Genomic DNA, 132,898 nt, shown 5'->3' with positions numbered 1-132,898 from the left:
TAAAAGTGCTCCAGGGCCCCAAACTTCTTAATACGGCCTTGCAAATAAATTTTACCTGGACCAAGTTTTCCACTAAAATATGTCATTAGAAAGTCCCTTCCCATAATGCATTGCAATGCCAAATTCTGAATTTTATTAGAAAATTCTATTTGGCTGAGCCCAAAATCAGCTTCTTCATAGAGAAGGGTTCCCAATATATAGAAAACGGTATGATTTTTTTTGGTTCAGGCCACATTTACTAGTATCATGTAGAGGGTTACCCAATGTATAAATATTACTGAGCCAAGATGGCTATTGTAGAGAATAAAATATTGCGTAATTCACATTGAGCGTGAGATATCACTTTTTTTCTCAGTTTTCAGTGACCGGGCTAAAACAAAAATACATATTAATAAATTCTGGATAAGAAGCTTGCCGTAAAAGAAGACAACTTCAGCATCATACGTTAAGATTTCTTGCCAAAAAGTATTCACGTAAAGTGGCCTTATAATACATGTGTATTTGAATAGCATCCTTTAGAACTGTAAAATGCAGGATTTGGAGGAGAAGATCTCCCTATACTATGAATTGTGTAAATACGGCCTGTGGGTCTAAAAGACGGGGATTTAAATGAACCTCTGTTAAATGAGAGAAGACAACCGTTTATCCTTTTTGTCCCTTTTCCTCCATTTTACTGCCTGCAGATATTAGCTTAACTCCATTTGTGACTGTAGACCGTGCCAGGCTTTATATGCCAATATTTTACTCCTTTTAATGATTGTCTTTCATAGTTTAATTTAAAAAAAAAAAAATATTGCCTTCCTGGCTTAGCTCTTGGGTAGACACAATTGCCCTTGGCCTTTGTAGTGTAGATAGCCTAGAAGTTTCACATGGCTTCTAAGTGATGTTCAACCCCTTGACTGCTAACGACGGCATGGTGCTGTCGCTAGCAGTCCCGGTCAGGTGCTAACGACTGCACCATGCCGTCGCTAGCACTACCCTACCTTGATGGGGGTCTGTGGGCCTCCATCTCCACCTACCCCTTTGATCTGCCCCTCACAGTGAAGGGCATCACCGGGACCACCTGATCCGGCTAGTGACGGCGCGCGTAATGACGCGATGACGTCACAGCGCAACTTTATTGAAAACTGGCAATTGTCAGTTAAAGAGGTATGGGGGCATGCTGCTTAGATGCAGGTACAGACCCCCAACATATACCGTTGGAAAGGTAATCGCCTCACCTTTCCAACGGTATAAGGTGAAAGAAAGAATAAAAAATATCAAGTTAAAAAATAAAAATATAAAAAAAGTTAAAAAATAAATGATTTGGGGGTCTCTAAAGGCAGATAAATAAAGATCAAAATTGCCTAGAGACCCCCAAATTAAATTACCTAAACATAAACTAGTTTAACTTTAAAAAAAAAAAAAAAAAAGTTTAAGTATTCTAGCTAAATGATCACTGTGGTAGCCAATGTTACCACAGTGATCATAAAATGTCACATTCCCTTTTTAAAAATGGCCGATACTAAATTTTAACCCCATGATTTTAGCCAATGGTAGAGGGAGGCAGCTTTTGAAATCTTGATGAACTGTAAATTAACTGCAAATATTAGTTTTTTACAGTAAAACTTATTTTTGCTGTAAAAGTGATTTTTTTATTTTTTTTTTCTCCCTTTACCATAATTTCTTTGGGATTGTAAGGGGAAAGAATGGTGTGTGCTTCTGTGAGTGAATGTTTGGAAAGTATGGTGTGTGCTTCTGCGAGTGAATGGAGATATGAAAGGCGTGTGAATGGTCAGTAATTAGGGTTGAAGCCTTGACGTGGCATTACTGCAAGTTAAATTATGGCACACATTAGCAAAAACTACACCCCTTGGCGTATCAAATGAGGGGCTGTATGTGTTTCTAGTACAAACCTGGAGTGCGCAAGACACAAATGAACATGTCACTATGGTTAGAAAAAACATATTTTCTAGCCGAATCGACATATTCTGTCATTGTTTTTGCACTCAACTTTTGTCCTAGAAATACATGTAACCCCTCATTTGAAGCGCCAAGGGGTGTAGTTTCTTGAAATGTGTACTTTATGAACCCTAACTTAACTTCCCAGATGTCTAGAGCACTTTAACTTCAGATATGGCAGATTTGATAATCTTGTTAAAAAATTGTCTTAAAACATTTAGGGGTGATGCCTGCATTTAGACAGCTCTAGACAGCTGGGACGTTAAATAATGGTACATAAAGTATACATTTTCAGAAACTACACCCCTTGGCGCATCAAATGAGGGGCTGCATGTATTAGTAGCACAAGACTGGAGTGCGCAAGACATAAATGAACTTGTCGCTTTTAATTTAATTTTTATTTTATTTTTAGAAGTGTGAAATTCACTTATTTGTTGTGCACGTCAGATTTGTGATACAAATACAAATAAGACCTCATTTGCTGCAGCTTGGGGTGTAGTTTCTAAAAATATATAGTTTTGTTGGCATATTTTAACATCCCAGGCAGCTAGAGCTGTTTAATTGACGGCAGCCATGCATTAAATTTAAAGATGTTTTTTGTGATAGTCTAATAAATTTAACTTTTAGCAATAAAATATTAGAAAAACATAGTCTACTCTTCTCAATTTCTGTTTATTTTAGACCGGTTACCTACTACAAATATTTAGCAACACAGCTTTTGATATTAGAGTTTAGAAAAATAAAATTACAAACTAGTTTTTATTGAGTCGGAAGTGAAAAATTACACTTTTCTCACATTTTTGGCTTTATTTTGCAAATCTAATGAGACATACACATATAAAAATGGTATATTTGGAATCTGCTGGGTGTGCTGAAAAAAACACTATATGGTTTGTATAGTTTATTCCCAAGAAATTTACTTCTAAACGCGTTTAAACGTGAGATGCACCAAAATGCCGAAAACCAGCTTAGCACCAGGGTGGGAAATGGCTTAGCAGCCAAGGGGTTAATGTCCCTCATGCCTGGAAAATATGGCTTTAGAAGTGGAGACACATCTTTCCCTCTTTTCCTAAGGCGTTCTAGGGTTGCTTTGAACTGCAACCCAAGTAACTTAATTAGATTCAGATGCAGTTCATTAACTTTTACCCCCTCCCTTCAGCAAGCTTTCTGAGATTTAAGCCACTGATTTGGATCGAAATTTGACTCCTCTGACAATTAAACAGTTAAGGCCATTTCATGCGCCCTATCGGTAATACCCAGAGGTTTAATCGATGGATCATACCATGCATCATTTGCTTAGGCCGCAAGTTCTCAAACTAAGAACTAAAGTACCTGTCGGACAAAAACAACCTGGGTGGATTTTAATCTATACAGGGTGTTAAATCATGTTGCAAAAGACGTTTGATGTTTTTGCCTTCTGCATAGAACAGTGAACATTCTTGCTTAACTTAGCAATATCCGTTTAAAAAAAAAAAAAAAAAAAAGTACAGATCTATACATTAATACATCTATACATAGTTAAGCCTGACCGTTTCTACCTCCCGCATCAATCTAAAAAGTAGCCCCTCTGCCCACATTTCATAGTTGATATCCGTTAAAGAACATAAATGATATCCGTACCTGGGGACTTCTGGGTGCCGGCTACCCGGAGCCTTCCCTTGCGGGATGCAGCCAGGACTGCCCACTGACGTTGGTGGTCGTTCCCGCTGACGGAGGCGTTCCTGCTGACGACAGCGGGAAACACCCCCATTTACAGGAAAATGGGCGGGGAGCGGGCGTGTCAAGACCCCGCTCCCGCGACCCGGAGGATTCGGGTCTTGACCCGGGGAAGCAGTGCTCACCGACAATATCCGGGTCAAACCCGGAGAGTTCCCAGATATGCGTATATCCTGTGTCCGCTCCTGAAATGCTATTTATTCGGATATAACTACTATTTCATTGCCCGTGAAGCTGCTGTGATTTCCGTTTGCCTCTGTCTTTCCAGACTATTGAAGTCCAGCAATCAGGACAGAACATCTGCAGTATTGGCATCCTTGTTGTGTGGTTATGACAATCCGAGCCGAGTAATTAGATTACTTACGGGATGCAAGGAATCATATTGACAAGAGAGATCCTTAAAAGACTGGGAGAAATTATATTTTTTCATTGATTAAAAAAAAATCCTCTGAATCAGCATCAAAATTATTATTAAAAATTGCAGAGCTGCAGCAAATCCATTGCTAGAAAATCCAAATAAGAAAAGCACATTGTATTCTACTCTGTACCGCTTGCTGAAAACTCAGATATTTTTATTTTAAACTAAATATCCCTTTGAACTGTATAATATGGGGATCAATAATTACAAATCAGCTATACTTAATAGGGCAGTTTAATGTCTCTGACACCCCCATTAAAGAAGAATGCATATTAAAGTACTCTAAGTATCTCAATATGCATTATTTAAACTGAACCATAAAATAAAACACTTATTTAACCTGTTTTAGCCCTGTTGCTGCAGCTGCCCTCCTTCTCCCACTGATTGGCTAATTGAAGCAGCTTTTCAGTTGCAGGAAAGTGCTGCCATTAAAATCAATGGGAACACTCGCAGAACATGTGCACAGGGGGTTTTAATAGACCCCTGCCTGCTGCGTTTACTGAACCAGTGCTGGAGCTGGCTGGAGGCAAATATATCACAGGTGTGTCCGGCTGAAAAAAATTGCTGAGGGATAGGTAAGGGGCAAATGTATATAGGGGGGATTCTGCAAATGAAATGTATTCATCTCTAGATTGTAAGCTTGCGAGCAGGGCTCTCTCCACCAAATGTATCGGTTTGTCTTAGTCTGTCAATTCTTGTCTTGTCATATCCCTTGAATTTATGTATTGTATTAAGCGCTGCGTAAACTGTTGGCGCTATATAAATAAAGGATAATAATAATAATAATAATTTACAAAAGATACACCCTGAAAAATTAAAGGGAGCATCCAGCTATCGGATGCATTGAAGTACATATTATGGCTGGATTGTGCCTTTAATGTTGTCTTTGTTAGATGTCTCCTAGATGCTAGATGATCTCTTAATAACCAAATCAAAGTATTTTCCCACGTGTACATATTATATTATTAATAAATATATATATATATATATATATATACTCTAAAAGAAATCACAACAGTCCCTTTATGCAATCTGTATTTGCTTTGCTGTGTTCTGATACCCCAAAGAAGCCTGTTTGAAGCCTGTTTGATCAAGGTACCACATTATCAAAGAGCAAAAAATAAAACAATGTATATAATAATACATAGTATTTGTTGTATTTAATAAATACATTTTACCATTTTTTTACTCTTATTTGGACACCTTCCCTGCATCTCTGTAATAGGATCTGCCACAGCAATAAAACAAAGTAGCAGGAAAAATGGCCACTGATGGATAAGCTGGAATGGCTGGGCCATTGAATGATGAAAACCAACAGCCACTTGGGCAAATGCCATCAGGAATGTCGCTTCGGGCAAACCATAGAGATTAAGGCTGAGATCTTTAGGTTATGACATGTCATTTATACTACAGGATATATATATATATATATATATATATCCTGGCATTTTCAAGTCATCTATACTATATCGCTTATACTCTTAATATTCCGTGGATGAAATACAGAGATGCAAACAAAATAAATGATCTATTTTTTCTCTAAATGCCTTTAAGATTCCATGTTTGTTGTTTGTTTAATCAGAATATTTTCGAACAATGAATTATTTAATTCCAGTACAATACATGTGTTGAAAGCAGTCCACTTATAGTGTTTACCCCTGGCAAAGACATGAGAAAGATTAACAGAGTTTTAAAAACACAGTGCTTAAAAGAATACTTAATGTATTTTAATAGGATTTAACCTAAAAATACAATTAAGTCTGGGGTGTTTTTTCTAGGTTAACTCGTTCTGATTTAGACGGCTTCATTAAATGTTCAACGACATAAAACCAGGTGGTGGTTGACACAGTAAATGAGTCTAAGCAGGTTACAGTCTGCCTCAGTCACTCGCCTTGGGTGAGGAAGTAAAAATAGGTCAACTCTTAATTTATCAAACCAGAAGTTGGCTTTTGTATTTTTTGGTCTAGTTACATGAACCTTTTAACTATGGCTCAGAAAGTTTCGTCCCCATTGGTAAAATGTTTTCCATTAAATATAGAAACAGAATTTGACGGCAGATAATAATCAATCAGACCATCTAATCTGTCTGCTTTTCCTGCTGTAAAGACTCGGATTTTTATCACTCCTTGGACTTTGTCTAAGAGTTAGTTATAGTTATATGCCTGTCCCATGGATGATTTAAATACCTTAATTGTATTAATGTCTACCACTCTTGCTGTGAGGCTGTTCCACTTATCTACCATCCTCTCCGTAAAGTAAAACTTCCTTACATTGCACCCAAGACTATGACATCCCCCACCCATCGAAATAGACTTCTTTACATTTCTTTTTTAGTGTTTAAGTGTTTCTATCGCTTAGTCTTCCTACAAGCAGGATTGTTTTCTCTTTTGGCTATTTGCTCAATTGTGTTTTGTTTGATTATAATACAATGACATGAAAATATGTTGATAAAAACCTAGGTGTTATGATGTCTGTAATAATGTTCAGATTTACTCTAAAACAAATGGAACATGGACTTTGAATTTAGTTGAGTTGAGTCTGAGTTTAGTTAGAGAAAGTTGCATGCCAGATCATCCTAACATTTTATTATGTACAAACATATATATATATATATATATATATATACCGTATTTGCTCGATTATAAGACGACCCTGATTATAAGACGACCCCCCAAAATCTAAATATTAATTTAGGAAAAAAACAAAAAGCCTGAATATAAGACTACCCTATAGGAAAAAAAGTTTTACTAGTAAATATTAATTCATGTAAACAATATTTTCATATTTAATAAAAGCTATGATTGAGAAAAATATTTTTTTTATTTCCTTTTATTTGCCAACCTGCCCCCCCCCAGTTATGCACATCTGCCCCCAGGGTTGCCACTCTGCCCCCAGAAATGCCTTATACCCCCTATTTGCCACTCTGCCCCATTATGTGCCTTTTAACCCTCTATATGCCACTCTGCCTCCAGAAATGTCTTATACCCTCCTATATGCCACTCTGCCCCATGATATGCCTTTAATCCCCTATATACCAGAGTGGCATATAGGGGGTTAAAAGTCATATCATGAGGCAGAGTGGCATATAGGGGGTTAAAAGGCATTTCTGGAGGTATTTATATATATATATATATATATATAACTGCTAACAGCAATCACACTCCTATCAAGCCAAGGCAGCCAGTAAATGCTGGAACCTGGGGATGATAGGAGTCTGAGTACAGCCTCCCTATGCCATGCTACCACCACCACCCCCCTTACACATCCATACTAACACACACTCATTCACAAACATTTAAATACTCATTCATTCCATTAATCACAAAAACCCTCCCTCCCCTTACCTGAACTGCAGATCTCTCTCTCGAAGACTTCTGCAGGGGCCCGGCTGTGCGAGCAACTTCTCTGGCCCCGCCCCCAGAGGAAGGAGGGGGGAGGCAGAGTTATGTGACACTCTTCTAGCTTCCTGTTCTCCTGCTGCTCGCGACCAAAGCACCGGTAAGCAGCCTGGCCCCAGCGGACATTTTGAGGTCTGATTAGAAGACGACCTCGATTATAAGACGAGGGGTATTTTTCAGAGCATTTGTTCTGAAAAAAACCTCGTCTTATAATCGAGCAAATACGGTATATATATATATATATATAGAAACATTGGTCATGTTCTATAGTGAGGAAAGCCTTATGTCCATCGCATGCCTGTTTAAATTCCCTCACTGTATTAGCCTCCACCACTTTTGCTGGGAGACTATGCCATTTATGTACTACTTTCTCCTTATGTTACATTTAAGCCTCTGAGCCTCTTGTTTTAACATTGCCCCTCCTTTCAAATAAGCTTGCCTCCTGTACTTTGTCAAATCCATTTAAGTACCGTATTGGCTCGTATATAGGCCGCACCCTAAAAGTTAGGTGCTTTTTTAAAGAAAAAAATTTGTTAGTAAAAAAAAAAAACACTTAGTGGAACAGATATGCTGCCACTCTGCCCCCCCCGAGATATGCACTCTGCCCTCGAGATGTGCCCCCCCTGAGATATGCTGCCACTCTATCCCCCCCTGAGATATGCTGCCACTCTATCCCTCCCCCTGAGATATGCTGCCACTCTATCCCTCCCCCTGAGATATGCTGCCACTCTATCCCCCCCCCGAGATATGCTGCCACTCTATCCCCCCCTGAGATATGCTACCACTCTATCCCTCCCCCTGAGATATGCTGCCACTCTATCCCCCCCCCGAGATATGCTGCCACTCTATCCCCCCCTGAGATATGCTACCACTCTATCCCCCCCCTGAGATATGCTGCCACTCTATCCCCCCCCGAGATATGCTGCCACTCTATCCCCCCCCGAGATATGCTGCCACTCTATCCCCCCCCTGAGATATGCTGCCACTCTATCCCCCCCCCGAGATATGCTGCCACTCTATCTCCCCCTGAGATATGCTGCCACTCTATCCCCCCCCTGAGATATGCTGCCACTCTGCCCCCAAGAGGTCCCCCCGCCCAGACTTACCGGTGCAGACTCCCCAGGGTCGGGCAGGGCCGGCGGGGGACAGCTATGCAGTACGCGTATTCAACTTCCGGTGCTGGCACTTCCGCCGCGGCAAGGAAGATTGTTAGCGTACATCGTGCAGACGTTCACCGGCTGCGGCGATGCAAGCGTTAACAGCCTCTCTCTGCTGGCACGTCTGCACGACGTGCTTTAATAATCTCCCTTGCCGGGACTCCCCCCGTGGGAATTCCTGGCAAGGGACATTGTTAAAGCACATCATGCAGACGTGCCGGCAGCGGAGGTTGTGCAAGCCTTTTACTTCCAGATATGTAACAATCCTATCCTTTAGCATGGTTTCCATTAAACCAAGGTCTATAGCGGCCCGAGTCTTCTCCACTACCTTTTTTGCACAGTGGTACTACAGTTACCAGCTTCCAGTCTTCTGGAACTACTCCTTCCATTAGTTACTCATTAAATAAGTCTGCCAGAACACACTGAAGCGCTTTTAATCATTTTGGGTGTATACATCATGTTTCAGAGATTTGCCTGTTTTTTCTTTGAAGAGTTCAAGTAGAACTACCTCTATGAAGATATTCCATTAAAATCAGCCCTTCCCAACTACAATAGTCATTTATAACATAAACAACCTCTGTGCTGTATTTCTGATCCATGTCATGTTATTTTAATGCAAAATGTGCTTTTATTTCAAGAACAAAGACATTTCTAACAGACTCAATGGTAATATATATATATATATATATATACATACATACATACTTACACAAATATAAATGAACAGTGGTTACATCTAAAGGATATACTAATATTAAACAGATTATGCACATAATTTGTTCCACTAACTCACTCAGCAACTGTTCTTTGTCTATTCAATTAAATGCAATTGTTCCGCACCGAAATCCCTCGCCGGTATAATATAAGTCATCCAAAGCTTGCATGTTCCATACAGATGCAATTAAGGTTATTTAAAGGCCACCCCAGCGCTGCTCTAGTGTCTCCTAAATGTTATAATGATGTCTAGAATACATGCAAGTAATGGGTTTCCGTCTTTAATCTATATTATCATTGGAGACCTGGTTGAAAGTTAAAAATAAACAGGTCCAATCTGAATATTTTGATCATCTGGAGCTGCTGCAAATCTCCTTATTACGGTAATATATACACTTATTGCTGAGCTCGGTGGGACCAGACCAGACTCGGCTTGGGATCAGACCGTAGCAGTTCTACTTTTGTAGAAATCCATGGCAGTCATTTTACAGTTATTAAAGTTTTTATCGCAACTTTTTATTGCTGAACGTTTGAATCTGGTTCAATCTGGTCGTCCTAAATTAATTTAGGAATAACTTATTTAGACCAATTTCATCTGATGTTCAAAGTCTGAAAGCTTTGTCCGATGAGGCTGGGCTGAGTTTTCAGCACTAAGTGAATAAAGCGAGGGAATGAGGCATAATCTAGGCCAATGGCTCTCAAAAGTGCATAACTACTCTAGCACCAGCAGGTGGCAGCATAGAGCTGCATACTGTGTCACTTTAATCAAATATATTTATATAAAATGTATAACCTTTTAATGGATAATTTTACTTTTACTCAGTTGTTGAAATACTATAATCCATTAAATGGTTATGCTGTTTGCCTATTAAATACCTTTTATTCTGTCTGGAAAACACCATCATGTTCTAAAACAGTTTGTTTACAATTTTTTTACGTAATACTGAAAAACCTTAACTGGTTTTATTGCGTATTTAAGGTTCTTTTTAAAGTCGGGAATAACCCAAAACAGTAGCAAAATAACTCTTTAAACATGTTGGGGGGGTCACATGTAGAAAACAAGCCTGATACAAACGTTTAGTTGTGATATTTTAGGGATGCACCGCAATGAAAATTCTGGACCGAAAATTTAGCATTTACTTGGCCAAAGCCGAAACTGAACCCTTTAAAAAACAAAAAAGCAACAAAAAAAACACTTTTATTAAAAGTAAGTAACACACGAAAATTGGACAAAAAAATCAATAACAATATTCCATATATCTGGCAACCACAGTCCTAACATGCCCAGGCATACCCAGATTCCAGCATGTACTGGCTGACTTGGCATGATAGGAGTGTGATTGCTGTTAACAATCACATATATATTAATATTGCATTTTTCAATCCAATTTTGGTGTGTTGCTTATTTTAATAAAAGTGAATGTTAACAGTGTTGGTGGAACATATCTCCCTGCACATGCTTACTTCCAGTCAGCACCAGCTCCGGTGCGGAGAATGCTGTAGACAGTGGTAAGGACCTTTAAGGTGAAGGGAAGTTGCAGCAGCAGGGTTATAGTTTATACGTCCGATACTGTACATGGTCCTGAGATCTGAGAATTATGATGATAATGTTCTCGCTGTGGCTTGATGCTCTCTAATGTCTTGGCTACATAAAAGCTAAATAAACAGAAGGCCTGTATCAGCAGTTCACAATATGTGACACGGCATATGTGATGCCAACAACTCGCTTTAATATTTTAGACCTTAGCAGATTTACCTCTTGAAAGGCCAACGGTGTAATCATTCTATAATGCAAAAAGCTATTCAAAGAGGCACTGCAAAGATATATCACTTCAGATGTATAGATATGAATCGGATTCTGCTAGGGGCTTTCATTTAGGTAATGTAACCTTGAGCTGATGCTGCAAAGAGATGAGAATATATAGATTTTTAAAAAAAAAATCTTTCCTCAATGCGGTTGTGTGACTTTTTGCAATAATCTTGCAGGCTTGGCAGGGCACGCTTACTAAATGAAGCCAACTCTTTACCCTTTTAGATAAAGGTGTATATATATATGTGTGTATATTGGAATTGATAATTCCTTACGTATGTATATGTTGGACACAGGGATGCTGAATATATAATTTAATCACTTTTTAGGTTCATGTGATCTTTATATTATTTATATATATTTATTTATTATTTTTTAATTGCCTTATTACGGCAAGTGGGGCTTCACTGGATTCATTAATTTTGGAAAGCTCCTGGATATGCCATTTTACACACTGTTATTACTACCTTCATTCTGACTCTGTCCACTGCCACCTTCATTTTCTGTATATGGGAAACTTGTACATGGGTAGCTCTGCCTCCGGAAGACTACTCTAGCCGATACCCCCATTAGGAACTGGGCAGGGAGAGCAGCAAGACACCATGTTTGCCTTTTTCAACAAAAAAGAGTTGATGAGATTTTATTACAGTCCAAAGTTTATTTTCTTGATTGACATATCTAACATATGTGCCTGCTAACTTGAAGAAGTGGGACTGCCACCAAGGTGTCCTAGCCAATGTCTCAAAAGACTGCTGGCATTTGCACATGTGATGTTTAGACAGGACCCGGGCATGACATGGGTGAGGTGTAACCAGTGATATGACAACATCCGATGACATATAATTGGCCTGGATGTGGCGTGAAGTCATAACATTGCCATGTAGTGGAGGTAATGCAAGACATGACTGTCACATTCTATCCTAACATCACGTCAGAAACAATGCCAAATTGGCTTTGGCATGGAGAAAACCATATAATCCTTTTCTAGTAAGAGAACATAAAGATGAGGTTACATGCTTTAATGCAGAGCACTGGTAGGTAGAAACAAGATCACGTTTAAGATCCACGTTTGGTCTTCAGGGTACGCATTCATGTAGTAATTATGCCATTTACTACTTTGAAGAGCAAACCAAGGTGTATACGGTTTCATAACCAAGAGTCTGCCAACTGATTATGGAATATCACCTTCATTTTAAGTATTTCATTCCGAATCCGTGCTGGGTTGGTTAGAGGGGGATTGTGATCTCCCCCAATAGCCCTGCTCACCGAATGCGCACTGCCCACGGGGGCACCTGATGAGCAGGGCTGGTTGGGGAGAGAACAATCGTACAGCTGCCTTGGCAGTCCCCTGAAGACCGGCCCAGGGGAGGCGGCCTCTCTTCTCGTCCCTCCCCTATAGAAACGCTAATGTTTTTTTTAGGGGCTTCCACTACAGAGTCCCTAGAATGCTGGGCACCTGGGCAACTGCCCAGTGTGCCCAACGCGTTTGAATGGCAACGTTAATGTTTGGCTGGTTAGAGAGATCCGTGATCTCCCCAACCAGTCCTGGAGGCTGCAGCTGCTGATCGGGCGGCTGTGCGCCCCCTCGCAGCTGCTCCCGAGGCGAGTGCCTCTCTCACCTCACCCTTGGTAGGGCCCTGATACCAGGAAGTCTAAGACTAAATTTTCTGAGGTTTGTTTCACGTAACTGTTTAGTAAACTTTGGTTTTGATTAAGCAAATGTTTTTAATGTTCATTGTGAACTATAGCTTCTCATTTAACAAACACACGTCCAAGAAATCCGAAACAAAGAAGCAGCAACGGAAGATTCAGAGGAGGTGAAAATGGTCACATAAGGACATGGATTAAGCGATGAGGATTGTGGGGAATTTGATGAAAAAATAATTTTGCTTCCTACTACTGGAAATATGTTCCTGCATGAAGTGCTGGCATCCCCTGGTTGCAGGGGCGTTAGAATCCAGGCTCGATTGCAATAGTTGTGACCGATTATATAATTTATGTTCAAACAAATTCCGAAATCCTGGTCTGTTTGAGGCTCTCGTGGTTCTGTGAATTGAGAGGTACTTTCCTTCAGCATCAGGCAATGCTTTTACCTGGACCTTGATAGGTTATTGTGCTTTATTCAATATTATTTCAGGTTTCAGATATTTCCATATCAATATACAAATCTCAGAATATGTGCTTGTTTCCTCCATAATCAAAATAACAATATTCTGTAAAAGACATGACTATAATGAGTGTAACAGGGACCAGGGGGCTGGCTACTGCTCCTCAGTAAAATTATTTCTCCCCGGAAAAAGAGTTTCCCATAAACGGGATACATGAGAACACACGTTATTGGGACAGGGTATAGTTTATATAGCTACTTTACTAGGATATGGGAAGCAAGAAAGGATTAACATAATTAACACATAATACAATGCCAAGGGATTACACAGACAACATCGGCACCAGGCTAATCTCATCACATATCCACAATGGCAAATACATAATAGAGGTAAAGGGATTAAACGTAGACTAGACTGAGTCATTCTTAATACACATACAGGATGAAAACACAAAATATTACATTTTAACCCCTGAAAGTCGACATAAGACTGCAGCCCCAATAATGTTCCTAAAATGGGCTCCAGCATCCATTACAATGAGATTTATGGAAGTAAATTTAGAATGTCATAAAATTATTCATCCAAAAAATAAAATTATCCCTACTCTAATTGTTTGATCCACACTATGTTTCTTTGCGTGGGAAAGTACCTTTGCGTAACCTGAAATGCAGTGATTCCTTTCTAATTGTCGAGATGACTGTTCATTTTTCTTTTTAGTTAACAAATCTCTTGACCTGTATATAAAGTGAGACTTCAAGGTAAAGAACACAAAGTTTCCCATGCACCTGTCATGTCAGCCATTATCCTCTTTGACCTTTCTTGTGCTCTCAGTTTGAAACGTTCCAGATTAATGAGGCATTTGTTCTCGATGAAGAATCTATTTAAGATACACATTTAATGAGTTGGTTAAGATTAATGATAATGATCTGTTTGCTTATAATTCTAGATTGTTGCCATTTTTGGCAGAACTGCAAAAGTAAATGAATGTTGTGTGGGGCATGCATTTAAAATGGCTCAAATATCAACTAATTTGACAACATTGTACTTAGGTTCTTGCTAACTCAGTTTTTTCCAGTGTCTTTTAAATCAAATTTGTTATAGGATTTTCACCTAGTAGCAGCTGGTGGGCAATGGCAGATGTCCCAGAAAAGAAACTCGACTCGGCCAACTGGTAAGATGAAACTTTTAACTTCGAAAGAGAAAATCTTATCAATAATAACAAACTAATGCATGCTTAGCAGGAGTAGTAGCAATATTTAGTGGACGTTTGAAAGAAAAAAATACCGTATTGGCTCGAATATAGGCCGCACTTTCCCCCCCCACTTTAAGTCTTTAAAGTGGGGGTGCGGCCTATATTCGGGGTCTAGCGCCGGGCAGGCAGCGGGGTTAGGATACAGATCCCCCGCAGCGGTGCAGGGGACCTGCATCCTACTCCCCGATACGCTCAGACAGCCTCCCCTGCCGGCATTTCCCACGGGGGGGGGTGCCGGCACGGGAGGTTGTCTAAGCGCATCGTGCGGACGGTCACCGGCTGCGGAGGTTGTTTACCCGCATCGCCGCAGCCGGTGACCGTCCGCACGATGTGTTTTACCTCTGCCCCCCCCGACTTACCAGAGCAGACTCCCGGGTGTCTTGCGGGGCCGGCGGGGGACATCTGCGCAATACGCATATACAACTTCCGGTGCCGGCACATCCGCTGAGTGCCGGCACCGGAAGTTGTATATGCGTATTGCGTAGATGTCCCCGGCCGGCCCCGCAAGACACCCGGGAGTCTGCTCTGGTAAATCGGGGGGGGGGCAGAGTGGCAGCATATCTCGGGGGGGAAGGAGGAGGACAGTGGCAGCATATCTGGGGGGGAGGACAGTGGCAGCATATCTCGGGGGGGAGGACAGTGGCAGCATATCTCGGGGGGGGAGACAGAGTGGCAGCATGTTTTTTTGGTGCTTTTTTAAAGAAAAAAACTTTTTCTTTAAAAAAAAGCACCAAACTTTTAGGGTGCGGCCTATATACGGGGGCGGCCTATATCCGAGCCAATACGGTATATGTTTTTCACATTACAGGGACACCCCAGCCATCATGATACCTGTGTTACCCTTTTTAGCGATTTCCTTGCATTCTGTAGAATCCCCATATTTGCCCCAATCCCCAGCTGTATGCCTTGCAGAGGATGTGTTCAGCTTAATATATTCAAACACATCTCCATGCCAGTGATAGACTTCAGTCAGTTTACGGCACTTGATCAGTGAATGCTTTCCTACCACCGATTGTCTACGTCAAGAATTGTTGGACCAGGAAGGAGGAAGGCAGCTGCAGGGCTGCAGCTTGTACCTCAGGTAGTTCCTTTATTTTGTTTGTGTTTGAGAGGTGGAGGGTCAGGGAGAGCAAACTGTATCTTTAACACTTTTTTTTCTCTCCAGACCACATTATCGGCTTCCTGGAAGTTGCCTGTTGACTGGTAACACTTGGCTACTTTATAGTTGATGGGTGGTTGTCTCTGTTGTTGGCGAACTCTGCTGGTCATTGCCCTTGGGGCTATTGGTTATTCTCAGGGGAAGAATAGAACCAAAGTGACCATTTGCGATGTCCATTAAAATATCTCAGCTGAAAAGTAAAAAGATGGGAGATCAAAGAAGGTGGGTGGAAGCAACATGAGTTATGTCTGCGATTATAGTAAACAGACATAGAGAAAATATATTCATGGCATTTAATATTTATATCCTGGAAAGAAATCTCAGTTAATAGGGTCGCAGATTATAAAAACATCGCACATACATTGCCTAGAGCCACAGCTGCGATCATGAATGAGAAACACATTATTCCTATGTCCCTAAGCATGCTGCAGAACACGTTACACACAATAAATAAACTGAGTGGCTCAATCCTGGCCTTGACAGCTAATAAGCAAATTTTAATACGCCAATGAAAAAAATTCAATAAACAATAATGAAAGCAATCTATTCAGTTATCTTCTGACAGGAAGCAGCCAGGCTCTGAACTTAAAGATAAATGCGTAGTGCGCTGAACAGGACAACTGATCCCACAAGAGTCCAAGGTCACAGGATGGGAAAAATACAAATGATAACATAAAAAGTAGACAAGGGGTAGAATGTGAATATGGGAACGGGAAGTAGGTCCAAAGCTTTATCTTTGAGAAAAAAAATAAGGAAGTCGTAAGAATCTGATTGAGGGACAATATTTATCTGTACTGTAAAAATCTTACATTCTTTAATCCAAATTGTACAAGAAAGGCATTACAAGGTCATGTGTCCTTGAAGGCACTGACAATTAAAGCGCAACTCAAATTTGATAAGGCAGCTTTTTTTGCCTTTACGTTGTGCTTTAGGTGGCTAAAAGGTCTTGTGTTGAACGCTTCGTCACAATACACACTTTCTTTTCACAGAATGCGCTGTTTGTTACCCCTTTGCTAATATTATTACCCATCATTTATATATATATATAGACAAGACTAGACCTTTGCTTGCACAGCAAGCAAAATTGATTCAGACTACAATGTAGTTTTGTTTTTCCCACTTTTCTTTTTCCCACTTTTGTTTTTGGGCAACAAATTACATTTCCCACTCGTTCCGTTCAGATGAAATTCAGGGGCCTTTTTTGATTCAGAAACGACATTCAGCAAACGTTCCCAAAAGGGGGAGGTCATTGACGCTTCTGGACTCGCCTTTCACCTACAGCAGCACCATCAAGGTTTAGGGAGAGCTCCAGACTTGATTTTGCACTGCAGGGCCAGCACAGCAGCAAAGGATACACACATCCAACAGCGTGCTATGGCACTAAATTTCTCAAAAAATTGGACGATTTCAAAGAATTGATCCCTCAGAGTAAGGAAGGTGTCAGGAACCAATTTTTCGCTGCCTGAACCATGGGTTTTTTATACCTGTGGTGTTTACATCTGCAACCACTAGTGGCCACTCTCCACCCTCTGGAGCATTTAGAACTCAGGTGTGCCTTGTTACCTGGGTTGAGCCCTAGTCTACATCCAGCTGGGCCTTGTTACCTGGATTGCCCTGCCTTTATGAACCTGCCCTGCCCTTCAGTCAGGGCCTTTGTATTGAAGTCTATGGACCTTCCTGCTGTGGCTCTGCACCTGTACTGTTCCTGGTTCCCTGCTTTGTGTCCTTCCAAGTGGACTCCCTGCCTTTGTGTCCTTCCAAGTGGACTCCCTGCCTTTGTGTCCTTCCAAGTGGACTCCCTGCCTTTGTGTCCTTCCAAGTGGACTCCCTGCCTTTGTGTCCTTCCAAGTGGACTCCCTGCCTTTGTGTCCTTCCAAGTGGACTCCCTGCCTTTGTGTCCTTCCAAGTGGACTCCCTGCCTTTCGTACCCTTCCAAGCGGGCTGTGTGCCTTTCGTACCCTTCCAAGCGGGCTGTGTGCCTTTCGTACCCTTCCAAGCGGGCTGTGTGCCTTTCGTACCCTTCCAAGCGGGCTGTGTGCCTTTCGTACCCTTCCAAGCGGGCTGTGTGCCTTTCGTACCCTTCCAAGCGGGCTGTGTGCCTTTCGTACCCTTCCAAGCGGGCTGTGTGCCTTTCGTACCCTTCCAAGCGGGCTCTCTGTCTGTTGTGCCCTTCCAAGCGGGCTCTCTGTCTGTTGTGCCCTTCCAAGCGGGCTCTCTGTCTGTCGTGCCCTTCCAAGCGGGCTCCCTGCCAAAAGACTTATTACCTGTGTTTTATTTTGCCATACGTCCGGTTACTTGCTTAGACTATATTACCCTTATTTGCTGGTCCTGTTATATACATGAAATACACTGCATTACCTGGATTTCTGTTTGTGGTGTCTTTGTTTGCATAATCATGCACCGTGGGTTACATACTGAACCCCAAGTATCCCCTGCGCATGGGCTCCTACCCGACCTGATCACCCGAGTCCTGACAGAATACAAAGGCCATTACAAGGAGTCAGCGGGGTTACTTTCAGTCATCAAAGTGATAGGAGAAAGCTTGCTTGAACTGTGCAAATCATTAATGCAAATCTGGGACTCCAACTCCAATCACTCTCATGAAGACCATTCTCCTACACCTGTTACATCACCTGAGAAATCCAACAAGCCTGTTACCAGTATGAAACAGAAATCTCCTAGGAAATCTAGGAAACGTGAACCCCTTACCGCAACCGAATTGCAACAAAGGCGTGATGAGGAATCTTGCTTTTACTGTGGCAAAAAGGGACACTGGATCACCCAATGTCCTCTGAAACCAGCTAAACCCTCTGCAACCCACACCAACAAACCCCAGGCCCAGGAACCTGCATGTGACAACAGCAACGCATCAAAGCTGGAGCACACCCTATCTCTTCCCCAACCTGGTGATCCTGGGGTTAACCAATCCACAGTACCTGGCACTTCTGCGCCATCTGAAGCCATGTCGGATGACCTCCAGACCATCTCTGATGAAACCGACTGGTCTGATATGGACAGCGTGTCTTCAGATGCTTCTGTTGCTGATACAACAGACACACCCGCAATTGATAACCCCACGGCTGTTTGTGCAGTTGGGACCACCACTCCCATTACTCCCAGGAAAAAGAATCGTAGACCCCAAACAGCAAAACACTCCTTAGGGGCTCCTGGTTACATCCTAGCATCTGACGGGACAATTGTGCATAGGAAAGAACTTAAGCATTACGAGCAACAGCTGCGTGAACAGAAGTCTGTTAAGCCTGCCACTCCAGCCTTGAACCAGTGCAGTTCAGGTACTACCCCCCTGCCCCCAGAGGTGCCCTGGGTACAGGGCAGCTTCGTGACCCCTGGTGCATGGACAGCCAAGAAAGAGAGAGTATGGAACAGTGCCATCATGTCTATGCATCCAGCATCCAATACCACTATGTCTTACAACTGCACTGCAGATGACCTTTCCTCAGACTGCGTCATTGCCTCCAACGGAACTGTAGTAAGAAAGGAGGACCTGCACGTATTTGAAAAAGCTCTACGTGCTAGGGCTAGGAATTCTTACCACAGGTTTTGATACTGCCTCTCTACAGTCCCAGGAGCACCCGGAGGCCGCTCCTTAGGGAGGGGGTACTGTCAGGAACCAATTTTTCGCTGCCTGAACCATGGGTTTTTTATACCTGTGGTGTTTACATCTGCAACCACTAGTGGCCACTCTCCACCCTCTGGAGCATTTAGAACTCAGGTGTGCCTTGTTACCTGGGTTGAGCCCTAGTCTACATCCAGCTGGGCCTTGTTACCTGGATTGCCCTGCCTTTATGAACCTGCCCTGCCCTTCAGTCAGGGCCTTTGTATTGAAGTCTATGGACCTTCCTGCTGTGGCTCTGCACCTGTACTGTTCCTGGTTCCCTGCTATTGTGTCCTTCCAAGTGGACTCCCTGCTATTGTGTCCTTCCAAGTGGACTCCCTGCCTTTGTGTCCTTCCAAGTGGACTCCCTGCCTTTGTGTCCTTCCAAGTGGACTCCCTGCCTTTCGTACCCTTCCAAGCGGGCTGTGTGCCTTTCGTACCCTTCCAAGCGGGCTGTGTGCCTTTCGTACCCTTCCAAGCGGGCTGTGTGCCTTTCGTACCCTTCCAAGCGGGCTGTGTGCCTTTCGTACCCTTCCAAGCGGGCTGTGTGCCTTTCGTACCCTTCCAAGCGGGCTCTCTGTCTGTTGTGCCCTTCCAAGCGGGCTCTCTGTCTGTTGTGCCCTTCCAAGCGGGCTCTCTGTCTGTTGTGCCCTTCCAAGCGGGCTCTCTGTCTGTTGTGCCCTTCCAAGCGGGCTCTCTGTCTGTCGTGCCCTTCCAAGCGGGCTCCCTGCCAAAAGACTTATTACCTGTATTTTATTTTGCCATACGTCCGGTTACTTGCTTAGACTATATTACCCTTATTTGCTGGTCCTGTTATATACATGAAATACACTGCATTACCTGGATTTCTGTTTGTGGTGTCTTTGTTTGCATAATCATGCACCGTGGGTTACATACTGAACCCCAAGTATCCCCTGCGGATGGGCTCCTACCCGACCTGATCACCCGAGTCCTGACAGAAGGTGATATGGCAACAGCAGCAGTAGTAGTAGTAGGGCACAGGGTAGATGCTGGCTGGTAGACACATCCATGTTTTTCTAATGAAAATGGCATGAATACAAAAAAGCATGTAACAAAACATCAAAAACAACAAGTAGAGACAAGGGCATATGGTGGAACAGGACAAATCCTCAATGTTTTGCTAAAAGCCTTTCTCTAGAGGTAGGGCATTTGGCCTGGGCAGGAACTAACAGATAGACACATGCAGCCCCTTGGTGCAGGACTCAATTTCCACAAAGTACAAAAACATTTAAATAATTGATCCCCAGAGAATGGCAGAAGACGGATGAGCAGCAGCAGTAGGGCAATGGGTCAGGGCAGACACTGCCAGACAGACACATCCAGCCATTCAGTACAGCAGACTTTTCACAATATATGAAAAATTAAAAGAACTGACCATCCCAGAGTAAGGAAGGAGATTGAGGAGCAGCAGTAGCAGTGATAAAGCATGTGGTCTGGGCAGGCACTGGCAGATGATAGGCATATGTTGTACCTTGGTGCTGTTTCACCAATATTTGAAAAAGAAAAAGAAAAGAGTGGAGAAGATGGCGACGTGTGCTCTCTGGGGGTTGAGTATCTTGCCTTTCACACTGAACACTGATGGGTTCGCATGAAAGCAACTGGTGGCCCACCAGCAGAGACCTGGCCAGATAACAGCTTTTTGGTCCCAATAACTTAGTGGTAGAAGGTAGTGGCAGTTCAGAGGCACTAGTCTGAATTTGAGGAAAATGGGTGGTACCTACAAAAGTATCAAGCCAAATGGCTAATGCTTTGGTGTATCTAATGCTGCTGCTCTGCATGGGTGCAATGGATTGGAAAGTGTTAATTCCCACTCACATGTCCAACTACTGCATCTCTCCTTCACTTAGCATGCCCCTTTTGTGCTGGTATCTCATACACCTTACCGACAAGCCTGTCTCTCCAAGTTTTAAAATTACTACCCTTGCCCTTCATCCTTGGCTCAAAGAGGGTGATCAGCATGTAATCTGGGGTGCACATGATGGCTGGCATGCAACCTGTCAGCTCTAAACTTCACTTGTAATCTGTCGCCCATAAAGACCTCATTTTGTTCCAGGAAGTCATGCAATTTTTTAAAGGTAGCTAAGAAAGGCGATGCCCAAAGTGGCAGTGCCCAGGCTTCTCAAGAGCTGCCGAAATGTGAGATGACAAGTGCTGCTCATCCGCAACATTAGCATGGAGTAGAAAAGAGCTATAACCTTGGTGTGCTCTAGTGGCCTCTATGTGTTGGAGGTGAAGTGGATGGTTTGGCTAGCTGTCCAGTTTATTTTATCACCAATATTTATCAATATTTTTGCCACAAACTAGAGGTTTTAATAAACTCTAATTAGGAATAGTATTACAACAAATAAAAAAAGACTGTGTGCAAGCACAATCAAATGCCTGGTTTTTTTCCACCAATATTTTGATGAATTATTTTAAAATGTCTGCTGCAGTCCCTGTATATCCATAATGAAACAATATACAGCTTCTCCAATCCACCCCATCCCAGTAAACTTTCTGCACTACACCATTGAAGTGACCTGCAGTGCGGTAGATGGGGAATGATTGAGCATCAGTCTCAGCCTCTGCTAACTGATACTGACTGTCTCACACTCCAACTCCTATCAGTCTGTAACTGCTACTGACAAATTAAAATGGAGTCAGCACACTTATATATCTAATGCTTGTCCCTTCCCCTTGTAAACGCTGATTGGCCAGGGAAAAAAGCAAGGAAAAAACTCACAGGTTGTTGGACCCGTCAATCACAGCCATAACCATCAATAAGACCCCGCCTCATTTTTTTGGCAACATGAATGAACCTTAACAAAATTTATGCGATTTTGCCATTCGTTTTCGATTGTTACGTTAGAGACCCTCCTTGGAATCGGAGATACGTATAAACACAAAACCGGCAAAAAAGTTGTATGAATCCAAACGCACAAGTCTAGTCCATACATTCAAAGGGTTCAACAAATTTAGAATTTACAGACTAAGACAAACTGATACAGGGGCGTAACTAGAAACCACAGGGCCCCGGTGCGCAAATTGCCCTGGGGCCCCCAACTTAGCAACTTGTCTATGCCGTCTTTGCCTTTTACCCCCCCCTTCCAACATACACTCTGGCACACATATGTAAACATACTTTACTCACACAACTACTATAACATACATGCTCACACACACAATTACACACCCATGCTCTCACACACACACAATTACACATCCATGCTGACACACACACACACATAATTACACTTCCATGCAGACCCATACATAATTACACATCCATGCTCACATACATACATATATACAAAACATTTAAATAGATACATCACGCCTGTCCCTTCTTACCTCTCACAGCTCCTGCAGATTTCTCTCCAGTTGCTCACGCACTGTGCAGGGCAGCCTTTGTTTCACCGTGGGGTCACATGACCCGGATACGCTCCTGTCTCCCTGTATCGGTAACTGGTAAGAGGAGACAGTACAAGGAGTCACAGGGTACCACCGGGCCCCCTGTAGTTACGCCAGTGAACGGATACATTAAGTAAAGAGGGCTCTGCTCACAAGCTGCAATCTAGATATCAGATACAATTTTAACTAATTTGGGGAATTATTTCGGAGTTAGGATTGTTCATTACTTAAAGATGTGTTATATGTTTTATTGTTTTTGTATTAATATACAATACTTGTGTCCAGAAATGTTATAATTTATTTAACTAATATGGCTAGTTCATCATAACGACATTTTAACTCCTCCTAGATTGTAAGCTCCTTTGAGCAAGACGCTCCTCACCTTTTGTTTTTGTAAGTCCAATTTGTTATTGTATGCGCTGCTTGTTATGTCTTGTTACCCACTGTACGGTTCTGCAGAACACGATGGTGCTATATAAATCAATAAATACATTTTGTTCAAAAAAAATTCCAGCATCTGTATGCTTATCTGCTAAATATACTCAACTGTATCAACAAAAATATTAAGTAAGTTCCAGTAAACATTTCAAGTGTGAGTCATTTTACGAGACTTAAGTGGAAGATGTTTGGGTTTCCAGGAAGAGTACTGGAACATATAAAAAATGGAGACTACTAAGAATGCTTTGATCTTTCTCCATATATATACATATATATATATTACCTAAATAAACATAGTTTAAAATGATCGCAACATATTGAACCCATGCATGGTCCGGTTAATTTTTTACTTTCTTTCTTCAGTATTAATTAGTGTTCTAGCTCTTTTGTTTGCAGGCCAATGGGATACCTTAATGGAATTTGTTTGTTATTTGGTTTATTTTTCTCCAGTTACCATATTTATCTATTGCTCGTAAGCACATTCCAACATTTAGATTTAATTTGTTCATCCTCCATCCTACTTGCCCTCCTACCCCATACGCTCAACTACATTAAATTTTAATGCTATAAAATTATAATAGCCAAAACTTGGATGTAAACACAGTTAGTTTGTGTTTGTTCTGCTCTGGCTTACATTATATGTGTTATTTCTCGTTTCTGTACCATTAGTTATAAATAACAAGTAATCGTAAAGTAAAAGATCTTATCGAGAACACATCATTTTCTGGGTTTTTTGCCACACACAATTTCACTCCTTCCATGTTTTTTTGTTTACATTTCCCTGAAGAGGCAAAGGGCAAAGTAAATTATTTACAGGGAAGGGCATTTTGTACTGGTCCCCACATGGGCCTGGTAACATGATAGTAGGGAAAGCACAAAGGCAGCACTACAACTGAAGGATCGTCATTAGAAAGAATATATGATCAAAATGTGATAATAAGAGGTTTTAGAGATGGAGAGCAAAATAGTGAGATGATAAATAAGGAGATATACATTATCAAAGAATGAAAGCGCACAGCAGGGGCAATTACATACAGCGAGATATGCAACTCTATCCTTAATGGTAATCGTCCTGGCAGAGTTCTAGTAGGCTACTCATTAAGATGATATCTACCAATTAAAGGAAGCTTAAAACTGCTCCCCTTGCAGATATAGCAAATTGAAGATGTTTGTAGAATTAACCATTTACCAAGCATTTTCTGAGTTTCTAAGTTGTTCACATTGACTTTACTTGGGGATTCAACTCAGAAGCTCAGCCTGCGGTTGCCTGAGTTTTGCTGAATTTCCTTCAAGCTTCTGCAGGTTGACTCTGTGAAACCTGCACAACCCTAAAAAAGCCAAGGGGGATCCAGCAATGGCTTTTATGAATCCCTCAAGGTAAAGAATGTGTCTCTTTAATAAATAAGACAATTGGATCCCAAAAGTATGTGTGTGGTTACTATGAAGGCAAAATTGTATGTATGAAGGCAAAATTGTGAAGGCAAAATTGTGCTGCTCCCACAGCAATAGCGCAGACTAAAATTTCAAAAGTTTGCTTAAAGTCCACAAAGCCCCTGACATTTTTACTTTTATTTAATGTAAGAAGGTTTTACTTAATTTAAGGAAGATTTGCTTTACTAAGAAGGAGGTGAATAAGTGGAACCTTTCCTGGCAACCCTCCCAAATAAACCACACTTGCTGATAAAACAAGGGCATTTGATTAGCAGCACCTATCTGCGACTCTTAATTCCTATGGAATCAGTAAGGGTGTACTGAGTTTTTTTACACATGGCTTCTCCATGTTGGCTTTATATTTGTTGAATAATTAATGTCTTTTGATATTGTATTTACCTATTTTTTGATCTGCTGAGAAACAGATGATTGTTCTTATGTCCTGATATGTAAAACCATATAATTCAAAGAGGATGTAGTTTTTTTCCATACGACTGTATATACAGTATATGTTTTTTTAAGTGCACAGAAAAGGTCAGTAACAGTACAACTATTAACCCACAGTAATTATAAATTCCAAAGCCTACCATTTGAAGAGAGACATAACCTACTTAGGAAGGAATGGTTTCATTCCCTGCAGCACTACTCTCCTGTTCAGGGCACTATGAGCACTAATTAAAATCTCAGGCCCCTGTGATCAAAGTCAAAGTGCAATAGCACAGCTTATGTAATAAAATTGGAGAAAATTACATGAACACTATAATAGACTTTTTTTTTCTCTCTCTCTCAGACTCATAATATAAACCAAATATAATAATCCAAATATATTAAAATACCTGCTAAAATGTAGTTATATATGGTATTTAACATTTATACGTATGTCCAGAACCACACAAGAGATTGTACCTATTCAGAATGCTCTTTTTATTAGATGTCTTGTAGTCGCCATATGTAAGACCTCAGAATATCCGTCAGCTCAAAAACTGCCTGGACTCCAGTAATTGTATTCTTTTTATTTTTTCTAAAATATATATCATAGTACAGTTTATAATATAATGTACAACGATACATTAGCTTATATCAGAATATAGATCAGTGTCCTATCCCTTTCAAATATGATGACATAGAACAGTGAAACAGCTGCATTTTACTCCTGGAACTAGCATAATAACTAGTGTTGTTCTAGAAGGTTAAAAGTTGAAAGTTGAGTCACAGTCTGCACTCCTTCTGCACTTCTCTTTAATCATAGAGGTCATAAAGTTAATAATAACAGAAATATACTTCAGAAAAATCTTGCTCATTGTTTGAACATAAAATGTAACTTCTTTTGGAGGGCAAAAGTTCGCTGTAATATGTGGACTTGCTCCATTTAACCCTCTTTACCAGGCTAAATTTTCAAAAGGCCTCTTGTTCCACCATGAGAAAATACACAGTTTAAGACAAATATTTTGGACATTACCGAGGTCACAGGCAGTTGCCGTTAATAATTATTTAAACGTTACTATTTAGCAAACTATACCTGGTCTTCTAAATAAGGAAAACTATGTTTTTATCTACAAACCATCTTTGTTGAGCCAGAATTCTCTGGTTGTTATGTCAACTTTGTGATGCGATCATGACGGTATCTCCATGGCTCCCTTTCACATGTTCTGTATCCACAAGGTTCAATTTTCACAATCTTATCTTGTGATCATTAATCGCAAGACACATAAAGAGGACACAATGCAATGATGGAAATCATTTTATATTCAAGAGAATTATTTATAAGATGATGTACTATCATAACTTGGTTTAAATATAAAACAACACAGTCTGTATATTAATAAAAAAACTGTGCTCTCAGTCCCTTAAATATACTGTAAACTGTACAAATGAAATTTTCAGATTATGTACTAGATAATAGACCTGTGCATTTGTATTCATACAAACTTTATTTTTAATGAATTTTGCCAATTTTGTGCATTCGTATGAATCTCCGACAGCAAGGAGAGCCAGCAATAAAACACACGAAAATAAATGGCAAAACCTCTAAAATGTCATTAAGATTTGTTGATTTGTTTGCCTGCTATAGCTGAGTCATCTTTCCCTCTCACACATTTTGGTTACCAATTTATGAGAAGAAACTACTTTTTGCACCAGACAAGCTTAAACAAGCCATGATTAGGATTTCAGCAGTATTCTCAGAAAATGTGGTTTTGGGTTAAAGTGGGTGCACTAAAACATTCGAGTCCAATAAATCTAACAGGTGCTGCTTATTAAACAAAAATACAAATGCCAAGCTACAGTATATATAGTACTGTGCAAATGTTTTAAGCAGTTGTAAAAAATGCTGTAAAGTAAGAATGCTTTCAAAAATAGGCATGTAAATCATCTATTCTTATCATTTAACAAAATCCAAAATGAGCGAACAGAACAAAAATCAAACTTTTATTTGGTGTGCCCACCATAAATTCTTCTAGGTACACTTGCACAGACTTTTTTTTAAGGAACTTAGGCAGGTAGGTTGTTTCAAACATCTTGGGGAACTAACTACAGTTATTCTGTGGATTTAGGCACCCTTAATGGATATTGAGATCGGGGCTCTGTGGGGGCCATAGCATTACTTCCAGGACTCCTTGTTCTTCTTTACACTGAAGATAGTTTTTAATGATGTTGGCTGTATGTTTGGGGTCGTTGTCATGCTGCAGAATAAATTTGGAGCCAATCAGATGCCTACCTCATGATAATACATTATGGATAAGTATCTGCCTGTACTTCTCGCCATTGAGGAGACCATTTATTCTGACCAAATCCCCAACTTCATTTGCAGAAATGCAGCTCCAAACTTGCATGCAGCCAACATGCCTCACTGCACCTCAATTCCTGTGATTTTATGAAAAGTCGAGTCGCTTGGCCTTGTTTTCACATCAGAGTTATGGCTTTTTGGCCGCAAGTCTTCTATGACCAGACTTCTCTGGACAGTTCTTTCTGCCAATGCTGATAGCACTGTGGGACATCTTCCGTTTGCGAAGGTCCTCAACATTGCATGTAGGACATTTGACATTAAACTGTTTTCAGAAACCTCACCTTGTTGGTGAGCTTGTCTGTTCCTTACCCAGCTTTATTCCTCCTACACAGCTGTTTCTGTTTCAGTTAATGATTCTGTTTCAACCTACATATTAACCCCTTGATGACAATTGCCGGTCCAGGAACGTCACGGAAAATCAAGTCATTAACGACAATTGACGTGCCAGGACCGGCATGTCTTTAAACGGGTGCAGAAAGCGATCTACTTTCGCTTTCTGCACCCAAACGGCGTTGCTGTAATGCCTCGACCTCGAGGCATTCAGCAACGCCACGATCGGCACCAGGGGCCATGTCTGGCCCTTCCCCGGGGCGTCAACAACCGCCATACATTGTATGGCGGCGGACGCCCGTTTTAAAAGCGTTTAGGAGGCGATCAACGATCACCTCCTAAACTTAAATGGTGTCGCTGGAATGCCTCGATCAGGAGGCATCCAGTGACACCAAACACTTACCTCGGGATGGACTGTGAACGGGAAAAAAAACAATAAAGACGAAAAAGTTCGCTAGATGGTCTCCAGACCCTCTAGAGAACTCTGGCTCCACTTGCAGGTTGAATACAGGTACTGCATTCAACCATGCAAGTCAATGGAGCCCAGCTTTCTAATCACAGTGTGATTAATAAAAATAAATAAAAAAATAAAATAAAATTAATAATAATTAGAAAAAAATAGTCAAAAAAACAGTAAAATGTAAAAATAATTTCCCACTGATGTCACTATCAGGAGAACCTTCAAGTTGAAAAAAAATGTAAATTTTTTTTTAAAAAAGGCAAAAAAAATAAAATATATATATAAAAAATATATTTTTGTGAGCAAGTCCTAAAATTAGTATATTAGCTTAAAACAATTCTCGCATGGAAAGAGTTAAAATACTGGCATATTAAATGCCCATGGGGTGTCTACTTTAAAAAAATTTATGATTTAATGGGGTAAAATGAATTGGCCGGGTTCAACAATGTCCCAATTAACACGGGGGGGGGAAGAATGGCCACACATCTAATTTCCAATTAGAAAAATGCACACGTACCAAATGTGGCCTTTAAGTTCCCCCCAAAAATGACAAACCCATGCATGTGGGGTATCACTGTACTCAGGAGATATTGCTGAACATTGGGTGTCGTGTGACAGCGGCATATACCAGGAGCTGTAAATTCATACATAAAGTAGGTGTGTGGGGGAAAAATACACACAAACAAATACTACTGCAGACTTTGAAAAAATTCTGGTGGTAAAATGTGTGCATGCAAAGAGTTAAAATACCAGCATTTAAAATACCCTGGGGTGTCTAGTTTTCAAAAATATATAGTTTTGTTGGGCACACTGAAATGGCCCGGCTCAAAGATGTACCAAATAGGGCATGGGCAGTGGATCCCCAAATGCCAAAGTTCAACATTGAAAAATGCGCATGCCCCAAATGTGGCCCTTTTGCCCCCAAACAGCCAGGCAAAATGATTCATGTGAGGTATCGCTGTACTCAGGAGATGTTGCTGAACACATATTGGGGTGTTTTGTGATAGTGACATATACGAGAACTTTTTAATTCATACCTGAAGTAAAATGTGTGTGACAAAACAAATGCAAAAAAATGACTACCACAAAGTTTGACAAAGACTGGTGGTAGATATGGTGCATGGAAAGAGTTAAAATACTAGCATTTGAAATACCCTGGGGTGTCTAGTTTTCAAAAATATATGGCTTTATTGGGCACACTGAAATGGCCCGGCTCAAAGATGTACCAAATAGGGCATGGGCAGTGGATCCCCAAATGCCAAAGTTCAACATTGAAAATGCGCATGCCCCAAATGTGGCCCTTTTGCCCCCAAACAGCCAGACAAAATCTTTCATGTGAGGTATCGCTGTACTCAGGAGATGTTGCTTAACACATATTGGGGTGTTTTATGATAGTGACATATACCAGAACCTATTTATTCATACCTGAAGTTAAATGTGTGTGAAAAAACAAATGCAAAAAAATTACTACCATAAAGTTTGACAAAGGCTGATGGTAGAATAAGTGCTTGGAAAGGGTTAAAATTCTAGCATTTGGAATACCCTGGGCTGTCTAGTTTTCAAAAATATATGATTTGATGGGGTAAATTGCATTGGCCGGGTTCAAAGATACCCGAAATGGCACATGAGGGGAAGAATTACCAGATTTGGAAAAAATGGCTTTGAAATAGCAAAACGCTACCTGTACTTATTGCTCCATAACGTGCAGAAAAAAGCAAAAAAACATAAAAACTTTGGGTATTTCTAAACTCAGGACAAATAGTAGAATCTATTTAGCAGGTTTTTTATTACCTTTTATAGATGAGTAAAAGATTTTTCAACTAAAAGTTAGAAACAGTCATTTTTTTCTAAATGTTTCACCATATTTTATACTTTTTTTAATAGTAAATAATACGATACAATCAAAACAATGTCATCTAAAGAAAGCCCTTCTTGTCCTGACAAAAACAATATCTAATGTGTGTGGGTTCAGTAAACGGGAAAGAAGAAAATTACAGCTAAACACGAGCAGCGCAGAAATGTTAAAACGGCCATTGTCACGAAGGGTACAAAAAGTAAAATCAGCCTTTGTCACGAAGGGGTTAAAGGCATAGGGAGCTCACACCAAATATTTATTTGATTATCCTTTTTGTTAACTCGGTTTTAGCACCTGTCTAAAATTTTGGCATACACTGTATGTATGTGTGTATCTATCTATAGATAGCTCCAGATTTAGTGTGGACTATGTTGGCTGTCTGAGTCTTCTTATATCCAAATGAATGTACACATAGAGGATGTATTTGATTGTACATTGTACATTTTTTTCAGCAGGTTTTATTTTTTTCACTTTATTTTGTGTTTTGTGGTAAAAGCTGCCTGCCATTCAATGATAAACATGGATCAATATTTGATTTGCGTCTGAATTCAAAATAAAGTACATAGAATTTATATAGCATTTAATTTCATTACATATATCATATGTGATAATATATAAATACCCATTCATATTCATATAGCTGTAGCCTTAATCATATGAACACATAGCAGATGTTGTGTTATATATATATGTATATGCAGATGACACAAAGTTAGGTAATGTAATGCAGTCTGAACTAGATGTTATATCCCTGCAAGGAGATTTGGTCAAGTTATGCATTTTGGCATAAATTTGCAAAAAAATAACAGGGCTGTGTTAGGGAAATCATTACATGAAAAGAACACGTCTTCAGGGTCAGTTGTTGCCTTCTGCACCAACAGTGGGATTCAACTTTTTGAACTTGGGTGTTTTTTCAACCAAAATTACTCTGTAAAATTGTCTCAGAATGTTCATTAAAATGTGAGAAATTATCACTGTGGACCATGGAGAGAAAACCTACTCAAGTATAAGACCTTAACGAACAATTAAAACCTAATTTATCATAATCAACCAAGGTTCTTTTTTTCCATGAACAGTTCCTCTTTCCTACATTCCTCCCTAAGGGCTTGGATTTTCTAAGTGTACGATTTTATCGTATGAGTTCTTTATAAAATAAAAACTCCAATACTACAAACTTACATGACCAGCTTTCACTAGGTTATGGAGCCACCAAACAATTCATGGTAAAATGCTGCCCCCTACCCAGACCATTTGCAGTTTACTCACATGATATAAAGGCAATACCCTCGCAACCAGAAAAGACCCCTTTACTGCCATCTGTTTAGCCATCTCTGCTGGTGAATTTAAACTTGCTAACTTATTATATGAAAATAAACCCTAGATAGTACAACCGTGAAAAAAGTTATATTATTTCAAAATCTCAAAGGTGCCTTTTTATTTTTTGTTTCACACCTGTTTTTGGAAATATAATTGTGCGGAAAATGTTTGGCTACGATAACAGGTACTCAAACTAAGGCCCCCCGAAAAGCAAGAAGCCAACGCTTTTAAGTAAGTGATCATAATGTCGTAAAGAGTTTACTTTTTAATATCACCCTTCACCTTTTATGCTTGAGCTGTTTCCAAATCAGCCATTCCCATATAAAAAAAGTGAGTGATCAAAAAATTGAGTGTTTCTGAATATATGTCCTATTTATAGTAGTCAAGGACAGTGTGAAAGCTTTGCATGGGATCTGTGCCATGGGAAACAGTCCGATTTCCATCAGATTTAAATAGATGAAACATCTTCCTTAATGTAATGTGTGAAGCGCATTGGGAGGTCACCTTGTGAATTCTACGCTACTAAAAATCCTTGTAGGCTGAATAAAAAGACAACATGTCTCTATTACGGTATGCTCATCCTTAATGTGTGCCAACGCAGTCCATAGTAAACAAGTATATATATATATATATATATATATATATATATATATATATATATATATATATATTATATAAGTATATATGAGAAACATGAGTACAACAATCCAAAACAATTACATTAAAAAGAAGTGCAAGTTTTTTTGCTTCTAGGAGCTTGTAATTTCAATTAATTAAGATGTGTTTGAAAAAAAGTATATTGCAAACGTTGTGTTTAGGACAGGCCATGTCTCTCTGCGTAACTCTGGGATCATATCCTGGCAGTTCATCTCTTAAGGACATGTGCCAACACATCAGACAGGGTAGGAAGAACCCAACGAGGTTTTCATATAATTCAAGAGAAAAAGAGCTTTTCATGAGGAGGACTCACAGTATATGTTACTGGGAGAGTAAAATTAGGGAGAATTGTGTATATTATGATAATTTGGTATACTCTGCACTTACTTTTATTTAAACTTTTGTTCTGGACAGACCCTTTTCTTAAATAGGCTTCTTATGGCAAAAACCTTTTAGTCCATGCTTTTGTGTCGCATAACCATGCCTGGGAACTCTCTGGGTCTGACTCGGAGATCTGCCAGTGAACCACCGCTTCTCCGGTTCTCTGGGTCAACACCCGAATCCTCCGGGTCGCGGGAGCCGGGTCGTGACACACCCCGCTCCCCGCCCATTTCCCTTTTAAATGGGGTGTTTCCTGCTATATTAGCTGGGCAGTCTTGGCCGCATACTGCAAGGTAGCCAGTTCCCAGGTATGCACATAACGATTACGTTTTTCTGGCAAAAATCATGAATGATGCAGTCACATCACGACCGGATCTTTTCTGTGTTCAGTGTATACATTTCCTATGCAGGTCCTTTTGATGCGTGCGTTCTTGGTGGGTGCCATACTGGGCTACATGGCTAAACTGATCCGGTTAGGACAGTAGCACATTAGTGCATGTCCTGATAGATGAGAGGAATAATTAGAATTCCCACTACCTACCAGAAACCAGTTAAACCACTCCAATGCCCCAGTTCTTTCTATCTCTATTCCTCAGAGAAGGAAGGATGAGAACTCCTGGCCACAATTCGCCAATGTCCTTGGCTACAAACATGGCTGCATACGTGAAGATGCCTGGCAGCAGAGAGATACCCCCACAAATCAAGCCAAACCAGACCTTCCCGTCTCTCTGCCAGGTCGAAGGAAGGGTCAGACGAACGCACTCGGGTATAAGTATGGCCGAGATACATACAGAAAATGCCTACATTCCCTTGTGCTAAAGCGAGATCTCTGCAATGCCACAAAGTACAACAAGAACTTGAAGTGTTGAGGAGAAAGGGAATGACCAGGCTCGGTTCCCAAGCAAAATGTATATTTAGTATCTATTTGTAAACTAACAGTATTTATCACAGTATGTCTGATAAATTAAAGAATGCCAAAGTACATGAGATTCAGTAATACTACACACTGATAGCAGGTAAAAAATCAAGCAAAACTTTTTCTTTGATATGCGCGTTAATTTTATGTTACAATGTCACTGCAAAAAAAAAAAAAAAAAAAAATCATAATAATAGAAAACATGGAAAAATCTGCCATCAGATTGAATGTCTGTGTTTGTATATTTCTATGTTACACATGGTCGTGAATGTTGAAATAAATAGTTGTTGGAGTCCAGCATGGACCAACAGAACCCCACTGAAAATAGCTTTGGGATTGTGCTCAGAGGTCAAAAGCGCCAAAAGATCAGTAACACAATTCTCAGAAAATTGTTGGCAACTATTACATGGGAAGAGTGTAAAGTAGGAATGAGTTCCAAGAAAGATTAATGGAGCGCAGTAGGAAAGCAGGCAATAAATATAAGTATATAGATCACATAGCACACAGAAAAAATACATACCCCTCTGCATTGATAGAATCCCTCGGAGAGGTCAGCTCAGGACACATAATTAGTCATGCGAGTTTCACCAAGTGGACTTCAATTTTGCCGTGCAAAGTAAAATATTCCTAAACTTTTCAATGCTTTCAAATCAGACCCACAGATCTGCCCTTTTATTGTTTCCTGGGAAGGTTTTATAATATAAAAAGAGCACGCAAAGTTTGCGAGAAGCTCTTTCCGTTTCTATGGCAATAACCTATGAGTGTCTCCTCTTTTGCGTTACATGACAATTCAGTGTTCTGGGCATAAATTATGAATGAGATGCCATTTACATGAGTAAATAATTATTTTTGAGTACTAGGGATGATGCTTGTAATTCTGTATCTAGTTACAAAAGTGTTAACAGTGGGTGGAACAGCACCTTTAACCTGTTAGCACTCCTTAGAATGCAATGATACATCTTTAAAAGCTGTGCCAAGACACCCACTAGGATGTACCGTATGTCCTGATATCTCCCTGCCACCACACAGGAGATCAGGACCTCTGGTCCTTAGATTATGAAAAAGCTTCAGCCCCAAAGGTGTTAACCGTTAGAATGCCAGCAACGTGGCTGTCAGGCATGGTTTAGAATGGCAACCACTTATTACATATTATTATTTATTGTTTTATATAGCGCAATCCTCTTCTATAGCGCTGTAGCAGAGTCTGCTGATCGTTTCTCAAGCCAACTGACAACCATCTTGCTGGTCTCACACATACTATTAAAGCTTAACTTTATAGAAGATTTAGTTTATTTTAGTATAAACAGTGAAAATATACAAATAACTAAAAAGATAAAAATAAAGACAGGAAGGCATTCATTTATTGAAATACATTTTTTTTTTTTTGTCATACTTAGAAAAAATGGGTGAGGGCAATTGTAAGGCTCGCTCCACCTAATGTATCGGTTTGTCTTAGTCTGTCAATTCTCGTCTTGTCATACCGCTTGAATATGTGTATTGTAAGAAGCGCTCCATTAATTGTTGTCGCTATATAAATAAAGTTACAACCCTCAAAAGCAGGGGCGCCAATGGCTTAAGAATATTGGGCTACTTGAGGACATGTGTTTTTAAGTCCTACCTGATCAAAATAAATCAAATTATTACACTTTGTTTTGTGGGGAATATACCGGTGCTCCTGATATAGTTTTCATAATCACGGTAATTGGTTATATAACTTTTGCTTTGAATATAGTCGCAATGGTTGAAATTGGGGTCTATCCCTCATGCTTAGAATATAATAATTTTATGTTAAAAATTACTTAAACCTCTAGATTGCAGCTTTACCTAATTTATCGGTTTGCCTTATTCTTTCAATTCTAGCTTTGTCAGACCCTTTCAATGTATATACTTTATGAAGCGCTGCATTAATTGCTATAGAAATAGAAGATAATGATAATATTAATAATAAACACTTTTTGGGGGGTAAGCTTGTTGCCTGGAATATATGTTTATGTGGGGGATAAGTCACAGCCATGCAGGGCAAATCACAATTTCAGCACCACGGACAGTGTATGAAATATTTTACTTCAAAGCTTGTAAAGTATGCAACATTTCGGAAATAACTTATTATTTCTTTGCTGAGAAGTTTTTTTTCTAAAACTTCTGTAAAGTGAAATTATATCAAATAGAAAACTTGACTAATGGAATATTCAAGATGAGAATAGCTAGAGCAATACTGCACACGGCCCTATTTTTATCCTGGGAACACTCATTTATTACCCTTTAGACAAAAATAAATAAATAAATATATATATATGCATACCTGGGAACTTCTCGGCTCCGAGTACTCGGAGCCTTCCCTTGCGGGACGCAGCCAGGACTGCACACTGATGTCAGTGGGCGGTCCCGCTGACATCGGTGGGCGGTCCCGCTGACATCAGGGGAGTTCCCGCTGATGTCGGTGGGCGGTTCCGCTGACGTCGGGGGAGTTCCCGCTGACGTCGGGGGAAACACCCCCATGTAAAGGAAAAAAATGGAGCGAAGCGTGTCAAGACCCTGCTCCCGCGACCCGGAGGATTCGGGTCTTGAACCGGAGGAGCAGCGCTCACCCTGCAATCTCTGGGTCAAACCCGGAGAGTTCCCAGGTATGTATATAAGTATATTTTATATGATGACATAAAATCGAATAGTCTCTCATTGAAATAAAGAAACAGTTATAGTTTATATACTAGACTAAATGTCTTCGCGTTTTCATTAGCCTTTAACAAAACCTCGGCACAGCATTTTCAACTTAATGCCGCACTCACATCATTTATGGGGTTAACGCTGCAGGATCAATCTCATGGAGCGATCATACAGCATAAACAAGTTTGTACTTGGCTATACTATATACCCCCCCTTTTCTGGACTCTTGAAAAAAGGGGTAAATTGTGCCCAAGATTTAATGGTATGCCATATTGCAGATTCTTGAAAATTGAAAATCACATTTTTCAGATTATCCAGTTAAACGGCACCCAAATTCTACATTCCACGTGCTCGTCGCCATGTCAAACTGAAACAGATCGTAGCTTTATTTGCTGCACTTTGCAATGTATCACATCGCCACCTGCTGGCCTTGTGTTATTACTACATCTACTAATACAATTGGCCTTGATATTGTCTTTCTGCTTTCCATCTGAGAAGTATTATTTTGTGTAATTTGCACAGGTAATACTTGATTTAACAATACAAATAAAAGAACATTTAGAGAAAAATGACCGCAATATCAGTAAGGCCATGAATGTACAGTATAAACAACTGAATTTCTTTTTTTTTTTGGAAAATGTAAACAGACCACTTAAGTGTTCGTGAAACATAACTGATATTGACAACTATATCCTTTAAATAAATTTAAATATTCTATATTAACAGAAATGTTGATTAAACAGACTTCTATATCTTCTTTATTTTTCCTATATTGGTTTACTGTATGTTAACAATTTCAGACCAGATGAGGTTCTTTCAGAGCTGATTAGATTAGAAAAAAATGTAATCTTGGTACATAGGTTTTGAACCACAGTAATATAATGCCCAGAGTCAGAGTTTATATAAGAAAAACAGACCGTATTTTACCAAAATAGGGACAAATAAGCAGCTTATCTTCATCCAAGGCTAAATTGAGTCCTTGGCACCAGGTGTGTATTTAATCTGCACATTATACAAACATCGCCATTTCCTCTTGGTTTGGGACCGGACACATAGTTAATTTACTTACCTAGTTAATAGTCTTTAGAGGAAAACAAATTCCCAGCAAAGAAATGTATACTTTCAATAATCATGAGGCTTTTTGGTCAAAGCACATAAGCTCGCCTGCCACATGCAGGCACCCCATGAGAGTCGAGTCCTAACTTACATGCGGTGTCACTAAACCAAGACTAAATGGTTGGGCTTCTGTACCAAAAATCCGCAGTATCAGCACAGACTTTCCACACAGACGGAGCTCAGGGCTCTAAAGCGGTCACACGCGGACCTGGAAGTCCGTGATGCAGTGGCTGGACTGGAGGTCACTGCTACAAAGGTTGGAGGCAGGAGCGTAACTAGAAACAACAGGGCCCTGATGCAGAAATTGCCCCGGGCCCCACTAATTTCACCAAGCAACATTTTCCCAGCTTGTGAGTGGCATCTTGGCCCCAAACAGATTGTCTGTGCCATCTTTGTCCCCAAACCAGGTTAATATGTGGGTATTTACGAGTTCAGACTCCATAACACAGTCAAAATAAATGTACTAACCTGGAACCAGTGCTAGTCTTCTGTTTGGTTACCACAACATTAGCACCAGCAGGTAGTCCTGAGCCTCTGCAGATTGTTGAGTGTGTGGATTTTATGACGCAGTGCCTCCACTTAGCTGGGGTATCTGAAATAACCTTACAAGCAATAAGGCAGACACAACAGGACATTTTTTTAAAAGGGAATGGTACTTTAATATATTGTAGCAGAGTATACTACAGGTGATATTATAACATACAGAATGATAAACTATGTAAGAACACAAACAAAATTCTTAATCTAAGGTTATTCACAAACTGCAACAGCACAATATAGCAGGTTGTGGGGTGAGGGAGGAAGGGTCAGTAGGTGGGAAGTGGATGTTGGCCAAACGTATCCCCTCCTTCCCAGAGAAAGAAGATATTGACCAAGAGACCTAGGAAAGCAGAGCTTCACCCTGAGGCTCCAGGTCCAACTGAGAGATCCCTGGTATGAGTATAGAAATGTGTGATATTGTGTTACCAACACAATGTTCTGTTGATTTGAACCTAATAGTAACAAAGGCAATCCTTCACTATGATATATTACCTTTACCTTGTACCAAATCCAGTGCACGCTTCCTGCTCCTTCGTGAATAGAGTTTTAAAAACCTGGTCGTTTACCCCATAAATCATTTAAAAAAAAATCCAAACAAGGGGTAACATCTCAACATTATGTAGGGCAGTCACGAGGTGTAAACATTGCTAAATAATTATTGTTGCCAGTTTTCATGTTATCCTTCTTAATACTAGGATGTTTCGGGTGGTTAATCTTCTTCCCATAGTCTCCCATCTGTGCTGCAAAAATGAAAAAGTCATCTGATTGAACAGCTTTGCTACCTAATTTTTCAGCTCAATTGACCATCATAAATAAGTAAAACTGAGAAGGGAAGCCCAATTAAACAGCAACCAAGGCCTTGATGGGAATTTTGATTGACTGATAGATTTCCACTGCTGCTTTCTAGCGAAACAGATGCACCATGAACTGAACTAATTTAATAGGATATTAAATCAGTGGATTAACATACAGGTAATTTACTTGCAGAATTGGTTTTATGAGTGTTTTATAGGGCAAAGATGCATCATCCAATAGGATTATGAAAGAAGAGTGTATTTGAGGGCATCAGAAACAAAACATGAAATCTTACTGAATTGTACATTTTTCCTGCCACTCTGTATGGAGATTATGGAGGAATTTACTGGGTTCAACATGGAGTCTCCGGTAGAAAATAGCTCACCTGAGGATCTGACTTAGTGTCTTTAATACCTTAGCGAGGGAACAGCATTTGGTCCCATTCATTCTGGCCCAAGGTATGTCAACTCTTGCCCAGGCCACCGCCACTAGCTGGGACCGGAGTTGCCACAATGCATGGCTATCAATGTCCTTTATCACAGCTACATATTCTTCATGTCTCCATTATAGAGCCGGCAGGGGTTGTATGGGCTGCCATGTTGGGAAGTGCCCAAATACGTCTACAATCATTTTATTTTTCAGGTCTCCATAGCCCTGCATTGCTTATATACATGCGATCAGCCAGCTGGTGGGGCAATCAGCAATCACAGCAATGTCTATAAAGTCAGCATTGACACTTACTGCAAGGGAATGCCTGAATTCTAACGTAGACAGTTTGACCTTCCATGTAGCAGCTGGGAGATGTCCCTGCTGCAGCAACAAAGTCAGGACGTACATGTGCGTCCAATGTGGAATATTAGGAGGTACCAGTACATCCTAAGGAGCCTTAACTGGTTAATATGTGTTTTTATACAATAGGGGGGTGGGGGTTCTGGACATCAAACTGTAATTTTAAGTAGATCTTTGCCTACACTGAAAAAGATCTTGCATTTGGTCAAATGTCCACAATTAAGCCCGTTGTTGCCTTTCACTACAGTTGAGATAGTTCTCCATGAATGTTGATGGTGTATGTTGCAAAGGGCACTGCAGATTTGATTATACTTGTTAAGTAGTCGTTGAATGTCGTTGTGCCCGGTTCATGACCATCTGATTACTAAGCCATTTCACAAAACTAAAACTAAACTAGGTCATCGGACCAACAACTATTTGTTGAAGAAACAAGGAGAAAGACTAGTTGGTGTTATTGTAGTCGGCACCTATCCAGCAGCGGAGTGAGACATATAAATACACAGCTTAGAAAAAGGAATTGAACCAGTGTGGGTTCTCGCTATTTCATTTTTAGCTGCTTTGGTTATGAATCTCCACAGGAGAACACAGTTTATTTCTCATTATTTATCAAACCTTTTTATTTCTGCACAGGAAAGAAATGGGTCAAGGTAATTTTCATTATCTATAAAAACACAGCAGTAAATATTTTAAAAATGTTTTTGCATTTACAGAGATCTCTGTGCTTGCCTTATAATAGACACCCTTACATCACATAATGGGGTTACAATGAACGTTTAAAGGATTTTTTTCCCCATAAATCGTTTTTCTTTCAATATGAAAAACAAATCATTCTATGAAATTATTTCCCTTTGTTGTTTTTTGAGGATTTGGTGAAAGGTGATCACTTTTGCTGAAGACCAAATGCTTAGTAATTTTAACAGTATATACATTTTTAAACTGTATTTCTCACAGCATATATAGATTTTTTTTAAAAGCCTAAGTATTTGTAAACTGCATGGGAGTGATATGTACTTTAATAGTTTCATAGAGTGTACTATATATATATATTCTATATGAGGATGTTTCAGTTTTTTAACAAAAAAAATATTGCTGTGAATTTTATTTTTTTTTGCAATATTTAAAACAAAATTGTAACACATTAGAAAATGGATTTTTAAAGTCTTGCAGGTGTAAAATACACATAAAAATAACAAATACATAGGAATTATAATGAGTTGAGATCCCATCCTAGCTGTCATACCTGGATTTTGATCCAGAGTCTCCAGGTGAGGCCCTACCTCCAGATTTCTGTGTCAGTTGCTTCTTTTCTTTTACACTAGAAACACCTTTCTACTACCCACTAAAGGCTGTCTGGGCTAACCACATCCCTATGCAAAACGATTCCCACAGAAGAAGGAAGGCTCCAGGTAACCTACTCTGGGAAGTTCCCAGGTATGCAAATTGTAGATTAGGTATCCTACTGTCATGGATATAACACAGAGAATGTCTTCATGTTATAATTCTACTATGGAAGCATAACCATATTTTTTATATAACAGCTCTGAAGATGCTCAGTGCTGCGTCCCTTGTGTGACCTCATTGCCTGGCACCCAAGACAGTATCTTGTATCCTTTGAAGATGCCCTGTTTGGATGCTCTTCGTGTTCCACTGATTTTATGGTGGGGTGTGGCCAGGTTTCCTGATGGCATTTATGGCACGGTATAGCCTTAGAATTTTTTTTATTTTTCTGGCATTCATGCAAGATGTTTTGTTAACCCTTTAATATAGGCATTTTTGAATTACAGCTACCCTATGTCCCAAATCACTACTTGAAGGGCAATTTCTGTTCTAGTTGCTCCACCCACTGTAACCCATAAGGAACATAGCGTCTGTCTTCTGCCTATTTCCCTTATATGCTTCCCATTTCATGAACCTGCTCCTTTGCAAACCTTATTTTAAAACAAACATGTGGTTTCCATTGGTTTAAATCACTAGAGGTATCTATAGTGTAAAAATGGCCCATATGATAAGTTTGAAATACATTTTGCCAATTTCATGCATCAGTACGAATCTCTGAGAACAAAGAAACAAAAACAAATGAATGGCAAAAAGTTTGCTTGCTGTAGTTTAGTCATCTTTCCCCCTCCATCTCACTCATTTTTTGGGGGTTAGAAGGTGTGACTTTTCAGGGGCCAGACAGGCTTAAACAAGCTATGACTAGTATTTTCCCAGAACATGTGGATACATGTATTAAGCATTCACAGTCCATTAAATCTAACAGGTGCTGCTTATGAAGTATTAGCAAATGCAAACTCTCCAGGAAACATCCTGAAAGGACAGGATGCAAGAGGTTAATTCCAGAAAAAATAAACTATTGCAATGCCTGTGATCTATCCTGACAAAAATCCTACCTCAGATCACTTTAAAACTGAACTTTTAATAATATAATTTCAAATTCGAAAGGTGCAAAAATGAGGGGAAAAAATAAAATTCAAAAAAGGATTATTGTCATTAGTTTTGGACCCAACGACTGCTTCTCCAATTACTGCACCAAGTTAAGCTTTGAAGAGAACGTTTTTTTGCTGTGAATTCCTCATGATTTAACAAATACGGATTTAATTTTCCAAAATAAATACTTCATGAATTGGAAAGCATCTGTGGAGTGCCTCTCATCCTTATTTCTTTGGTTAATAAATATTACCTTATTAGGCTAATGAACATAGATGCTAAACTATTCTTCTTGGAAATGCAGCCTCTTTTGACATAATGTCGCTACACTAAGGTATATTCTGAGATGTTGGGTGAAACATGAAGGCCTCTTCTTACAAGCATGCAAAGCACACAGAACCCTCTCGCTTTTCCAATGCCCCACGGGGATCTCCAGCTGTTCAGTAATTACACACATCTTGCAGACACCGGCATTGTCCTTAGCAAGGTCACCGTTATTCTGAGCAAACAGAAATTACATCTGCTTGGATCTAAAATGGGGGTTTATAACCAGAGTGTGAGAGACGCAGATTTTTTTTCTCAGTGGAGCTTATGGAATTATATACCGACGTGGGTATACAACCAAAAGCACATTCGGGATTTGGAGACGTGATGAGCATTAGGGGATGATCACTGAATAAGATGGTGAGAAGACTCAATCATGTTTCTTATAAGTAGTGTCAGAATTTACTATTCTCACAATGTATTAAATGTTGCAATAGAGTCAAATCTAAGCTGGTTGTGGAAGTTCAAGCTTTTATACTTTCAAATAACCATAAACCTATTTATTTTATAAATAATTGTTTAGATACAATAGGAAACTCTAGTGAATACAGTGAATAGCCTGACGTCATCTATTTTTACAGATTTTTATTATGTTTGGAGGTCTCGTGTCTGAGGTAGGTGATCTTAATTAAAGGAACTCAGTTTGTGATTTCATATTTTGTCCTGGGCAATTTTCCTCTCTGTTTAAATAACTATTAAAACTGTTGATCTATTTGAACAGCATTGTAGAATCATACTTACACTCCTAATGTTTCCATGAGGAATAACTTGCCATATACTGTACACATTCATAATACTAATACGTTATTTATAATAATGATATGATAATTGATAATACATAATATAGAATAATTTAAAACAATCTAGAAAATAATTTGAGGAAAATGTTCAATTAAGTGAGAGAGGCATCTCCAGTAGGATACTGATATCCTATATATAGGTAAATGGGGTTGGAACGGCCCACCTACCTTGAAGAGCCACCTTGAAGCCAACACAAAATTAAGGAGCTTTGGCCTTGGAGCAATTACACAAAAAGGGCCCCTTCTCTGGATTTCCTGCCTGTAGAAAGCTGTTTTTCTCCCTTTTTCTCTGCTTTCTGCCTCTTTATATCTTTTTTTTCCTTTGTGTATGATAATATACATATTCACATACACAAACTATATATGCACATACATACATATACACACACATACACATGTATACACATAGACACAGTACTTCCTTACGTCCTGTACGTTCCTTGTGGCCTGTAGCTTCCTTACTGTGGCCTGGAAATGACATCCCTTCTCGGCATGCAGTGTCCATGAGGAAGGATGTCGTGGGACCTAATCAGATCACCGCTTCATGGGACCCATCAGCATGCCAAGGCCTTGGTGCAATTGCTCCATGTGCTTTTTCCCTAATCTGACCCGAGACAGTAAGGTGAGATCAGGGGAATTTACCAAAGGAGCCATGATCGCCCCCCTTGCCCTTGGTGCGGCAGTGCCAAAAATGAAAAAAAAAAATGCACATGTTGGTAGGATATGTCTGTCTGTGTCCTCCACTGAAGGTTTCATCTGGTTTAACACTGTAAGCGGGTTTCTTCAGGGATGCTGAAAGTAGTGAACTATCCCAGAAAAGTAGAAGTTACTTATATAATATACATTTTCATATCGATATTTCAAAATTATCTAGTTCATAAAATAATTACTTGTTCTTCTTTAACATAAGGCTCGTATTCATTTGACATTTTAAGAATATATTTCTGTTGTGGATTGGCATTTCATTCATTGGGATTTACCTATACATAACAAAATATCTCCAACCATTAGTATTACTTACTTTTTAAGTGGAGGATAAAATTTTTTAATCCAGCATCTAAAAATACATTATCCATTTATTATTATTATTTTTTTTTTACTATAAATTATTAGATATATTTTTATAACCATTTTGCGAAACCATGACATTTAGTTTTTTACGTTCAGAATTAGTAATCGGTTTTGTTTCATGCAGGAAAGCGCTTGCACTTGGAATGTCTGCCTCATTTAATAATGGATCCTGAGTCCCATGGATTACTGTAGGGATTTTGTCTCGCTGTAATCTCTAGGCAAGAAATATTCAAACAGCTGCGAGTACAGGAGAGATCTCCATTCTACCGCCTGAGCGCCTCGCAATGCAACTTTTGTTGACGGATACTGACAACTGATTCAAAATGAACCTGTTCTGTTTTTCGTTGGTGAGTTATCCATGAAAGAGATTTGTTTTGTGAAATGTTCCCATTTCTTCTCAAAAAGCATTGATTTATACACTATAAAGCTAACGATACAATGATGTGGTCTATTGCGTAAGAACAGATGCCAATTAATGCTATTACTGCCTTTGAGAACTACATTGCAACTGTAATTTCATAGTTTTGGTAAAAAAAATTGACCATGTTTTGGTTAAAAATGCTACTTCTCGTATAACCCAATGAGCGTACTGATTGCAGAAGCCTAGTACATAAAATACAAGTCAGGATAATTTTCAAAAATCAAGGAAAATGAGAGTTTAAAATTGTTTGTATTTTTGTTTTGGTATTGGTTTAGAAAAGGACAGATGCTATACGACACAAACTAATTTAGATTTTGTGCAAATTGTATGACTGAACTAAACTCTGAGTCCCAAGTATTCAAACATGCCGAGTGTAATGATGAAAACCTTCAAAAGAGATTTTGATGTTTTGGGAGATTTCGCTTACAGGAGCCGCTGTTTTGGGTTTATCACTCCCATCATGTTTATGAAGGCAAACTCTGCCTGGGCATGATGTGAGTTCTAGTACCCCAGTATACGGCACTCATTGAGCGTGAAAGGACAAAAATAATAAAGAAGTAACAACCTTTATTACAAAAATGGGGATAAATAGGACGGGTGAAGAGTGTATGAAGAGTGTGCCACAAAAATAACACCAACACCTACCTGGGTGCAAAGACTTTAACTATTTCCACTCCTAGCTGGGTATTTTCAGTGCGCTCACTTATGTGCAATGTTAGATTTTTTTGTTTTTACTATATGCTGTTCTGAATCTGTGCTTTATTGTAGCGAGATATTGGAGAATTTGGGTCTCTCTTTCTATTTACGTATATCCCTCTTTTCCAACAAAAAATGTTACATATTTTGTCCTTTTATTCTCAATGAGTGCCGTATACTGGAGTACTTTTGTGTTCCGTTATTTTATGAGCCACAGCTCCTGGGTACCCCCTTTTTTTTTATCTTGGCGCTGAGATGGACTATTTTCCTTAAAGATCATATTAGAAGACCTTGTTACCATTCAAACATTTGTTTCCCTTTCCACTTTAATGGTTCAAAACTACAGCATAGAACTGCTGTAGTTTACTCTGAGAAATCTTGAGAACGCATGGTTTACTACATTCTGAACAGGAATTACAGAGATGCTGAGGACTACAAGTAACTTCATCCCCACTGACCCACTGACTACTTTAATACGACAACAGTATACCAACGTCCCCAGTTTACTCTGCTTCCATGCTTTATACCAGCCGATATCTTTATATTGTATGGCTTCCTTGTTTTTCTAGGCTGTTTTGATTTATTTCATTTTATTCAATGAAGAAACATACAATGATCTGGGATGTATCCCATATAGGTCCCTGTGTGAAGGTCAGGGCAGGCCATGCAGTGCTGGAATATTGAGCACAAGTTCAGGTCAATCAGATCGATATCGCAATAAAAAGGTGCTTTCAAGCACAGCCACCTTATATGAAAATAAGGACACATTGCTACTGCAACCACAAGGTGTGGTCATTAGTTATGGGAAGCATGCAGAAAAGTATTCAATTTGACAACTGCTGCCCTAGTACATGACAAATAAAAAATAGTGTTCAAAAATCCAATGTTTCCATAAACTCAATGAGCGATTAGTTTTGTAATTACTTTTCTGATCAATGAGTGAATGAACTTCAAAACCAACTGTCTATTACCTTATTCCAGGGCTGGGGTAACCTGTGACGTTTGTAACAGATTCTAAATTTACATGGATTGTTTTTCTCATATGGATTATTGTAAGGAGACCCAAGTAGACCAGAGGGTCCCTGGCTTCCACCGCTACCTTTCTCATAGTGAAAGACGTTTACAAGATGGGCAGCGGCTCTGGTTCTTGGAGTAAAAGTGCTTTTCTGGGGGAAAAACTCTCCCAAAGAACCGTACCAGCAGTCCTGGCACAATACAACAGTCACAATACAAAAGAACACAATTTTTTAAGGATAGCCATGGTTCACTGACAGTGGAGGGGGGGAGTTGACACACATCAGGAAATAGGAACAGATTAACACAATTAACACTTAACATTTGAAGGGATTACATAGACAACAATGGCACCAGACAAATCTTATCCCCCAACAACAAATTGAAAACACCACAATAGTAAAGGGATTAGGAAAGTAACACCTAATTAAACCTAGACTAGACAATGAGACATTAAGACACATACAAATGGGAACCAGGGAGTGATAACACAAAATACTACAATTTAAGCCGATTAGTGAAAACTGCAGTAATAATTTTATTAAAACAAGGGTCCAGCATTGATTACATTGTTTTATCAGGTCAATGTTTTATCGCATTAACACGGCTATGGTACAAAATAGCCAGCATGCCAATGACACATAGTAGCAGGACCAGGTCTTCTTACAAGTATGACGTAAAAAAATAAACACAAATTGGCTAGACTGTTAAGAGAATTTCCAGCCAGTTTTTATTCTTGGTTGAAAACCTCTATATCACAGTTGCTATTTTTTTCCACTGGGCAGCATGCTTATCGGAAGAAATGTGATATAAACTCTGATACTGAAACAGAAGCTCGGCCTTTTGGGATAGTAGACTATTTCTCAGGTCAAAAGTAAAACAATTGGATGGAGGGTAAATTTCTGATTGTCCCCACTATATCTTTGTATCTTTTACACTCTGAAAATGAAATATGATGTCTAGTGCATACTGAATTATACATAGACTATTAGATGTTTTTTGGTTTCCAAATGATCGGGTCTTGGGACGAGCCACAATCTGTCTGAACTTCTGAGCACAGTTCCCTCTGCTACTATTTATAAATTGGACATAAGTCTCAGTGGGACAAGTGTATATGACATTTTTGGTCTTGATCTAAATTAATAAATACCCCACTTGGGGTAACTTTAGCCAGAGCTGCTCTGCATGAATTAAATGATGTGATGTGGTGTATGATTGTGTAGAATTTGACATGGGTGTGGGGGTGCTGATTTGTGTACAATATGATGTGTGGGGGTGCTGATTTGGGTATGAATTAACATGTGGGGTGTGACTTCAGTAAGAATTAATATGTGGGGTGTGATTTGTTTATGATCTCATGGTGAGATGATTTGAGTATGATCTGATGTGCCCGAGGGTTGATTTGGGTATATAATCTAAAATTCTTTATATTTAAGTTCATAAATTCTAGCTAACAAAAAATGAATAGGTTGGCAAGTATACTTCCTAAAATCTCAAATGCCAAACATAAATAGCCCAGCTAGAAAATGTCAAATTGCCAGTTAACCACAGCAGCAGCTAATTCTCTAACGTTCAAGAGCTACTTATATTTTTTTGGTATAATGGAGTGTTTTGGCCACCTTGATCCCCCATGCTACGGAACCTACTCTGTGTTTTCCCATAAGTCTTTTTCGTCTTGTCACGGTACAACAGATTGCAAACTATTATATAATGTAGATAATGTGAATTTTGTCTTTTCTTTGAATGATGATAAACTATTGCTTTATGCATTACTAGATAATGTTTCCTTATATAACTGTATATTTTATTTTAGGAGGGCTCCATGGATAGTTTGTATGAACCAGTACAAAATATTCAAGAACCCAAGGAGGATCCTCTAACCAGTACCAGCAGTCCACAGAATACCTTTACTAGGATTGTACCACATGAAAGATCCCTGTCTTTGGTAAGTCAGACAAGCAAGTTGCTGCTAAATAATTGTTTTTAGAATAGGGTGTATATTAAATGACTGTATCACCCCGTACGTGGAGCACAAACATCCTCTTTTTTATGGTTTCCCATGAAAATCATAGGAAATTTGCCTCTAGAGTAGAAACATTAGAGGTTATTTTATTATAGTCTCAAATATCCTCTAAAACTAAAGGGATTCCAAAAAAATCTGCTCGTGGCTTCTATGGGGTGCTTTAAGGTTTAGTGCTAAAGGGAAAACATGTAAGGACCACATCAAGAGGTTGCTGAAAATATGAAAACATGACAACAATTTAATAATAGGTGAAGACCAAAAAATGAAATCTACCAATTAAAGTAGACATGCAATCCAACGACTTCTCTTTCTAGAGGACATGTTTCTTCTGCGCCTAGACTTTTGCTTATCTGGCTGTTTGTTTTGCTATTCCTTAAGCTGATGTCTATCTACATTTATTAAACACTGTGCAATCACCTACGTCTCCTCTTCATGATATTTATTTTGTATGTGGGGATGCAGCTGCAAGTGGGCCACAAGCAACCTGTACTGCAAACCTTGCCACCATAAAACTCTTTGGCGTTCACGCGATTACGGAGTCTTTGGTCAATGTGTTTAACCTGTGGGCAGAGGAGTGGAGTTTGGGCGCTCTCATTCTCTGACTAGGTACTACCAAGTCCACTTCTAGTCCCTTTCAAGTGTATTTGGGGATCGTTCCATCCATATGTGCAACATTATCCTCCTTAATCACTTATGGCAGATTTTTACAAAAAAAGTTTTCTCAACATTTTCACTCTTCTTGGCTCATATTCTTGGCTGTATCTAGTTGATATAGGTTTGGCTTTAGTTTTGTAGATTGGGGACAGTTTTTCACTAGTTACAACAAACATAGTCAATATATATATATATTTTCTTATTTACATCCAAGTTTTGTTTTTTATGGTCAGAATTTTTAAAAGAATTAATAATAATAAATGTATGTTTTAATACAACGTCAGGAGGTGACCATTCTGTAGAGTTAACTTTTCAAGGGAATTATGCTTGTTGGACAATTGGATCCCCTGATCTATAGGAGGTTCAGATTTTATGGGGAGAAGGCTGTAGGCTTGCAGCACAGTAATCATCTTAACCTCTTTCGTTTTGAGTCTGGTTGTGTATAGTTAACATCTTCAGAGGTACAAAGCTTTCATGCGTCTGTGTGTGTGGTTAACTTCTTTAAAGCTGCAGTGCAAAACTTCCGTGTGTAGATAACTTTTAATCCACTCTCATGGGTTTAAATGAGAGGTCTTCTCCAAAGGACTTCTATAGGATTGCTAATGAGCATGTGCAAGGACTATATACTGAAATGCTTTCTGCTTCCAGAAGAGATACCCTAGGGAGTTAAATCGTGGATAATGCAGGAAACACTACCTATGGATCTATGGTGATATTAGAGAGACGTGCCATGAAAGGGTTAACGTCGCTCTCCCCGCAGGGCTCTGAGCAACTACACCTTTTTGGAAGATACAAGCTGTTTTCTCTAAAAGTCGGAAGTCTCTGCTTACAGACATTAAATGTCAGCATCAGTCCCAGCACCGCTTTACTGAGGATTTAATAAAAGAACTGGTGCCTGCAGGATTAAAAGTTTGCTTTGGTGCTTCATGACTGTACATGCCAAAAAGTAACCTAAAAATAAATGAGACTTCTTATAAATCTTACCTCTTTTAGGTAGAGTCATGGAAAGAAAAGTGACCTATATGTCCATTTACTGGATATCAACCACATCAGCGCTTATATGCGTTTATACGCTCCCCCCCCCCATGCGGATGATATGCTTCTAGATAACATTTCAATTTAACAAATTACATTTTTATGCTTCAAAAATCTGCTAAGTGAAATTGAAAACATCTGTATTTTTTATGTGTTCACCAGGAAAAGAATGTAATGAGCCCAATTTTGAACATTAACCAAGAGGATGTGGTATGTGGTTCTTCTTAGAAAAATCATTATGTAAAAGCTAGTTCTATAGCTGAAAAAATAGCGCTACTTTACTTTTTTTGCGAATAGTGCAATATCTAGATATTTTGCTTTTTATGCTTATACTTACAGAGTAGACATATGTGCTTAATGTGGGATTATAGAGTCTATAACAAGGGTTATAAATCATTTAGTAATTGCATACATTGCAACCGTCCTAATGTTGGTCCCAAATCCACAGGCATATTTCGGGATCCATATGCATCTGCTTTAGACTATTCACCATACCAGAGATCCTTACAGGAGCCGTTGCTCATAGCCTTCCCCTTACAACTCAACACGGAAGCCTAGAGGAGATGGTGGTGGACAAAAGAGAGAGTGGGGCCAGGGCTGAGAAAGCAGGGTTAGGGTGGGAAATTGTCAAGAATGGAAGAGGGTTCACATGAATCCACTCTACCCCATCAAGAATTCGAGTACTGCCCCAAAACACTTAACAAAAAAGCTTACTAAAAATAAGGATTTTCCAGAAGTGTTGGGTACAAGTTACCTGCCACCTTGGCCAGTGTGGAAAGGATTGGTTGCCATTTCCAATTCTCCACCAAATTTAAGGGAGCCCAGGGATCTGGGTTATTTTTTGCTGAACTTCACAAATAAAAGTCTTGTATCCTAACTTATGTGGGAATTCAACTCTTTTGAATGTAACAACATTTTAAAGCAGTTGTTTCACTAAACCTAAACACAGCATATGGTATTTATCAAGACATTTAAAATATATAATTTGTGGCTATACAGTTGCCTTCCTTCTTCTTCATTGGCTACTAAAATCCCAATTACATTTACTCCCAGACAAATAGCTTTGTTTGGGAGAAGTATCTGCCGCAGCTTTTGAAAGTTCTTCTTCACTTGAGTAATGTCACCTGTACTTTTTTGGGGAACCTATTGGTGACCCCAAGGAGGAAAGAGAGACTCATACCTCCTATGCACTCAACTTTAATTGAGTGTTATGTAAAGTAAGAATGAGCGGTTCTCCTCTCACCAGAGCTGCCAACAGCGTCCCACGAGAAGTCAAAGTACAGTTGATGTTGTGTGAGTGAGAAAGGACTTCAGAGGCCTATCGTATTTAGAGTTTGTTACTTTTGTAATATTTTATAACTGACATCCAAAACAGGACTGGTGGTTCAGTGATTATACTAAGTGCTCAAATCCTCACAAGCTGATATTGCCAATATTACGAAACCTTCCATAGGCAATTTAAAACGCTATTAACACAGTATGCAGGTACATTTATCGGCTAACATCACGCTATCTTTTGGAGCCACTTTAGGAGCCTGTCGGCAAATAATAATACAGCAGGTTCTACCACGCTCAACTCAAGGCTGAGCTACTTACCATGACAGCTGAAATTCAGGGTTTGGTAAATAGAGGAAAGTTATAGTGCTATAAAGTCATATAAGAAAAAGGTATTATTTTTTTTTTTTATTTTTTTTTTGCAGTCTTGCATTTGTTCTACATTTCCGGCAAGAAAATTCTAAACCATAGCTCATTTTGAATTCAATTTTTTGGGACATCAGGCTCAATTTCTTATGCAAAATTGTATTTTTCGGGTGAAACAATGCTTTTACATTAGGTCAAGCTAAAGATTAGTAGAGATTAAACTTGGTTTACTGTTTCAAAGTGTTGTTTATCTTCAGGAAATTGTATGTGTTTTACATGCTGTATGGGAGGTGAACATTACCCACTTTATATATTGGGGCATATTATTTAGCCTTATATACCACAATTTGAAGGAAATCCACACTGATGCTGAATAGATAATATCCAACACCCCGTAAATATTTCTTACATAGAAACCAGGTCTGCTGTGAAGACTAAATTTCACGGCTGGGCTGTATTGCAGCAGTAACAGACCTCTGCGGCTTTGTCAATTTATGCAGGTGCGCTGGAACCTCATAGGAAATAACCTGCTTATCCTCCCAATCAGGTGGGCTTGGTCTCCTAAATATGCTTTTAAACTGTAAGGATGAGCTCTTAGCAGAAATTGTTTTGCATTTGCTACGAAAGGTAAAGTATTCTGGGTAAAAGTGAGGCTGCTTGCACAGCGCATTTGAGCCACTAGAAAGAAGGCTCTGAGCAAGGTAAATAGGTAAGGAGGTAAGGACAAGAGAGTAAGGGAGGGTGTATGTATGTATTTATGTGTGTATGTATGTATGATAGAGTGAATGTGTATGTAAGTTTATTTGTGCATGTGTAAGTGTGTATGTGTTAGCATGAATGTGTATGTGTTAGCCTGATTGTGTAAGTGTTAGAGTATGTGTGTGTGAGAGTAAATACATGTGTTAGTGTGAGTATGTGTGTCTTAGTGTGAGTGTGCATGTGTGTGTTAGCGTGAGTGTGTTTGTGTTTGAAAGCTGTGTGTAAATATGTGTGCCAGTGCGTAAATTAGTTAGATGGGCAAGGGGTGACTTGAGTTTACCTGACCCTCAGAATGTGCCAGCCCTCCCCTGGTTTGGAATCTCCAGAGAAAAGGAACAGCACAGCTGAAATCCCAGAAACATCAATGGGAAGAATTGATATTGGCCGAGGAGAGACATGAGACATGGGCAGAGGAACATTGCTGTCTCTGTCCCACCCCACTCCCACCTCACCTGTAACATCACACCTCCATTCTAACCTCTCCTAGCACTCATCCTCTAATGAAGATGTGGCAGTGATAAGGGGTAGGACTCTCTTTCACAGGTGAAGGGCTAGCTCTGTGAAAGAACAACCTAACCCTATGAAACCTGGGCAGGGGAGCGGGCATAACCAAACACTACTGCCCTGCCAGAATATAAAAGACACGAACCCTGGGGTCCCAGGGCAAAAACCTGCTAACTTCTCAGCTACAGCTAAAAATCTTGGCAGTAAACTATCAAATATATCAGTATCATGTGGTTCCCCAAAAAAATAATAACAAAAATCGGTACAAAGCGATTTAATGAAATTATTTTTACTAATACTGACCCACAAAACAGGTTTTCCTCTCTGAGACTCAGAAAGCAGATGGGGATTTGTGGTGCTTTAAATCAGCAGATCTAAGATGTTAATCCCAAATTACTTTACAGACCTCTTTTTAAAACATGTTAACACAATGTCAGCTAAAGATAAAGAAGCAATAACGGATTGAAAATATTTTTACAAGAAGGAACTCGCTAGACACATGGTACAGAGAAAATGTTCCGTCACTAGATGTATACAGTCTGTTACACTTACATATAATCTAGTATTTTAACAAAATTGTAAGTGGGTATTACAATGTGTAAGGAACTGTTTAGAAATAAAATCAGTTTAGTATCCATTTTCAGCAATACCAAACAGTTGCTTATCATTATAAATTAAAGAATAAATAAATTAAAATTCAAGAGGCCTCCATTAACGCTCCAAACCAATTTGGACACCTGAAATAATGAAGGGTATGTATATGTATATATATAATATTTAAATTAAGCTATGTAGCTAGTATTATTTTAAAAATTCACCAAATGACGATATAGAAAACACTTCTAGATACCCAGGTGGATATATACTGAATTACCTTCCTTAAAAGGCCCACAATCTTCATACCAGAATTTTCCAGGGGGTAGTTGCCTACCTTGCCAGCCTTTCACTGTAGGCCACGTGTAATATGTTCTATAATTGCACTACTAACTGCTTTAACACTTGGCTGTTGTGTAGGAGAAGAAAAATTCACTCAACAACTATAAGTGCACTCAATAACTTTATAAAACTCCACTTAACAACTACAACAACTCTACAGGTTCTACATCTGATCTAGTAATGGCGTAATCCATTTGACTCATACCCTGTTTTGAAATGTCACATATCTAAAAAGAACAATCTTAAAATGTTTTAAATAGCACAATATATCTTTCCTTCCTCCTTCTTGCTTTCTAAAGGAATACTCTGATTTGGACAACACAGATGTAAAACGCAAGAGAAAAAGGTAAAAGCCAATTATCTCTAATTATGTATTCAGAAAGAGACTGCGACCAGTAACCTGTGCATTATGGAGATGGAATATGGTGATACTGTATATCACATCATATATTGTACTGTTTGCATATGGTGTTTATTCACAAACATTGTTCATTAACATACTTTCTTTATTAAACATGATAGCATATTCTCTAGTGCTTTTTCATAATGAGTGCTTTACATATAAAGGACATACCTCACATAAATGTAACATACCTTATGTTAAAAAGTAGGGCTACATTGTAAGGTAGAGATGCTAAGGCAAAGTAAGGCCACTTGGACTAGGCCTATGTGATCAACAAAGACGATCCAATGGACAATACCAACAGACACATCTTTCTCTTCTTTTTATTCCAGGTCACTCATACAGAAATCAGTGTCTGAAAATGAAGCATTTGGTATATGTCATTTTGACAGTTCTTTTTTATTAAAAAAATTTCCGTACTTAATACTTCATAATAAATGTGGAAAGTATGAAAAAAAAATGCTGTAAAGTAAGAATGCTTTCAAGGATTGACATGGTAATATTTTTTTTTTTTTATCATTTAACTAAATTCAAAGTTATTGAACAGAAGAAAAATCAAATCTATGTTGGGTGCGACCGATATGACATTTGCCTCCAAAACAGCATTGATTCTTCTAGGTACAATTTACACAAAGTCAGGGATTTTGTGGGCACGTAGTTAGGTGTATTATTAAACAATTATATGAAAGAGGTGCTAAGATCCAGGTGCTCTGTCCAAGGTCTTCTGAAGCAGCACAAAGAAACGGTCAATGAGGAGCACCCTAGATGCAGTGGTCAAGTGCAGCAGATAAAAGACACCATGCTTGCTTCTCTTCACAATGAAAAGATGTCTAGCAGTGCCATCAGCTCAGCATAAGCAGAACACAAAGATACCCTGGTACATCCAGCTATAGTTCGGAGAAGTTTGGTCAAAAGTGCTCTTCATGGAAAGCTTGTGGCCAAAAAGCAATACTTCTGACATGGAAATGAGGCTAAGCGACTTGAAATATTTGGCTATAGCGGAAGGCAGTTTGTGCCCCGAAAGCTGGAGAGGGGTACAAGAATGAGTGTTTGCATACAGCCAAAGTCATAAAGAACTATCTAAAAAAGAACAAGGAGACTTGGGAGTGATGGTATGACCCCACAGAGCTCAACATCATGGAGTCTGTCTTAGAGTACATGAAGAGAGAGAAGAAACTAAGACTTCCTAAATCCATGGTGGAACTGGTTAGTTCTCCAACCTACCTGCTGAGTTTGCTAAAAAAAACTGTATGCAAGTGTACCTTGCAGTTTTGAAAGCACTAAATATTGATTTGATTTTTCTTCTGTTCACTCACTTTGCAGTTTGCTACATAATAATACATGTCTATTTTTGAAAGCATTGTTAGTTCACAGCATTTTTTCACGCCTGCCTAAACCTTTTGCACATTTGTATGTATATATATAAATATATGCATTAAATTAGGTAAAATATATAACTGTTTTGTATTTTTTCCCTGACAATCTTCAGGCTAATAATAAGTAAATAACAATACACATAGGAAATTCAATATATAATGTTTTAAACTAAACCCTAACATGCATTAGCAAAAAAGGATTGTAAAATGTTTCCAGTAAAAGTAATTTATTGCTGTAAACCTCTCAGTCCTATCTCCCAGCATTTCACGAGGTAATACAATCCTTAAATTAAAGGGATTCTGGCAGACCCTTGTACATTCTGTATAGCTAACACCTCCACGGAGAATCATCTAATGAGGACCACATTTTCTCCATACACTGACCATCTGCTGTATGTAACACTTCTCTGTGCTTCCAATGTTAGACAGAAAATCTTGGCCCGCAGCTTACTGGCAGAGCCCCAGGGGGGGCGAAAACGATTCCTACTTTCGCAAGCATTGCCATATTGAAGGTAAAATTTAAATGTATTCATTTATTTGTATTGATCCCCAAAGATACGTTGTTGACATCATGACTCTTCCTATGCATTCATCCATTTAATTATTTGAGACTAAGCCAGATATGGAAATAAGGAAGACGCAGGTGATAGGTTTACTTGAAGGTGGGAAATTATTTTTACGAGGGGAAATATTACTGTCACGCTAACTATAGCTTGTGTGTTTGTATTTATTTGACATATTTTGTTGGTAGATTTATCTCATGGAAGCCCTTCTTGATGTCCCCCTATACCCCTGTACACAACACCTAAGGAAGGTACTTCTGATCCACCGCTGCTTTATAGACGCCACAAAACAAATTAGTTAATAGGCCAAAGTGATCAGCCTTTTTGGTTGTGTGTCCAGGTACCACGACACTTAGCACTTCTGCGGCTTTACTTGAAACCAAAAGCAAACCTAATTTTGAATTCAAATACAAGGCAGAGTAATTTTGCAGTCAAACAAAAGCTGAGGGTCAGGACAGGCGGAGCTCAGTCAAAGTTCAAGTCTAGTTAAGATCAAAAATGCCTAACCGGTTAACTGTACCCAAAGATCCCCAATCAACCGGCTCATTACATTACAGAAAAATAGCCTGGGCCAAATAATCTATAAGGCATGAAAAGCTAGACAGATGACCTGAAAGATGCAGAATACGCAATACCCAATGTCAATGGACATTGGACATTTTCTGGTCGAATGCATGTAATAGGGTTTCTTTTCCTACTCGGCATTCAAAGTCTGTATTTTCCAGACCTCAGTGAAGATGATGGTTTCGTGGGAGACAGAATTAATTTACTTTCGCGAAGAAAAGCTGAAGACAATCTCAGTCAGGTAAAGTATGTTTTAATTGTCAAACTCTGTATCTATATAGTGTTCCATAGGGCTGATTGGAGTGGATGCATATAGGATTAGTGTGGGGGGGGCAATGGCTGGGTATTTGGGGTATTAATATAGTGAGAATAGCTTTTAGTTTGATCACTTGGTCTGGATTGGGTAAAGACACTATATATAAGGCTAGCATCAACACTGGAAAGAGGAGTGAGAATTTGAAAGGTCCCTGATTCTAGAAGCATGCGGCGCTCCAAAGAACTCTGTAAAGGGTCTCCTCTGAACTTGCTCATTGTTGATATAATTTGATAAAATGATAGTTACTGCATTTAAGTTCCTAGTTTAAATCATTCTTGATGAGGGCGCTTTCATACGTGGTACCAGAAAGGTACATCTGATGCTAATATAGACATATGTAACTATTGAAAAATAGAGTCCAAACCAGTGAAGCGCTAGGTAAACTAGAGAGTTCCCAGTCACTTAGATATTATGTACAGTTAATGCTCTCTCAGGAGTGAGTTACAGAAAAAAAACCTGAGGACGTTCAGTGTACCTAAAAATACATATTAGTAAATAGATTTTGGTCACATGTCACTGGGCATGAAGGTGCTCCTTAAAACAAAGTACGTGTTCCCCTTCAAGGTACATTGGTAGGACGCAAAATGCCTCACATCGGTTTCATTTTGAAAATAAATGTAACAGTTCGTAACTTCTTATTACCTTTTGCGGGTTATTGGCTAAAAATACAATCTACTACGCTTGTGCATTTGTTTTTTTCCAAACTTTTTTTAAACAAAATTTGACAACCTCATCAACAGTGAATGCATATCTAAGTATTTTACCTTAAAAAAAACATTTTACAGCTCTTTGTGATTCTTGACATTTTGGGCCAAACGCAGGGCTGGACAACGAGGCAGCCCCAGTAAATGTAGCTAACTGTTGAATATGAGAGCCTATACACTTCGTAGTGATGCAGTCTGAGACAGGGCATATACAGCCGTGAGTATGGGGCAGTGCTGGCCAGCAGACTATTGGGGCCTTTGCCCATTATGCCAGGTGGCCAGTACAGGCCCGGCCAAAAGCAAAGTGTGGTTGTCTGAGAAACAGACAAGCTGTATAAAAAGTATTTTGATGACAAAATCATATTAGAATTAATATATGCCTTTAGCAAACTGTTTAATTTGAATTATTAATTATTATATAATGCCGCTTTGGTCTAAAATAATGGGTATAATCCTGAGTGACAGATTCAAGGCAGTGTCTTTTCACCGTATGTACAAAATCCTAGGTTAAAGATAAACACATTTTTCACATTGGCTGAAATAAATGAATCTATCATGATAGTTTGCCATGTTTTGTAAATGTAGAATCCATATGTCTGCCTATCACTTTTCCAGATGCCATCGTGTGAACAGTGGATGCCGTCTTATAACCAAAGTTCCAATGGATCAATTGAAGTGGTGAGCAGAAAACCAGATAGCCCATTACATAAAGCAATTCTAAACTTATTTTAAACAAACAAACTCATATGCTACTCACAAAAATGATTGAAATTTTTTTATTAAAGCTGTCATGGATGTTTTGTAGTACATAATGCGTATATTTTGGATTTCTTCTTTTTTTTTTTTTTTTAGAGCTTTTTGGCTCACTACAACAAATCAGTAGGTAATAGGGTTTTATACTTAGTAACTCAGCTCTATCGATTCTTTGTAGATAACCCAAATTTAATGTTTTGTAAACACAAAAGCTACTTAGCAGTCTTAAACTATGATTATCATCATTACAAATTTGGAGACTGAGGAATTAACGGAGTGTATTAACAAACTTAATTATAGACATAATATTACATAGTTATATATGATCTACTTGTTGTCTTTTTTTTTGTAGGAGATGGATGATAATAGATCAGAAGGAATGGGGACGTTAAAAAGATTGCAGAAGCTGGTTAGAACAAAAAAAGCTGTGAATTATGATGTCAAACAAACGCTATTATCAGCATGTGAGTAAGCTATATCCCATTCCATTGGGATTGTATTTATACAGCAGTGATACTTCTCAATACCAGATAATGTTTGGGAAAAAGTGAAAGCCGGAAATAGTTGTCCTCAAAAAAAAAAAAAAAAATCAGTAAAAGTTGTACTTTTGAGGATTAGATCATCTGCCAGTCAAAAAATAGGGTTTTTTATATAATGTATTGGGGATTGTAAATGGGTCTTAGTTCAGAAAACTGGGTTCGGTGAGTCTAACTAGAATATGTCATGTAGACGTTTTCTAATGTTGTTTCATTGAAAGCTCCTGCCCAAGAGGTTGAAGAAGAGGAAGAACAGACTGTAACAACGTGTATGAAGTTAACAAAATCTCAAGAAAAGAAATCTGGAAAAGACAATCTCAGAAAAAAACAAGACGCTGAAACCTACACAGAGGTGGCCTCGACCTCAGAGAGACCTTCGGTTAAGTGGAACATTTCAGGAAACCCAGCTTTGATTCCAGAAAAGAACCTACAGCTGTTTAGGGACTGGAAAGCTTTTCCTGAAAATGTTGACCCCTTTATTTATTCAGTGATGCAAACTGAAGAGTGGGAGAAATGTACCTGCTGCAATCATCATCCACAGCTGTCCTATTCTCTTACAGATATGGATCTCCCATACTCATGGGTAAGTGTTGCATGTTAAGAGTAGTGGAGCAGGAATTATGACCAATAATCTGCAGACATAATGACTAAAGTTGTTTTTTTAAAACATGTGCAATAACAGATTGCTGAATTCACTACGTATTATAGAAACAGCTGATAAGAAACATTCAGCCCATCTATTCTGCCAATATATCCTGATGTAAAGACTAAAACCCTAATCTGTCCCCGGTCTTGTTTTAGATTCAGGATAACCATATGTCTATCCACAGCCATGCTTCAATTTCTTTGTTGTATTAGTCTCCACAATTTCTGATGGGGGGCTGTTTCACGTATCTGTCACCCTCTCGGTGAAGTATATGTCCTTACTTGACATCTAAGCCTCTGACCCTCTAGTTTTAGATTATGACCACTTGTTCCTAATGTTCTCCTCCTCTTCTCTTCTTCTGCACGCCATGAAACATTTCAAATGGCCAAAGCGGGCCTCTCTTGTTCGGTGGTGTGATTAGTGACATTGCTATAGGGCAGGGCGTTTACAAGACTTTTTAATATGACTTGTGAACCTTTCATGGCTATTTATGCAATTGATTAATGTATAGAGGGGTATAAAATGTTTAATTAATTTGAACATTTTCTCCTGTGTGTATATATGGATTATTTTCACTTTTAAACCTTTGATGCACTCATAACCACCAAACATCTTGTGATCTTAGAAAAAGTGGGACATATTACAGCACCGTAATTTACGATTCTTTACCAAAACCTTTATTTTTAGCTGTCATGGTAAGTGGTGCAGTCTTGTGTTGAACGTGGTAGAACTTGCTTTATTATAATTATTTTTATTATTGACTATTTAAAGTGGCTCAGTCTTCAAAGGCTAGCACAACATAAGCAGATTAAAATGTGCCTGCATGCTGCGTTAATAGTTTTCTAAGTACTATGTGGCAGTTTTTGTGATATTTGCAATAAGAGCTTTGAAGAATTTGGGCACTTTGGATAATTACCAAATAGTCCCATTTTTCCTGTTTCCAGTGGCAGTTATATGATGTTGCAAAAGTTTAAAGGAGATCTATAAGAAACCATAAATATGATCAATATTAAAAAAAAAAATCAAGCATATAATTTATTTTAGGTGAAGTTCTGTGTCTGAAAGACGTTCCATTGCCCTGCTCAAGCCCTTCCTTCTTCTTCACTTGCTGGTAATTTTTATGGGACACTGTTGGTGTGCCTATGGAGGGGAACACATAATATGGGCCTACGTCCCCTCCTTAGGTGACAGCAACTCAACAAGAAAAAGCGATGTTATCCAAGTGAAGAAGAACTTTGGAAGGCTGCAGTGGGAAATTGTACTTTTAGCCCTTTGTCAGCAAGGAAGGGTAAAAGTGATCTTTAATACATATCATCATAGTTAGTGATAGTTCCCCTCACTTAGCCAGTCGGGAAGTAGGAATACAGTGGTGTGCATGGAAATGTAGCTGCAAGTTATTTATTTTAAATGCTGTGTTAAACGGTGTGTTGCAACATACAGGCAATTTGTATGACCTTTTGATAAGTGCCGAGTTTACATTTGGTAGAGGAACTGCTTAGACGCATACCTTTTAACTTTTCAAATAGCTAAACTTGTTTAGGGCTTTTAAGCAGGACTGGGGTATCTTATTCTGTGTCCTGTCTGCAGCCACACGTTAAAGCGGAGGATCTTCAATGCAAGCGTCAGCATGAATAGGCGACCCGTATTGTTAGTACATTAGCGTGGGCTGCCATTTGGCCAGTCCGAGCCTGGTCAAGCTTGTTTGTGTTTGGATACCGTGCTCTATAAAGAAATAGTATTTGCAGTGAGAAGGCTGTGTCCCCAGTGGGTAGTAGGAGACTCTTAGCTGCATCTTTCCTGTCAGTAACAATGTAACGGCTCGCACCCAGCGCTTCCTACTCTGGGCAGAGACTGAATGCAATGCAGCCGATACATTGTTACTAAATGTCTGTGTGGTTAACCTCTTCATTTCTGGAGTGGAAAACTTTTGTGAGCCGGATCGCATAATTAAAGTGTGTCTAGTTGTTGGGTTGGTGTGTTGCACCACAGCTTCAATGCAGGGTGCTGAGGCACTGTTATCAATATGGTTTGTTGAGGCCGGTTTTGAGGACAGGAAATAGTTGATGCCGACTCTGTCACCTTTTGCTCAAATATTAGCTCCCTGAGGTAAAATAGTCTCTTATTTTTAAGCCATATTTCTCTAAAATGAATATGCTGACAAAAACTCCAAGCTACACTTACACTATATGTATTGGGACACCTAACCATTAGACCAACAGGGATTTTTATGACATTGCATTCTAAATACATAGACATTACTATATAGTTGGTCCCCCCTTTGCATCTATAACAGCTTCCACTCTTCTGGGAAGACTTTCCACTAAATTTTGGAGAGTTTCTGTGGGAGTTTTTGCCCATTCATCCAGTAGAGCATTTGTGAGGTCAGGCACTGATGTTGGATGAGAAGGTCCGGCTCGCAATCTCCATTAGAGTTCATCCCAAAGGTGTTCGATGTGGTTGAGGTCAGGGTTCTGTGCGGCCAGTCAAGCTCTTCTGCCCCAAACTCATCCGATCATGTCTTTATGGAGCTTGCTGTGTGTGCTGGGGCACAGTCATGCTAGAATAGGAAGGGTCTTCCTCAAACTGTTCCCACAAAAGTTGGAAGCATAGCATTGTGCAAAATGTCTTTATAATAATATATTGTAAACGCTACTTTAAAAGCATATATGACCAGTCATTATAAGAACATTTCTGATACCTGAAAAACAGCACAGTACTATTCTATTCCAGAGTAGTAATTTGTGTTGATGGCAGGGACGATGATATCTACTTCCTGTAATCTATTGTGCAAGAAGATAATATAAGTCTGACTCTTTAAATGTTAAACCATTTTCAGATGTTTTGAGGTCAAAGCTTTGTCGTGTGTGGTTCACAGGATTCTTTAAAATAAATATCACCCATTTATGATGGTTATACGGTATATATACTGTGCAAGCCATCGACTGTTCAGTGTAGCTCATTTACTCCATTGCCTTTCAACAGTTCTACTACTTAGCACAATTTAGCCTGGGACTGGAAAGCTCCAGACAACATCACGTCCAGGAATCATATTCAAGAGCACATAGAGTGGCCACAGACAAAGTTGGGGGGACATCATGCCAAACAAAAAAAAGTATGACCGGTAGCTAAATATCTGCAGGAAACCAGGCAGCCATCCGGCAAGACAGTATAAAAATAGATCTTTTCATACTGTATGTCATTGAAGCCGCTTCTGTTGCTGCACTTATATTATTATTTATTGTTTGATATAGCACCAACATATTCCACAGCGCTGTACAATGGGTTAACAAGATAGAACAAGTAGTACATAACATAACAATTTGACTTACAAAAATATCCCCACATAAACACACACACACCTCCATACACACTGACTGCCATAAACACAGATCCCAGCTCACAGTAACCATGATTCTTACAAGCATACAGCCACACAGCTTCCACTTACTGACTGCATGTGACTAAAAGATGAGCTTCTTACAGGCTGATCATGTCACATGATTGGGAATATGAAACAAGAAGGTGGCTCTGCCATCACCGATGCCCAGGGGAGGGCTGGCAGCCTAAGGCCTGTGGGGGCAAGTCTAGTCAAGTGGCCCGTTGCGCCACCGAATCAGCACACAATCCATGCCCATCTTTTTCTGATTTTCTAACGCATATTGATGTAATGTGATGGGACTGGGAGTAAAATAATTTATGTTTAATACATTAAAAAACAGCTAATCTTTGTAACAAAAAAAAATTTAAAATATGGAAAAATTGGACCCTAGGCATTTCCTTGGGCCCCTGCCACACTGACCATTGATTAGGGGAAGACTGTGAGAGTCAGTACAGTCTTACCTCCTCCTGACCCTACTGGGACATTGCGAGGTCCTCTCCCCTGTAATCATCCCCAGAGTCCCTTTGTCCCTCATTCACTAAGCCACACCTCTTTTTTACTTACTCCCTGTAGTTCAGGTATAGATCAAATAAACAACACATGTAAACAGCACGTGCATGTATAGATCAACTGAATAAGAAATACAAACCCTGTATTTGCAGGTATACATAAATAATGTATGGAAGCATAGCATAGCAGATCAACAGCATATCAACAGAATAACACACAAACCCAGCTTTGCAGGTACAGATCAACTGGAAATTACATGACAACTGAGCATTAAAGGTATAGATAAAACCCCTAAATTACAGGCATAGATCACAGGATGCACACCCCCAAAGCCAGCCCTGGTGTCCACATTGCCCACATAGAACCCGACAAGCACCAAGATAACATTAACAAATTACAGAGTGAGCCAACTTTGTCCCCAAACAGCCCAGCGTGAGCCAATTTTGACACCAGTACAGGCAACACCGACACCCAAACACACATCAGGACAGGCTCTGCCACACCGACACCCAAACACACACACCAGGACAGGCTCTGCCACACAGATACTAGGACAGGCTCTGCCACACTGACAACCAGACACACACCAGGACAGGCTCTGCTACATCGACACCCAAACACACACACACCAGGACAGGCTATGCCACACCGACACCCAGACACACACACACCAGGACAGGCTCTGCCCCACTGACACCCAAACACACACACACACCAGGACAGGCCCTGCCACACAGACAGCCAAACACACAGACACCAGGACAGGCTCTGCCACATCAACACCCACACAAACACACCAGGACAGGCTCTGCCACACCAACACCCAAACACACACACACACACACCAGGGCAGGCTCTGCCACACAGACAGCCAAACAGACAGACACCAGGACAGGCTCTGCCACACCTACACCCAAACACACACACACCAGGACAGGCTCTGCCACACTGACACCCACATCCAAAATGCTTTCCACACTGGTTTGCTGTTTATTTGTTTTTTCCCCTTGTGTATTGATGCCCCAGCCAGCCCCCCATTTGGTTTTAATGTATTTCCCCCACACCCTTGTATATTTCCCTTATGTGGATTTGTGCCCCCAGCAAGCCCCCTTTGTACATTATGCCCCAACACCCTTATATATATATATATATATATATATTGAACCCAGCCACCCACCCCCCACCTTTGTGTATTGATTTATGTGGTGCCCCAACCACCCTGTTGTGTACTTATACCCCCTAGCCACCCCCATTTTGTATTTAATTGTTGTCCCAATGCACCCCCCTATTTTTTTAATACTTACGTTTTTGCTGCCATCCTTCACTGCTGATGTCCTCCAACGTGCTCTTCTACCTGTCAGGAGGAACTGTTCCGTGTGACTCCGCCCCCTTGAGCGGCCCATCACATTGACGATGTGACGTGCCGCTCAAGGGGGCGGAGTCACACGGAACAGGACACTGGGCAGCACTGGACTCACAGCCACATCGGCTGCAATGGCATCTCGGATGCTGCGGGTATTAAAGACGGCCCTGGCGTGGCCGAATCGGCCACTTGAATGGGCGGCTGCGAGGCCGTTTAATGTAGAATCAGGGCGGCCCAGCCCGCCCCTGCCGATGCCCATAATGGAGACTGTCTGTGTCTCTGCTAATACCGCCGCAGCAGGAGGGGGCCCCACGCACATACAAAAATTACACTGCAGCAAGTACGCAGCAAGATTAGGAATGGGGTAATTGCCAAAAGGGGTCCTGGGGCAACTGCCCCATTGTTAATCTGCCCCAGAATGCACAAAGTGAACTAGCTCAGCAGGCATGTTTGAGACATTGTTATAAAGTTGGAAGAAAAATGTTGGAATGGCTTCATGCATCTGGTCTTAAAATGTATTAGGTATTATTATTTTATTTAAAATATCAGCAACAATTTATGCAGCACTTAAACAGGGTATGACAAGCTGGTGAGACAGCTCCGCTGGTACGTCAGGGTCACCGGTTACAATCCTGGCAGCGTTAACTCCGCCCTTCAGCCTTCTGAGGCCGATAAACGAGTACCACGTTTATTAAACAAAATTAGAATTGACAGACTGATGTCATAAAGGGGGCTGCTTACTGCCTACTGTAACATATAATTAATGTAAAGCCATGGCCATGTTCCAGAATCACTTTTTCCATGTTGAAAGGAAACTCTCCCACTATTATCTCGGATATTTAATTCTCACACGTTCATACGACATACTGCTTATGCTTCCTTTTAACGTAATTAAGTAATATCTAAATAACCTCTGTTATTTTCTGCTCTGCTGAATATAAGAACTTGCATCACATGTTTTAAATTGCTGCAATAAAATATCTGTGGTTGTAAACAATTTGTAGAGTCCAGGAAGTGTCATCAAAGCCCCCAGTACATTCCTTCCTGGTGTCACAGAATCTACCCTCCCTCTCACCATGATGCCATGGAAGCCATATAAGAAAGGATCCTGTGACCACTTTGGGAGAGATCCATGGCTTAAAAGATGATTTTCTTTGAGCAGTTAATTTGGCAGCCAACAGCAACTCGACTTATGGACTTAAGACTCAACTCTTTTGTAAATAGATAAGTTGCTGGTCATGTTGACTTGAGAGAAATGATCATTTTGAAGATGACTAACTGTCATGGTAGTGGAGGGGCAGCTACCCATGCACCCTTCTGCTTCTAGGCGCAGAAGTGACTTCGGTGTGGGGGAGACCAAGGCGCCATGGCCGCTAGGTAAAGCTATGATGTTCTATCAAGTTAACTTAGTTGAGTTACCTCTGTAACTATATTGATAATTCAAACAGTGTTTAGGCACAGTGGAAGTGGTAGAGAGAGCTTCACTTTCTTAAAAACAAAGAAGTAAATTGAAAAAAAAGTGACCATGATTGTTTCTTAATCTAAAACAGGATACTAGAGTACAGTAAATGTTGTGAATTTATTTAAAAATACGGAATTCAGATGTAAAATAAAAAGAAAACCAAGTGCGATAAATAAAGTCAAATTATTTCCATCAGGCATGGAATTTTTCTTAAATGTAGAGGCAGAAAAGTTGAGTATTGCTTAACATTTTTGGTAAAACTGTGTGAGTGGCTTGTGTCACATCCTGCCCTGAAATGAGGAAACGCTGAGAATGTAACTTCTCATCATTCAGTTTTTGGGTAACCGTGAAGCGAGGTGTTTGTTACAATCTAGTTTTTATCATGCTGAAAAGAAAACCATCAAATGTTTCAGAAAAAGAAAAATGCCAAAAACCGAAGGTAAGAAAATCATTGCAGAGGATGGTACATATTACTTCAGTGATTCTTTATCATTTAATGTAGCTAAAGGCAGGTATAATATACATTCTGCATGTCTTATGTAAAAGTAACACTAATATGTGTTTGTACGTATACACATGGATATGTATACACTATTTTATTATATTATTCTATTTTATTTGTTTTTATATCATTCTATCATTTGCTTTATTTATTTTTTCTTATCTGTTTCTTATGTATTTCTTATGTGGCTTTCCTGAGCTTAATCAATCATGTATTTCAATGGTAGATGTGATATAACTTATACATCTATTAGAACTTATTTAGGGGCACCATATCTACAGTTTGGATCACTAATGATATTTTTGTGGTATTTTTTATACAAAAGCTTTGGATTCATCTGGTTTCCATAAAAGTTCCTAGGAGAACTTAAAAATACTTTACAAGTCCAGATATTGCCCGAAACAACAAATCTATTCTCAAGAATAAAATATCCTCAGAGAGTTAGCATTTATTATCAAAGAAGATTAAAACTGTGCTCAATAAGAAAGCCTCGTGTAATATTTATTAGTTTTGAATTTGGAAAATAACATACAAGTAATTTGTCTTAACATCGCCACATTGCAGTACCATGAAGCTTGAAGCAAATAACCTTAAAAACCAGCATTACAAAAATGACAATATTAAACAAGGGCTTTATATATAAACAGTTTTGAACTCATTAAAGCATAAAACGGATCAAGGGCAAGTTTACAGTATATCAGAAGAGAGATAAATTGTGGGACTCTACTTCTAAATCTAAAAGGTTTGTGTGCCATATACAACAGGATAAACCCTGTCAGTGATAACTGCTCTGAAAACATGGTTTTTCGAGGGCCCTGTTTGAAGGACCTGGTCGGCACCCTGCCAGTTGGGCCACAAATGCATAGTTCGGGCTGTGTATTAATGTAGACTGTTGTGAATAATTGTTAAAAAACATAGATAACTTGTAAAATTTATAGATAACTTGTAAAACTTGTAAAATGTCACCCATCTTATATTAGACTTTTAAGATTGTATCTACTATACTTCCTAATTTCTTAGTTCCAGCCTTTAGCATCATTCTTGTTTTGTAACGTGACAGAATCATTGCTCAGTACACAAAATACATTAATGTTGCAGTACATCTGTCACTACAGTGTTTAGAAAAAGCACAGTTTGAAAGTCCACAGGGAAGCATCGGATGCTTGATCAGCTGAAACAGAATGACACGGTGTCAGCACTCTGTACTGCTTAAAGTTTAACATGATTTTTGCTTTTCACTTTTCTTTTTTTTTTTTTTTGTAATGTTGTAAAGCTATTTAACATGTAGTTAGGGTCCCAACCTTTTATGAAAGCCATTTCACAGACAGGGTTGCTCCCAGGAGTGTGGCTTTATAATTAAGAGCAAAAGTGGTTTCACGATTTGTTCATTAGAAAGAGAAAAGACAGGGAAAGATTAATGAGAATCGAAGGGAACAATAGAAAAAGAAGAAATAAAAAGAAAAAAGAGAGGTGATGAAAGAGAGGGTACAAGAGAAAAGAAGGGCATGAGAGAAATGAGGAGTGAGATGGAAAAGAGACAAGAAAGAAAAGAGGTAGAGGAAAGGAGAAACGAGAAGAGAAAAAGGAGAGGGATGGGGTGAGTAAAAAGGAAAGAGAGAAAGACAGAATAGATACAATTGGGAGGAAAGACAGGTGAGACACGCTCTAACACACAGATATTCACATTAACACAAACCCAGATGATGACATTCACACATACTATTATTATTATTATTATTATCTTTTATTTATATAGCGCCAACAGTTTACGCAGCGCTTAATACAATACATAAATTCAAGGGATATGACAAGAAAAGAATTGACAGACTAAGACAAACCGATACATTAGGTGGAGAGAAATGGGGGGTGACAAACATAAGGCACAGAGAAAGGGTGAGAGGTAGTGTGGTGGTTGTATCAATGACAAGGAAGTTCTAGCAGCTAAGATGGTGCGGCTTCTCTGAAGAAGTGGGTTTTTAGATGTTTCTTGAATGTCAGGAGGGAGGGTGAAAGCTGAAAGTTCCTTGGGAGTAGATTCCAGAGATATGGGGGCAGCTCGAGTGAAATCTTGTAGACGGGAAAAGGAAGAGGTGATGAGTGAGGAGGAGAGCCTTACCCCATGGGAAGAACGTAGGGGTCGAGTAGGAGAGTATTTGATAAGGAGGTCAGAAATGTACGGAGGAGCAGTATTATGGATGGCCTTATATGTCAGTACCAGGATCTTAAATTTAATTCTAAAGGTAATTGGGTGCCAGTGGAAGGTTTCACAGAGGGGGGAAGCAGAAGTGGAGCGACGTGCAAGGAAGATGAGCCTAGCACCGGCATTTAGGATAGACTGCAGAGGAGAGAGTCGAGACAGTGGAGTGCCAACCAGAAGAGTGTTGCAGTAGTCAAGACGGGAAATTATAAGTGAATGAACCAGAGTTTTTGTGGATTCTTGGGTGAGGAATGGGTCGGATACGAGAGATGTTTTTTAGGTGCAAGCGGCAGGATCTGGCGAGGGACTGAATGTGAGGGATGAAGGAGAGGTTTGAGCCAAGGATGACCCGAAAGCATCGGGCCTGGTTAGTAGGAGAAATAGTCGTGTTGTTAATGGTGATAGAGAATTCAGGTAGTGGAGTGGAGATGGAGGGAGGGAAGATAATGAGTTCAGTTTTAGAAAGATTAAGTTTCAGGTAGTGTTGTGACATCCAAGAAGAAATAGCAGACAAGCAATTGGTAATACATGAGAGATGGAGAGAGATCAGGAGAAGACTGGTAGATTTGGGTATCATCTGCATATAGATGATACTGGAGGCCAATGAGTTGATTAGTTTGCCAAGAGAGGAAGTATAAAGAGAGAACAGCAGAGGGCCAAGGACTGAGCCTTGGGGGACACCAACCGAAAGTGGAAGAGGCGATGATGTCTTGCCAGAGAAGATGACAGAGAAGGAACGGTTAGACAGATATGAGGATATCTAGGAGAGAGCTGTATCTCGAATGCCTATAGAAGCAAGTGAGTCTAGAAGAAGGTGGTGATCAACAGTATCGAAAGCAGCAGAGAGATCCAGTAGTATTAGAATAGAGTAGACAGTTACATAGACACTTTCATTAACACACACTCATACTAACACACACCCAATCACACTAGCACACACACCCACACTAACACCTGAACTGGCCATCTGACACACCAGGTGAATGAGAGAAGGTGTGTGTATGTACATGGTGTTAGAGTGAGGGAGAGTGTGTTACTGTATGGCAGTAGAATGTGTGTTAGTATGTACGTATAAGCGTATGATGTTAGTATTTTCGAGTGTATGTGTAGTGCTAGCATGAGTGTGTGTGTTATTTAGTATCATAATGTATGTGTTTATATGAGCGTGTCAGAAGTGGGCCTAGGGTTAGTGCAGCGAGGGAGAGGATAGAGGTAGTGTGTAAGAGTCGAAGCGTTAGTATGTATGTTTTCTTTACAGGGAGGCAGCAAATGCAACATCCAGGCACCACTAAACCTAGGCTCATCCCCGATATTGGTCATTTAAATCTCATTTGGTGAAAAGATATATTCAGTGTTATTAAAACCCTGATCAGATTTTTTACATTCTACCTAAACCAACTAATACATCTTCATTTGTTTATGTTGCATACTTTATGTATTTGATGATATTTTATGCCTATGCAGAAAAGTGGTACTAAATACTGTATTTCCATTGGATTCTGTTTGTTTTTTGGCATTTTATATGTATACGAGTAAGTTGGTGGAACTGCTTGGAGCAGATTAATGTATCTTAGAGAAACAGGAGGGGTATAATACCAAACATTGGTATTAGTACTGTATCAGTGTTAAGACGTCTCAATGTGAACTTCATGCCAACTCTTGACTTATCTAGTAGCAAACCTGCTGCGGACTTCATATTTATTTCTAAAGAACTTTAGCTCACTTACAAACTACTGTAAATAAGATGTCTGATAGCAGATTGTTCAGCAATAAAAGAACAAAATACACAGTTTAACCAGCCTGATAACTCCTATTTGCAAGGGCAGCAGGATGCTGTTATGGAAAAGACATCATGTATTTCAGTTTATTATAGATTACATATTTTCTAGTAACGTTGTATAAATCTGTCACTATTTTATCTTCAAAAAATGTATCTTCCAAAAAAAAACTTGAGGCTTCTGGATCACAAGCTCTATAAGTTGCCTGATATTAAAGGCTGATGTTGAACTCTGAAAACATAAACCATGCAAAAAAAAGAACTTTCTGTCAGTTTTATTATGTCTCCAAAGGTTCCCCTTGAAAGACAAGACTGACCTTGATATGCTGAGTTGGCACATGCCAGTGAATTAATGGCACTTTGCTAGAGGGAGGTTAGCAGAAACAAAACAGAGCCAAGGGCTGTGTTCTGCTCTGATCATTAACCAGATGAATCAAAGTGATACATCAAATAAACTAATCTAGTCTTGGCCTTTTATTTTGTTTTAGACCTTCGTGGCAAAACGACAGTAGCTTTAAGAAAGTGTTACAAAATACGAGGATTCTAGTTCGAGCAAGCACGTTTCTGTATTTTGCCTGCAATGCTTGCCATTTTTGATATGTAGTTGGGTGCAGACACATCAAAGCGACATCTTTTTTTTATTTATTTAAAGGCTAGCAGGAATAGAATTGGAAGCAAATCTGACAGCGTTACACAGGGGTGAATCTAGCATCAGTGACTACTGGGTGCGGAAGGGAGCACCCCCCATGGGTGATTGTGGCTTCAATAGGTAGCTCCCATCTCTCATTTAGTGTAATATATATTTAGGGGGCATTGTCTTTTGAAGATTGACTTTTTCACATAACTATAGCTATTTATGTAACTGAGTATGGCATTTAGAAGGAGAACAGCATATTTTATGCACACAGTTTATGAACCCGTTTCTATACACATTATTGTGGCTTTTAGGGCTGTAGAACCCTGTGATATTTTTATATCCAGCAAACATTCTGAGCTTCTAGAAACGAGCCTTGAAGGTTTCCCTTCTCAACAAGGACACATGGGTGTAAAATTGTGCATTATATCTTATCATTCCCCCTCTAATGTGCTTACCTGGGGTCTAACGGACGATCAGATTTGTAGTTTTGGTACAATACTAGCAAATAATAGGAAGGAGCAAAACCAATAACAAGATAATGATGATGATGATGATCAGGGCTGGCTATTGTATGTTTGACATGATCTCACACTACAACACAAGGAAGCAGCCTACTGTTCCCTTCAATATGCTGAGTGTCACCGTGCCACCTTCAAGCTACTTGTTCACTGTGTGAAGAGGGTAACTTGCATAAGCTTGTTTTGGGCATCAAAGGACCAGGACCATGTAAATGAACTTAGATTCAGTCCCCCTGTAACTGTCCTCTGGTTGTTGGAATCCTCGTTAGCTAATGATACCAATATACTGTTTCACTCACACAAAGCATATTGGCTTTTCTCCATGTAAACAACTAGTAGCTTTCCTTGCACACACTTTAAACAGCTGGGCTTGATTTACATGCCAGGAGTTCATTTTCACAATACCCCCCATTGTCGGAGATATTTAAAAAGATTTGTAGGTAGGGCATTTTCAAGAAAACGTGCAGGAAGTGGGTAAAATATGGGCAAAAGCACAAGCGGGAATGGGCAGGACTACAATTAAGTTTCTTACCCCCCCCTTTAGTCCCCTCTGAAACATTTGAAGAACACGGATTACCAAAAGTAACCTTTGCCAAACTATACATGATTTGAAGCAAAAGGGTTAAAAGCATAATCCTCCCTTTAGTTATTAGACACAGTTGACTTGGGTATCTGAACAATGCGTATAGCTGTAAAACATGCTATAAATAACTAGCAGATGTGTTTAAAGATTATTTGGGAGGTTATTGGAAACAAGTGAACAGGAGAGAAAGGAGTCGTGGTTTACAGCAACAAAAAAAGATCCAATGGAAGTAACTACAATGGACTACAATGCATGTGGCCCAGGATGTAGTGGTCACTTTTAGAAGCATAAGTCCCTATTTAAATTCAGAAAGTCTTGTTTAAACGTGGAACAATCAGCAGGAGCATTCTATTGGTTTTAATGGTCTGCGCATGTAGTTTGTCCCCCAGTATTTCTCTTAAGCATTGCCCAGTAACATTATAGGTACAGGCTGACGCTCACAAAACATCTCACATATTTACTAGTTGTTTGTGAGTACATGCAACTTTAAAGTTTGCAAGATGCAGGCGAAGGAATGCGAGTTACAATACAATCGTTTACTAAGGAGACGTGATGACTGGACGTCCAGAGACACAGCTCGTATAGGGTGCTAAAACCTTGGGACTGGCTTCGAATCTGTACAAATATGATGCTTTATCAAAGCAATTAAAAATAAACTTGCACAATTTTACTAATAATATAGTAATCTTTAGATTAAGGTCTATCTAGATATTGTAATAATAATCGTATACTGGATCATGATAGCCCGCTGTGATGTTCACAGTTTATAAAATTGGTATCTTTCTGTTTCCAGCGCACTAGTAGTTTTGGAAACTTTGACCGTTTCAAGAAGTCGTCCGTTTCCAAGCCTGAAGATGTGCATGAGGTTTGTGTTTTTCTTTTTCTACCCAATAAATACAAATTATAAATTGTCCTACATATTGGACAAATAATCAAAGAACGGTGAAACAGATTTACAAGTAATATTGTAACATGAAGCATATTAACCTTCTTTGCTTTAAAATGATGTGTTTTTGGTTTCCCAGTTTAAAGTCATATGTAGACAACAATAGAACCACCTGGATTATTGTATTCACAGGCAAACATAACATACATATTGTTCATAAGGAGTTTCTCTTCATAGCCATTCAATGAATATGTTTATTTTGTACCTTTTAGTAGAAGCAGGCAGGAAAATGATGACTAAAGCTTAGTGGCCTTAAGACAAGATGCCTGGTCTGGTGGTTTTCTTTTTTTTTTTTAAGGTCCAGGTATCCGATAAGAAAAAGCTATCTTCTCCTTGGATTATTCTATAAACTCTTTATGCAGGGCTATCTTTCAAGGCGGCCAAAATGTGGTCCTCATCACAGGCTCACAGCTGCCCTGTATACTCTGTATACTGAAGGGAGCTCCGAAAAGTCACGGCCGAATTTTGGCAAATATAGACTGCCAAATCGTCCATACCGCTGCAAATGACTCACTCTTTTACGGGTGATCCAAATGTAAATGGTACAAATCCTTTCTGGTTCCTACACCCATAGCCATGTAAAGAATAGGATGACCAATTGAGCATGTCTATACATTAAGGATTCTCTGAGTTGGAAAATATGTTACATAGAACACACGCCTTAGTGACCGAAAAAGTAAATATAAGTAACTAAATCTTGCGTAAACTTGTGTTTAGCTTGGTTGCACTTGGAATAAACTCAGCTGTGAACTCTTAGTGAATTTCCCATTCCTAAACTGTTTATTATGCATTGATTAATTGATGTAGTGACATCATATGCCAAAGTATTGTACAATGGTAAACATAGGGAGTAGTGCATCAAATAACAATTTTGATTAAAGATAAGGAGGGCCCTGCTCAAACGAGCTAACAATCTAGAAATATAATGTCCAAGTAAAAAAAGTTCAGATTCTGCAGCTCAATTCAGACAGAGTAATTGCAACCAAATAAATTGTATTTCTGTTCCAAGTATACCCAGGTAACTGTTAAATTATTAGATGTTAAGATACCCTGGTAGCAGTTATGAAGTCATGAAGTCTCATAGGATCTTATCATTTCTCTACTGCATTAGAGTCTATGCAGTCCTTGATGAATATGCCATAAAAAGGAATGGCTACTATTACGGCTACGGAAAAAGTAGACTTTCTACATTTCTCTTCTTTTTTTACAAATTGTGGAAAATATTAATGGTTGTGGCAGATGCAGCATATATATTCGTCGTACTAAAATATGAACAACACACAGAAAGGGGAAATGATTCTGAACTGATCTTTCTTTTTTTGTGTTTATAGAATTGTGAAACCGAGAGCACATGCGAAGGAGGAACTGTAGATGGTGATAAGACGTTGAATAATGCCGGAAGCCTGAGCAAAAAGATGAAAGCTATATCGCTGACTATGAGGAAAAAAATGGGGAAAAAATATGTCAAGGCACTTTCAGAGGACATGGTAAAGCATGTTAAAAATCATTAGATATACATTTGTATATTATCAGTAATATATTATGATAAAAAATATTTTTGAAACTGTACACAGTAAAAGCCTTAGTGTAAATATTCTACACAAACTATGTTTTGAAGAAGAATGAAGTAATAATGATATATGGCCACGGTTCTATTCTAGGTAGGTAGGTACTACAGGTTGGGATACTATGGTCTAGATTATTGGAATTCAGATTTTTATTTTTAACATTTTGAAGATCTCCATTTCATTTATACCCATTGTACAGCGCTACGGAATTTGATGGCGCTATATAAAACAATAAATAATAATAATAATACCTCTCAAACATGGCGGCTGTACCTGTTGGAAACCCCATGTGGAACATTAACAACCTTCGTCAACAGAATAAGAATGACCACTAGATAATAGTGATAATAGCACATACACACGAAAAACATTATCAGGAGAATATCAAAAGTCAGCAAATCTGCAAAGAAAAAAAATGCAGTAATTCAGTAATTCCATTATCTGCTAACCATAGTGTTATCAAACATGGTATCTAAATGTAAGTAAAACAAATGCTAGAAATCTGTTTATTTTAAGAAATTCTATATACATCCTTCTCGTAGATCAAAGTGTATTTGTAGTTTAACCACGTCCCTAAATCAGGGAATTGTTTGCTTATTCCACTATTAGTGAGTGATACTGTATATAACAGTATCTCTCTTATATATATATATATATATATATATATATATACTCTACTAAATAAATATCACTGAAACTGGCATTTTGTTGAATATATAGCAGTTGTTTAGGAAAAAATAATGTCAAAGTGAAGCAATGATGGATTTAAAGGAACAGTCATGTCTTATTTATTGCTTAAGTTCTTTTAGCATCCATATTGGAAGTCACTCCATTGTTTCTTCCATGATATGTGCATGGATGTGCAGGACCTGTATATGTATGTGTATTATATATATATATATATATATATATATATATATATATATATATATATATATATATATCTATAGACATTATTAAACAAACACATGGTAAAAATGTCAAAAGAGGAAGGGTTAAACACAATTGCCCAATACATGCGCACACCAACATGCTGTTTCTGGCTTATACATTTACTCAAACCTCCCGAAAGTCCTGTTTCTTTATAAATCGCCCAATGTAAGAAGGTGCCAGCAAGAAAATGAATTAGCAGTCTTCCTCAATAAAACTCTACTAAGAGCGTAAAATATTAATTGATGCAAATCATTGTGCCCAGAAATAAATCAAGGGTTAACCGCTCCTTAAAAAATAGAAAGAAGCATATTTGCTAAGTTTTCTGTCTCTTTATTGTATTTTGCATTTCAGAGTGATGATGTGGATGGATATTACGCTTACAAAGACACTGACCCTGGAGGTGGACTCCCTACGGAAAAAGTCCCTCTAAAAGCCAGTGAATCCGTGGAAAGCCTCTACAGTCTTAACAGTGGACAAAGTTCATCTAGTAAGTAGAAATTATTTCAGAGTCCAGCTATTCAATATATCAATGGAATTGTTTCATTTAATGGATTGATTTTCAGGTGTGATAATAATCAAAGCATTTTGTGTTCATTTACAATGATAAAGCCAAAATACTATATGATCAACAATCAATAATAATTTATATAAATGCTTAAACCAATTAAATAACTGGAGTTTCCTCAACTGGTGCTGAGCTAACGTTTTCACCGTACTACGTAAGGACATTTTCCATCAGTGTTTGCGGTGAATGTCATACAAATCCTATTAACTAATGGCTGAGCAACTCAGTTTCCTAGTTAGATGACCAATTTGATAACTGTCAAAAAAAATTACAGGGAAAAAAAATAATTGTTAATTTATGGCAAGTTATTGTGGCAACAATGAGCCAAATTGGATTAGCTGTTTTATGTGGTCAGTTATATGTCAAAGAATTGGGAGTGGGGGGGCACTTTTCTGTGATCGTGTATTACCGTATTTGCTCGATTATAAGACGACCCTGATTATAAGACGACCCCCCAAAATCTGAATATTAACTTAGGAAAAAAAGAAAAAGCCTGAATATAAGACGACCCTAAAGGAAAAAAGTTTTACCAGTAAATGTTAATTCATGTAAACTATTTTTTTAAATAAAAGCTATGATTGAGAAAAATATTTTTTTTGTTTTTATTTCCTTGTATTTTCCAACCTGTCCCCCAGTTACGCACATCTGCCCCCAGGCTTGCCACACCAATATGGCACTGTGGCCCATGATATGCCTTTTAACCCTCTATATGCCACTGTGCCCCATGGTATGCCTTTTGACCCCCTATGTGCCACTCTGCCTCCAGAAATGCCTTATACCCCTATATCCCATTCTGGCATTTAGGGGGTTAAAATGCATATTATGGGGCAGAGTGGCATATAGGGAGGTATAAGGCATTCCAGGAGGCAGTGGCATTAAGGGAGTTAAAAGGCATTGTATAGAGCACTCTATAAGGCATTTCAGGAGGCAGAGTGCTCTATTAAATGCCCCCTTAACGCCACTCTGCTTCCTGAAATGCCTTATAACTCCCTATATGCCACTCTGCCCCATAATATGCCTTTTAACCCCCTAAGTGCCAGAGTGGCATATAGGGGTATAAGGCATTCCAGAAATGCCCTATGTCCCCCATTTAACACACACACGCACACACACTTACCGGTGCTTCCAAATTCCTGCTGTATTGCCGGGGCAGCGGGTTGACGTCTCCTTCCGCTGCAGCCGGAAGGAGGTGGAGTTGGCAGCGGGGGGTTGTCTGCGTCCGTCGCGGATACCTTTCCCGGCTGTCAGAGATCAGAGTTCCGGCACCTGTGCGGGGAACTCTGATTTCTGACAGTCGGGGAAGGTATCCGCGACGGACGCAGACAACCCCCGCTGCTAGCCACACCTCCTTCCGGCTGCAGCGGACGTTGTCTACGCGGATCGCGTAGACGTCAACCCGCTGCCCCGGCAATACAGCAGGAAGCACCGGTGAGTAAGTGTGGGGGAGGGAGACAGGAGGATCCAGGTCCCCTGCAGCGGTGCGGGGGATCTGGATCTTAGTCTCATAATCAGACCTCTATTTGAGGTCTGATTAGAAGACAACCCCGATTAGAAGACGAGGGGTATTTTTCAGAGCATTTGCTCTGAAAAAAACCTCGTCTTATAATCGAGCAAATACGGTATGTTAAGATGGTCCAGGCTTATATATTTCTACTATAAAGTCTCAGATTCCCTTCACAAGGCATAGCTAATCACAATTTATAAGTGCACTTTATTGAATAAACGCCCGTTATTCACTGCGGCTCATTATGTAGAGAGTAAACGGCATTGTATTTTGTTTTTGTTAAGCATTTTGAGAACTATGTAACTGTTGTGGATGCGCGTACAAGTGTATTCCCTTAAACAAATTATTATTTGTGATTCCTATTATAGAATTATGGTTTTCCTACTATAGTTACATTGTTACAAGTCAAAAAAGATGCAAAGTCGATCAGGAACAACACTTCCCGGTACCTGTATCTGATGATCTAAGAGAAGGAATAAATTAGACTTGCATTATGTAAATGGAACGGTCAAAGAGATCATAGATCTCCCTTTTAACTGGCCCATTGAGCAGCAGCGCAACAGGGAACCTGAGCCCCCCACAAACCCGCGGCATTGTCTACCTAGACCACTATATGCCCATCTTCCCAGAACCTTCTCTAGAGGATTTCAGTAGTTGGCAACCATGCTGTGTATAATTGGCATGCTTGTTTTTCTTCACCAAATGAATAATTTTATATTTTTCTATGTTGAAGTGTATTGGCTATTAAACCATGGCCATTAAACCATTCAGCTGGCTGAATTAAATGAAACAGAATGTGTTAGCAGTCAATAAAATGAATGAATCACGGTCTGCTTTTGTAAATACGTTCTGGAAATCTATACACTGTGTGCTAGGGTACATCTCTGCTGGACTGAAGTTAGAGAAGGACTTTCCATTAAAACATAGGTGGTCCAATAAAATGTCAACTCCACGTTAAAGCCATGTTTTGGGATGGGTTAAAAGTGGTGACATCAATTATTTTTTGTATTAGTACTTATTTAATTCCCAGGTAGGCTACCCAGTAGGCTACTACTGAAATATTTTTCTCTAGTCATCGTTTCTTCTACATATACAAGCAACTTTTTTAATTTTAATAAAAATTATCATATTTTAAGACGTTACTAAAGTTTTGACCCCATACACAGAAAACATGTTTTTCTATTAATCAGGATTTGGTTTAAGGATGGTGGGTAAGATAAATTAGGAAAGCGGACTTTGTTATGTCCCTTCTAGACCTACATGCTGAGTTATCAGTGAATGAGTAAATACTAGAATAACATCAATAAATGATAACTTTTTTCCATAGGCGGTATAACCAGCTGTTCTGATGGAACAAGTAACCGGGATAGTTTCAGACTTGATGAAGATATGCCTTACACTGGCCCTTTCTGTGGCCGTGCCAGAGTCCATACTGACTTTACTCCTAGCCCTTATGACATGGAGTCATTGAAAATTAAGGTAATTCATCACAATTTTCATTACTTTCTTGAGAAAAATGTGAACATTTTCCATATTGTTTCAAGAATGCATTGGAAAATATTTGATCTAAAGGTTTCTCTCGCTTTTGTTTTTGAATGCCGGTTGCGTGCTAGGACTGGATTTCATAGTGGATCTCAAATTGTAACTGGAATATAAACCACTGAATTAGGATTCTTGAGGTGCCGGGTATTTAATAATTGAATAATGTTCTCAGTTCTAGACATCCATCTTTGAGCTCCATTCACTAAAGGGAAGCTAACAGGAAAGTTTGTGTTGTGTTTCAACTCCTTGAACCCAATAAGCTACAGGAAGAGGTCTGTTGGCCCTGTATAATGAATAGATAAATCAGTAAGATCTCTTCAAGGTCTCCTTACACATTGGAATGTGCATTATACAGGGATGGGTTAGCCCTTCATGCTGAAAAACCTGCCTGTGTTGGCCCTTTATACTGAGTAGCAAAATAAGGCAGCAGAAACCACAAACGGAAGCTCTCCTGACTACTTTGCCTTAAGTTAAAAGGAGTTTGACCTTGGTTGCACCTAGTGAGGTCCTTTGCAGACTCTTGGTTTTGTGTGTTCAGTGGATAACATTAGCTGGGACCAATGATGAATGGTCTTTGGACCACCCTAGCCATCTCAGGAAACCTTGCTAAAGATTACAGAGTAACAATGTCCCTGCTCCTCCATATGGCATGTTTTAACAATCGTATTAACTTTTTTTTTCCCCAGAAAGGGGACATTATAGACATAATCTTCAAAACGCCCATGGGTATTTGGACCGGCATGTTAAACAATAAAGTGGGCAATTTTAAATTTATTTATGTTGACATAATATCTGAAGAGGAGACGCCACCCAAAAAGACAATAACCAGGAGAAGAAGTAAAAGGCCAAGACCAAAAACTTTGCAAGAACTTATGGAGCGACTGAATCTACAGGTACGAGGCCTTTTAAAGTTGGGGGACATTTTTATCATGTCAAAGCATGTGATGCTAACACCTATACAAAACACACAAGACTCCATAATCACTTTGACTTCAAACCCTGTTCACACTCAGCCTGTGCTGAAATCAATTTACCCATTTTAACGTAAATTATCATTTTTTTTCAAACAGGAAATATAACATATTAAATTTCATCAAAACAAATTTCATCATAGTGATGTATACTCTTGCACCATATATCAGTATTACTCTCTCTGGCTTTATAGTAGCATCAATGTAATAATTAAGAAAACCTTTAATGGTTTGTACTTTATAGGATTACGTATCCAGTTTCCTGCTGAATGGATATGAAACACTAGAAGACTTAAGAGATCTAAAGGAAAGTCATCTTTCTGAACTCAACATCACAAACCCAGAAGAAAGAGCAAGACTACTGGTTGCCATAGAAAACCTGCAAGATTGCGATAGTGAGTTTCACTTCTTTCTCTGACCTTAAGCAATGTCACTGTCCTCCAGATAACAGCAAAAGAGCAGTAACCCTGAATAATAATCATACCTGAGGATTCTCCAGGTTTGTCGCCAAAAGCGTTCAGTTGTTGCTCTCCTTTCATGTAGTTAAAGGGGACGTCCTATGGAAAATTATATATTTTTATTTGATCACTAAATACAGTGCTGTGCTTAGTAGTGTAGATTAGCATTAAAGAAAACTGGGTTTTATTTCATTTTTTTCCCAATAAACTTTCTTAATCTGCAGACCTGGAGGCTATCATCTTCAGATTTTTTTTTTTTTTGGGGGGGGGGGTTGTTTTAAAACAGGAACTAATACAATATTTCTACAACCCTAATTTTAATATACCCTTATATGATAGGATACAGAGATAATACAATTAGATAATAATTTTGGGGATATCAGCAAGCAATGTGTATTTCCGGTATTTTATTTATTTTGGTGGCCACAGCTATTATGCCATGACATCTGTATATCATAAAAGCTGAACATTAAAAATACAGTAAATTGTTTAGAAGTTTATAATACGTACTAGAATAGGGTTTATTATCTGTGTATACAAATAATCTTTACTTGGTCATTCACAGCAGTTTACAAGCACTTTGGATTTATTGGGCAAAATAAATCTTTTAAAACCTCAGTTAACGCTTCTGACTTTGAAAATACAAACAGGATTAGCACTTTATAGGTCATCGCTTCATGGGAGGTATGGGGAGTCCTACGGAAGATAATTTAAGGACAGGCAGGTGGAATTAGCCAGATTCATGGGATTATAGGTATAGATTTGGAATCGGGGACTTGAGTTTTTATATTTGACAGAGACAAACCAATATATTAGATAAAAAAGGGCCCTGTTTGCCATTTTATAATCAGTTCTGACCTCCACCAAGGTCACTGCATTGAAGTTGGTGGACATCACTGGTTTCCATTGCGACCCAGGTAGAGAATAATGTGAGCCTGTCAGCTTCCTCCTTGGAAATGCAGAATTTGGCCAATAAGAACCATTCGACCCATCTAGTCTGCCTAATTTAAAGACTTAAAGACCTTAATCTGTGCTTGGTCTTCTCTTGGCTTTATACCTATCTTTACTATATTAGTCTCTACCACATCTGAAGGCTTTTCCATGTATCTACCACCTTCCCTGTAAATAAAAAGGTCACTATTCCTTGCTTATCCTCTTGGACCTCTCCGCCTTAGGATTTGAATCACTAGCCCTGGATCTGGAAGATGGTTTAGTATGGGTAGGGTATTACTGACCTAATGTGAAATCTAAGGAACGCTGACTAATGGCACAAACCACAGAATGATTATGTGAGTCTCTGGGAAAAGCTCTCTCTCGTCTAAGTTTGGCAGAATCCTAACAACTACTCAATATCTGTCCCTATCGTTTCAGCAAACTGGCCCAAATCCAACCAGATGATGATCTGAATTAATGACCAACCAAAGTTTTCGTGTAAAGTACGATGATGCAGCAATAAGAGCTGGAATGGAAGCTTTTATCTTAAGGCAAAAACAAAAAAAAGCTTTTGTTTTTAATGTGTTTTTTTTTCTTTTTTTTTCAACAGATGATGAAGAGCTTGAAAATAAATCTTCACTGATGACATTGACTCCTAATATTTGTGCAAGTAAATGTGAATTAAATGACTGTCCGAGAGACTCGGGATGTTACATTTCTATAGACAATCCAGAAAGTAACAAAGATGATACAGAGTCTAAAATACTGTGCGAAGGCGTGCAGAAAATCACCATTACAGAATCCGCTTAACTGAAGCTGATACTGGCCCTCTGTGCCACTGGACGGACTCGATACAGAGAAACTGATGGATGGACAGTTTGTACCTGATAGCTAAATTCCATACGATATTAATGTGCTTTGGGCAGGTGTGAGCTGGCTATCCCCCCAAAGCTACTTTGATATTTTTAATATAATGGTGTTCTAGCACTAGAAGGTTTACTGCTGTAGGTTTTTTTATCTAGAGATCTACTTAATGAGTAAGTTAAAGACAAACAACTAGATTTTTAAGGTGTGTATATATATATATATATATAATATATATATATCCATCTACCAAGAAAATTTTACTTTACATTTGTATCTATACAACCCCATTTGGTGACAGCTATGGTACAAGATGTGTCAAGGTCATCAGAATGTATGTACTATTTTTCAAGTAGGAGTTTTCAAAACTTTTTCTTTTGTTTAGAAAAGATCACCATGTATTATTATTATTTATTGTTTTATATAGCGCCATCAAATTCCGTAGCGCTGTACAATAGGTAGACATAACATGTAGTATATTACATAACAATTTGACTTACAGATACAACAGGTGAGGAGGGCCCTGCGCAAAGGAGCTTAGAATCTAGAGTGAGAAAAATGTTGTATTTATTGTATAACTATTATAATGCAGAAGCAAGTTATCCGCAATAAGCATTTAGCCATATTGTTTAATCATGTCTTTTAACATGTCACTCCTATCATACTATGTTTTGTGTATATATGGGACATGAACCCATTTTAACTTTAGTGAATAGTGCATGATTCCTGTTGCCTTGGTTTTTGATGGATGTTCCCGTGACCTAAAGTATTAGAGGGTGTACGAGGACACAAGTATTTGCAAAGATAGCTTGTAACAAATATTGTGTTTGTGCTTTACATTTTGTAAATATTTGCATTTCTGTGTATATTGTATGTACATATTTTTATAGTTTATATTTGTAATTTCTAAGTGGTTCTGCAGAATGTTTCACTCTGAAACACTCTGCAGGGCATCAAGAGACTGGGGTGTATATATATATATATATATATATATATATATATATAATATATATATACACACACATTAAATTGAATAGATAACCACTGTACATCTGATAACATTCTCCAGGTTAATGCAAGAAAAAAGGGCATTGTAGGAATCAAAGGGTTAATCATATTGTATATAATCTAAATAAAAATACATGAATTAAATGTGATAAATCATGTAAACTATGTTTGGTCAATGAAATATATATGCTATTATGACATAATCCCTTAGAAACGCATCCATAGTCCTTTTTGTGCTTTGCACCCCTGAATGGGTTAAACCTTATAAATGACATTCCTTTTTTATGCATATTATTGTCTTTACTTAACTGTTAACTGGATACATTCTGGTTCTATTATGCAAAATAAATACAAAATACAATTCCGTGTGTGTAACATTAAGGATCACCAGGGAGATGTCAGGGGATCTCAGAGAGATGAGGCTAATACACGTGAAATGGGATCTATTAGTCTATTCACTAATAAGGACAGGCCAGGTAAGCATTTGGGACTCCTGAAGACTTTGGTCCAAATAATACTTTGTACCCTTAAGTACTTTGTACATCATGTCCAATATCTTTGGTCTATATACACAGGTTTGATACAGAACAGCCCAGGATAAAAAAGTAACAATTAGAAAAGAAATGAGAGAAAATGTATAAAACTATAAAGTATTGCCATGACATGGTTACTAGCACAATCAGAATTCAAATCAGTTTAAACAGAAGAACTAGAATGTCACTGCTGGGAAATTAGACTCACTTGTGATCAATTGTGAGTGAATGAACCAATCAGTGATGGATTTAAAGCTTGAAAAGGACACTTTTATTGCCTGTTCTATTTGACAATGGTGAAGACAAGAGAGCTGTCTGGGGGTATCAGAAAGGTTATTATCCCCAAACATAAGAATTCTAAAGGGTACAAGGCCATCTCCAAGGACCTTGGAATCCCTACGTCAACAGTTCACAATGTTCTACAGAGGAACTGTCAAGAAGCTCTTGGGGTGAGGTGGAAAGGTCCAGACAGGTTACTCTGCAGCCTATAAAATCTGGAACTGCTAGCATTTGTCTTTCTTGGCTTTGATGCGATTGTAATCCATTGAATATAAAATGTCGGATGCTACCTAAACCCTCTTTATAGCCTCTATTAGGATATAACAACCACTGACATTGCCGCAGTACCTGCATCACGAACAATTTTAGTTAAATCTATTAGCCATTGAATTACAGCTTAATCAATACCGTTTTTCTTAATATACATTTGGAGGGCTCAGTGAGAGATTGTGGAGGAGGGCTCAGTGAGAAATTGTGGAGGAAGGCTTCTTTTGTCAGCTAATTCTAGATAATGTGTTCTTTTCTATAGCTCATTAAAAACCTTGAGATATATGTACTAAGTGCACTTTCACTCATATTCTTCAAATATACACACACATATATATATATATATATATAACCCAGCTGATGGTTAAAATATAGCGATTAAAATATTACAGAAACTATAGACCTGTGTAACAGTCACCACTAGATGGCATTGGTGCTCTATCACAATTAGAAATGTCTTCAAAAAACACACTTATTTTAAAAATGGATTTCATTAAATATAACCAAAAATAATTATTAATGTAAAGATTCATTCTTATGTTATTTTAACAGAGAAGAATATATTCGTTGAACGATACTTCATGCACAACTGCAATAGCGCAGCAGTGCCACCAAGTGGTAGATTTTGTATGGCACTTTTGGAACAATGTACGATACAGTACATATTTAATGATATATGATGTATATGATATATATGGTATGTGATGTATATGATGTATTCCCCGTGATCACAAGCATGATCACTAAGCTTATAAAGGAAGGCGAAATAAATATGGTGCAGAATGGGAAAACTGGGGTTAAAAAATTAGAAAGAAAACATCTGCAGAAGTTACTCTTATTTGCTCATTTTTTATTGCTGGTGTACGATTGGAAGTTTGGAAAAATAAATTTTCGCCAAAAACTAGAAATATCTCCCATATCGGAGGTTATGACATCATTTGCCCCTTTCTCCTGTATTTTCAGGATATGTTATGAATGAACAGCTACCCGGTTCTCATAACCATACAGCCTCTCGCATACATTCGCGTTAAGTAACCGCAGCCGACACTTCCTAGCAGGCAAGAATCCTTGCGTTGGACAGAGGAAACTACACCTCACAGCATGCTCTGCGCCGAGAACGTCCCCTGAACGCACAACAGACTACATCTCCCAGCCTTCTCTGCGCCGGGAATGCCTCCCTGGACTCACAACAGACCACATCTCCCAGCATGCTCTGCGCCGAGAACGTCTCCCTGGACTCGCAACAGACTACATCTCCCAACATGGTTTTTGCCGAGAACGTCTCCCCTGGACTCACAACAAACTACATCACCCAGCATGCTCTGCGCCTTGAATGCCTTCCTGGACAACAGACTACACCTCCCAGCATGCTCTGCTCAAAGGTATCCGTGACATAGGCTCCGGCAGTTCTCGGTTAGGCACAGTCATCTCTTGCCCACCGGAAGTGTCGCATACCGGCTTGTCAAAGGGGAAATTACAATCTTCCCTCAAACCGTAGTTGGTACAGAACACAGGAGCACAACACGGAACATGTCCGGGGAGATGACAATATTGGGTGAGTGCCGACCTTTTACTTTAGAAAGCCAGGGCTCCCTGGTATCCTCCAGAGAAGCGGTAAGAGAACCGTTGATATGTAATATGGTGTGCATCCTTATTTCTCCCCGTTATTTCTGTTACCTCCTGTGGGGTAAAGCCAGCCAGCTTGTTACCTCCCCTCGGCACCGGCTTGTTGGTGGTAAGATAGAGCTGTACCGGAGGCAGACTAAACATATGGCTGCGATTCACTATGAAGAAATGCTTTATGAGCGCGGCAGCTCACGGTGTGTCCCTTCCTCAGCCTGTATATTACCAAGTAAAAGGTAGAATACAATAAAAGCCCGAGGCCCAGAGTTACACGCGTGCCTTCCATGTAGAGGACTTGTAAGTATTGCGGTTCTGTTGCATCAGTGACCGGCATCTGGCACACCGGAGTCCGAGAAACGGGCCGGACTCCACCGGCTTCCACGCATATAAACGGCTGATAAACGTGTAGTGATTCACGCCGCCTTAATGACAGCTGTTACGTGACACACTTCGTTACAGCCAAGCGAAACATACATGTGTATGTATCCACATACGTACATACATACAGTACACACGCACATACATACATACTCTGTATATGGCAGTTATTATATAGATTGTTCTCTGTGTGGCATGAAACATGACGCACTCAATAATCCCGTGTACTGCGAGGGGTTTCTGTGTAATTTCTCTACCAGGGTCTTTATTGTTATAAAAGAGTTCCAACCGTCCCAAATTTACAGAACCTCAATATCGACCGACCTGAGAGTGTTTAGAACCAAGTCAAACTCCCGGCTCAGTGAATTCATCCTGTAACGTGTTTTAGTAACGTGTCTATTTTACGTGAAAACATCCGTTATTTTCTTTTGGTCCTGTATACTTTTTGGTTTATTTTAAAGCTATTTTTATTGTCGTGATTGGGCAAGAATGAATGTTTTTGGCTTGTGAGAGATGTCCTGTTATTGTGCAATATGATGTAAAGCAACTAAAACGGTTTAATTTATTTAACAAAAGACCAATTTTCTCCTTGGCTATAGCCCAGTATATTTTTTGTATGAGAAACCATATGTTTTGGATCTGTTTGCTGATGGCACCGTAGCCTGCCGTTCAGGCTACCATAATAATGGCGTGAATTGAAAACACGCTTAATGCTGAGCTCTGCGGCAGCACGTATTGCAGCAGAAGCAGTTGAATGCGTCTTCCATGACATCTGGATGCCCTTGGTCTGGAGCTGTTGGATGTATTGTATTTTGCCTTAATGACCAATGCGTCTTTGCATTATGGACCCTAAATTATCATAGTATCGTAATTATTAGTTATTTTAATTATTTTGTTTTATTTTGTTTCCAATACAGGTTCTGCTATATTGACTCTTCTGCTAGCTGGGTACTTAGCACAGCAGTATTTGCCTATGCCTACACCAAAAGTAATTGGCATAGATCTCGGGACAACATATTGCTCCGTTGGCGTTTTCCACCCAGGTACTGGTGACATAAAAGTCATCACAGATGAGGGCGGTCACCAGAGCATCCCGAGTATTGTGTCCTTTACTGAAAAAGATATCTTCGTGGGATATGATGGTTTGGAGCTAGCTGATTCCAATCCTCAGAACACCATATATGATGCCAAAAGATTTATTGGAAAAGTCTTTACCCCAGAGGAATTAGAAAAAGAAAGTGGAAGGTATCCGTTCAAGGCAAGTATAACTTAACAACGGTCTCTTCAACAAAAAATTGTTCAAAACAATTCACGTTTTCTCTAAGTGTACATCCATGCGTTCCATATACCCCATCGACAAGCTTTCATAAAGCGTAACCGTGATGCTTGTGTATGTTAGTGATTTTACCACTTGGTATCATCAAAGCTTTTGTCACTTTTTTTTTGTAATGGTTTAAGTTGCTGTTGTGGAAGTCATTTGAATTAGAAAGAAAAAGTAACATTTTAAATTTTTTCAGGTTCTATACAACAATGGAGATGTGATATTTTCTATCACAACAAACGAAACCTTCACAATAACACCGGAATATATTGGATCTCGGCTTCTCTTAAAGCTGAAGAAAATGGCAGAAGAGTACCTTGGCCTTCCTGTTACTAAGGCTGTCATTTCCGTACCAGCGGAGTTTGATGAAAGACAGCGCAACTATACCATCAAAGCTGCCAACCTGGCTGGTGAGTTATCTTATGGAACGTCTGTACTTGAAATAGCATGGGGCTGGACAAATCATAGAATTAAGGTGGCCATGGCTACCTAGAATTTCACTGCTAGGCCAAATTTTTTTTATTTAATATTAGGATTGATCTTTACTTATACATCCCTTGCTGCTGCCTTTATGCATAACTGTGTCCAAGTTGACATATGTTTTCCAATAAAGGAGAATATTTTGTTACTGAAGAGGGAAAAAAAAGACATGTCCAGCAGGTGGCGCTATTATGTACCAATGATTTATTGGTTTATTTAATGGTGAATTTGGGGCGTTCAAGTCATGAAAGCGGAGTAAGTTAATAATATACATTTAGTCGGAACAAATACGCTTTTAAAACCTAACTTTCAAAAGAGAGAAAAGAACCCCCACGGATACTCATCACAGCTGTCCTCTGTGACTGTCTAGTGGAGAAGCAGAGATGGTGGAAATGATTATTATAATTTGGATATAAGAAAATTGTCCGTTACAGCGTACATTGACTGGAGAAGCAATTTGTTTTAGCTTTTGTTGAATATTAATAATGAATGTATTTGACTGCTCTCTTACTTTTTACATAAACTGATGTTTTTGCACTGTAAAGTGTTCTGAAATAGTCCTATCATTCTTATTGTTAGGTTTGGACATCCTGCGTGTCATCAATGAACCCACAGCCGCAGCAATGGCTTATGGACTTCACAAGGCCGATGTCTTTAATGTCCTGGTGGTGGATTTGGGAGGAGGAACGCTGGATGTCTCTTTGTTAAATAAACAGGGAGGGATGTTCTTAACACGTGCCATGGCAGGTAAGGAGGATTGACCGGTTTTAATTGAAGATGACTTATGGGACTGATGACTGTTAAATTCATAGGTACTATCATTTACCTTAAAGAGTGTAGGTCACTTTCCTAAGTATTACATTTCACAGCACGCTACACTTGATATAAGTATGTAATGTTGTTTACTGATTAAGATAAGTAATATATGTGTTTTAGAAACACACCTTGTGTGTATGCCATGGGGCTGCACTGCCTTATAGCCCAATGAGACCCTGAAGCCATCTCTGGGCACCATTAATGAACACACCCTTAAAAAAAGCATAGGGTATACCATATGCATCGTCCATCAGTCTTATTCATTGCTTATTTTCAGCCAAGTATCATTTGTTGATGCAGTGTATTAAACTTTTTCTTATTTCATGTGATTATTGAAGTTTTGTACTCTGCAGTATAACCTTTTAATAATAATGTCAATTTCCATGTAGGTAACAATAAGCTTGGAGGGCAAGACTTCAATCAGCGACTTCTGCAATATTTGTATGATACTATTTATGCAAAATATGGATCACTGCCTTCAAAAAAGGAAGAAATACACAGATTAAGGCAATCTGTGGAAGCAGCGAAGTTAAATCTCACTATCCATGATTCTTCATGGGTGCGTGTGCCATTAACGTTGGCCAAAACACAGCATGTGGATTCTTCGGAGTTAAACAAGCTGTTGGATAACCCCGTGGGAAGCGCCACAACCCAAAAACATTTAAATCTGAAAGAACCTGGTTTTCAAGAAGAACACGGAGCTGGGAAGAGTAATCTAGAAGAGCAGGTACAATTTGAAATTGAAATATCCCGTAAACTCTTCGAGACTTTAAACGAGGACCTTTTTGAGAAGATCTTAGTGCCTGTAGAACGCGTCTTAAAAGAAGGACACGTGGAAAAGGAAGACGTTGATGAAATTGTACTGGTCGGTGGCTCCACGCGGATACCACGCATACGTCAAGTAATCCGAGACTTTTTCTCTAAGGACCCAAACACTTCAGTGGACCCTGATCTAGCAGTAGTGACTGGGGTGGCAATTCAAGCTGGTATAATGGGGGGGGCTTGGCCTCTCCAGGTCAGCGCAATAGAGATTCCTAATAGACGTTTACGGAAAATGAACTTTAACTAAAGAGGTTTACATTGTAATTCTAATTTATCGAGAGATCAGCAGTCACTTTCTTTATCTTAAATCTGGGTTTAAAAATATTTATTTTTAAAACACCTTAGAGACATCTGACGCTGTTAAAAGTGGACGCTGTTTAGTGTTGGTGTGTATTTTTTTTACGGTTCTCCTTGGTAAAAAGCTTTTTGCTTATAGATTCAGATACTTGAATATGGTTATACATTCCTATCATTTCTAAAGCATTAAGCGTTTGAATTTATCCACTGTGGGAAAACTTTTTTTTTTTTTTTTAGCAAATGTCCAAGTGCGGTGGGTGAGGTGTAAACGGTTCTAAGGGCCCTGAAATATTAGATAAATACATGACAATTAATTGTATTTTTTAAATAAAAATATATATTTTTAAAAGAAAATCATGACTAGCAAGATAAAGGGTAAGAAAACACATTTCTTCTGTGGCTCATTATTTTTATTGCCACTGAATGTGTCTCCATAGTTTTAGTCTGAGGTTTTTTTTATTTAATTTATTATCTTTAACCAAGCATTGAAGTAACAACACATTAATGCAACATATAATAAGTTTGAAAAGTCTGAGTCCGCTAATACAACCTGCTTTTATTTCAGCATTTCTGAAATACTGATTTATTTGACATAATATAAAAGACACCATTTTCACTAATAAAAGTAAACATACGTTTGTCCGCACATAGTGAAAATCCAAAATTCGCAATATTTTGTATGGCCACCGTTTGCCTTAATGACTAGTTTGACTTTGTATCTCATTGTTTCAAGTCTGTGCAGAAGTTTATAATCCACCTTGTTGCAGCACTCCTTTTAGAGCGTCCCAAAGAGTGTCTAGATTGGTCACGGTGTATTTCACCATTTATAATAAATTACAATTTGACATGAAAACAGATGAAAATAGGTTTATCTCAGAGTTAAATAATATCTTCCTAAATACATTATTGTATATTTTATTTTATTTATTTTAAATAATCAACGCTAGTTGGTTATGGTAGACTCAGACTTTTAGGCCCTATTTTATGTAGTAATGTTGGTGTCTTAAGGGCATTTTTTATACTTTTTGTTGCAGTAACATCAATCACATCTCTTTAGTTAGTCTATGGTGTGGGTGTGTGTGTGTGTACAGTGGCATAAATACTCAAATTCCATTCCATGTTATTTTTATGTCCATATACTGGGAAGATGACTGTCAGTATTAATGTTTTACAGAATCCAGGCTCTGTTTTATAGATTATGGAATTCGCTCATATTGAGTATGGGGTACATTGTTGGTTTTCCATCTTAATTCAGATAGTATACTTGTGGGAAATGTTAACCTATAAAAGTTATTTCTAAATGCAGCCTCTACAGTAAACATGCTATAACATAATGTGTGTCAGTTTTTTTTTCTGAAGAACATATTTACAAATCATTACAATTAAACTCCACAAAAGGGAAACCAAAGTAAGGAATTTGAGGCTCCTAAAGTCACTCTTGATGGAAAGAACAACGATTCAGAGGAAAAAGGATACTGGTAAATATATTCATTTATTTACTTTGCAGTACAGATTTTTAAATATACAGCCTGAAAACATTTGTTGTCGTTTTTATGAATAAGACAATGAGTTGGTGTCACTGGACACCAAACAACTTTTACACCCTTATAGAAACAGTAGGAATGCATATAAAATCGGTTAAAACTATACAATTTTTTTTTTAAATGCACTTTTTAATATGTACACAACCAAGTCTTCAATTATAGGGGTATTTTTGTTTAAAATTCAATCACATATACAATGTAGAAAATTATTTTTAAGTGATCAAAAATGCAATATTTATCATAGCTTCAAATAAATTATAGAAGTCATTAAGTATTATTATTTCCTGAAGCAGGCTAGTCTTATTTTATTATAAAGAAGAATAATATCCTAATTACTGTGATATGGGGTAGATTCAAAATGATTCGGCCATTTCAATAAGACTGCATCTTTAAAAATGTTTCGCACATAAAACTAGTCATAAATAAAGACAGTAACTTCCAATTACCCCAAGTAACCAGGCTGGATGATAGACGAATAATTCAAGGCACGCTCTGAAATGAGAATTTGCCTGTAAGAAAGAAAAGTGTTCATCAGGAAATGATCTAGAATCAGGGTAGTCTAACCCAAATTAAAGCAGTCGCCATGGAAACCAATGTAAGACTATTTTTTACATGGGTTCCCATCTATCTGTTTATTGTGTCTAAGATAATTTTTCTTGTGATTTGCTAGGTGTACATTTCTTTTGGGAACAATTCTATCACACTGATTAATGGCATATGCTTCCTTCGTTTCGTTTTCTTCTTCATCCTGGAGTGGATTTGCTCCTCCGACTGGCTGATTTAGCCTGGAGACTCCACAGTCTTGTTGTTCCTCAAGCATCTGGATTCTTGGCTGGGACTCAATACTTTTCTATAGTTCCGTGGAGAATGTATAACTTCTGGTTGACTCGCCAGCTTCTCTAGAGTCATGATAAGTCATGGTATTGCACCTGTAGTGTTGTTATTGGTTTAATAGAATTTTTATGGAATGGCTGACTGATAGAATGGGTTTAAATTGTATCTATTAGATTTATTCAATGGATAGAAAGATTTTGCCTATGAACAATTTTGTTGGAGCAAGTCTAACAAACACTGCCTTTAAGTCATGATTGTTTTGAGGTTTGATAACTCCCTCCAAAAATACTGGAATTAGAAGTTTGACTTTTATATTTCTCAAACTGTTGCAAGCGCTTAAGCTTAAGGTTCCAGGATATGCGATTTGAAGGGCTCTTGAGCAAACCAAAATGGTGGCGTACTATTTTGTTGCATCCGTATTTAGATGTATCCCTGCTTCTGACATCATCTTTGAGAAGACGCCGTGGGTCTTTATCAGCATTTGTGGTTCCCCAAATTCTACAACTCTGCCAGAATCCAGAACGAGAACCCTGTGAACGAAACAAGAGATGGGTCCACTACATAAAATACATCAACGCTCATCATGACAGACAGCTCTTAAGCCTGACTATGTGACATCTCTACCTAGAAAGAAGTCCATTTCCCCCCAATTCTACAGCGTCACAAGAACATGGCAACAATATACGTCATGATCTAGTTCCGGTCTGTAGCAATGCTTCTCTCAATCAATACATCACTTAACATAATTAGACCTTTGATTAGAAGCGCAAGCTGGGGTGGAAGTAGCGAGGAAAACACTGCATCCTTTTATCTAAAAACCCCTCTGAGGTATTTTGGAATAATTTATACAGGCTTTTAAACACATGGGAATGACAAGTTCTATATAGTTTGGAAGCTCCAGGCGGAAACATACCGTTCGGAATCCAGGACAGTGTGCAGTCGGTGCGCTATGGTTAACACGGTGCAGTCAAAAAATGCCTTGCGAATGGTGCTTTGGACCAAGGTGTCTGTCTCCATGTCGATAGATGCTGTAGCTTCATCTAAAATCAGTATTTTCGTTTTACGCAGCAATGCACGAGCAAGGCAGATAAGCTGTCTCTGTCCTACACTGGAAGAAAGAAAAAACAGTTCAATACAGTGTAATGTTAAAGGGTTAAATACATTTGATAGTCTATATGATTGTAAATGGACTTTTTTGAAATAATCACAGCCTTTTCTGCCCACCAGAATGCTGATACATAGCTGTAACTGCTTCCTATTGCTTAGGGCTGTTTATGCTACTGTGTAATGTCTCCGTATATATAGTCTCTTGCTATGAAGTTTATTCTCTAAAGGGGCAGTTGGCAGGGGAGTTGCAGTTTCATCTCACTGATTTCACTTTACATCAACCCAGAGACTCGCTTGGATGACTCAAAGTCACCCCACTGACCGGACCAGGCGTTATGCAGAACATTTTACCAGGAGTGGCCCTTTATAATGCGTAGTGAATTAAGGACTCTCCAGCAAGCTTCCTTTCCATCCCACTTGAGCAGAGTGTGAGCTCAGTTGGGCAAGATCGCCCCAACTTGAATGTTTATCCATATAAAGTTACCCACACAGGATCCTCTGCCTATTTCTGTTAACACTGCTACCTTTTCATGCCACATGGACGATAGGATTTAAGGGCACCTAGAGTGGTTTAAATCTTGTTTAAAATTTCAGCTCTGAACATACAAAAAGATGGGGCAGCCTTTTTTCTACAGACTTTGAAGGGGTGCCACTTCTAACCAAATCAATGGATTTAATTTAATATGCATTCTAGTAATATAATAAATAAGTGCCCCTGCTAATTCAATGTCCCTGACAGAACCAATAAAGTCATGTATATTTAGTTAAAACATACACCGCTATAAACAATAAAGCACTTTCCTGATGTAGTAGCTGCAGCCCTGCAGCTGCCCTCCTCTTCTGTCCAATGGTTCTTGCTACTGATTGGTTACTTGAAGCAGCCAAGCAGCGGCAGAAAAGTGCTCTGCTTGAAATCACAGGGGTCTCAACAACCCCCCGACCACAATGTCTCCCACGTCAGAGCTAGGGCTGACTACATGTGAGCATATCACTTACATGGAGATACGTTTGGCCAAATACATCTCCTGCACAGCAAATGGATGCAGGGTAGTGCATATGACGGCTGGAGCATACCTCCCAACTTCTACCCCCGGCGTTCTAGGTGTCAGCCAAACTGGCAGCACTAGTTGGAGGCATGTTGGAGTGCTCCTTTAACGGAGGCCTAAAGAGATGTTGTAATAGGCAACATTGCTCAAAGTTTTTGTCCCACCACTAAAGAAGCAGCGTTTCACTTAGAAATACTGCTTGTTTATTTCTTTGTCCTAACTTTGCTTTCCAAAGGGTATGTACCTCACTACCAGCCTACTGCAGCGCTAGCTCATGCAAGCGTTCCAGAGACGCTCCAACACACAGGCAAGGAAAGCGCTCCATTCATTAATATACAAGCGCTTTCCTGACACTTCAAGCAGCCAAAAGTGGGCCAAAATAGGACTAGGGTGGGACACTACTATATTCATTTTGTGCCGACGCAATACTACACACAACATTAGAATTCCATCTAATGTTTTAATAACTACCTGATATTTTCCCCTCCCTCGGATATCTCGTGATAGAGTTTCTTAGAAAGCGACTGCACGAAACTCTTTAAGTGACACATTTCTAAAGCTTCCCAAAGCTCCGCATCACGATGTTTCTCTAGAGGATCCAGGTTCATCCGCAGGGTTCCCGAAAATAGCACAGGATCCTGTGAAAAGAAAAAAAGCAAAACTACTTTAACATGCTGTGCCGAGGGCTCTATAAATAGTGATAGGCGGTGGCCTATGTGCCGAGGGCTTTATAAATAGTGATAAGAGGTGGCCTATGTGCCGAGGGCTCTATAAATAGCGATAAGAGGTGGCCTATGTGCCGAGGGCTCTATAAATAGCGATAAGAGGTGGCCTATGTGCTGAGGGCTCTATAAATAGCGATAAGAGGTGGCCTATTCGCCGAAGGGCTTTATAAATAGCTATAAGAGGTGGCCTATGTGCCAAGGGCTCTATAAATAGCGATAAGAGGTGGCCTATGTGCCAAGGGCTCTATAAATAGCGATAAGAGGTGGTCTATGTGCCAAGGGCTCTATAAATAGCGATAAGAGGTGGCCTATGTGCCAAGGGCTCTATAAATAGTGATAAGAGGTGGCCTATGTGCCAAGGGCTCTATAAATAGCGATAAGAGGTGGCCTATGTGCCAAGGGCTCCCCATTAGGTTCCCGTTTTGGTACACATGTGACGTTTGATATATCTCTATAAACACTCTGTCAAATATACATAAATGTGAAACACCAACCAATTAGCGCAAATTACCAACAACAAGGTGTATTTATTAGACTCACGGCTAGAACAGGCACTCTTTCAGTGAACATTTATCATGATACTTGTGGGGGAATTGGACAGAGGGTAATCACCAGTAATAGGTGGGCACAGCATTACATCTGTGGGACTGAAGATAATTAATTGGGATTTGCGTTAAAAACAAAAATCTTTCTTAGTTTAAAAACCCCGCTCAGACTTACCTGTGGTATAATATTGAGTTTACTTCTCAGATCATGAAGCCCGATGGTTGCAATGTCAATTCCATCGATGACAATCCTGCCTCCGGCTCTCTCGACTATTCTAAACAAGCAGTTTGTGAGAGTGGATTTACCGGCTCCCGTCCTCCCAACAATCCCAAGCTTAAAAACAGAAAAGCATATACATAAACCATCAGATTAATCAGAAACATTATTTCACATATTAAGAAAATGACAAATTTACTAATTTACATCACTGGTTCATGCTGCACCCTAAATTAAAGGGCACGGGACAGGGATAAAGGTAGAAAATAAACCACGCCTAGAAACCCTTGATGCTTTCGCTGAAGGAGTCTGGAAAAACAACAGATTACCGAGCTACAGGGCATTTTGAATAAAAAAAAAAAAAAAAAAAAAAAAAAAAAAAATCGCACCATTCGCCATTTCATAAGCCAAGGTTTCAGCCATGACGTCCTTCGTCAGGGCAAAATATTGGCCTCATGTTCATTTAATAGAGTATGCATGGTGGAATTTTATTTTATATTTCCTGTACTGGTTCATAGAGATAAACCCCATAACCAGTAGCACCTCATCTTCATGTCTTATTTTATGTTTTTTGCTGATCTGTATCCTATGATATTTAGACAGAGCTACATGGGTAGCCTTTGAGTTGTGGGCGAGGAAGTGATGTGTAGCCCGGTCTACTCCATGTCCAGACCTAGCCCATCCTACACTTACCCCACTCATTGGTAAACATCATTAATAGTCCTATGAGAGAGTGAGTAGAAGCATATACACCAGACAAGCCAGAAGGCTTGTTTTTCCCTCAGAAATCTCATGGTGCTGCCACAACCACAAGGGATTCTGGGTAGGCGCATGCAAATAAGGTCAACAATGATCACCTTTTGCCTCTATATCCACTTTATACATGTATTTCTTAGTAAAATTACAAACATATTTGTAAGTGGCACCTCACCTTTTCTGTGGTGTGTAGTCTGAATGTTACGTCTTGTAAGGCAAGGTTGAGATCTTCCCGATATCTGGCCTGGTAGTTCTCAAACGCTATAACACCTTTATCTGGCCATTCTGCAGGGGGTCTCCTGGACATAATCCACGGGGCCTGGAATAGAATCACCCCAACACCGCTATTATAAGGGAGAGTACCAAAAAACCATAAATCTTAATCACGTCTGTTAAATTTGGCTCCAAAATGTGTCATGATTTTTTTTGTGTATTCAGACCATATCCCAAAATATGTATTTTATACACATGCCGGTGTGCAACCATTTTGGGATATTTAGGAGTATTTATTTGCTCCAACGTGTCACTTCCATCTCACTTGTCTATGCATGGCCGTTTCTGAATAAAGGAGCACAATAGACCCCCCCCCCCAAATATTAGATATTACAGAGAAATACTAGAGAACCAGCAACTGCCCCACGGTGGAAAACCATGAGACAAGAAGATGCTAAATAGGGTGCGGGGGTATTTTATAACATTGTGTTGTCCCTCAGCCTTCAGCAGCCTGTAAAGTGAGGCCTACTATTGGAAGTGTGAACGCAGCATTACCGGAAATAATTATATAAACAACTTTTATATTAATATGTCAAGTATTTGAAAACAAAGCACGACAGAGAGCCATAAATACATGAATTTGTCTTATTTATAAATTAAATCAGTTACAGATAGTATCCATTTAAAGGTGATTCATTTCCAAAACATTACATTCTGCAGTTGGGTCCCTTACAAAAAAAATACTGCAGTTTTTCTGAAGCAATACTGCAGTTTTTTGGACATGAAAAAACTGCAATAGTGCACTTTTACTTCACATTTACTGCATTTGTACTTCACTGTACTGCAGTTATTTTTGTACGGAAGTACAAATGCAATAAAGCTACAGTATTTTGAAGTACAACTGTAGGTTTGCAGTATAAAAAAAAAGTGCAGTAAATGTGCAGTAATACTGCAGTAAAAGTGCAGTATTGCAGTTTTTTCATGTCCAAAAAACAGCAGTATTACTTCAGAAAAAAACTGCAGTAATTTTTCGTAAGGCGTACACTAAATAAACCTATGCGACTGTGTTTACAGATTAAAGTATACAATATATATGCAATAGAAAGCTTATGTGAATACCGGCAGCAGCCATTTTTTGGGGGCAACAACCTGGCTAATGTGAGGGATTTTTCAGAGAGGGAACCATAAAGAGGTGGAAAAGAAGATAAAGAGATTAAATACCGTAACTAACAGGGCATCATCGATATAACACTAGCTGTGTTGGTTTTCTGCCCCAAAAAATAAATTCACCTCTTTTTCCATCTGTTCGTATTCACAAAGCCGTTCAATTGCAACTCCATTGGTTTCGATTTCACAGGCCTTACGGACCCAAAAATTTAAAGTCTGTGTGATCTGGGGAGAAAAATGTTGCCATATTTAAGTTGAGTTGGCTTGAGATGCCTTTTATATGCATCTAAAACATTTCTACTTACAACAAAGTAATAGTTTACAAGCAGTTCGGTTTTTTTGAGGATACCTTTTTAAATTTGTCAAATTAAAATGTATTTAAGGAAACCCCAATGCACTTCTCGACACACCTTGAACTCAGATATTAAAAAGGCATTAAAACCTTTAAAAAAGCCCCAATAGGAAATATTAGCCTCTATTATCTTTTCTATGCTGATCCCAACACATTTCATAGCCTTACACAATGAGAAAATTCATACAGAATTAATATTTAAAGAACCCAAGACACACTTGAGGGCCAATAATATGCAAAATAACAATTTTTTTTTATATATATACATATATATATATATATATATATCTTCAAAAAGATGGTCAGCACTCCAGGTCTTTAAATAGACAATTTCATTTTATTCAAAGTCAAGTCGACGTTTCAGTCATTACTGACTTTCATCAGGACATAATATGCAAAATAACATCATTTTTTTTTTTTTTTACTCTCTGCACCTGCAAGGAAGTAATAGTTAAATAAAGTATCATGAGTTTTGTGAAATCTATCCGCATTAAATATAAGGTTGACCCTGCTTTATGAATAGTGTAAAATGTTAAACAGATTACCACAAAACAGAACATTTCATTAATTTACCTTTTTAGTGGAAACACATATTTCAACCAACTCACTTATCCTAAACAAATATGTTTTTTCCACAAAAGTAATTTGGATTATTTGAAGGAGATTTTGTGAAAGGAGAAAAGGTGGGATAATTTATGTTCTTTAAAAAAAAAAACGCTAAGAAACCATTTAAGTACTGGTAGAAAATATGCAACTTTACTACTTTTCTGGCCAACCAACACACATTTTAAAGCTCTAGAATAAATCCTATTTCTAAAGTTCCCTGGATTACTCAGAATACTTACGTTTAGTGCATAGGTTATCGATAACCCCACGGTGCCGGGATTCACCTTGTCGGCAGCCTGAACGGCAAAAAGGGCAGCGAAGAAAACCATCAGGTTTCCTAGAAACTCCAGTCTTACAGCAAGCCATCTGTTTAAATAAACAAGGAATTGCCTTATTACGGGACATGCGCGTCTGCAGTCCGAGGCGACGGGGTGCACTTTATTCATATATTTTGCTCGATGGAGCTTTGCCTACATCAGAAGTTCCTCGGCCGGACCATTCAAAGTCAACACAAGTGATGTCATTTGGCAATTTGGGGCTTAAGGGGGTACATTTGAAAATTTAGAGGGATTACAGTAAAAGGAATAAGGGAAAATCAAAGAGTATGGGTTTTAAAGTAAAGGAAATAAGCAAATGTCTGGGGAAATTAAACAGAACTGGAGGAAGTGTTAAAAAAAAGGAAATATTGAAAATTTTTATCTCCTCTTCACGTTTGGTCCATACTCAAAGGATTAAAGCCTTTAACTTGCAACGGACTATTATGGACAATCATGAATCAAAAGGATAAAACGATTAAAATGAACAAAAATAGCCTTTTAATTAAAAAAGGACTTTCGTGGTATTCCATCTGCCGTTTTACCTGTTTGATATAACGTTATTGTAGTAACAAACTAAATTTTCATTGAGCACATCTTTGTTCTGGTTGATGAACCTCTCCTGATGTCCATAAGCTCTGATGGTGGAAACCCCCAGGAGCGTTTCACTGAAGTGGGAAATGACGGGAGAACGAGAAGCTCCGTCTAGTCGTCGGATCTGACGGGAGCTGGCGATGTAGTACCGCTGCGGATAGCGTATAAAAGCAGGCATTCAGTTTCATCTTTTTGGAACTACATAGAACTGTAAAGGTTATGTGTGCTCTCTTTAAGTTAAATGTACATTTTTTACTTACTTGAATAAGAAGGTAGAATAATGCAAGCGGAACAATAACCAGCGTGAAAAATGGTGTTGCGTATATAATGACCAGAATTGTCCCAAGAACATCTAGCATACAATTCAGCCACGTGCGTAAATAATAATGGAATCGCTCATCAATCACATACACATCCTGCAAACGAAATAATAACATAATATAAAATGGGGGTTTTAATAAAAAACATTCATGTTATTAACTAAACTATTAAAAAAAGTTCCATCAATTTATTACATCATTGTTGCACAGTTATGATTTCGCTAACATTATTGGTTTATAGAAAGCTAACGTTGCCCCTACAAAATGACAAAACGATCTTTACTTTAGCTGTTTTCACAAAAAAAATGTTAATGGTAAATTATTTCATTTTTGCCGGTTACTTTTTTATTAGGATCAACCGGGGATTTAAATATGATATTCAATATTTAAATATAAAAAAATATCTGCTTTTTGCAAATGTGTGAACTTTTAACTATCATACAATACCAGGTGCCACCTGCTATATAGATGATCACATGAGATGGCCTCATTGTTACCTTAGTAAATCTGTTAATCACTTGACCCATTGGGGTGGTTTCAAAGAACTGAAGGGGCAGATGCAGAATATTATCCAACATCTGGTTATGGAGGGTCCTGGAGGCCAAGATTGTTCCTCTAGTGATTACGTAAGCACCATAACACACGAAAACACCTGAAGGACAAGAACCGATGTGAATAAAAAGTTCAACACTGGAATGGTAGGATTACTTCTATTTCTGTCTATATATGGATTCTATGCATACACATTAGAATTAGGACCTCTATGTCAATGAGGACATGCATTGGAATTCGAGCTGTTCTAGACAACAGTTTCCATGGATGGCATCTTCAGAGTCAAAATACACAACAGCTCATAAGTCAAACGTTAGCCACCACGGTCTTTGAATAAGGACAAGCTCTTCACCCTAAACCTTACTTATCACTCTGCACGGGGGCAAGTACACACAAGTGGGCAGAACTGGGCAATGACCCCAAACTCCACACCTGCTGGGGCTGCGTGGAGAAGCTTATTTTCCATTTATGCCATATCTCCGTTTGCAGGTGAACAATGCTATCGTCATTCAATCATACGTTTACCGATCACGGACTAAACTGATTTGGAACTCAGCTATGAAGCTTGTTAGAATGTGATGGCACATTATAGGAAATCATTATTAATATCAACTTTGGAAGAACAGAAAAATATTTTTCCTAATAAATTTAAAATACATTTGAGTCTTAAAAATATGGCTTTAACGCAGCTTTATTCTGTTGCTTTAAAAGAAACTGAATTAAAAAAAAAAAAAGACATGTAGCAGCTTAAGTGCTCACCTTGCACAAATCCTAAAAGGCCATAGACTCCCAGTCTAGTGTTTCTTATATCTGCCCATTGAGTCGAGTCTGTAATTAATTTGGCTTCTGTTGACCAATGACTGAGCCAAACATTTTGACCAATAGCCAAGGCATTTTGACCAACGTATGCTATTATGGTAAAGGTCACCCAGGACCATCCAAAAGCTTGAAGATACTTCATCACAACTGACATCTTCATCTAGGAAACAAGCACATTCTTGAAAATAAAAAAGTGTCTGAATTAATCTGTCATTCATGCAATCGATTCATTGGGGGTTGGTAACATGTAGTCCTCAGGGGTTGCCGGACTACAATGCCCATGACGATGATATTTTTGGGTTGCTGCTAACAGCTATGACTCGTGTAATTACTGAAGAGGACCCTGTTGCTACCAAGACGATCTCTACAGGTTCACTGCGACGTGGCAAGTGCATCCAAACTCATCAGAAACTTACATGTATTCCATCTACTGCTACATTTCTCCAAATTTAGTCCAAAAACAGTCAGTTGGCTGAAGTTAACTCTTTTGTAACTAAAATGCACCATTGGAAACATCATTCCTAATACTGTTGAATAGTTCATTCATATTTTTTGCAGGGATCGCTTTATTGTCGGAAATGCACTTATTTGGCTGAGCAACACGGCAAACCGATAAAACTCGGGAGGATGTTTATCTTATGTTGTATAGAATCGGTGTGGACATATCACAAATGTTTGGCTTCTCAAAACAGAGAATAGTTTCTATGTGATTTCACCCACGAGAGAAATGACATATAAGTGTGTATAAAACAAAATAGCATGCATATTGGATGAGATATTATGAGAACAATGGGATTATTACTTACATTTCCAGTTGCTACTTTTTCTTTATTTATTCTGGAATGTTTTGTTTCCCCAAATGCTTTGCTGTATAAAACAAAATGGAATAGTTGTGATTTGAGGGATCATTGTTCTATTCATCTATGTATTCATGCAGCAACTCATTCTGGGCCTAGTGCAGCAGGTCCAGGGGGCAACAGTCCCTTCCCGCAAAACCGTGTGCCACTGGCGCCACTGCCCAATGTGCATGCCGTAGCGGGATGTGGGTAGGAGGTCCTCCTGATGTCCGTTTGTGGTCCTGCTGACGTTGGAATTGGGTTGAAGTTTCCCTGTAGTGACCCGGACAAGCAGTGCTTCACCCAGAGTCACCAGGCAAAATCCAAAGAGTTCCCATATATGCCGGTATACCTGTCACAGACACTGATCCCCCCATCCTTACACTATGAAGGCCCTCTGCTCCGTTGGAAGATGGAGAACATGGAGAGGGCTGCTAAGGGAGATGCCCTGGGTCAGGCCTAAGGCAGCGCCAGAGCTAATTAAGTCTCTGTATACATAAAAAGTATCACCCTCTCTTACCGAAAGTAATAGCGTGTATAGAGAGACATATATGCAATATATTTTACTACAAAAAAAAACCAACCTCAAAACATACCTATCCCTTTGAACCAAAACATCTTCATGTTGTTTCTTGGGGGCCTTTAAATTTCCAACTTCCTTCAAGCGATTTGCTGAACATGGAAAATAATTCGATCAAATTACTATAAAGAAATGGTAACAGTTTCAGCATAGCATTAAACAATTATTTGTTCAAAAACCCATAACAGCTCGCATGTTTTAATATCACGTAAGGTGGCCTTTAGCCAATAAAGATCCTTCCACAAGTTGTGTAAACAATGAATCTTTATTTAACATACAGACGCTGTAAAACCTGCTTCCTCGACCTTCAAACGTCATTGAGTAGCTTCGTTATATAGCCAAATTTTTTACATTTTTGTAAAAAAATACTTTTTAAAGGCACGGTTCACCCAAAAAAACATCAAAAACTTGGAATTCATTCCAAGTTACAAAAAACATAAACTATTTTTTATACTGCTCAAGGGGGAAACCCGATGGGAAAAAAATATGTTTCTCCTTGCGCATAACATTCAAAGCTGTATATAATAATGAAGGTCAGCACTGGCAAAAACTGACCCGGACGCTGCCATTGTTGTGACTCGAAACACGACACTGAGCTGATACTTTACGGCAATGCCAATGAAGTCTGTTTCTATAGACTTTCCTTAGTCAGTGTGCACAATTGGGTCAATAAGACTGAGAAATTCTGTTTACCGGTGGCAAAAGTCAAGAGTCAGGATGTTTGTATAGTAGATTGCGATAAGATAACAGAGATAGAACATAAGTGGCCAATATACAGCTGCCTCAAAGCTAGAACTGTTTTAAAAAAGAAAACAGCACAATATTTTTGAAAATGTATTTTTAATCTGAGTAATAGAAAAATGACTGGAATTCCCCTTTAATGACCTCGCATAATCTTCTCTATCGATCTTATGACTTCCACAAGCTTGTTATATAACACTTTACTTCCGTATTTGGCCAAAGTGTGTAATGTTTGTCTGCTATGTCAACGCACATAAATGAAAAAAATATATATACATAACGATGGGGCAACCCTTAAAACACATAAAAAAATAATGATAGATATATAAGATAAATAATAAAATAATGATATAAGATAAATAAAGACAAAATAAAGATAGAGATATAAGATAAATAAAGATGAAATAATGATAGAGATAATGTTTTTCATTCTTACATCTTGTTTCATTCAGATTTTCTTTTTCGGTATCATCAAGGGCCTGGATCATGTCAGCAAAGTTTTGTTTTTTAGAGATAAGATCCCCGTACGTTCCGACTTGAACTATTTTGCCGCCTTCCATCACAACAATGAGGTCAGCCCGAGGGAGAACTGTAAGGCTGTGGGTCACCAGGATTCGGGTCTACAGAAAAAGAGCAAGAATGAAGAGCAAACTCATCTTTAGGAAGCAAGCGCAAGTTACACAACAAGTCTGCCCGTTTCTCCAGATGTCAAAATCAGTCATTGGCTTTGTCTTAGATTCAGAAGCCATATGCCTATCCCATGCTTTTTTGCTTTGTTACCACTTCTGTTGAGAGTGTAAACCCAAGAGGGCCAGATAATCCCAAATATCCCAGCTACATGCATAGCTAGCTGACATGCCGTCTGTAGCTCACAAACATCAGGAACGTTGAGAGGAATGGGAACACAGAAGATGGTTCCCCGTTAACGGTGTTATGAAATAAGCACTCTCCCATTCCATATATTCCCAAATTCATAAACATATTTTTCATGACTTTTTTGTGCTTCCCATTAAGTGTTAATACAGAAATTACATTTGTAATTCCCGGTTGTGCTGCGGGTACTTAGAACATTTTTTTTTCTTCCTGTTTTAAACATAAGCTCAAATCATTTATCTTACATTAAACTTAACTTTACATATCGAGCACACATTTAAATATGTTATTATTGTTTTATATAGCGCCATCTTACAATCTAGCGTTATAACATTAAAATCACATAATAGAAATGTAATTAACTGCATTCACGTTCTTGCGCTGCCGTATCTGCTGTATTCAAGCTTGCTGATTTTACAGAATTAATGAGCGATTTTTAGAGCTTACCTTTTTTCTTAGGAGTCCATTTATTCCGATTACTTTATCAAATAAATGTTTCCCAACATGAACATCCACCGCAGACAAAGGATCGTCCAGTAAGTATATATCAGCATTGCTGTAAACCGCTCTGGCCAAACTCACCCTCTGTTTCTGACCACCGCTTAGGTTTACTCCCTATGGAGAAAGACAAGATACACCCGTTCAGAATTAAGGACCGGAATACATATTTTTCGCAACATTTTTGTTAAAAATCACCTTTGCTTTCTGGATAATTCTGAATTTAGGTATCTGATAAACCTGACATGTAAACCATTAAAGTAATAAATGATCCCATCTTACACAAGGGTTAATTCATAAATTCTGTTAGGAGAAGCTTCCCGCAGGTTGGTCCTTCATATTATTTTCATATTTCCACAAACCAACCGTAAGTAGGTGTTTGAGAAATGAACCCCTCTAATAACAGTTTTTCTAAGAAAAGAGGACAAAACAGGGACAGAAGATTTGGGTCTCCAGGAAGCACACTTGGTGAATATGAAAATGTAAGCATTACCACACCTTCATTTACTTTATCGGAGAATAAAAATACATTTTGAGCAAGCACACTAAATAAATGACACCTCACTATGTGTGTAGACAGAACATTAGAGGAAATCGTGTCTCACCCGTTCTCCAATTTCCGTCTGATCTCCATTGGGCAAAAGCTCAAGGTCTGGCAACAAGGCACACGCCTCGAGGACCTGTTCATAATGCAGCTTACTGAAAGGCAGCCCGAAGAGAATGTTATCCTGAAACACTGCATTCTGTATCCACGCTTGCTGGGAGACATAGGCCACGGAGCCCTGCAGGTAAATACGAGATTCGGGGTGAAATACTGAACACGATGAGCAAAGTCAAAGAAAAAGTGGAGTTCTTGATCCAAGCCTCATGTATTATCACTGTTAACACCTCAAAAAATATAGAAACAGAAATTGCAATATTTATCAAAGTATTCAGTTCCTGACATTCTTACCTTCCTTTGAATAGTTCCTTCCAGTTTGTTCATTTCCCCCAGTACGGCTGAAAGAAGAGATGATTTTCCAGATCCAACTTGTCCTACAACAGCAACTAACGCTCCTTCGGGGATCTTCAGATTCAAACTAAAAAAGATAGTTATTAATCACCTCCTTTTCTCAGGCACTGATATTAATATATATATATATATATATATTTAAAAAGGAGACAACCATAACTTCCTGCTACTTACAAACTTTTACTATATCAAATTGTTGTACAAAGTGACATTATGCCTGTGGCTGCTGACGCAACATTAAGCCACCACTTATCTGGTCCTCCCTGCATGGGTTAACTAGGTTAGTGTTAATATAACAGCTCTTTTCAAGGTTTTGCCAAATTACAGAACAAATGCCTCAGAGTGATTTGATGAAAAGTATTGAGCACTTTTGTTTTGTCTTCTTTGTTTTTTGGTTCAAATTCTGCCTTTCAAGCCATCCCCTTGAAACTACATAACCTCTCACTTTTATTAACATAGAGATTAAAATAATGTTTTGCAAAGTAAAACAATCATCACATTTATGATTTCCAAATGTGGGCAAAATAAGGACTAAAGCAGTTAAAATAAGCAAAAGAAAGATGAAGTCACAAGGAATGTCTCTCTTACTCTTTCAAGACATAAGGTCCTGTTTTGTCCCATTGAAGAGACGCACCGACAAAACCAACAGCGTGATCTGTAAAAAAAATCCAAATCTTATATAAATATTTGTACGAATAATACACCAAAAATAACATTCTATGTAACCAAATATCGCAGCTTCCACTTACTTCCGCTGTAGGTTGTTTCAATGTTTTCTGGGTTAAGTTCTTCACCACAAAATAAGTTTTCCAGTCGGCCAAGAGACACTTTAGTCTAAAAAAAAAAAGCAAAGAGTGCAGTTATACGGTGGTTTGGAACTAATCGTAAAGAGGTAAAATTGTTTAAAGATTGGAAGCTTTCATCAAATGGGCACCATTTACAAGTTTTGGTTCAACCTTTACTATGTGAGAGCTTGAGAGCCATGATAACGCATGGGTTTCACCCGGTGCCTCCAGGAGAAGCTGTCCTTTTCTGGATCTTCGGGTCACTTACTACTTTCTCCAGGCAGCTCTCCACCCAGATGCTCATTGTACATTGTGGGAAACATCACTTCTTTACATGCTAAGAGATTTGTCCAATTACCTGAACTACTGAAGAGATCACAGTCGGCAAATCAAACAGCGGAAGGCGCAGGATGTTAAACAAAGATATGGTAGTGAAGACCTTTGATGCTGTTAGAACATTGGCTTCATCCAATAAAAAGTAAACACCAAACGTAGCTATGGAAACCTAAAAAAAAAGGTTAAAAAAAATGATATTAAACAAAATATGGGTATAATACATCTTGTGATCCATGTGAATCTGGTGGCTTTTAAAGGGAAACTATGCTGAAAAACCAAATGCAAATAAATGTTGAAAAATTGACGTTTCTCTGCTGTTTATTAAGTAATATTTTTAAACAGATTTTATTTATGCGCAGAATAGCCCAAGGAAATGCTTTTTTTGTGATTCAGCAAATTAAAAAATACATCTGATTTATTCCAGATTGGGAATGCTATCTTTTTTGCATTTAACAACATTTCCATTATAATTTGTATAATTTTCTAATTTGTTTCCAAGTCTCTTTACAAATAAATTATCCTATTTAAATACATATTTAAACAAAAGTATTTTTATTAAAAAGGCGACTGAAATTTGATTTTACTAATATGAAATATCCAAAGGACACGAAGATTACCAGGAACGGAATGCATGTTAGCGTCAGCATGGAGAAAGTCGTCAAATAACCCGAGGATTTCAATACGTCCATTTCACTTTCTCGAATATCAACAACTTTCTTTTGGTATGAGGGCTCCCATGCATAAAGCTTTAAAATCTGCAAAAGAAAGGTTTATGAGACTTTATGAATAGAACATATCGGTGAAGTTGGGTTAGGTTTCTATAGAACACCTTGTAGCTAAACAATATGTGCGAACAGGGCCGGCCCAAGGCAAAATGCCGCCGGGGGCGAATTTTAAAATGCCGCCCCCCCCTTTATCTACCCTTCCTCTCCCTCCGTCCCTGCCGCCCCCCCCATTATCTACCCTTCCTCTCCCTCCGTCCCTGCCGCCCCCCCCATTATCTACCCTTCCTCTCCCTCCGTCCCTGCCGCCCCCCCCCATTATCTACCCTTCCCCCCCCCCTTGTACTTACCTTTCAGCAGTCCTGCGGCGAGTCTCCCTGTTCGGTCTCGGTGCCGGCTATGAGGAAATCTTCCGGCACTCAGCATTACAAGCCGGCACCGAGACCGAACAGGAAGACTCGCCGCAGAGGAGAGAGGGGCGCCGAGCGGGTACTGACAGCTTGGTAAGCGAAAACCACTCGGCGCCCCTTTCTCTCTCTTTCGCTTTAAAAAAAAAAAAAAAAAAAAGGGCTTGGGGCGGCAAAGTGTCGCCCCTTCAAAAGTGCCGCCTGGAGCGGTTGCCCCACTCGGCTCCATTGTCGGGCCGGCCCTGTGTGCGAACATAACATAAGTCAAGACACCCAAGCTGGGGAATTTCATGCAGATCATGTATAAGACAAATGATTTATTAAAAAACTGGATGGAGAACGACACGCTAGACCCAAAAAGGGGTGATAATTACCTTAATTCCATGCAGAATTTCATTTAGTAGTTTGATGCGTTGGTCTTTGCTCTTCAGGTGACTTTTCTGTAAATGTTATGGTAAATGTTTATATTACATAGAAAATGTACTCTTTCCGTTCGTTAAAATAAATAAAATACTAAAAGATAAAAACAACAATTTGCCAATTCGTCCCTCATCTCTAGGTTTACTGAAAGCTGTAGAACCACATAATCTGTATGTGTCTATGTGACTTTCAATACTGCGTAACAATCATAATGGAACCATGAAAAATATAGGTACATATTAAAAAGAATACCTGAATAAATATAAAATAAATGCCACCACAGGAACTAAAAGCAAGAGGAAGGGGCAAATGCGTATGGGACGGTTCTGCAGAAGCCTCCTAATGCATTTGCAAAAGGGACAGCGCGTATATTTAAAGGGATCTCTCAGGATTAAAGTGCATATGATGGCCGGAGTGTCCCTTAAAGGGGTAACGGGAGTGCTGCTTCGTGCACTTATAGCTAAGGGATGCCCCTGATGGTTTCATGGCCCTCTAGTTGATGTCAGTAGCTACACAGAAAGATATGGAGTCATGGGATTTTATGTTGGCGAAATCTTTAAATAAATTGTCTTAGGTCACACGCTGGTAAAAGAAATTAAATGATTCATTATCTATGAGGCACATGACATTAATAGTGTCATTTCCATGGCAATATATAGTACATAGCATATATTACTCATAGCACAGGATACTGCGTGTTAACAATTACCTTTAGTTGTTTTACTTTGGAGGCAACAAACGCATTTATAGGAATAACCAGGACCAGCACGGCAACACCTGCTAGTACCGACGGCCCGAGCTCCTGCCACAAGAAGACAATGGCCAGCAGAATCTGGAACGGGGCTGACCAAAGGAGATTAATGTTCACAATGAGGTCCATGAGCTGCTGGGCATCTGATGACATCAGGTTCACTAATTCGCCCGTAGTAAATTTCCGTCGCGAAGAGTTCGCCAACTGCAAAGACTAAAAAAATAAAAAGTATAAATTAGAATGACTTACATTGTGTGTAATTTTAATCAAATCGTCATTAATGCTATAAAATGAATCTAATCTATATTGAAATGTATTTGGCCAGAGTCTACCCAATGTTATGGACAAAGCTAACCAACACGTCTTACAGGTTCAAAATAGACCCAATCAAAAAAGTATCAACGTTGACGAAGACTCTGTCTTCTCTATATTCATTTCTCTTGGTATAAGAAACCAAATAGTCCTGCTGTCCAACCTGCCATATGTTTGTGTAAAGTGGACATAGATCAACAAGTTTTGATCTATACGTGTTAATCACAGTCCGTGAATGTTTTACTGCATTTCGTAAACATTCTCTGGTCACAAGACCATAAATCATTATTTCCTGTTATTGAACTACAAAACTTGTTATATATTGCAGAAAGTGCTAATATATAGAAAACATCAGAGCTAAAATTCTGCACCTAAAAATAAAATCTTCTTCCATACAATAACGTAATCTAATCGTACTTTTAGTATTAGTTACACATTACACAGCCCCCAGAGTGAGCCATACTGGGGTTTGGATTTGTCATTCTTTAACATACTCTTTAAACTCTGCTTAATCATCTACCATACTCTACTATCTTGGGTGTTTTAACCAGATTTTGGGTTAGAGAACATTTAATGCATAAAATTCATGATATTTAGTTAACAAAAATAGGTATTTGTTCATTTATTTCAGAAAAAACAAAATTTAATCAGTAAATGCGTATATCCAGTGGAAGATACTGTATCCTGTACGTTCTTATAGTTTTTGTTGATTGATACATTTTCAGATCTTTTAGTTTGGTATTAAGACACTAATACCTAATCTGTTAAGGATAGAATTACTACAGACAGTAACTTGAGGCCAATGAGTTCAAACCATAGTTTATGGAAGTAATTCAGAGTGAAAAAAAAATCACCTTTGTCGTTATCTTATCTATGCAGCTTAGTGATTTACAGGGTAGACAAATGGTGAAAATGCTTTTTATTGAATAGATGAAATTGATACATTCCAATTATAGGACATAACATTTGTTGGGATCTGATAAACCGTGATCATTTTCTATTCTTTGATTGTACAAAGTATAACTTGCTGTCCACCATTTGTAATTGGTCCATAAATTTCAGATAACCTCTTAGGAGTTAACCCAAACACCATACGGTGTATATTTTAACCCCTTAAGGACAAAGGGCAGTTTCTAAACCCCTTGAAAACAATGCATTTTGAGCCCGTACATGTACAGGGTTTGTCATTAAGAGGTTAAATAGGATAGGTAATAATAATAATTCGCTTGTGCGCATGAATGAGCATAGTTCATTCTTGTTAAAATATAGCCACTTAGAAATAGACTCTAAAGCAAGATCCCTACAAAAGTCTAAAACAGTTGATGGCAGGGTTGGCTGGTGCGTAGATCTTTAGCTAGCAAAATCCTGGCAGCCTTGTTGGTTAAATTTACTACATAGCTTAACCAGCACCTTCCATTTTTTAAGATATTTGTAGTTAGTACAACTTAAATATGAAATTATTCAGAAATATATATATTCCACCTAAACATGTTTTTTTTTATTACTCCATGTTTGCTTATATTTATTTTTAAAATTATTGGGGGTTTTTTCAATGTAACATTAAATAAATACCCCACAGGGCTGTCTCAAATGGGACATCCCACCGAAAAAACTATATTTTCTCCTGGACTATAAAATGTTAATGAAGTCTTTTTCTCTATAGACTTTCATTAGTAAGGGAGTCCGGCTGGGTGATTAAGAGCGAACCATAGGCAGTATGAGAAGCCAGGGTATTTGTCTAGTAGATGGGGCAAAAACAACACAGCTAGAACATAGACACATGGCTAATATACAGCTGCCTGAATACATTATATTATGTAAAAAAAGAAAACAGCACAATATTTTGAAAAAATATAATTTTAAATTAGTAATAAAAAATGGTGGGTCGTTATCCATTAGGAATATTCCTTCCTAAGTTTTTACAAGTAGCTTCGCTGATGTACAATGCACAACAGGCTTTACCTTTTTATATATGAGTCCAATAATTGAAGTTTTGAATTTCACCGCAGTAAGCATGTTAAAACGCTGGTACAGCTGCAGCACCAAAGTCTGTAAAACTGTGACCAGAAGAAGGGCGAAAGCCAAACTGTAGCCATCCCAGGACTCCACCGACCAGCTTTCACAGAAAGCAATCATCTGCCTGCCAACAAAACAGGGATAGATTCAATTTACACATATTGTAAAGATATAAAATATGAAAAAAAGAGAAATAGCATTTTTAAAAATGAGTTAAGCACTTTAAGCATCATTTTTACTAGGAATAAGTGTGGCTCATTTTCTTGTATGATTAAGAGCAACAGATATTAAAGCAAGATTAATTCCAGTACCTTGCAGACCAGGTTTTAAAGCAGTATTGTTGCCAAACGATATCTTCACCCCCCTCCCCCCGCCGTTTACTCTTTATAATTACTTTTATATTGCGTGTATGAACATAGTGATCTCTATTCAGCTAAATCCCCAAAGTAGCTCTTGATTCCAAGGGATGGGCTATGGTTGGCCAAATCTTGGTTGAGATGCAGCTAAAAAACACAAGTTATGCCTTCTGAACAAAGATAGGTGACCTGACTCAAAGCAAGTGTGTTGTATTGCTTGTTGGCATTCTGCCCATTCACCTTCCTTGGGACTTTCTGAATTATCTTGTGGTCTGCAGAATCCCTCCAAATGCTCTTGTCTCTGCCCTCACAACTAAATGCCCTGCAGGAGATGCATTCGGGCGAATGCATCTCGTTGCACCTGATGTAGTCACCTCGAGTCAGATCAAGCACTAGCTCTGCTAAATGCTGTGTTTAGGGATCTGTTTAGACCCCAGTGCGCATGTGTAAAGTCTTCATATTGATTTTAATGGGAGCACCTTTGAGCCATTGATTGACAGCTTAAGCAACCAATCATTGGGAATGAATTATGGATCCTGAAGGAAGAAACAAGATTTTGTAGAATGGCTGCAGATTCTGTGTCAGGTAAGTGACACATATATACTTAGCAGTTTAAACATCCATCATTTTTAGATCAAGGATATAAGGAGTCTAAACATCTTTAGGAATCAGACTAGCGCCCCTAGCGATGCCAGAGCTCTTTAAATATCCGCTATTAGATTAAATGCCAACGGAAGAGTTCACTTACTTTAAGAGTTGAGGACTTGCAAATGCCAAAATATCAGCCACAACTTTCATCAGAGCGATCTTTATAAGCGAGTATTTGAATGTATTCCATAATGCCCAGAATAAAGATGGCCTCTTGTACCCCGATCCCTGTAGAAGAATAAAGAAAACATGTTAATGATATAAATGTGCAAGAGCCCCTTTATCCTTAATCCTAGTGTTGGCCTCGCACCAACACATCATTTTCAAATTAATCCTCGGAAAGAATGGCAGAAATAAATGGAGGTATATAGATATATATATCAGAATGATTGAGTGTTAGTTACACAGTGAGAAACAGATGAAATATCTACTGGTTGCCCGATAAAATACCAGTCATATGGCAGTTAGCCCACCTGTGCAAAAGAGGTGGTGAAACATACAGAGATACGAATGCACAGTGAATGGTATACATGCAGATAATGCTCTGATCAGTGAAAGAACTTGGCTGGCCTCCGTGGAACAAGACCTCAACCCCATTGGAAATCCTTGGGATGAACCAGAACTCTGACCCAACATCAGTGTCCGACCTCACTAATAATCTTGAGGCATTAGTAAACCCCCGCGGCAATGTCCCAGCACCTAACAGAAAGGTTGCTATCACAGCAAAAATGGGAAGTAATGCCCATGATTTTTTTAATGTGGTGTTTGATGGGTAGATGTCCACATACATTTAGCCATGTGGTACATGTTGCATCCCATTGCATCAAAAGAATCATATCAATGCCGAATGCCACTTACTGCCACTACTGGTTTTTAACACACATTCTCTGTACGTTATATAATTAACCATTACACGTATGATTTCATTATCACATGAATCCAGCCCATTACCTTTTTTTCATGTTCCTTTCTCCAATTCTTTTCAAAGGCTGGACAGATGGTATAGGATGAGTCTGCTTCATTGAGCTCAAAAAGATCTTCTCTCTCCAATGGTTTCTTGTAGCCAAGAGTAATTATTCTGCGTGTGGAGGACACATTGAAATTGAGGAGAACTATTTAAACTAGGGTTACATATATATTCTGAACAAAGGGCTAATTGTGAGAACGGTCATTCCTGGATCCGTTTGGGGACAACCTGGGGTTATAGCTGAAGGACGTCAGTGTCCTTTATATTCTGGTATATGAAGAGCAATTCACATTGGGAAGCTTACAAAACAATGGGGTATGGCCAAAAAATCTGATGACACTGATAAACTTACTTTTACAAACAAGGTTTAAAGTTCTAGAGTCAGTAAAGCTTCCTTTATGTTCAGTTTCTATGAATGACATCATTACTAAAGTTCAGTTCTATACAAAACAGTTACAGGCTTTGCATTCTAGTTTTATTGTTTTCTTCATTTTTTCCATATCTGGGTAATTATGATGAGTAAACTCTCAAAGCAGATAAATTTATTTATAAAAATATTTATTCATTCAAATAAGTTTATATATATGCTTAGGAGGAGTATGAAAGTATATGCTCCACCAAAGCAGTGCGGTATTTTCTAAATTAATATTGTTACAAAAACTAAAACTCACATTTTTGCAGCCATGGAAAGCTAGAAATGCCAAAAAAAATATCCCTCAAGGTGATCAAGAACAAGACAAGGTCTCTGGGTTCTAGAAACCGGCATATTTATATATTTACTCTAGAAACAGAGATGAAATACGAGTAAAACCACAGCTGTAACCCTGGGTAGAAATAATGGAAATGTCTAAAATTAGAGGACATTACTTCAGGGACGTCAGAAAAGGGCAATTATGGTGAATTTGGTAGGTCTGTCAGTGATCTCCACTGCTTTGTCTACCACCATATATATATTTATAGAGGAATATATAAAACAGAGACATTTTTATTAATTAATTAATGTATTAATGTATTTCTTTTTTTTTAATAATTTTGTCCATTACTTACAAATCAATGGAATTTAGAAGAATAAGCCATACTGTACCTGCTATACCAGGAGTAGGTCACCTTGCTAAAGAGTGATGCATTTTCTTCTGGATTTTCTTTCTGTTTAAAAACAAAAAAAAAAGAAGATGAAGAAAGAACAGAGTAATTCATTTTTACTGAGTCCAATACCTTCATGATTTAAAGGTGCTGTTCCACTTACGTCACCACATTTAACACCTTTAAAAAAAATCATATACTGTATTCCATTTACAAAACCATGCAAAAAGGGTACAAATGATCATTTCCAAGTCAATATGCCATCAGTCTAAAGCAAATATCCCGTTCTTGCAGGGATATTACATGCGCTGTTCTACCTACTCTGCTGAATATAACACTTTTCTAAATGCAGCATTCCTGGAAATAATCCTTTAATGGGTCTATTTACTGAAGGGAGAGCTGTCAGAAAATGTGTTTTTAACTGTTCACTATACATTATGAAGGTCCAAACCCAATGAGGTTCTGCTGCTGAAAACTCTGGACAGCGCTGTATAATGTATTGTTAAGTCAACAAGGTTTCTTTAAAGTCTCCTCTTCCATTAACCTATGCATTATGCAGGGCCAGCCCAGTCATTCAGTGTTGGCCCTTCATAATGAATAGTGAAGTGAGCGAGCTGAAATCATATATATATATATATATATATATATATATATATATATATATATTGTATACAGAACATAAAGAGTTAACACACACTTATACATCTAGGAAGGAAAATCATTAACAGAAGCATCTTGTAACTGTGTTATAATATAACAATTACTGAGACTAATGTACAGCCAGCAGGTCAGGTGGTTGGAAAATATGTGATTGTTTCAAGGTACTATGCAGAAAAATATTTATAAAAAGTATTTATATTGGTATCAAAACAATGGCAGTTACTTTATACATTTTCTGTTTCATTAAAATACCGTATTTGCTCGATTATAAGACGACCCCGATTATAAGACGACCCCTCAAATTTTGGATCTTATTGGGGAAAAAAAGAAAAGGCCTGAATATAAGACGACCCTAATGGGAAAAAAATCAAAACCACTGTTTTTGTGTTTTTTTCTTTTTTCTTTCTCACCTGTCAGTGGGAATAGCAGATCTATATGTCCCATCAACATGTCCCATCAACTTGTCCCATCAACATGTCCCATGCTCCTCAGTCACGCTTAAAGGGGTCTGGGAATCATGGGAAATGTAGTTCACTAGGTTGTGCCCCTAATTGAACCAGCTATGCAAATCATTCCTACCTGACAGTCTATGCTCCTCTTCACAAATTGTGAACAGGAGCACAGACTGTCAGGTAGGACTGATTTGCATAGAATCATAGGCACAAAACGTAAAAAACGAAGCTGGGTCAGGTGAGAACAGCGCGACCCACGTGACCCGCGCATCTGTTATGGTCACAGCTTCCGATTCGGCCGCATCGGAGGATGCTGAAGCCGCGGATTACGGAGGCGGCGGCTGCTGCCGCGGATTACGGAGGCGGAGGCGGCGGCTGCCGCGGATACGGAGTCGGCGGCTCCCGCGAATACAGAAACGGCGACGGCTGCCGCGAATACAGAAGCGGCGGCGGCGGCAGCAGCTGCCGCGAATACAGAAGCGGCGGCGGTGGCTGCAGCTGATACGGCGGCGGCGGCTGCCGATGGAATTGTGAGGTATCGTGGGGGATGATCTGAGGCCTGATTACAAGACGACCTCGATTATAAGACGAGGTCGGTTTTTCAGAAGTTTTTTTCTGGAAAAAACCTCGTCTTATAATCGAGCAAATACGGTAGATTTATTTCACTTTTTTTCAATGTCCAAACGAGCTGCTGGATCATCATGATTTTGGATCATCAGCCTTTTGTTCTCGGATCGAAGTGACCAAAGAGGATTGAAACTGGATTTAAGTGGTTAAAACTGGAAGCGGTTAAAGTGGAATTAAGGACTGAGTGTTTAGGTAATGGAAATGGTTAAATGACCATGTTTGGTATGTAGGTGCGTTTGAACAGGGTTGACCCTTTTGTTCTGTTTGGATTATTATATATAACATAATATATAAATAAAATTCTATATTTTTTACTTCCTATTTATTTTATTATGGATTATGATGATATATACGAATAATAATATATTGATATTTGCCATTCCTGCTTTAAATAGATATGGGTTGTGCTAGTGCCCAATTTGTGAAAAAAGAATATTAAATATTAAGATTAAAAATTAGTTATTAAAATATATGATGCATTGTTTTCATTTTTTTCTCTTTATTTTTATTTAGTGAATTTAGTCAAATTGCAGTCACAAAATTAAAAATAAATAAATTAAAAAAAAAAAAATCTTAAATGTCACCACCTCTCTGTCTCTCAAAAAAAAAAAAAAAGAAAAAGAAGAATATAGGATCACTGATGTGGATTAAAGAAGAGAGAAATTAGACAAAATTACACAATCTTAGCAACTACATCCATGCCTACTGAATGCTGGAATCACCAACTAGAAGTCCCATCACTCAGAGTCTGCATGCAGAGGTAAAGGGCCAGGTCTGGAAGGAGCAGCAGCAGCATTTTGATTTCTTTTTTTATGATTTATGCTTTTTATTACAAAATATCCTATTGATTGTCACAGGACTCCAATATCATCACAATAGACATGCAATGACCAGGATATGTACTTAATAAGACATTTCTTTAGGGATGACAACTGGGACTGGCACAATGGCGCAGCCTACAGAATCACACAACCCCAAAGCATATAAATCCCTATATAATTAACAACTTAACCTGATGATGTCACAGATATTATAAATATAAATGTATTTGCTTGCAGACAGGACCCTCTATACATATTTTTTCTCTTATTCTGCCCATTCTAGTTTTGTCAGACCCTTTGAATGCGTGGACTGTAATAAGCGCTGCAGAAGTTGTATGTATTTTATATATGATGATAGTAATTTCGCATACTACCATTAGTTGCAGTTCAAAGTTGAAATACTGAAAACAATGCTTAATTCCTGAATGCTGGTCTGTATTTATACACAGGGTGCAGTCAGTGATTAGAATACTTCTGGTTGCATAACTCCATTAAGGCGAGTCACCAACCCCAATCTTAGGCATATTAGAGGAGAAAACCCGAAGGAGCTGCCTGCAACATTAATGTGACCTTGACACATGGTATACCACCTGTGGACAAGCAGGTCACTGACAAGAAGAAAGTACACAGAGCCCTGAGACTTGCTGATCACTTTCAGCATAGTAATTTACCTTTCCACTGGCTGAGATCCTTTCATAGCCAGAACTTCTTCCCGTGAATGCTGTCAGCATTGTACCCCCAGCACTGATCTTAAACGGGTTTACTGGTATCAATTACACTGGCAACGAGCATCGAGTTAAGTCATAAATCTGCCAGTTAGGTCTTGGCTATCGTCTGTGGGTCCAAGCACACTGTCACCAGGAAAGCCGGCTAAACGCGATCCAGGACTAGAAGCCCATGTGAGATCCCTAAGACAGATCCGATCTGTGACCAGTCAGCGGCTCCAGATACACTGTGCGCTGCTTCCGGGTTTAGCCATTCATAATCTGTAAATGGAATTTTTAACACTGACCAATCATAGGCTAGCAAGATGACACCAAGCCAATCACAGAGCAGCATGACTGTGATTACACGTTGTGGCTTGGAAACACAAGGTCGCCTTCTCATTGGCTGAAAGTGTGTGTTTGTGTAGATATTGTTACATGATTACTGATTACCACTATGTGTTCCGCTTAACCCTCTCAGGACCAGGGCTATTGGATGGAGTCATTCACAGAAATTATATGCTGGTTTTTTTTTTTTCCAATTTACTGTAAATAGAGAAAAAAAGAGAAATTGAAAACAAAATGTGCAGAAATAGTTAAATTTCTTTAAAAAAAAAATTCATCAAAATATTTTAATTAAATGTAATTTTCTCATTCCAACAAAAATGTATGGTGTAATTTTATCTAAATTGTAAACTTTTCTAATTATAAATCATGGGCTTATCAATTAATAACAAAGCTGCCCAGCTAAAATATTTTATTATGGGGCATATTTGTTTTAACCCCTTCCGGACCAGAGCTGACTATTTTTGCACCCCAAAGATCACTGCTTTATTCATTTTTTTTATTTGTACTTTTTTATTATGTATTTGTACCATCACAATTTGCCGCTTTATAATTTACTGTCCCCACGCATACATATAGGGTTTTTCCAGGGCGTGTGGCGCTGTCTTTTGATACCATATGTACCCTCATCATTTAATCAGAAGAAAAGATATGGAAGGAAATGTATTCATCTACTTGTCCTGATTTGAAAACCACTTACTATGTTCACACCTGCTGTCTACTGGAAATGAAATGACAAACAGTACCAGAAGTTCCACATCACATTAATTATTCTGCCTAAACTCTGTTATTTGCATACCCGGGAACTTGTGGGCTCCGCCTACCCGTCCAAGACTGCCCACTGATTTTGTTGGGCGGTCACACTGTCATTGTGGGGAACTCCCCCATTTAAAGGGGAAATGGGCTGGGAGTGGGGTGTGTCAAGACCCCCGCGGCACGGAGGATTTGGGTGTTGACCGGAGATCCGCAGAAGCGGTGCTTCACCCGGAGATCTCCGAGTCAAACAGGGAGCGTCCCCGGTAAAGTTATTTGCAGCTCTTATTGAGTTTGATAATGAAGAATGCATATTGCAACTGCAGCTTCCCTCCTCTCCCATGGTCTGATGATTCTTGTCATTTATTGGCTGATTGAAGCAGCCAATCAATGGCAGGAAAGCACTCCACTGCTATCGATGGGAACACATTCTAGCTGGAGCTGACTGGAGGTGAATAAATCAGGTGCAGGGAGATGTATTGGCTGAACACATTTTCTGTACAGCGAGTAGCTGAGGGGCTACGGAAGGGTCAGACCTGTTGAATCCCCCCCATTCATTTGCAAAAGGTGGAGTATGACGGCTGGAGGGTCCCAAAGGATGAAAATGAGAAAGTGAGATTGTTAGACTTCAATAGCACATAATGTCTTTTATGTGATAAAATGCATTCATGTTATTTGACTATATTTGAAAAATATATTTATATGAGTGCAGTGCCCTTAAGATCATCTGCAGTGTTATTTTTTGGATTTCCATTCTATGGGCTGAAAAAAGTATCAAAATATACATTTCACAATATACATTCATCAGATGATAAAGCGAAAAAAGGCACTTTTTCCAGATATTCATTTTGCACTAAAAAACCCGTATGTAAAGAAACCCACTTTCTGTTAATAATATGGAAGCAGCGACCTTAACTTGATGTTCCCTGGACTTGGATCGTTATTCCTCCCAATTATGGTATTTTATCATAATTGGAAGGAAAAACAATCCAAGTCAGATTACTATACGGTAAAAGGGTCTTTAAACTACAATCTGAAAGCCACAACGAGCTGTACCCCATGACCTTATAAATGCTACATCCTCAACACAAGTTCCAATTTAGAACAGATCGTGCTTAAAAAAAATCTTTTAATTTCAAGAAAATCTTCAATTCATCTGAACCAGCAGGTGACGTGAAGCTTTCTCGGGGGGCATCGTTACTCTATGCCACAGGTCCCAGGACTCCACATTGATAATTACTCCCCAGTTAGGCTTTGTTCATGATGCAAATCGGTTACTCCCTCTAGTATTTTTAGGCATGATTAGTAGGCATACACCAACGAGGGAGTCCATGTAACTACGGGCAATGAGCCACAAGCGTCTTGTGTATCTGTATGTATGTCTCAGCTTTAGATGTGCCCATATTGTGTATTTTATACACTGGAGCAGAGGCCTGCGATGGAGCGCCATGTACAGATCTGGTCGATAGCAAAAGAGAAAGGTTTGGGGCAAATGATGAATGGAGTTAGGGAATGCATTTTGAGCTATTTACTTTGTTTACAAGAGGATAAAAGATTAGAAAAGGTTTGCATAACTCTGTACATTTTCTGTTCGAATATCCAACAAATTCCCATAACACAGAATGCCTGCTTGGGTGTGAAATGGATGGGATTCAGTAGGACACATGCGTAGGATAACATGTGTATGTACATTCTGGGAACGCATTGGATTGTGGGTGCCATTTCACACACATGGGCTAGTTGGTAGCAAATTAGATGTGTAAATCTATAGTTCAAATGATATAAACAATATATACAATACGTGTATTTCAATGCAAACCAACATTATTGCAAAACAACAAAAACCATGTCATGGTAATATTTGCAAACTCAAGGAATCAAAATATAATAACCCTTATTATATTCAACAAAACAGACAAATATAGTATACATTTTATTAGCTCTGTGGCATCGTAACAGATGATTTTAGTGCAATAATGGAAGGGAATAATCTATAGTATGTGTTTAGTGGCGTCTTTTTTTTTTACTCTTGTGCTTTTTAGGTTTTTTGCTCCGTTCTTGTTCTTCAATGCGAGTATCCGAGTCGTCGCTATCAGAATATTTAGTTTCCGTGTTTCTCTTCCTTTTTCTTGAGGCTGGTGTTTGACCCCATTGTTTCTCCTTAGGGCTCGTCTGGTCCCTGCTCATAGAACTGGGTCCCACAGAACAGCTGGAAACATTTTCACTGTATGATGGAAAGGAACCATTTTTATTCCATGGAAGGTCAGGTTTATAACATGCAGGTTCCGGGGCCACCCAACCATAAGCAGGATTGTGAGGGCCTAAGCATGGGTTCATCTGAGAAAAAGAAAAAGTTACACTTGAGTGAGGAAGAGGCTTATTTGCATATTAAATTGACTAAAAAGAAAGGAAAGCATGGACAGATAATAAAAAGGCTCCATCATTTATACCTACAGAGACATCATTCCACACCGTCCATCAACAAGCATCCTGCTAATCACGGGGTATCCAGTACCGTGACTGCAAACCATCTGATGCCCACCAAAACATTACTACCCCTGTACATCTCCATTTTAATGCAAACATGGTGGTGAAGTTTTATCAGCACTGCAGAATTCTCTGGGTAATGAGGACTATAAACTGAATTTGTTTCAGACACCAATAATACATTCTGATTCCAAAGCATCTATCCGGAAATCCGGAACACTCGCTCCAAGCCTTCCCAGAAATACATTTACAGCTGTGTCAGGTCGTGTAACAGAAACATCAGACACCTTATCTTTAGTAAGAGAATCATGATCATTTAAAGAAGAATAAAAACTAAATAAAAAAAAAAAGCTTACCATGCCATGAAAGTGAAAATAGGCCTGTGGCAAATAGCCATTATCCATATTGGCCATAGTAGGTGACGAAGCATAGCCATCTCCCATTGGTACAGTCCTACCGGGATTAAAAAGAAAAAAAGAATGAATGTGTCCGCTAACATCAGAGGTAAAACGAGGGAAATACAGGTGATGCGCCCTTAAACAGTTTCCCTCTTAAATGTGAGACATAAAAAAATGCAAGCAGTGGATTTTGCAGTTCTAAGGTGGTCCGAAAAAATAAAATACATTTGGTCTCAAAGACAAATCTATCCCCCACTCCAATTAGGCAGAATTTGCCACCCCACATCGCTCGTAGCGTTATTCCAGAGGGAGCGTTATTCCGGACGTGTGGAATGCAGTACTATCACACTAAGCAGGGGTGGTGGACGTCGGAGAATAAACCCTCCACAGAGTTTAGACTGGGGTGACCGTGAGGGGCCTTGAGGAAATAAAAAAACAGAAATATTTAATTTCTTCCGCACACAATTATGCACCCATAGATAGATTACCGCACATACACGGAGTGTATACAGCGCATGGGGTGCTGCAACTCTCTTCTCCCCTTCCAGCCATTAATTATATCCTCACATACGTTCTCTCCTATATCTATGGCCTGTGCCGGATAGCATTCATAGGTGTAATGTTTGTAAAGCTCATTAACCCTAGCGGGAAATCTGACTCATTCTCCTGGTTTGTTATAAATGTACCAGATAACACATCTAAAAATCCATTAACATGCATAAAAGTCACTCAACACCTTGTGCACACAACACTCAGCTCCAGTTACCTGGGAATGTTACCCACTACTAAAGAATATCGTCGCAGTCCTGTCCAAATAATATCAGTGAATGTCCGTCTTTTAAAACGCTGAAATGAATATGGAATCAGTTATTCAATCCCAGCACGGCAGTGACTTGCACCCCTGTAAATACTACAACCGCAGCCATTTATTCATAGAAGAAGCGGTTTATTTACCCTGAGCCAGTTGGAAGGGCTGTGAAGCCATTATCCGAGCCTTGCAATTGATTGGTCGATTCTGTAGAGTAAGAACTTCCTAAGGAAGAAAAAAACATCAAGGAGATACATACAGTGGCCCTGGTATTACTCCCATCACCCTCAGCCTGGCTGGCTCTCAATTACTTAACTACAGAACCAACCACTGCTGGCATAAGTCATAGTAAACATGAACATTTACGTAATCTTTCTGCACTTCAATTGGTGGGAGAAATACCGTAGTAGCCAAAATGCATATATCCTACCAGCGGCTACCACTCCGATCACTGCAGAGATTATTTAAATGCCCTTCCTGATTTCACTAGAGGCAGCCAGCGACGAAGAATCATTTTCTCCACTAAAATGCACTGGCGTCCATGCGATAAGGACCGGAATGTGCATTTTACATACATGTAATAATGTGTTAACGCACTCCTCTATTTCCCCAGTCATGGCTGACCCAAAGTAGCTTGTTAGTACACTGACACAGTGGGGGTGCCGACACCATGTTCTCTGTATGTTAACGGGCCAGGGCGTGCTGTGGTGGATGCCATAGACATAGCGCTAGAAGCCCACGGGACCACCACGTCAATTCTTTACTGCCAAATATGAACTCAAACCACAGAAATGACAAAGCAGGCCACTATTGCACCTACAAGTGGCTAAACACAGTGACACGGCAATAAGCCATCACATAAAAAATACACCATTATTAGGAAGTTTTATTTACAGCACTGAGGAATCTGATGGTGCTATATAAAACACACACACATATACATATATATATATATATATATATATATATATATATATATATTATATATTATATATAATAGCACCAACAATTTACTAAACAGCTCACATCAGCTCTCAAGCCCAATTTATCCAAAAACTGTAAAACACCCATTACTGTAAAGTAAACCACTGTTTTTCTTTTTTGATTGTTTAAACAAAACATTAAACACAAAGTATTTTTGTTTTGTTTAAAGTTGTTTTATGGTCATTCTCCAAAATGACTGAGCATGAAAGCAGCGCTGATATAAAAACAGACATGGGCCAAAGTCTTTAGGAATTTGCCAAGATGTCCACACATTCTGAAACATCACCCGGCTTGTAAACTAAAAACATGATAGCCGTCTCTCGGACAAGGCTGGGCAAACATGCATCACAGCAGCTGCGTAAAGCCTCGCCGCTGGAATTGTTACGTGGAACGTGTTTCTGTGGGTCAGCACCACGGCCAGCGCCTTCCCTGACCGCCATCGTCATGACCGGCTGGATCCTCGGCGATGAAGACCACGCAACCCCAAACGGTATCATTACAAGGTATCATTTCACGCTCATTACCATCTCCAGGTACGAGTATGTATAGTGTACTGCGGGGTAAATAATGACCAGTCGGTGGGGTATCTGCGTATTAACCCTTCAGAGTTTCCTATTAATATTGTTGAATGGCCAACAACTTACCAAACCGATACTGAAGGTTAATCGGCCTCCCGTATAGTCGGATGCCATTTAACAAAGCGATGGCATAAGGCACGGATTCTGTGTGTTTGAAGCAGACAAACCCAAAAGACTTCAAATTGCCTTCTTTGTCTCTTGCGATGTTCACCTTGGTCAGCGGTCCTGCCTTCAAAAAACAAACAAAAACAGCAAAGGTTAATCGGGAAGTGCATAATTTTAAGGAAAACACAAACACTCGTATATAGTAGAGATAGAATGCGGAGTCCGCGGAAAAACACGAGGTTAGAGCGTTTCAGCCGACGAAGGTAAAAGTCTTGAGATTACAGACTGGAAATCCCATCATCCCCAACCGGTTTAACAGTGATTGAGGATTAAGTGAGTCACTATCCACAGGAACCATAATGACAGGCGTGTTACGGGAACACGACTGTAATAGGAGCACAAACACACACTCCAAAATTCCCTCAATGTATAAAAATGTTTTTCCCCACATTTACATCTGCCCTCTGGCCCCTTACTTTCCTCAGCCATGCCCTCTGGCCCCTCACCTGTCCCAAGCTCTGGCCCCTTACTTTCCTCAGCCATGCCCTCTGGTCCCTCACCTGCCCCGGGCCCTGCACACTAAGCCCTGCGCTCTGGCCCCTTACCAATGCACTCTGGCCCCTCACTGGACCTGTGGCCCCTCACTGGTCCCAGGCTCTAGCCCCTTACTGTCCTCAGCCATGCCCTCTGGCCCCACACCTGCCCCGGGGCCTGGGCTCTGGCCCCTCGCCGGTCCTGTGGCCCCTCACCTGACACAGAAATGCAGAATGCCGTCTTACCTGGAGGAAGAGCTCGTACAGGATATCCTCCTTCACGCTGCAGTCTAAATTCCCCACGAACAGCGTCCTGTCCGCTTCGTCCTGTATCTTCATCATGTCAGACCGCCGCTTCCCCCCGCATGCCTGCCGCAGACAGCCCTTCCTCGCCGGGCATCACTAGCCCTGCGTGCCGCCAATGAAATGAATCTCCTCAGTCACGCCTCTGATTTTATGGCAGTTTAAAGGGCTGCATCCTCATTAAATGCACCCGAGCGGTAACTTCTCCGCCACTTACCGCTTTTCGATAATTCGCTGTTATGACGCGTCTCCTATTGGCTGGCTCAGCATGGTGGGAGTGCTAGTAGACTCCTATTAACCGTTTAATGATGTGTTAAGCATGTCTATTACACCCCCTCACCCTTAGCAATCGGCACCGGGCAGGAGCAGAGGAGCGATTACAGCTGAACGGCTCCGATTAGGACCGGCCCACACGCTGAAGCAGAGGCGCAGCGGGGTCACGTGATCCAGGTAAGGTACGTGGTTGTGTGAAGTGAATATGTTTGAGCGGGTGTATCACGGGTGGGTGTGTATCACCTGTGGGTGTGTATCACCTGTGGGTGTGTATCACCTGTGGGTGTGTATCACCTGTGGGTGTGTATCACCCGTGGGGCCCGCGGGGGCACTGTGCTTTACTTGCCCTCCTGGCTAGAAGGTGTCTCCTTCGAGTAGTTGGCAAGCTGAGGCTCTCTTGCTGGCCTCTGATCCTAAATTCTCCACTCATGGAGACTGAATGATACTTGACACAGTGACGTCTTAGCGCATGGGCACATTGGGCAGTTGCCCAGGGACCCCACATTCCAGGGGTCCTGCGGTGAATCACACTGCTGCCAGCAATGCGATTCAGCACGGAGCCCCTAGAACAGTAGTATCTAGAGGGAGGGGGCGAGCGGTGAGTCAGCTTCCCCTGTGATGGTCCTTAGGGCCACGCCAAGGCGGGCTCAAGATCGTCATCACTCTAATCAGCCCTGCCCAACGGCTGCCCCGTGGGTTCCTGCTACCCAGACCAGCGCCCGTGGTGGCTGAGTGCAGTGTGCATCCAGTTGTGCGGGTAGGAGGTGACCGCTGAACAGGGCAGGTCGGGGGGGATCACAATTTCCCTCTAACCTGCCCAACATTAGGGAGTGCGGAGTCCATCACTCCAGATCTCGGCTTCCGCAAGCCCCTAGAGCTACAAGGCTCGAAGCGCGTTAGTGAAGTCTTCTGCTCCCTGCTGATTGTCCCCCCATGTTTGTCGCTATCTAATAAAGTCCTTTTGATAATGGATTCTGGTGGTGTTGCATAGACTGAGTTCAGTTTGGCGGTTTTGTTCCCTGCATTTTCTCGACATCTTTGTTTTCTATCGCATTCGTCTTCTTCACGACAGAAGATGTACCTGGTACGTCATGTTAACATGGTACAAGCAGCACCATGACGTACCAGGTAGCTTCCTCCGGGTCGCGGGAGCGGGGTCTTGACACGCTCCACTCCCCGCCCATTTTCCCTTAAAATGGGAGTATTTCCCGCCGCCAACGGGAACGCCCCCGACGTCAGTGGGACCTCCCAACTACGTCAGTGTGCAGTCCTGGCCGCGTCCCGCAAGGGAAGGCTCTGGGTAGCCGGAGCCCAGAAATTCCCAGGTATGGTTATAGGGAAATAAGTACAAGTAGCGTTTTGCTGTTTCTGCCCCATGTGCTATTTCAAGCAGCTAATCGTTGGCAAGAAATGTCGAAACACAGAGGAGGGAGAGGACTGGCGCTTTTGGGTCAGTTAAGTGCTTTATTATACTTTCTTATTTCATGGGGGTATCAGGGACATTACGCTTCAGTGTTTTGTCTATATTAAGGCAATACACAGACTGATGTCTTACCCCCCTGATGTTCTTCTAGGGCAGGGGCGTCCAACATGCGGCCCGCGGGCCAAATGCGGCCCCCGGGACCTCGAGGTGCGGCCCGCGTGAGATCGGCAGCCAGGATCACAAGAGCCCTGCTGCTTACTTGTGGGAGGGGCTATTCTCTGCTCCAGTCCTGCCTCCTCTGTGGGGAGAACGAAGAAGGCCGCGCCCCCTGCTGAAGTCATGGCTAGGTTCCAGCATTTACTGGTTGCCTGGGTATAAAAAGAGTGTGTTTGCTGTTAGCAATCACACTCAGGGGCGGGCTGGGCCGGGGGGCAGGGGGGCAATTGCCCCCCAGGCCGCCCTAAATCCGGGCCGGTGGGCCGGACGGACGACCGGCAGACTAGCATTCAATGCGGCTGCGGCCGCAAAGTTAAAAACTAAGCGGCCGCGAGCAGGATTGAATGCGGCCGTCATGCGTACATGGCGGGGGGGGGGAGGTGGGCGGTCCGCCCCGGCTGCCGCTCATCTGAGGGGTGCCACCGTGCCGGCACGCCTCCAGAAACGATGCGCGCGGCAACTGTGGCTGTGCGCCGGGACTTGATGTCAAATCCCGGCGCACAACACTGAAGCCACGCCCACCGTCTTTCGCGCTCAGTGCACCGGAAGGACAGGAAGAAGAAGTAGAAGAAAAAGAGGAGGAGGAGGAGGAAAAGTGAGAGTGAAAGAAGAAAAGGTAGGAGAGAGTGGATTAGTAAGTGTGTGAGAGTGATGGGTGTTATGCTGAATGTAAGTGTGTGAGAGTGATGGGTGTTATGCTGAATGTTTGTGAATGAGGGTTCCAGATAGCATGGATGTGTACGTGTTGGGGGATAGCTTGGCATAGGGAGTCCGTAATCACATTCCTTTCATGCCCAGATTCCAGCATGTAGTAGCTGCCTAGGCATGATAGGAGTGTGATTGCTGTTATAAATTATTTTTTGGTCCAACTTCGGTGTGTTAACACTTTTATTGGACAGAATAATTCAATGACAGTATTAATATATATATATATAATTGCAAACAGCAATCACACTCCTATCATACTAAGTCAGCCAGCACATGCTAGAACCTGGGCATGATAGGATTGTGATTGTTGTTATATATATGTGTGTTTGTGTGTATATATATGTTAATATTGTTGTTGATTTTTTTGTCTAATTTTGGTGTTACTTTTAATAAAGTATTTTAAAGTTATTTTTTGGTTTTTTTTTCAGTTTTGGCCAAGTGAATGCTGAATTTTTAGTTTCAGTCCAGAATTTTCATTTCGTTGCATCCCTACTATATACTATGCCAGTCACTAAAGTGGTAAGCCTACACCACATCAATGTTTGGCTTAGTATATAGTGATAGGGGTTGTCAGTGTCTGGCTTAATCTATAGGCACACATTGACGGTGGTACCGCATAATCCCTAAGCATATAATGATAACAAATATGCTGTACCCCTGTCAATGTTTGCCTAACCATAGAAACTATGCAGTTTTAAAGTGTGTGTGTGTGTGGGGGGGGGGTGCCACATACAGGGTATGCCACAGGTGCCAAATACTCTAGGTACCCCCCTGCATCATGCGGCTGTCAGACCCAACGGCCATGCCTCAGCTCCTCTTCCCACGTCTTAAAAGTGGTGGGATGAAGAGCTGAGGCATGCGGTGCGTGCACGCCGGCCACTTTAATTTCATTAGGCGCTGGTGATGTGACTGCCGCACGACGGCCGCTTTCAATGTCGCTCGCAGCCGCTTTGATGGTGCAATGGGCCAGTTGACTAGACTTGCCCCCCAGGCCTTAGGCTGCCAGCCCTCCCCTGATCACACTCCTACCATGCCAAGTCAGCCAGTACATGCTGAAACCTGGCTAGCTGCCCCCCTTGTGTATTGATGCTGCTAGCTGTATGGGGTCTGCACTTGCAGCCACCCTGTAGCAGCATGTACTGGCTGACTTGGGATGATAGGAGTGTGATTGCTAACAGCTAACAGCAATCTGCTAACAGCAATCACAGTCCCATCATGCCTAGGTTCCAGCATTCACTGGTTGCCTGGGTATAAAAAGAGTGTGTTTCTGGTTCTCGGTGTTAGTAAATATTATCATCACACATGGAAACGCGCGACTCATTTGCGTGGAAGGTGATACAGTTCGCCGATCCAGTTGCCTTTAAAAAATCATGTCGTGTGCTCGTATTACAAAAGTCTTAAGTAATAATGTCGGATGTGAACACCCGTGTGTCCAGGTGATCGCAGGTATCTGGTATAGTGCGGAGGGGTGAACGCCTAGATCACTTGTAGCCTCGTTACCAGCTAATACCGCGGCTGTTTAATACGGGGAACGGCTTTTATTGTTTTCTTTCAGAAGAATAAAACGGGATTAGTGCGGCATTTAGGATCCTCTACCTCCTACACTTCTGTCTGCATGCGCAGTGGGATCGGACAGTCTAATCTGAAAGGAGCAGAGGAGCGATCACAGCCGAACTGCTCCGATTAGGACCGGCCCACAGCAATCACAGTCCCATCATGCCTAGGTTCCAACATTTACTGGTTGCCTGGGTATAAAAAGAGTGTGTTTGCTGTTAGCAATCACACTCCTATCATGCCAAGTCATATTGTTGATTTTTTTTTTTTTGTCCAATTGTGGTGTGTTACTTTTAATAAAAGCATGCTGGAATCTGGGTATGCCTGAGATTGCTGTTAACAATCATAATATAGAATTTTTTGTACAATTTTGGTGTGTAACTTACTTTTATTAAAAGTGTGTGGGGGGGCACTTCCCGTTTCGGCTAAGTGAACCCTGAATTTTCGGTTTTGGTCCAGAATTTTCATTTTAGTGCATCCCTAAAATAAATAGAACTATTTTATTTTTACTTATCCAGAATCCTGAATTTGTAGGCCCAGAAATCCCAGAAATCAGTGAGAGGAAAAGTAAAGGTTTTGTGTCATTTTACTTTATTTTAATCTGCATATTTTATTAAAGGCCATATTTTCTCTCAGTGAAAAATGAGTGCGGCCCGCGCACGTATACAATTCTGATGAAGTGGCCCACTGCAGAAAAAACTTGGACGCCCCTGTACTAGGGGATCCGAATATTAAATGCACAATTACTATTTCTATCTAAAATATAAGAAACGAGGAAGGGAGTATTCTTGCCCAGAGAGACCCTCTGACTAACGGGTGTTTCCGTAACACTGCCATAACGGTATAGCTCAGTTTGATCTTCGAGTTTAGAGTTTAATTAAAACATAACGAGGAGATCTGCAGAGAATGCTGTTTTTCTTCGTTGTTGCACCAGATTACCGCCTGAAACACTGGATTTTTTCCGTGAGACTTCCCTTTAAGATCCATGTTTCTGGTTCTCGGTGTTAGTAAATATTATCATCACACATGGAAACGCGCGACTCATTTGCGTGGAAGGTGATACAGTTCGCCGATCCAGTTGCCTTTAAAAAATCATGTCGTGTGCTCGTATTACAAAAGTCTTAAGTAATAATGTCGGATGTGAACACCCGTGTGTCCAGGTGATCGCAGGTATCTGGTATAGTGCGGAGGGGTGAACGCCTAGATCACTTGTAGCCTCGTTACCAGCTTAATACCGCGGCTGTTTAATACGGGGAACGGCTTTTATTGTTTTCTTTCAGAAGAATAAGACGGGATTAGAGCGGCATTTAGGATCCTCTACCTCCTACACTTCTGTCTGCATGCGCAGTGGGATCGGAAAGTCTAATCTGAAATGTTATCCAGGCAATAAAATACAACCAGACATGGATCCAAGTTTTGACCAAGAAAAGCCGGGAAGATCTGTAGAAGCCTCAGGGAATGTGGAAGCGCAGTCCGGTAGACACGTGTTTTTTACTTCTGACTGCATTTACATGGAGCATTACTTGCTCCTCATTCATGGTTTCTGTTGTGTCTGCGCTCTCTGCTCTACTTACCTCTTATGTATGACCGCTATACTGCATCGCGTAGAGGAGAGAAGAGTGAGCAGAGATGGGATAGAGATGTAATGTACGAAAATGGATGTAATGAAGTACAGGAGGGCTACAGCAAGACTAATCCAGAATAATCCAGAATCAGTACCACGGTGCCCCAAGAAGCAGAGACGGCATCAGAGGAGGGTCTGGCCACATTAAGACTGGGGAGAAAGTACATCCAGGTGGCCCAGTAATAAAGTGATATATAGAAAGTTCAACTAAAGGATCCAGTCATCACAAAAATGTCATCCTGGCAGCTATATGTAGCATCGCTATAAAAGCTACATGTAGTGGCTTTAATTCTCTAGATCAGGCCAGCGCGGGGGGGCAGTTGCCTCTCTGACCCATTTCAGGGACAATATATATTTATTTGGGAAATGTTATCAGCCGTTTCCTGTAGATAACACCTGGCTCTGGTAATATCTCCAAACAGAGTCAGCTTGCATTGCTTTTAACCACGCTTCATTCATTATTCTTACATATTTCATAACTTTGTGTTGTCCAAATGCCACTTATTGGAATATCATTAACTCTGTACATTTTTTTTTTGTAGAGGAAAATGGCATCGGCTGCTTTGGCTATATTTTGATTTTCTTTTCTTTTTTGCTGGTCCTCGTCACTTTTCCAGTTTCCATTTGGTCCTGCATCAAGGTAAATTTGTTTTTGGGGGTATTGTTCTTCAGTTTTAATTGACTAATGAAAACTCCAGTTAGCAGTTAGATTCTAGTATATTTCGTGATGGGTTTGGTGGGAGAGAAAAGCTGATCAGTTGCATATATAAATATAAAATATGGGGAACACAGCGATAGGCGGATAGAGAAGCTACATAAAGAGGTCAAGCACAAGGGGAAAGATTAAGGAGAAAAGGTGGAAGAAGGACAGGGGGTGTGAAGAATTAGGAACTTTAAAAGAAGGGCAGAAGGAGACAACAGGATAGAATAAGACCTTCCAGAGATGGCCGCTGCCATTGTATACACATAAGGTTATTTTCTACAATGTTGTTTTTTTTTTTTATTCTGTAAGCCCTGCTACACCGAACTGTAAAATAGCTGATCCTCTTTAATCTCTTCTTTTCTCTTTTAGATTGTTCAGGAGTATGAAAGAGCGGTAATATTTCGACTGG

At 39.5% G+C, this 132,898-nt stretch overlaps 4 protein-coding genes across 4 annotated transcripts in view; 3 read left to right on the top strand and 1 right to left on the bottom strand.

The window, feature by feature from the left end:
• Positions 1-18,635: 18,635 nt before the first annotated feature.
• LOC149285321 (uncharacterized) lies at positions 18,636-82,498 on the top strand. Its single transcript, XM_089495537.1, has 11 exons — positions 18,636-19,184; positions 47,741-47,872; positions 58,511-58,622; positions 58,916-59,277; positions 73,062-73,133; positions 74,546-74,701; positions 76,067-76,202; positions 79,112-79,263; positions 80,013-80,219; positions 80,542-80,692; positions 82,299-82,498. The coding sequence occupies exons 1-11, from the start codon at positions 18,636-18,638 to the stop codon at positions 82,496-82,498; spliced, it is 2,229 nt and encodes a 742-aa protein (XP_089351663.1).
• Positions 82,499-86,169: 3,671 nt separating this feature from the next.
• Positions 86,170-90,326, top strand: LOC149285320 (heat shock 70 kDa protein 13-like). Its single transcript, XM_089495540.1, has 5 exons — positions 86,170-86,194; positions 87,558-87,898; positions 88,158-88,371; positions 89,021-89,188; positions 89,647-90,326. The coding sequence occupies exons 1-5, from the start codon at positions 86,170-86,172 to the stop codon at positions 90,324-90,326; spliced, it is 1,428 nt and encodes a 475-aa protein (XP_089351666.1).
• A 2,828-nt stretch (positions 90,327-93,154) lies between these two features.
• On the bottom strand, positions 93,155-118,721 carry LOC149285319 (ATP-binding cassette sub-family C member 2-like). Its single transcript, XM_089495536.1, has 28 exons — positions 118,662-118,721; positions 115,432-115,493; positions 114,332-114,458; positions 113,481-113,608; positions 112,323-112,500; positions 110,007-110,261; positions 109,252-109,317; positions 108,366-108,503; positions 107,771-107,917; positions 107,377-107,461; positions 107,216-107,282; positions 106,568-106,694; positions 106,221-106,397; positions 105,565-105,732; positions 104,681-104,864; positions 103,520-103,595; positions 102,894-102,954; positions 102,028-102,247; positions 101,214-101,368; positions 100,657-100,812; positions 100,348-100,547; positions 99,728-99,854; positions 98,654-98,755; positions 97,326-97,469; positions 96,353-96,511; positions 95,379-95,545; positions 93,668-93,862; positions 93,155-93,284 (listed from the first exon to the last, which is right to left on the bottom strand). The coding sequence occupies exons 1-28, from the start codon at positions 118,719-118,721 to the stop codon at positions 93,155-93,157; spliced, it is 3,861 nt and encodes a 1,286-aa protein (XP_089351662.1).
• A 12,535-nt stretch (positions 118,722-131,256) lies between these two features.
• The window catches only part of LOC149285318 (stomatin-like), a 7,067-nt gene continuing 5,425 nt past the window's right edge, over positions 131,257-132,898 (top strand). Inside the window, exons 1-3 of the mRNA XM_089495534.1 lie at positions 131,257-131,332; positions 132,329-132,426; positions 132,859-132,898. The exon at positions 132,859-132,898 is cut by the window's right edge and continues 30 nt beyond it. Coding sequence (XP_089351660.1) covers positions 131,257-131,332; positions 132,329-132,426; positions 132,859-132,898 — 214 coding nt within the window. The remainder of the gene's footprint in view (positions 131,333-132,328; positions 132,427-132,858) is intronic.

Source organism: Sceloporus occidentalis, unplaced genomic scaffold, assembly GCF_023333645.1.
Source record: "Sceloporus occidentalis isolate IW3139 unplaced genomic scaffold, rSceOcc1.0.p SCAF_81, whole genome shotgun sequence".
Classification (NCBI taxonomy): domain Eukaryota; kingdom Metazoa; phylum Chordata; class Lepidosauria; order Squamata; family Phrynosomatidae; genus Sceloporus; species Sceloporus occidentalis.
Note: the sequence above shows the minus strand (reverse complement) of the source record. Positions and strands in the feature narration are given on the sequence as shown.

Excerpts from the sequence above, each read along its gene's own strand:
- LOC149285319 (XM_089495536.1), bottom strand. The coding sequence starts at position 118,721 with ATGCTGACAGCATTCACGGGAAGAAGTTCTGGCTATGAAAGGATCTCA. Across the intron at positions 113,609-114,331 it reads GAAAGGAACATGAAAAAAAG|GGATCGGGGTACAAGAGGCC; the intron begins GTAATGGGCTGG and ends ATTCTTCTACAG. Across the intron at positions 106,398-106,567 it reads AAGGAACTATTCAAAGGAAG|GGCTCCGTGGCCTATGTCTC; the intron begins GTAAGAATGTCA and ends ATTTACCTGCAG.
- LOC149285321 (XM_089495537.1), top strand. The coding sequence starts at position 18,636 with ATGTCGGATGACCTCCAGACCATCTCTGATGAAACCGACTGGTCTGAT. Across the intron at positions 19,185-47,740 it reads TAAGAAAGGAGGACCTGCAC|GAGGGCTCCATGGATAGTTT; the intron begins GTATTTGAAAAA and ends ATTTTATTTTAG. Across the intron at positions 59,278-73,061 it reads TGGATCTCCCATACTCATGG|CGCACTAGTAGTTTTGGAAA; the intron begins GTAAGTGTTGCA and ends TTCTGTTTCCAG.
- LOC149285320 (XM_089495540.1), top strand. The coding sequence starts at position 86,170 with ATGTCCGGGGAGATGACAATATTGG. Across the intron at positions 88,372-89,020 it reads CAAAGCTGCCAACCTGGCTG|GTTTGGACATCCTGCGTGTC; the intron begins GTGAGTTATCTT and ends TCTTATTGTTAG. Across the intron at positions 89,189-89,646 it reads CTTAACACGTGCCATGGCAG|GTAACAATAAGCTTGGAGGG; the intron begins GTAAGGAGGATT and ends ATTTCCATGTAG.